Source organism: Euprymna scolopes, chromosome 36, assembly GCF_053919585.1.
Source record: "Euprymna scolopes isolate OS-2025 chromosome 36, ASM5391958v1, whole genome shotgun sequence".
NCBI lineage: Eukaryota > Metazoa > Mollusca > Cephalopoda > Sepiida > Sepiolidae > Euprymna > Euprymna scolopes.
Genome location: NC_136517.1, coordinates 658,902 through 803,080, shown reverse-complemented (window position 1 = coordinate 803,080; position 144,179 = coordinate 658,902). Strand labels below are relative to the sequence as shown.

The following is a 144,179-nucleotide window of genomic DNA, read 5'->3' as shown; positions in this document are numbered from 1 at the left end:
TGTGCTTATGTTCCTCTTATCAGATGTCAAAAATGAAAATGTTTCTTGTTCAAAGATTGCATCCGACACGTGTAATAGTTAAGCGCAATAAAAGCTATGATAACATTTGTTAGAATTATTTTTTTTTTTTTTTTACTCTATTTTAGAAATGAGAATTTCTATTTAAATATTTAGTGCTTTATTGTACAAACAGATTTCAATTTGTAATATGACAGAACGGTTACTGATTTTCTGAGTTCTTTTCTTTCTATTCAAATATCAAATTTAAGCATTCATGTACATGTTGACTAATCATTCCACTATTTTTCTTTATATTTGAAACAAAATTCGTTTTTTAAGATTGATTTTTAAAAAAAATCAGTATTCTTCACTTATATTTCCAGGTAGAATTATCTGCAAGGTCACGTGGCGTAGTGGATAAAGTACTTGGTAAAATTCAGTTGTAAAGTTAGACTCTTCTAAAGATTGAAGGTTCAATCCTCAGTGCGGACGATACTCAAAATACAATGGCAAATTATTTAAGACTTCTACTAAGTCATGGCTGATAGAATGAGAGCATACTAGAGTTTTGTTTGGAATTCCCTGCAGATTGCTAAATTCCACAAAGATTACCGAGTTCAACAAGATAGACCTGAATAAGGTCGAGGTTACATCAGCTGCAATGTTTACAGCTATGACAACAGTATATTGTTTTCATTGTTTTGACTCTCGAGTATATATCCGACACAGACACAATCAACTGAGAACCGCATCACTCTACATAAAAACATAAGATACCAATGGATATATACTTGAGAATCAAAACAAGGAAAAGAATATGCTGTTGTCATAGTCTTAGTTATAAAAATATCAAGATAAGAAAAGTAGTTTAAAGAATTCAAATAATCAATACTCAGGGTCTATTCTTGGACCTCTATTGTTCCTAATATTTATTAATGACCTCCCCAACAAAACTGCCTCTGAGATGGGTATATATGCTGATGACACCACACTCTATAACAGGCATGACAGGAAAACGAATGAACACATAACTAAAGAAATGGCAAAAACACTAGAGGATGACCTCCAATCTGTAGTGGAATAGGGACATAAATGGATGGTCACATTCAATGCTGCCAAGACTAAACTGGTTTCCTTCAATAATTACAATAAACCTTCTCTGCCACCAATAGCAATGGCCAGTGTCTCCCTGTCTGAGAGTACATCTTTCAAACTGCTTGGCCTAACGTTCACAGGAAACATGAGTTGGAACAATTATATTGAAAATATTGCCAGGGCCGCTGCGAAAAAGGTAGGCTCTTTCTACCATGCTAGAAAACTACTAACCCAAAAGTATAAAGGCCACCATTCGCCCATGTATGGCATATTGTTGTCATATTTGGGCTGGTGCATCTGCTGCTAGTCTCTCGCTCCTAGACAAGGTTCAAAAGAGAGTCGCAAATCTGATAGGCCCTGAACTGGCATCTAAGCTTCAGCCTCTAACCCATCGACGAAACGTTGTATCCGTCTGCCTGTTCTACAAGTATTTTAATGGTGAATGCTCTGACGAACTGCAGACACTTGTGCCCCCACGACGTAGACACCCTCGACAAACCCGACAGGCAGCTAAATCCTACCCCCACACTGTAGAGATCCCTAGATGTAAAAGATCTTTCTACTCCAGTAGTTCAATCCCCAGAACCGCTAGACTCTGGAATTCCATTCCAGGTTCCTGCTTCCCTAACTGTACTGACATGCAGAAGTTCAAGTGTAACGTGAACCAACATTTTGCTGCCCAAATCCCTACATAGTGCCCCAGTAGTTGCATCTGTTCCAACTCATGTTCCCTGTGAACATTAAGCCGAGGAGCTTAAACGAAGTACTTTCAGGTAATTTATTATTAGCCATAGTTATTGGTGGTTTACAAGGTTTCTTGTAGTTATTAAAGGAAACAAGCTTAGTCTTGGCAGCATTGAATGTCACCATCCATTCTTGTCCCCATTCCACTACAGATTGGAAGTCTTCCTCTAGAGTTTTCACTATTTCCTTAGATATGTGCTTATATTCTGTATTCTAGTTTGAGTTTCATGTTTGCCACAAGAGCAACATCAGATGGAATTTAAAATTTTACTTTTTTTTACTTCTTCAGCAATCTCATGTTATAAAAAAGAGGTGGAAGGTTATAATGTATATAAGAAATTGCTTTAACATGTCATTAGCATATAACATGTTGTCATCTATATATATTATAACATGTTATCTATAATATAAATCTCACCTGTCTGTTTAAATGTATGTATGTTTGTATGTATGTATGTTCGTATGTCTGCCTAAAACTTTCTACGGAGGTGATGGATTTACATGAGATTGGTATTGTTTTGAAGCACGACCCTTTGGATGACATATCGAAAAATTGGCTAAAAACATTAATTCCTTCACTCTCAACTGGGCACTTTTCTACAATGAGGGAGTCGCTTTTTTCAACAATATTTTCGAAAGACATCCTCTCTTTTTGATTGACTAAACCTTCGCCACTTCCGGTTTGGCGATGGGCGCAATGGCAAAGAAATCACTTTTTTTTTTTTTAACCATTCTTTTCCTCCTTTGCAGTACGAAGTTTGAGCCTGCCTGCCTACTAACACTTTTTTTTTTTTTTTTTTTTTTTTTGCTCAACACACACCTCCAAACACCCGAGCAAGGCCGGGCACTCAGGTTAGTTATATATATATATATATATATATATATATATATATTAACATCTTATTATTAGTAGTATATATATTTTAACATGTTATTATATATTAACAGAACCCATAAAAATTCCATGGAATGAGAAATATATTCCATCAACAAATATGTTTTAATAAAGTTGATATTTTTCTGGATAGCACAAAAATATTGTTTTTTGGAGAGAAAAAAATCAATAACATGCAGCAAATGTGCGTTTATTTTCATAGCAAATGTCAATAATGCCCATTGTATTTTAAATATAGAACTAACCCAAATGAGATAAATTAATAAATACTAATATTCAGAAAGTGTTGTGGTACATAGTTCAATACAATTAATAAAATCATATTGTAGGAGACAATCTTTAATTCACTCTTTCATTGCAGCATCTCTTGGCAAATAATGTTCTTTGTTTTCTCCCTGTTTCTTTCAAATGTTTCCTTTTTAAATGTTTTGCTGACTTCTTTCTTTGAAGAACCGTTGCACGTCGAAATTACTATAAGTTCCTTTCTCACACTATTGCAACAATGACCATATATTATTACAATGATATTCGAAAACGAGTCTACATTAAAGGGAGGACACTCATATTCTTGTGCAGGGTTGCCAGATTGGCATTTTTAAAACCAAATTTTGCAATCTTTTCCTTCTTTGAAATTGTATTTGACCTTTTTCAAAGTGTAACGTACGGATTAACTAAGGAATAAGCAGAATATTTTTCAATTTTTTAAGAAAAAGAATAATTTTGATTGCCTTCACAGAATTTTATTCTGTGATTTGTTGCGACGTGAGTAGATATTTGTCTTTGTTTAACAGAAGATAAATAAGATACACGTTTCACTATAATACCATAACTATAAACAGTATGTGGTAAGATTTGCATGACTGCTAGGCCTGTTGTAGGTATTGCCTTTGATTGGATCAATTTATAAGATATGCCAATTCTATTATCAATCTCTTTTTCTTTATTCATTAAAAAAAAGGAAATCATTTGTTTATCTGTATTTATCATTTTTCCATCAAAACTTGTTTATGAAATTGTAGATTTCAGCACAAACTCACTAACTCATGACGTGAGATTATCGTGAGAAAAAAAATTCTATATATGCATTAACAAATTTTTGTTTTTGTTAAATATTTTAATGAGAAATCTTTTCTAAATTAAATCTATAAAGAAATACACATTATATATTAAGAAATACATGGTTTTTATTAAGAATTGAGAAATACACACTTTAAATATGTGAACATTAGGAAAAGAATAACAAGTTATCCAATATGGCTGTCTCATTGGGATCATATTGGATAATTTTACTTAATGTTTGCATATTTAATTTCAATACAAAATGCATATTTCTCAGTAGATTTTATCCCTGAAAGATTCCTCATATGATATTTATTTAAAAAAAATTTTTTTTAATGCTTACAGTATTTATTTATTTATTTATTTTTTCACAATCAACTCACGCCATGATTTTAGTGACTTTGCAGATTTCAGATCTTGCCAAAATACATTTTAAAAACAACAATACTAATATTATCATCTCTGTTCATCATAAAAATTAAAAATAAAACAAATAAAAACATACCAATCAAGAAACTTATTAATTAATGTCTAAATTACGGAGATAATAATCAGTAAAATAAAATAATTAAAAGTATCTTTTTTTTCCCTTTTTCTTTTTTTCACCCTCTTTTCTCTTTCTCTCTCACCAGGTGGCATCTCATCTTCAGAGAGTGAATTTCTCTCTTCCATGTACTCTTCCCTTTTCTAACTGCAAATCCTAACCAGCTTGCATATTGACAAATAAACTGACATCAAACTTTGCCAATTATATTGTTTACATTCTTCCGACTACTGTTCACATCTTGAGTATTATTTCGTTCCTGATGTTTTCCTTTAATTCTTGCAGTGACTTTTTGGACACCCTAAACCCTGCAAGAATTGAAAGAAAACATCAGGAATAAAATAAGGGAGTTAAATCGCAATCCAGAGATTCTTCAATCTGTCATGAATGTTTTGGAAAGAGCACAAATATGCAAAGTTGAAAATGGGTAAGATTTAAAAAAAACATTTTTTTTCATAAATAAAAATTGTTTGAATTCTGCATTTTTAAAAAATATTTTCCAATGTCTTAGATTGTGTTAAAATTACAGAAAGCTTCTGGGTTTGACCTTTACTCCTGATCTGAAATGGAACACGTACATCAAGTCTGTTGCCAAGGTCGCTGGAAAGATGGTGGGATCCTTCTACCGCTCCAGAAGATATCTCACTACTGATGCAATTCTCTATCTATATAAAAGCCAAGTATGTCCAAGGATGGAATACTGTTGCCATATCTGGGCAGGAGCTGCAAAAAACAGCCTATCCTGCCTTGACAGAGTACAAAATAGACTTCGTGGCTTAGTGGGGGATGCCCTTTTCTCTACCCTGCAACCTCTCTCCCACAGAAGAGACTTTGCGAGCCTATCCTTGTTTTATCGTTATCTCCATGGCAGGTGCTCGTCTGAACTCCAATCTCTGGTCCCCCCTCGCCAATCTTTCACGAAAAACACCTGTCTAGCCGAATCCACTGAAAAATTTCCCTCACTCTTTATCTGTGCCTAAATCAAAACGTGGATTCCATGAACAAAACTTCTTTCTTAGAACTGCACGCCTGTGGAACTCTGTTCCGTCTGCCTGCTTCCCACCTGACTACAACTTGGATATCTTCAAGTCCAACGTTAACAAATTCCTAATGAACCGCCCCCTTAAGTAAACGCTTCATCAAATCTCCACACTAACGTAATGTACTTGCAATAACCCTTATCCCTGAGTGGCTTCCGGGCCTTGATAAGTGGTGATCACTGTGTAAAAAAAAAATAAAAAAATAAAAAAATTTCATCAAAAATAAAGAATCTAAGTTCAAAACCCATCAGTGACTTTTTGGACACTGTATATTTTGTCGAACTTGAGAATTTTTCTGTTGAATTCAATAATCTGTACAGAATTTTGAATAGAACACTTTAATCCATGAGGGGTAGCATGCTCTCATTCCATCAGCCACGACTGAGTAGAAGTCCTAAGTAATTCGCAGTTGTGTTTTGAGTGCTAGTATAAAAGTAAAATTCAGTTGTAAGTTACACTCTTCTGAAGATTGAAGGTTCAATCCTCAGTGTGGGCAGCACTCAAAATACAACTGAGAATTAGAACTTCTACCCAGTCATGACTGATGGAACGAGACCCACATGGATTAAATAAAGAGTTCTGTTCAAAATTCTATTCAGATTCCAGAGTTTGACAAAGATTCCCAAGTTCAACAAAATACACCTAAAATGGTTGAAGGACCAAAACGTTGTGGAAATACCACTCAAGATGAAAACAGTCATCCAAAGAATTCAAATAATCAATCCTTATCTAAAAAAAATTCAGAAACATAAAATCTGTGAATCATATTTCAAGATTTGCCAATTTGCCAAAGCATATCCATGCTTAACTTCAACAGCATATTACTCCTGAGTAACCCGACGGACTTAACTATATTGTATTCCTCTGACAAACTCCTTTTAACTGTTAATCAATGAAAAAAAAAAAAAAATGAAAAGAATTTGGATTATTTGGACGACTATTCTCATCTCGAAACGTTTCATCTGATGAAACCTTTGACCATCTCCGGGTGCATCTTTTTTAACTTGAGAATTTTTGTCAAAATTGGGAATCTATGCATAATTTTGAAATTCTGTATAGATTCCATGTAGGTCGAAAAATACAAAAAAAGAGTCAGAAGATATTTGGCATAGTCCCTGGCCTTGGTCGAAGCCATTTTCGACAAGGATAGTGTCTGTGGGTATTAACCAAGAACCACGCTGACATTTAATATGAATTAGATATAGATGTTATTGTTTCGGCGAAGGAAGAAAATGGCTGCTATCAAGACCAGGGACTATGCCAGAAACAGTTGAAATGTTGAGAACATCCAATATGAGAATGTTAGTCTGAAGAATACAAAAATTTCCCAACAAAAAATGGATAAATTAAATGTCCAAGTAAATTTTTGAAGCAAAAGAAAAAAAAATCAGCAAAATAACAATGCAAAATAACAATAACACTCTGTGGCAAAAAGCAAACAGGTTTATACAACATATTAATCCATATTACTTTTTTGATTGTACTATTGTTCTCATCTTGAATATTATTTGTGCAATGTTTCGGTTAATGTAATCTTCGACCTTCATCAGGCATGTTGATCACCATCTTGGAAAAGAAAGGAGAAAAGTTACTGGCTTTGTAGTTGGTTTTAAATTCTTAGAATTGTTTTCGTTTTTTTCGCAGTGGTTTTGTATGTGTAAAAAAATTTAGTTGATAAAGGGAGATAACTCTAATGAAGTTTGGCAGGATTATTTCCAAGATGGTGACCAACATGCCTGACGAATGTTCAAGGCATCATTGACTGAAACGTTGCACAAATAACACTAAAGATGAGAACAATAGTCCGATCAAAACAAGTAATACAAACAATTAGCCCTCATCTAAAAAAAAATCAGAACTTGAAAAAATTAATCCATTTCGGCATTTTGTAGCCCCTTCATATTTGTTTCAGAAATGCTTTTTTGTGTTAACATTAAGTTTTTAAGTGATTTTTATTTTCCTTGAAAATAAAATTTTTTGCCTACATTATAAGTATTTTTTAAGATCAATTTTGCTGCAGTAGAAACATCAATATCATGAGAAATTTGAAAATCCTTTAATAATTCAGATAACACGATACAGGATTTTTTTTTTTGTTTTTTAATAAATGGATTTTTTTCTTTTTTAACATAGGCATCACCACTTATCAAGGCCAAGCGGCCACTCGAGGATAAAGGTTAAAGAGTGTACAGTAGAAATTGGACAATATAGTAATCGTTAGTAATGGAAATTCGGTAAATTTGTTAACAAGTGGAACGGCTCATCAGGAACTTGTTTACGTTAGACTTGAAGACAACCATATTGTAGTCAGCTGGAAAGCAGGAAAACGGAAGACAATTCCACAGGCGTGCAGTTCTAAGAAAGAAGCTTTGTTCATGGAATCTATGTTTAGGTTTAGGCACAAATAAAGAGTGGAGGTAATTATTGATAGTGTTTTCAGCTAGACGAGTGTTTCTTGTGAAAGTTTGGTGAGGGGAGACCATAGACTGAAGCTCAGTTGAACACTTTCCATGAAAATAACGATACAGTAGAGACAAACTTGCAACATCTCTTCTGTGAGATAGAGGTTGCAGGGAAGAGAAAAGGACATCTCTTACAAGGCTACGGTATATTTTGAACTCTATCAAGGCAGCAACTCTTGCCCAGATGTGGCAACAGTATTCCATCCTTGGAGTACCTGGCATTTATATAGATAGAGAATTGCATTAGCAGTGAGATATCTACTGGATCAATAGAAGGATCCCACCATTTTTCCAGCGGCCTTGGCAACAGATTTGATATACCTGTTCCATTTAAGATCAGGAGTAAAGGTCAAGCCCAGAAGCCTGTCAAAACGTCAAGGCGAGAGCCATTCATTTCAACTGATGCCAGATGAGGATCAGAACGTTGCTGATGTAAAGAGAGAAACTTGGTTTTAGATGCTTTAAAAGTAACCAGCCACTCCTTTCCCCATTGTACCACATGCTCAAGATCAGAGGAGAGAGAATCGGAGAGAACTTGGTCATTTACTGACTTAGATGTGCTACCATAGATGTGCTAGATCATTAATGTAGGTCAGGAAAAGAGTTGGGCCCAGGATGGACCCCTGATGGACTCCAGCATTAATACTGTGAGCTTCTGATTTTTGCCCATCAACTACTACTCTTATGAACCTGTCAGAAAGAGATGATTTAATAATTGAGAAGACATTTCCAGCTATACCGTAGCTAGAGATCTTGTGTTGTAAACCTTCATGCCATACCCTATCAAAGGCCTTAGATATATCAAGAGCAATTGCCCTAGAAAAGTTGTCTCCGTCAAGAGATTCGCTAATCCTATGAGATATAACTGTAAGCACTTCTGATGTAGATCTAGTAGAATGGAAACCATATTGTGTGTCACTAAGAATTATTTATTTATTTTACTTTGTTGAAAAAAAAAAGAAAAGAAAAACACAATACAGGATTTTTTTTTTTTAATAAATGAATTATTTATTTATTTTACTTTATTGAAAAAAAAAATCTTGCAATGTGTTATCTAGTTTGTTTAACGGATTTTCTAATAAGTATTTTTTGTCTGCTATCACAAAGCAGTGCTGATTTTCAGTAGAGAAGCATAAAAATAATTGCATCAGTCATCGTTTTAATCCAATTTCGATATAAACTAAGAAACAATAATGAAAAAGATATTTTCAAGAGTAAAAATTGCAAACTCGCATCTTATTTTTTTTGTTTTTATTCATTATTTTCAAACATTTTTTCCGACATTTTTTTTTAATCAAAAGGGACATAACTCTGTTCATCAATAACTAAAATCAACTTCATTATAATTATAACACATATTCTAGTTTAATATAATGTGTGGAGCTGTTGGGTAGGTGTCTTTATTGGGTTAACATTCATCAGGGGAAGCAATTTCCCCACCCCCATCTACCAGTGATTGTTAATCCATTTAGACTGGTTTGAAAAGATTGTGTGTAAATGTATTGGGGTTGTATTACTGTACACATAGATTTGAAAAAGTTGTCAAAAAACAAATATTTAACAAATAAATGTTATCAAAGGCAAGATAAGTTACTTTTCTACCTAACTGGATAATTTTTTAGTGTTTTTATTTAATATAACATGTTTATTCAGCTCGAAAAACATACAGTGTTTACCGATGTATTGGAAAATTAAAAATGGTGCCCAACTCTCTTTTTGACACGGTAAGTTTGGGAAAAGGAGTTAAAAATAAAAAATCTAGACAAAATACTGTTAAAGCCCACCGAATATATCTCAGCCTATGTCACGGTAACATATATTGAACGAGTTTCTAACAGTATTGTGTCTAGTTTTTTTATTTTTAACTCCTTTTTCCAAACTTACCGTGTCAAAATGAGAGTCGAGCGCCATTTTTAACTTTCCAATATATCGGTAAACACTATATGTTTTTTTTTTAGCTGAATAAGCATGATACATTAGATAAAAACACTAAAAACATATCAAGTTAGGTAGAAAAGTAACTTATCTTGCCTTTAATAACATTTATTTGTTATATATTTGTTTTTTGACAACTTTTTCAAATCTATGTGTACAGTAATACAAACCCAATATATTAGTTTTATCTACTGCACGGGATGCAATGAAATTTTGGATTTTTATTTAAGATTTACACATTTTTAAACTTAAGGTAGACAACTTCTATCATATTGTTCAATATTTAAACTGAGTTCTCTCCCCTTGCTGATTTATATTTTAGAAGATCCTACAACATTTTTTCTTTATTTTATTTTCAATGAAATTTTTTATGAATTGAAAATAAAATAAAAAATATCTGATATTGATTTATTGATTTATTTTTTAATCTAGTTTTTTTTTCTTAAATTTTTAATCTTATTTTTTTCTAGTTTTATTTTTTCATTCTGTAATGAAGGTCGTTTAAATTCAAACCTACCGTTTTAATATATTTTGTTGTGCATTTCTGTTTCTCATGTGCCAAAGTTAAAGAAATTCTCCATTTCTTTCCTGTAATCTTATACTTGTAATAGAAGATACTACTCACATAAGTGGCAATGCTTCTGTTTAGCCTGTCATGTTTGACGATTGGGAAAGGAAAAAGAAGAAAAGAAAAACTTGAAAAAGTTTGTAAATTAAATCTTTATAACATGTGACAGTAATTTGCATATGAGGGGAATAGTGGCTATAAGAAGGACGATTTGAAAGGAAAGAGAATCGAATTTTTGACAACCGAGAGAGAGTATAGATCAATGTTTCCCAAAGTGGGCGGTACAACTTCCCTGGAAGTGGTGCTTTGATATCGGGAGGGAGACAGTCGTGCAAAAAGGGGTGGTTGGGTGGGGGCTAAATCTATACTAAAAATAATAAAAATATACACACACATATATCTATCTATATATTTATCTCTCTCTCTCTCTCTCTCTCTCTCTATATATATATATATATATATATATATATATATATATACACACACGTTTTATTTTTTATTACCGTATCTTTCTGTTAAGTTACATTATTGTTTCGGCTACTCGGCCGTTTTTTTTTTTGGCCGTCTGTAGTGTCCTCAGACTTTCATCCCAAAATAGCAAACATTTCTGTAAAAGTGAGGACGCTACAGATGGACAAAAAAACGGCCGAGTAGCCGAAACAATAATGTAACTAGACAGAAATATACAGTAATAAAAAATAAAACGCATATTTGCTCTACAACAGTATTGAGCACTTTCTTCAGTTTTTATTAATTACCATTTCCACTATATATATATATATATATATATATATATATATATAAAATAGGTAAATTTTTTATGCTAAAGAATACACATGTATGTAGGTTATATATATATATATATATATATATATATTGTGCATGTGCATTTTGTAAAGATGCAACAATGTAATTAAGTGTGTGTATATATATATATATATATGTGTGTGTGTGTGTGTGTAAAACTGGTAATTAGTAAAAACCTGAAGAGAGTGCTCAATACTATTGCAGAGCAAATATGTGTTTTATTTTTTTATTACCATTTTATCTGTTTGGTTACATATATATATATATATATATATATATATATATATATATATATCAGGTGGAGCACTTTTATACCTGATATGGATATTCTCATGCGAGCTGATGTACCTTGTATCGAGAAGTTGATTATACGCAACCAGATGAGGTGGGCTGGACACCTTCAAGGATGGACGACGATAGATTGCCAAAGCACCTGTTCTATGGTGAAATTACACAAGGAAAGCGTCCACAACATAAACCGAGGAAAAATGAAGCGTGATATCCGGAAGAAAAATCTGTCAAATATATCAGGTCTGTTGGAGGATTTCATGCAGAACCACACTTGTGATTTATGCGGTAAAATGACTTTATCCGGAGCTGGCCTAGTTAGCCACAAGCGTTTACATGGGGATCAATCTTCTTTGATGGGGAAAATATTGTGGGGCACAGATGTTCTGTTTGCTCTGTGGTCTGTAAATTGAATGGAGGCCTGAAGTGTCATATGAGCGTCCACAGTAGAGCAGCACCAGTTGGCATCCCTCAATCTCAGCTTAAGTGTGACCTTTGCAACAGACTGTGTAAGAGCAGGGATTGTCTGAAGAGCCACCTGCGTTCCCACAGAAAATAGGAATTGATCCATCTTGATCTCATCTCCACATGTATATATGTATGTGTGTATAAGTGTATATATGTGTATATAATTAAAAAAAGATATTTCAAAAATACATAAAAATGAATGAGTAATCAACAATAAAGCAAAGGAAAGATGGTCTTCTTCTGTCAAGAAGTGACAATCACCATATATATATATATATATATAATGTGCACGTTTATATTTATATATAATAACGACACAAAATTTATGTCCACATGGTGTCAATGAACTATAAAGGAATCAACACTCCTACAGCGGCTTCTTTAGCTATTCAGTTCCCACATCTGTTCTTTATCTTGTAATTCTCATCTTTTAATCTCATTCAACCAGAACTGACCTGGTTCCAACAATCGATGTTCCTTTTTAATACGTGGCTCATGGTCAAAGATTTCATTCATTAATCCTGCAATTCTTACCTCTCATGAAACTTATTTACTTTCAGTAGAAAGTTTTGAAATGTTTTTGCATAAATAACTTTTGTCAAAACTGATCAATTTCACAGTCACTTTAATTTCATTCTTGTAATATTCATAATTGTGTAGCTTGTTTGCTATAGCATTGTTTTTTTTTTTTTAAATACATATTTTGTTTATAATATTGTTTCACTTCGGAAAAAAAAAGGCTTACATGTGTTTATGGGATGTGTGGTGCTGGCAGTCTATTTTAGAAGCCAAAGAGTCACCAGCCTGAAAAAGTTTGTGAAATCCCATTACAGATGTTGAGAGTTGGTGTTGTGAATTACGGGTTTTAAGTTAAGAGGTGTTCTCACATTTTTTTTTTAATTCATAATGCTATACTTTGCTTCGAGCCCAAAAGACCAAGGAATGTTGTCATACAAACACCTGAAACAAATAAACAAAACAAAAAACCAAACTAGCAGTTGTGCAACAGACCCAAAAATCGAATTGTGCCGAAGTTATCTCTGGCTTATATGAAAAAAAAAAATGCCTTTTATTTATGTCCCGTCTACACCAGCAAGATGAGACACAAGTTCAGTTCAATGTGTGGAAAACCAATTCCCTCATGGGCCACTCTGGAAAGTAAAAAAATAGTTGTAAACAAACCCATAGAGGCGCATCTGACAATTACCAATAAACCACTCTCTTGCTGCACAAAGAGGTAACACCTGGGAGTATAGCCTCTTGAGCATCAATCACAGATGTTTGCTCGGTGATAAAGCAATCTTAACCTCGTAACAAGGTTAAATCCTTCACCACTGGAAAAGAGGTAATGCCTAGAAGACATATCTGATCATGGCATAAGGCCAATAAAAATGTGTTTTTTCTGTGTATTTACAAGCATTACACGACAGCAAGATGTTACACAAGGTCTTTTAATGTGGATGAAAACAAGTTCCCATGTGCAGTCAACCCTTTTTTCTGTAGCGGTCAAAGGAAAAATGCTTGCAATCAACAATCGTCTTGAGGAAGATAATTGAAGCAGATGAAGAGCAATTTCTGGTAAAAATTATCATTGGTGATGAAACTTGATTTAACAATTTGATGCTGAATCCAAAACAACAGTCAAAACAATGGCTTCTGGGTGGATCTTCAAGATCGATCAAGTTGAAATCTCAAAAGTCGGCTCAAAAAGTGATGGCCACGGTTTTCTAGGATTCAGAGGGTGTGATATACTCATAGATTGCCTTGAAAATCAATGAACAACTGAACACAACAGGATTTTACGATGCTGAAGTTTTAATGGAGCTAAAGGACGTTTTGTTTAAAAACAGAAAAGAAAATTCTATGGTTGGATCGTGTTTCATCATAGCATTGCACTATTGTTTGAGGATTGCACAGAATATCGTTAGAGAATTCTATAGAAAATGCTTCTTAACCATATAGTCCCGATTTAACTTCATCAGACTTCTTCCTTTTTTAACAAAACTAAAAAAATCTTCAAAGGAACGTATTTTGATGACAGAGAAAAAGCAACATACTGTGCAATTACTTGGCTAAAAAAAATGTCCTCCAGAATTCTCCAAAGGCTGTCTTCAAACTTGGAACCATCGATTTGAGAAGTGCATTGATCTGAATGGCAACTATGTTGAGAAATAACTCTTGTATATACATTATTTATGAAAAATAGTCATCCACATACAGTACTGTTTTGCTGTTTCACAGCTCATCAGTGCGGCTAGACAGGCAACTGCCTCAAGCCAGGATTGAAACCCGACGACCCAAATGACAGACAAAGCTTTTCACCATTGCGCTATATGACTGATGCTGTGTGGGTAATGAATTAAATGAATATATAAGCAGTTAGTGCCCTTTATATAAATATATATAAGTATGGAGCACTAACTGCTTATACTTTTTATTTGTTTTACATATGTCGCTGCTCATTCATGAGCAAGTTTTGGTGAGCCAGTTACAAGTAACTAGAGACCTCTTCAGGAGATATTTCTTAAACAAAAGTTTAGTCTATAATGCATTACAGACTAAACTTTTGTTTAAGCAATATCTCCTGAAGAGGTCTCTAGTTACTTTTAACTGGCTAACCAAAACATGCTCATGAATGAGCAGCGACATATTAATGCTTAGATAAAACAAATAAAAAGTTCATATATATATATATATATATATATATATATGATGAAAATAATGGAAATAGTATTCCGACAAAATAGAGAAATAAAAAGGAACAAACCGTATTATGTGTTCATCAACATTTCGTCTTTATTTCGAAATAAAGACGAAACGTTGATGAACACATAATACGGTTTGTTCCTTTTTATTTCTCTCTCTCTCTCTCTCTCTCTCTCTCTATATATATATATATATATATATATATATATATATATATGTTTTATTTTTTAATTACCGTTTTATTTGCTTAGTTACACATGTTTCGGTTACCGAATCGTATTAAACGATCCAGTAACTTTATCAGACATTACAGAAATGGTCATTATGATTGGAAAAATGATATTAGAAGTAGCACGAAAAAAAAAGGGGCGGCGGAGATCGACAACAGTTAAGTTTTAAGGTTTGATAAACATTAGACGGTTGTAGGGGTTGGGGGAATTTAAGAAATTCGGCTAGACATGGATAGGAATATAGGAAGGAGGAAGGGAGAGAGAGATATATAGAGAGGGGGAAGATTTTCAAATTTAAGTTTTAAGATTTAATAAACATTAGAAGGTGGTAGGGGTTAGGAAGGTTTAAGCTGTTCAACCAGACATATGATGGGGACATATGAGAGAGAGAGAGAGAGAGAGAAAGAGAGAAGGTGAAAAAAAAGAGAGGAGAGGCATAGGATTTCTTAAACTCCCCCTAAACTCTACAACTGTCTAATGTTTATTAGACCTTAAAACTTAACTGTTGTCGATCTCCGCACCCCCTTTTTTCTCCCTTTTCTTCCCACCCCCCTTTTTTTATGTTACTTCTAACATCACTTTTCCAATCATAATAACCATTTCTGTAAAGTCTGATGAAGTTACTGGATCGTTAATACGATTCGATAACCGAAACATGTGTAACTAAGCAGATAAATGGGTAATACAAAAATAAAACATATATTTGCTCTGCAATAGTATTGAGCACTTTTTTCAGGTTTTTACTAATTACCATTTTTGATAAGTATATATATATATATATATATATATAGTAATTTATAAAATATATATGCCGATTAAGCTACACTAAATATTCCGCATTTCATCCACTCTAGGACTCTTCAGGCTTATGCGCATAAGCCTGAAGAGTCCTAGAGTGGATGAAACGCGGAATATTCAGTGTAGCTTAATCGCCATATATATTTGATAAATTACTAACTAGCTCTACCTACGTATTGAGCACTTTTGAAGTAAATACTTAAAGTTTACACATAAATCTATACTTTCATATATTAATTTTATGTGAGTAAATTAAGTAGTTATATATATATATATATATATATATATATATAATGAGCTCATAGCATCCCTTGACATACATACCCCCGACAAACATGTTTAGCAATAAATCCCCGTCCCTCTCTTCTTGAACGCCCAAGCCACCTAATGTCTGGATGCAAGATCCTTCTAGCCGATGGTCATTACACTGCTCGCAACAACAAAGTATGTAGATACTTACATTGGAAGATCTGTGGAGAGATGCAACTAGATAGGTCGTCGAACATCTGGGAACATGAACCACCACCGATAACATCAAATGGAAAAGTGACAGTGTTCTACGACAAAGACATACAGGCAGGCAGATACATAAGAGACAAGGCCATCAAGCCAGATATAGTAATATGGAACAAGCCCGAAAGGACTGCACTCATTATCGACGTCACAGTCCAAAATGACTTTGGCCTTAATAGAGCAGAACGGGAAAAGATAACAAAATATCAGGACGTAAAAAATGATCTAAAAACAACATGATCTCTGAAAGAAATAAACATCATACCAGTTGTGACAGGAGCAACTGGCCTAATAAAAAAGAACCTTCAAAAATGCTTAGAAGCAATCCCTGGAAAACCAAGCTGTAAGGAAATACAGATAGCAGCCATAAAGGGAACAGTGTCTATTCTTAAAAGAGCCCTCGGATATAAATTTAAACTATAATAGAATCAAGTGATAGCCTCAGGAAGGAGCCCCTGGATCTCTTGAAACTAACAAAAGTAAAATAAAAAAAAAATAGAGGTTCCGAGATGCCAGAAATCCTTCTACTCTACTAGCTTCTTTCCTCAGCTAAACTTTGGAATTCCTTCCCTCCTGCCTGTTTCCCCAACTGTTCTGACATGCAAAAATTTAAATGTAATGGAAACTGACATCTTGCTCATCTCCTTACATAGGCCCCTGCAAACATAGTTTCAAATAGTTTTCCCTTATGTCCAAGTAGCAATATGCCTTGTTTGGGGTGAACAAGAGTAAATATATATTTGTGGAAATATGTTTTTTCAATTATATTTCACCGTATATTTATACAAATCTTTTAATTTATGAAACTCAATGTAATTACATATAAAAAATACATGACAAAAGTCTATATTCCAAAGTTCAAGATGTTGTCCATCTTACAATTTATTCCTTTAAGTACATTGACATTCACAATTTTTGACAGCATCTGTTTCATAACACAAATCATTTATTTTATTATTATATCAATTATTGCGCTACGAAACAGTTGATCTCAAGAATTGTGCATATCAACTAACTAACTAACTAGCTCTACCTACGTATTGAGCACTTTTGAAGTAAATACTAAATAAAGGAATAAATTGTAAGATGGACAAAATCTTGAAATTTGGAATATAGACTTTTGTTATTTATTTATTTATATATATATTAACAAGAAACGTTCAGATGGTAAACATTACAACATTGTCAGACTGAGGGCCAAAACTACTATTTGCAAAGTCCTTATTCAGTAGCTACAGTTCACAGATGATGCTGCACTCACTGCCAACAGGATCAGGGACCTTCCACACCTCATGACCGCTTTTCCAAGGTCTGTGATGACTTTTAATTGATCATCAGTTTGATGAAGACCAATGCCATGAGCCAGGACATTGACCTGCCCTCTTCAACACTGTAGGTTCAGATTGCCGATTTGTGAAAATAGAGATAATGATAAGTCGTCAGGTAGTGGTTGAGGGGAGTAAAAACGATGAGTCGAATACAGAAAAATTAAAATATTTCAAAAATGTCAAATTTGAGGGTATTTAGGACCGAAAAACTTAAATTCAGGATTTTGCTTCCAAAAGTGCAAATTAGATATTTGGGCACATCTTAGTGAAAAATGATCAACTGGTAGTGGTTCAGGGCTTTTCGAATATGAAATAGTATATATATTACAACATATGAATCAAGTAAGATACCTTTAACAAGAGAAACATAAAACTTCTTTGGTAGGTTGAAAAGTCTTGCATGAGATTTAATAGTGTGCTTATTTGCACCACATTCAGTGCAATACTTATTAGGATGCAATTAATAGGACTGATTCACAACGCCAGGATCAGAATGTTCAAGCAATCTACAAAGAACATCAGTTAACTGCTTAATTAGTGACGGTTGTTTTTAAAGGAATTGCCAATAATTACGGATGTCTTTATAGTTGGACTCCAAACATTCTTGTGACAAGTTTCCTAATGCGCAGACATCATTCATAGCTATCAACTCGATTAAATGTTGAATTATTCCATGAAGAGTGATTTAGCTTCACCCATTTAAAATGATGACACATATTGCTAATTGTACTTTGGCAAAGAATTTTCATCTTATTAAAATTAACTTGTCTTGAAGATGATACAACATTAAGGATTGCTGACAACTGGCGACGCAAAAGCAACAAATTATTCTTGTGTTTCACAGGAGTCAATTTTTGTATGCAGTCAATAATCTCATCAGAGAAAAAATGTCTTCCTTGATGGCCATTTGTTGATGTCTCGCCTTTTCCACCAGTATGATTACATCTATCCAGATAGAGACCAGTTTCCCCGTGAATTTTGTTGAGGACTCTTTCTCGGGGGGGGGGGGCACGAATTGGGTCACCTAATGGCCCATACTTCTCAATCCATTGTTGGTGGTTTATGTGGCAACAATACATAACTTTGAGGAACCATGCAATGCCATTGATGTAGGCATGGCTTACAGTGATACTTTTCTGGTCTGATACAGAAATTGGTTTTGCTGTAACACCTTGCCTGGTCTTTAAGTCAATACTTTTAGTAGGAACCACACCATCATCAATATCAATTAGACTTTCCCACAACTTGAGATTGTTTCATTGATTGGGAATCCATCAAAAATAAATCCAGGATTCGTCCAGTCTGTCTGCTAATACAAAGAATACAATCTCCACCTACCTAGTCCTGACACATGCCAATTAAAATTGAAATCTTTCATGGTGTCATGAATTCTTATCTTTACATTATATGACTTATTGCCAAACGTGTGCACACAGATCACAAGAACGCTTTTCTTTTTTGTTGTTATAACATCTTCACTCTTAACAACAATAACTTGACTTCTGTAGCAGCAAGTTCAAGCACAGCTGAATTGTCTTTCTTGTGCCGACTCTTTAAACGAATGAATTGCATCTATGATGATTTGAAGAATTCCAACTAGTCAGCAGAATCTTGGATTACATTGAATTCTACATTTACTGATACAAGCATCATAACCAGGGAATTTGGCTTGTGGAAAATGCGACCTGTAATAAGTGATTACTTGGAAAATTTGTTTTTGTGTAATGAATACTTTTCTGATTTCTTCCTTCTTATATAAATATATATCTGAAGTGTAATAATTGATGTCATAAAACAATTACTGCAACAAAAAACATTGAAGAAATTTTAAATGATATAAAGGAAAGTTTAAATAAAAGAAAACCAAATCCCAAACGGACACAGGGAACTTCTTAATGGACAATTCTCAATTTTTGCTGCAGTTTATGAACAGTAACAATTAAACTAACAACATAGCAAGCATTCAACATTTATTTGCAACAAATGTTTTCTTTTTGAAGACATATAATTGTGAAAAGAATTGGGGAAATCTTTTAATATTTCTAAAATTTTACTTGTAACCATACAATATTTCAAGGTAAATTATTCTGCAAACGACTAAATCTCACATAAATCTGTTTATTGCATCAGATAGCCAAGGATTTCAAAAAGTACATACTTTACTATGTGAGCTTTACCCCTTTTGAAGATATTTTGCAATTTATGCAAAAAAAAAAAAAATCACTCTATTTGAGGGATGTACAATTTTGGCATGTTTTTTACAAAAGGAATAAAAATCACACTCAGTTTTTCTGAAAATGCTCATTTATTATCAATTTTATAGAGTTAATAATTCTCAACATTAACAAACCTAACAAAACAAGTAAGGAGTGTATTTTTAAGGATTTTTTTCCCTATTTTTGAAAGGTTTTCTGAAGCTGGTACAATTTTGCATTTGAAAAACTGAGCCTGATCAAGGTTGCTGATTCCTGCGGGTTCAAAATCTTATAAAATCGCTAAAAATAATACAATTTACATCATTTTTTTTGTTTTTTTCTTTTGTCAGAAATTTATTTTAATTTTTATTTATTAAATTCAGAAAGTTGAAAGAAGACATCAATTTTTTGCCAATTTCCACCACTGAGCCCACTGTGTTTTTTTATTTTTTATTTTTTTTTTACAAGATAGTCACCACTTATCAAGGCCCTAAAGCCACTCGGGGATAAGGGTGTACAGTACGTTAGTGTTGGAGATTTGATAAAGTGTCTTACTTAAGGAGGTGGTTCATCAGGAATTTGTTTACATTGGATTTGAAGACATCCAGGTTGTAGTCAGGTGGGAAACAGGCAACTGGAACAGAGTTCCACAGGCGTGCACTTCTAAGAAAGAAGCTTTGTTCAGCTAGGCGGGTATTTATCGTGAAAAATTGGTGAGGGGGGACCAGAGATTGGAGTTCAGACGAGCACTTGCCATGGTAGTAACGATAAAACAAAGTCAGGCTCGCAACGTCTCTCCTGTGGGAGAGAGGTTGCAGGGAAGAGAACAGGGCATCACCCACTAGGCCACAAAGTCTATTTTGTATTCTGTCAAGGCAGGATAGGCTGTTTTTAGCAGCTCCTGCCCAGATATGGCAACAGTATTCCATCCTTGGACGTACTTGGCTTTTATATAGATAGAGAATTGCATCAGGGGTGAGATATCTTTTGAGCGGTAGAAGGATCCTACCATTTTTCCAGCGACCTTGGCAACAGACTTGATGTACGTATTCCATTTCAGGTCGGGAGTAAAGGTCAAGCCCAGAAACTTATCAAAACATGGAGCTTCCCCTAGATGAGAGCCACCCATTTCAATTGATGCCAGATGGGGATCGGAGCGTTGATGATGTAAAGATAGGAGCTTGGTTTTAGATACATTGAAAGTAACCAGCCACCTCTTCCCCCACTGAACCACATGCTCAAGATCAGAGGAGAGAGAATCAGAGAGAGCTTTGTAATTTACGGCCTTTGATGTGTTGCCATAGATGATCGTGTCATCAGCATAGATGTCAACGAATGATTTAAGTATGTGTTTTGGGAGATCATTGATGTAGATCAGGAAGAGAGTTGGGCCTAGGATGGACCCCTGAGGGACTCCAGCATTAATATTGAGGGCCTCTGATTTCTGCCCGTCAACCACTACTCTTATGAGCCTATCGGAGAGAAATGATTTAATGATCGAGAAAACATTTCCAGTTATACCATAGCTGGAAATCTTGTGAAGTAGGCCCTTATGCCATACTTTATCGAAGGCCTTTGATATGTCGAGAGCAATTGCCCTAGAGAGGAAGCCTTTGTCAAGAAATTTGCTAATCCTATGAGATACAACAGTTAGCATATCTACTGTAGATTTGGCAGAACAGAAACCATATTGCATATCACTAAGAAGGCTATTTCTGCTGAGGTGGTTGACTACTTCTCTATTTAATATGGATTCCAGCAACTTACTCATGACACACAGGAGACTTATTGGTCTGTACTGAGAGGGAGATGACTTATCACCTGAATTCTTAAGTACAGGGCATACTGATGAGGTTTTCCTGGGTGTTGGGAAGCACTTCTCTTTAAGGCAATGCTTAAAAAGTTTTGTAAGTATAGGGGCAAGTTCTAGTTGAAGCTTTTTTAGCACAATTGTGACCTTGCAACATGGTCTTACACGACCTTGAACCTCTTATCGCGGCCCAGTTATGATCTGCACCCTGGTCAGTACAGTTATGATATGTCGACTGGGCAACCAGGTCTGCCAACCGTTAGTACGTTGCGTCACCCAGTGAGTTCTTCGTTAAGGCGTTGGGGATTCTTCTCGGATGCTCGGTCCTCAAGGCCTGTTCTCCGTGGATCGTCTAGTTATTCTGGGTGTTCGTTGACGGATACGGTGTCACAAATGGCAAATAAAGAAATATCCACATATAGGGATCAACGCACATCAGCAACAAAACTCCGGAGGTTGGTTAATATAATATATATTTCGGAAATTCATAAAAGAAGTATTTACAGCATATACATATAGTTGACAATTAATTCAAGCAAGCAGTTAGTTCTACAACTGAGCTTCTGTTGTTGGAATACCTGGTCGGTATCGCGGACTTTGCGTAATTCTCGTTAAGTGATCGACACGTTATAAGCGTTGAGTTATCAGGCAACAAGCAAGGGGGAGAGAGAGGAGAGGTGATTCTGCCGAGACAGAACAACTTGACTTAGCTCCCTTTGACTCTGATTCTGGATTCTCTCTCACTTAATCTCTGATTTTTCATTTCTTTTATAATACAATTATGGAATGATGACGACACCCATGTGCGTCATCGACCAATCAAATTGCTTGATTATAATTCGACGGGGCCTTTTCTCATTGGTTGATTATACTTCGACAGGGCCCTTTTTCATTGGTTGATTATACTTCGACAGGGCCCTTTTTCATTGGTCCATTTCCAGAATTGGATGGACTCCTCCTTTAATTAACGCCCAACTTACACGTTGTATTATTTAACTCCTCCCTGGCTTACTAATGGAATTTTTCCATATCCAGGAAAATTATTTTTCCTTTGACTTAAAGTAAATCACGCGATTTTATTTGTTTTAAAATTATCTATTGATCTCATTTTTCGCTTTGATAATTCAAAGGAATTTTAGTTTATTTTTGAATTAAGTTCTGGTGGTCGGCCATTCCATTATATCAGACATTTTGTTTACGTCAAAAGACCAAGAATGCATTTGTCGCTTTGAACTTATCGGACAACACATTTTCCCATCCGAGCAAAAATATTTCATAACTTCAATTTTCGTTCGACCTGATTCACCAAATGACAATTCTCGATACGTCATATTATTGTTTTGAAATTTCGGACAATTCATTTTTTTCCTATTCTTTGTTCTAAAACATAATGCCGAGTCACTGCGAGTGTTTCTCTCAGATCAAAAACAACCCGACTTTTTTCAACTTGTCAAACTCACAGATCAACCTTGGCTCATAGTTTTGCCAATTGCGGGTGTGAAATCCCCAACCCTCCGGCTCCTGCAAAACTATGATTTCGGCCATTTCAGATCAAACGCCTGTGTATTTTGGCTAAAATATTTTATGCATTCTTTTTCGCTTTTGAAGATTTTGTGATTTAACCTCTCGCTACAAAGGCACTTTTGCCGCCGCCATCTCAACAACAGACTTAGCTCAGAATTTATTGACAAAAAAAAATTAATAATAATTTTTATTCCTTCAACACCCGATCATCGTCCGGGAACAAAAAAATTACTTTTAACCAAAAGAAACGTCACATCAACCCTACAGGTCTGATGCGGCCTCTCTTTAGTGTTACACAATGATTGGAATGCCGTAAGGGCCAGTTGCTTTACTGGAATCAAGGTTCTTGATTAGCTTGGCGACCTCATGCACAGATATTTGTATGTTGTAGAGCGTGTTGCCCATTATAGGAGGAAATACTGGGAGTTGATGGCCTTTGTCGCATAGGGTAGAATTAGCTGCAAAGTTCTTGGCAAATAGTTTGGCCTTATCTGATGCTGATGAGATGACTTTAGATCCATTGCTTCTGTTCAGGATCCTGTTTGCTATTTGCCAAAACTGGTGAAAACCAAGCCGCTGCTCAGCTACTTTGGATTTAATGGACTGAGCATATAACTCTCTTGCATTTTTTATTACTCTTTTGCAGTGGTTGTTGGCAGTCCTGAAGGCAGCTTTAGTCTCAGTGCATCTATTACGTTGGTAGCTATGGAAAAAGTGATTTCTGTGTGCGATGGCAGCAGCACATTTTGGGGAGAACCATGGCTGGCTGTTAGGTTTTTGCTGGAATTTTTTGGATGGTATGAATCTGTCTATACCTACAATTAGCCATTCGGTCAGGTCTGATACTATGGAGGACACATCTTTTTTAAACATGGAATGCAGTGGTAGATCGGATATAAGTGTACGGAAGCTATCCCAGTCAGCAGTAGAGTATCAATATACAGTACAGTGGAGACTTATTGCATTTCATTTTTATCCTAACTGATACAACTGCATGGTCGGAAGATCCCAGAGGAAACAGAACGGAACTTGAACATAGCTCAGGGGAAGTTGTGAGAAAAAGGTCTAGAAGGCTAGCGTACTGACTGGAAGTATCGGGCATACAGGTGAGTTCGTGAACAATCTGGGTGAGGTCATAGGCAATGGCAAAATCATGACAGAACCTCCCCTCATCATGTCTTGTTCGAGTGGGTCAGCCATTCCACATTGTTGACATTGAAGTCACCACAAATGTGGATGTTAGCCGAAGGATGAGCAGACAGGATGTGGTCAATTTTTTCAGATATGCTCTTAAGGATAGTAACTCCACTATTGTGGAAGCGATAGAAAGCAAATATAAATGCAGTGGTGTAAGCAAGTGCAACCCGGAAGCACATATAAGGTAAATTAGGGTCTTCTCTGGAGATATCCCTACCACATGGAAAGCCATCTTTAATGTAGGCATGTTGGGCGTCAGATTTAGATGTAAAGTTTTTTTTTTTTTGTTTTTTTTACACAGTGATCACCACTTATCAAGGCCCGGAAGCCACTCAGGGATAAGGCTTATTGCAAGTACATTAAGTTAGTGAGGAGATTTGCTGAAGTGTTTACTTAAGGGGGCGGTTCATTAGGAATTTGTTAACATTGGACTTGAAGACATCCAAGTTGTAGTCCGGAGGGAAGCAGGCAGATGGAACAGAGTTCCACAGGCGTGCAGTTCTAAGAAAGAAGCTTTGTTCATGGAATCCGCGTTTTGATTTAGGCACAGATATAGAGTGGGGGAAATTTTTCACAGTGGATTCAGCTAGACGGGTGTTTTTCGTGAAAGATTGGCGAGGGGGGACCAGAGATTGGAGTTCAGACGAGCATCTGCCATGGAAATAACGATAAAACAAGGACAGGCTCGCAACGTCTCTTCTGTGGGAGAGAGGTTGCAGGGTAGAGAAAAGGGCATCCCCCACTAAGCCACGAAGTCTATTTTGTACTCTGTCAAGGCAGGATAGGCTGTTTTTAGCAGCTCCTGCCCAGATATGGCAACAGTATTCCATCCTTGGATGTACTTGGCTTTTATATAGATAGAGAATTGCATCAGTAGTGAGATATCTTCTGGAGCGGTAGAAGGATCCCACCATCTTTCCAGCGACCTTGGCAACAGACTTGATGTACGTGTTCCTTTTCAGATCAGGAGTAAAGGTCAAACCCAGAAGCTTGTCAAAACACGGAGCCTCACCCAGACGAGAGCCATCCATCACAATTGATGCCAGCTGGGGATCAGAGCGTTGATGATGTAAGGATAGGAGTTTGGTTTTGGATGCATTAAAGGTAACCAGCCACATCTTCCCCCACTGAACCACGCGCTCGAGATCAGAGGAGAGAGAATCAGAGAGAACTTTGTCATTTACAGCCTTTGATGTGTTGTCGTAGATGGTTGTGTCATCAGCATAGATGTCAACGAATGATTTAAGTATGTGTTTAGGGAGGTCATTGATGTAGATCAGGAAGAGAGTTGGGCCCAGGATTGACCCCTGGGGGACTCCAGCATTTATATTGCAGGCCTCCGATTTTTGTCCATCGACCACTACTCTTATGAGCCTATCGGAGAGAAATGATTTAATGATTGAGAAAACATTTCCCGTTATACCGTAGCTGGAAATCTTGTGAAGTAGACCCTTATGCCATACCTTGTCAAAGGCCTTTGATATGTCAAGAGCAATTGCCCTAGAAAGGAAGCCTTTGTCAAGAGATTCACTTATCCTGTGGGATATAACTGTCAGCGCATCTGCGGTAGATCTTGCAGAGCGGAAACCATATTGTGTGTCACTAAGAAGGTTATTCCTGCTGAGGTGGTTTCTCTATTTAATATGTTAAGTTAGAATATCCTTTAATTATGAATTTGTCAAGGGAAGTGGTCGGCCTAATGCCAGTTTTGCTTAGGAAGAATATGCCTGGTTTTGTCTCCTGTAATTGGGTTTCAACCTCTGGAAGGTTGGAACATAGACCCCTGATGTTGGAGAAGGAGATATGGTAGTATGGGTCAACGTTGGAGGATGTGGTTCTAGGTTTACACGTGTTATATTTCTGGAGGTATTTCATGTTGAGGATTGGGATTTGTGGAACAGGTGGACAGACTTGGTTAGAGCAGGACAGAGACGGAAAGTAAGAGAGAAAAGGAGAGGAAGATTTTTTTTTTTTGTAGCGATGTTAAGGTAAAGCCGTAATAATTACCCACTAGTATGGCAACGAGAAGCCCCACTCGAAACTAATGCATGGTCCAGAGTCCATTCACCAAATGGCAATACAGCAGCCCCAGTATTTTGCACCTGCTGATAGGACGGCCTCCTTAGTGGTTAATCCAAGGTTCGGGTCCCTGACAATGTCAGCCCAGATGAAACATTTACCTCCAGCACCCTTACTAGTGACATGGCTACAAGGATAGACATAGGAACAGAAAATTTCCGACATCTCAGGCTACTGTTCACGAAGTACTGCCGTCCTGGAGAGCAGCTTTTTCTTCACCCTTTGTCAGAAACATCACTCATTCAAAATGAGGACTGAGGGAGAAATAAGAGGAAGCAAGAGTAACGAGAACTGCCGATAACGCATCCACAATGCGTTGTCTACTCTTCATTTAAAAGAAAGAAAAGGGAGGTGTAAGGACTTATTAATATTTACTTAAGTCTGTCGCTCTAATTCAAAAATTTAAGATATTTGAAGATAAATTCCCCTCCCATAATTATGAATGAAATGAAAATGGAATAGATATAGGTTACTGTAATTTGCGTTTAAGAGTGTTCAGTTTTTCTTTTTCCTAAGAGACACTTCAAACAAAGAAATTATAACAATAATTTAGCACTGATATATTTTTAAAATACCGGTCGGGAGTTTCCATGTGTTCGGATATTCATTAAACTGATTTCTTCTTTGCCAAAAAGGCATCACTATCATGTTGGAAAGTTTTCCACTCACTGACACTTGTCATTCGAGTTTCGCTGCTATGGCGGAAGTGGTGGAAAATGGGTTAACTGATAAGCTTCTACAACTACCAACTTGAAACCATGAAAGTGTTCACATACATGCGGTCAACTATAACAGACAGTCTTGATATAGGACCAGAGCTTGACCGTTGCATAGACCGCACAACCTCCACATTCCTCAGACTTACCTTCAGAATGTAGGAGAACAGAAATGGTTGGACTTCATCATCAATACCAAGGTTCTAGAGTGTCCAGATAAACATTCTCTTGCGTTAGCTGCGATGGCTTGGACATGTCATCTGGACGCAGGATGGTAAGATCCCAAATGAGAACCTGTTGTGTCTGGAGAAATGGTTTGTCGGAATAATGGAACATTTGAGTAATAAGTAGACAAGCTCATTGTAAGTTAAATACAATTTATTCACGACAGAAACAATCATTCACAGAACGATATACATGTTAGCTCAACCGCTATACTGTTCACCTAATTTTTCCTTTCTTGGAACTCCCCAGAATCTATAAAGGGCGATAATGCTTACTTTCTTTATTAGGGTTATTCCCCCTTTTAATCACTATAACACGTCCCCATTGAAATATGGTGCTTGTAGGATGTTTAATGTGGGTCTATTTATAGAGATGAAGTTGGTTTGCACCTTCGTTGCGTCCTTCAGGTTGAACCATTTTGAACGATTTGTCTGAGGATTTGACTCATCTGCTAATTCCGATCTGAAAAAACGTTTCCTTTCTTCTCTTTTGTTCAGGATAGGCATGATCCACTTCAAGCTTACCAGTTAATTCTCTTGCAAGTCTTTCTGGCTGTATTGTGAAACAAATGACATGCCAGCCTTGACTAGAAAAAACCTAGTCATTGATGCATATTGAAGGATTTTGTAGTGCTTATAATGTCTTAGTCTAGCTGAAAACACTATCAATAATTCCCCTCACTCTTTATCTGTGCCTAAACCTAAACGTAGATTCCATGAACAAAGCTTCTTTCTTAGAACTGCACGCCTGTGGAATTGTCTTCCGTTTTCCTGCTTTCCGGCTGACTACAATATGGTTGTGTTCAAGTCTAACGTAAATAAATTCTTGATGAGCCGTTCCATATAAGTTATCAAATTTACCGAATTTTCATTACTAATGATTACTATAGTCCAATTTCTACTGTACACTCTTTAACCCTTATCCTTGAGTGGCCTCTTGGCCTTGATAATGTGATGATGCCTGTGTAAAAAAATTTGAAACAGCAAATCAGATCAGGTAATCAAACAGACTTTGAAAATGCCAACTCCTGTTCTGTGAAGACGGAGCTTAATACCGCTGAAGAGATGGAGCAAGCTGCCTCATTTCAAAATTCCCGTAAGCTTTACCAAACAGTTAAAGTGATCACCAAAGGAAACAGCAGCCTAAATGAAATGTTGCTGGATATGGACAGAACCTCTATTTCCTAAATGGCAGACTGCACGATACATTTTGAAACCTTACTGAACCATGATCCCCTTCTCAATGTCCCCTTCCTCCCTAGCAAACCTTCCTGAGTATGACGCCAATGGAAGAAGAGATACAAGATGTCATCAAAAAACTAAAAAGTAACAGAGCTACAGGAGAGGACGCACTTCCAGTGGAGGCTATCCCGACTTTATGACAAATGACTTACACCCAATTCTTGACGCTGTGTGTGGTCTGAACAACTACCTACGGAATGGAGTGACGCAATACTCCCCCCTTCTACAAAAAAGGTGACCGTCGCGATTGTTGCAATTATAGAGGCATTAGTTTGATTTATGTCACCTCTAAAATCTTAATTATCCTTCTGTGTTGTATCCAGAATATTTGAGACATCAAACCCAACAAAAGCAAGTAGGATTTCATAGAGAGAAGATGTACAGATCAAATTTTCTCTCTCGGGCGAATTTTAGAATAGTGGTGATTTTACTGCAGCCTTTGACTTGGTGGATCGCAGAAGCTCCTGGGACATAATGAATCATGATGTTTCTCAACCTCATCAAAACATACTACGCGCTCACTCCTGAACTAGAGTGAGGTGCTATAGGGAAGAATTTGATTCCTTCGTCATCCAAACAGGTATCCAACGAGGATGTGTGCTCTCTCCCATCCTGTTCAACTACATCATCGACTGGATCCTAGAGAAGAGCTTGACTGGCTTCACTGGTATCAGAGTAGGCCACGTCTGTTCTATCACCGATATCCACTTTGCCGATGATGTTGCGATCCTTAGTGAGTCCTACACGGAGGTCCAGTATGCACGATGAGGTCAGTCATATGACTAAAATGGTTGGTATGAGAATCAATGCTTCTAAGACAAAAATCCTCTGGTAATGTCCGCACCTGATTGAGTGGCTGTAACCCTTGATGGTGAAGCTGTAGAAGAGGTTGAAAGCTTCAAATACCTTGACGCCAATTTTACAGCCACAGCGAAAGACAAAATCATCACCCGTATCAACCTGGCTACAGCAGCCTTTGTCTGTCTTCAAAAACGACTGTGGTCTCGCCAGGAGATAATACGTTTCACAAAGCTGTGGATCAAGGAGGCCATGATCAGAACAATTCTTTGCTATGGATGTGAGACCTGGCCACTGCAGAGAGGAGCTTGAAGCCTTCGATCACTACTGCCTCTGCAGTATCCTGTGCGTTCGCCTCTCTGACCAGATCCCTAACCAAACCATATACGCTAGATGTAACATCCTTGGCCTGGAGGAAACTTTACTGAAAAAGAGACTCTGGTGGTTTGGTCATGAGTTCAGTGGCGTTCAATGCACTCACTGGTTGGAAAAAGTGCTAAGGTGGTCAACTTAAGACTTGGCTTCCGACAGTCAAAGCAGAGATTGAGACCATGTCCGGTCCTCATGTTTTTGGTGTCTGTCGCTGGAATTATGAATAGCTGGATCATGCCATCTACTCTACTGCTGATTCACGGGGGTGGATAGCTTTGACACGAGATGCAGTTAACAGTATTGGAACCGGCTCAACCCATCACAGGTAGAAGTAGCTGTTTTGCATAAAAATAAATATTTGGATCTTGGAATGTAACTATACTGTTATTCTTTATTTTTATTTTATATATATATATATATATATATATATATGTGTGTGTGTGTGTTTATGGGAAAAATATGCTTATTCAATTATATTTAACACTTCATTTATACCAATCCTTTTATTTATAAAGATCAATGCATGTTAAATATAACTACAGAGCATATACAAATAAATGACAAAAAAGTCTATATTCCAAGATGCTATTCATCTTACCATTTATTTCTTTCAGCATGTTAAAATGTTCAATTCTTGACAGTACCTGTTTCATAGCACAGAAACAATTATATAATTATTATATTTGTTTTTCTTTTTTAGGACTGGTTTCTTCTGTATAATATATATATGGTGCGAGGAATGTGTTGAAAAGAAGGCAATAAAATGCTTGATCACCAATGTGAGAGCTAAAATACAGATTATATATTTAAAAACTATATGTTACGCATTTCAGAGATGTGCCATGGATTCCTTTAAGCTTTGAAAATCCGTTAAAATCATCAGCAATTAACTTACGTGCTCCTTTTGAAGAAAGTACCTTTTCAGGGGGGGCAGATTTTACGTTAACATGGATTTTAATTGTAACTAAGTATCGTTTACAATAATATGATTGTTGCATAATTTCCTATTTCAAGGATGTATTCAAAGTTGGGGGGATGATTCAATGACACATTTCTGCTTCTGACGCATGTCCATGACAGGGGTTGCTTTCTTAGAGTCTCACACCATCAATATAACAGAGATGAAGCTTTCAGATCATGAATGCATAAGTTCAGTCATCATAACAATCCTTCTAATCCATAGTAAAAGGTATTACTTTTGGAACGCCCTTTGTATGATTTCGAGTGTTAGCACATTGTTTTGTGTTTAGTTTATTTCCTGAGACAAACAATCATTATTTTAAAACTTTGAATCTTTGGGGAATCATATTCGCAATGGTTCACAATTCATTTGAACATAGCATTTACTGCGATTCTGTGCTGCCATAATAAAATACACATAGAAACAATATGGCGAGACTCAATCATATAATGTAATAATTATGGCTACCGTTCAGTCTTGAGAGACAATGTATACCCTTCGTACAGATGCTTGTACATGTAATTGTGAAGCAAGGGTAGCACAGTTTCGAACCACATCTCTCCTGAATCAGTACTGTTTGATTAGAGTGCCAAGAAAAAGAAGTTCAAGACAACTAGAAACACTGCCAAGATAAGCAGAGAACACATATTGCATAATCACGTTAACACACCGGTTCCCGTGAGATCACTAATGTTAGGTCCTGGATATGACCTTAAACTATATCGGATGGTGAGGCCCCAGCTTGCGGTCTTTGGGGAGTGTGGAGCCACCCTTTAATTGCCATTGCTCCAAGGTCTACTCTGACCCGGAGTGGTAGTACCTGTTAGGGTTCCAACTATGGGTTAAATAGAAACCGACTTAAAAAAAAAAAAAAAACAAATATACTCTATTAAAAAATTGTTCTTCAAAATCACTGGATTCGGCATTAAATAACCTGAAAAGGGTTGATATGCCGTAAAACAAAAACAAACTAATGTTAAGCAACATTGAGCTTGGTCAGTACTAAAATGGGTAACCATTTAGGAATAGCAGATGTTTTCTTTCGGCAGCCTTGTAACTATTGTCTTTTAATCCTCATATTCCATTTGTGACAAAGGGGGAAGAATTGCTGTTTTTTTTTTTTTTTATATATATATATATCTGTTTTTATTTGATGTAGATGGCATGTGGCAATTTTTTAATTATCTTATATCATTCATTATCATTTAACTGTCCACCTATTCATCAAGTTAATCTTTATTTTTGGCTTCGATAATCAGTGATTCGATAAAAAAGAAAAAAAGGGGCATTTATTTTTTTTGATGCCAACATCTGAGTTTGCATCAATGTAAACAAATGAATTATATGTAAATTAAAAAAGAAAAAATTGAATGTAAAAAAAATTAATTTGGATCAATTAGGGTTTAAGGACCCCAGTAGGCATGGGAACCAAGAGGAACAGCTTTCAACTGATACTGGTTGATCTTCATTTGTACACAGCATTCTGTAAACAAACTTTCACAAAAAACACCCAACTACCTACAGCCATTATATATAATTTCCCCACTCTCTATCTGTGCCTAAGTCTAAATGCAGATTCCATGAACAAAGCTTCTTTCTCAAAACTGCCTGCCTATAGAATACTGTTCTGCTGGCTTGCTTCCCGGTTGAATACAACATAGTAGACTTCAAATCCAATTTCAAGTTCTTGTTGAGTCGTCCCCATAAATAATCAAATTCTATCCAATTTACACCATTAATAATTACTATACTACCACTTTGCATTCATTAACCCTTATCCTCGAGTGGTCTTTGGGCCTTGATAAGTGGAGACTCCCAAGTAAAAAAAAAAACAAAAAAAAAAAACAAAAACATAAGTTGTTTGTTTTTTGCTCGCAACATTTATTTTTTAAATATAGAGTGTTTTTTTTTTTAATTTAATTTACAAAAGCTTTTACTAAGACTACATGAACAAAACTTAAATGAGGGATTTTACATTTTAATAATTATATTTTTTTGTAGGGAGAATAAATATTTAGTTTTTAATGTGGGGGGGGGGGTGCAGAATTTTTCCTACATAAAAAACTGATGTTAGAACGTTGATCTTTATTGTCTTCTGTCAGTGTAGGAGAAATCGTTGTAGACCAAGGCAGATATAATTTAACAGAAAACTGTTCCTCTTGTTTCTCCCCCCTGCTGGAGTTCTTAAGCTCTAACTGATCCACTGATTTCACTGAATTACATCTATCAAAATATAAGAAAAGCACAATTTCAAAATGGTCTAACGTCACTTTTATTGTCATAAGATCAAAATAAAAGAAGAGAGAAAAAAATATTTAAAAGCAATAACAACAGTGGAGTGTTTGGGAGTGGGCAAGGGAGATAAAGTTAAAAAAAAAAGAAGGCGTCACATCACAATCACTCCCCCATGAAGAACGCCACTTATTATTTTTTTTAACTTGACAAATCTTTTGCATGCTCACCCCAATAGACATAAACTCTTGGAATATTGGTGCATTTTCATAACAAAAAATAGTTTTTATTTTAAATTTCAAATTTTTACTAAATGATAGCATTTCAGGTTTCAGTCATATTGTTTGACTTGTTTTAATCTACAAAGGCACAAAAAAAAAAAAAAATTTACTATTTTGACATTTGGCCATTTTATGAACAGATTTTTATGAACAGATTTTTTGCAGCTTATTAAAATACAATTAGCCAATCTTATTTTTTTAATTTCGTACTAAGAATATAATTTTGAAACTTTTTTTTTTTTTAACTTTTCTCAATAGTTATTTTCTTTTTTGTTTAATTTTAAAACTAAGTATTTATTTTCACATTTTTACAATTAAAGTTCACAAACTGAGTGAACGTCAAAGTTTGGAACATTGTATTTAAAGTAAAAATTTTAGCTATAATTAATTGTTATAGACAGTTGCAAACCATGAAAAACAAAAAAGAATAATTCTTTGTTTTAATCCGACTATTGTTCTTATCTTGAGTGAGTTATTTGTGCAATGTTTCAGTTGATGTAGCCTTCTATCATTGTCAGGCATGTTGATCGCCATCTCGGAAAAGAAAGGAGAAAAGTTACTGGCTCTGTAGATGATTTCATATTCTTGGCATTGTTTTTGTTTTTCACTATGGTTTCGAATGTGTGAAAAAAAAAAAAAATTTTTTTTCAACTGTAAAAGGAAGATAAACCCCTGTCAAACTTACCTCCCTTTGCCAACCAAAATTTTTTTCACACATACAAAACTACGATGAAAAAAAAAAAAAAAAACTCCAAGAATACAAAACCATCTACAGAGCCAGTAATTTTTCACCTTTCTTTTTCAAGATAGCAACCAACATGCCTGACAAAGATTGGAGGCTACATCAACCAAAACATTGCACAAATACCACTCAGGATGAGAACAATAGTCCGATCAAAACAAGTAATACAATCAATCCTCATCTAAAAAATTCAGAACGGTAACAAATTCCTTGTTTGTTAAAAGAGTTCATTCTACTATCCGAGTGGCCACTTCAACCATGGGACAAGTTTTTAAAATAATAAAATGCTTTTTTTTTCATGGGTGTGATTGCGAAGACTAACCCAAAAAGTGTGTAATCACCATCATCATCATCATCATTACCAATGTAATAAAGATAACATTTTTTTTCAATTCTAAGTGATTTTGAGTGACAAACTAGGGAATGCTTTCAATGGAGTTTGACAATAAAATTTATCATCTTTAAATTAATTACATCATGAAATACAATTCTATCTCTCGTTTGGTAAAAATCAAATAGAAATGTAAAACAGATAAAAACCACATTTGTATTTTTTTTTTCTTGTAGACATAGAAGCGTCATGTATTTGTTTTTTTTGTTTAGATGAACTTTTCCGTCGATTTTGACGCATGAGCTAAGTTGTCCGAAATCTACACAGACGATTTGTTTATAGCTTTGTGTAGAACAAGCCACAGTTTTTGTTAATCTCAGTTGGGGGTAAATGTTTGCTATGGACAAAGCAGACAGTAGACCTCAAGTTTTACATCTAAGCCTGTACTGCTATAAACAATCATTTGTGTGGATTCTGGACAACCTCATATGTTGGAATTCAATAGGAGAGTCCATTATATATAGATATATATGCACACACAAATTTATTTAAAAAGATATAAACATGTTGGAATACGTCATACCAAATAGTTTTGTGTGCTCTATCAACTCGGCTTTCAGACTGAAGCTATTTGAGTATATATATCTTTTTAAATAAATAAATATATTATCTCTTATCTCAGCAATTTAGCATTCTGGTCAGTTTTTCTTCCCAAAATATTTTTTTTTTTATACAAACACAGATTTATATATATATATATATATATATATATAAATGTATGTATGTATACGTACATAAATACATACACACACACACACTGATAGCAGTGAGTTTCAGCTATTTTAGACCGACTCAGACTTGCACTTATAAACAGTGCTTGATGCCCTCTCAGACAAAGCTTCATATTATTTAAATAATTTTCACATTTTTTTGTAAGCCATCAGTATCAAGAGTGTAAAACAATATGATCTACAAAAAAACATGCAATTCATTTTGCGTATTTCAGCATCTCAAAAATATGTACTGCAATAACCGGTTTCGTGACGTTGCAAATTCCTTTGGTGTGTGTTTTGTCTAGACAATAATATTCATCAATTTGAACATTTACCAACATGATTCTTCAAATACATTTGTCTTCTGTATTTGAAGCTCCATTTTACTCTATGTTCATAAATGAAAGTTTTACTGTCATTCGAAGTGTGAGTACATTTTTGAAACACCTTGTGTATGTGTGTATATATATATATATATATATATATATATATATATATATATATACACACACACACACACACATATACACGTCCAAATATATTAATTGGGGTGGTTGTACTTAGTTCAATAGTCTGCAATACATTAGTACAGTGTTCTGATAAAAAATGAATATGGTGAATGGTTACATCAATGCAACCATGCTTTGATCACAGATCTCATCAGGCTGCTTTAATTTTGCATAATAGCATTATGGGTTTCAATTATGTCGCTTGTCATATAATAGACTAATAATCTTAGGAGATCTAAGAATGAAGCGTAATTGCAGTCATGTAGTCAGCCACCATATTCTTTTTCCATTATCAATGTGTGTGTGTATGTGTCTATGTATTTGTACGTGATGTTAGCATTAGAATACACCTTATTCATTGGATGAAGAAATAAAAAATCTTAGTGATTGTAACACAAAGATTAGTTAAACACCTGTCATATAAACACACACACTATATATATATATATATATATATATATATATATATATATATATATATATATATATATATATATATATATTAGGTTAATCATTTACTTGAAACATACTCGGTTTGTATATACCAATCATAATGGATTAAAAAATCTTTATCATAAATAAAGTTTTTTATGATGAAAAAGATCTTTTTTTTAATATAACTTTTGAAAAAAGTCCAAGCTCCATGAATACCTTTTTATTGGGTTCCAGAGCATATATAGTGTAGTATAATAATTCTCCAAGTTCCAAATGTCAAGTTTTTTTACTTTTCAAAATGGTATCCATTACAATATTGTTTCGTATTGCGACTAACAAGTCTGCAAAATTATGTTATTGCTGCATATTTAGTCATGTACTCTTCAGATGTTTACCTTAAAAAAAAAAAAAACTTTAAAACACTATCTTGAACAACTTACATGGTTCATGTAACCGTCACTCTTGTTCCTTGTCAGTTACTCAGATTTGTTAGTCGCAATACGAAACAATATTGGGATACCTTTTGAAAATAATAAATGACCAATTGAAAAAACTTGATATTTGGAACTTTGAAAATTATTATACTACAATATATATATATATATATATATATATATATATATATATATATATATATATATGCACATGTAATTGGATTCAGTTGATGTGAGGAATCAAAGATATGTGACTAGAGACAGTTGTAATATGCGAGACCAATTATTTAAATGGATTTTTTTCTCACAAATATAAAATTTAGGTCCTCATTAATATTGCGAACAGTTTCTATGTTAGTGTATATATAGACCTGATATTTTCATCGCAAACTTTGCTTTCGTATAAGCTGTATCGCTTGAAGAGGTCTCTAGTTGCTGGTAACTAGTTGACCTTGACCAAAACATGCTCATGACTGTGTAGCAACATATTACTGCTTATGTAAAAACAAATAAACAGTATAATATATTTGTATGTTTCATTCTCAGAGAAAATCATCAGGCAATTAGTCTGATGATTTTCTTGTAAATGAAAAACATTTCTATAGCTTACTTGCCATAAGTATATTTTCATAATACTAAGCTCTACTCATGTACTGAGCATTATTGAATACTGAAAATATACATATGAAATATTTGTATAATAATAAATGTATATACATGAAGTAAGCCCCCCCCCTCCAGGTAGAGCACTGTCATATATCAATTTCACCTGCTGCTTAATTAGCATTAATGCGAAACTGTTTGTTTGTTCTTAGATAAACAAGCAGGTCGAGCACTGTAAAAGCAGTTGGTGAATGTCTATTTAAATGGACATTTGATGGAATCGCACCAATCCCATGGGCCAGAGGTTAGAACTACCAAATCTCAACTAGATGGTTGTAGATTCAATCCCTGGCTAGAAATGAGTGCTAGTCTAGCCACACTGATGAGCTGTGATACAGCGAAACAGTACAGTATGTGAATGACTATCTATAGCTAATAAATTTTATTAATTGAATAATTTAGATCACTTACAAGTAAATATGATTTCAAATATTTGAGAAAATATTGAAAACCAGGTTTATTATAAGAAAAAGAGAAGGAAATTGCATTGTGTATTTATATATTGCACAAAGAATCTAGAGAATGAGATCTTTATATGCATATCTACAGAAATATCACACTTATGCCACACACACACACACACACATACATATATATATATATATATATATACAATATTTATTACGACACTATATATACATATATATATATATATATATATATATATATATATATATATATAGTGTTGTAATAAATATTATATCTTCAGCTCTCACATCCACGATTAAGCACTTCATTGGAGTTTTTTCATCACCTCCTGACATGCTATATATATATATATATATCTCCATGGTAGCAGTAAATTTCAGAATCAAAATAATTGTCATATATATATATATATATATATATATATATATATATATGATCATGACAGGAGTGTGAAATGGCTCACACCAAGGTATTTGAATTTGTGCCCCCACGTGTGTATGTGTGTGTATATATATATATATATTTGTGTATTATTGTGGTGTATGTAAGCAAGAATACAAATGTGACTAAAATTTATGTAAATGTATATCTATCTGCTTCTCAGCGCCTGAAATCATTTAAGTCTGTCAACTTGCAGGTGGAAAAGGTCACAGTGCCCTGTGCCATAACCACAACAAGTCCAGGCAGCCGGAACTTTGTTTTTTTTTTTTTTAACTGAAGAGAGACGAGGAAGAGAGAGAGAGAGAAAGTAGTCGCCCGTTTGGCTACAGATCAAACTAAGCATATAGTGGTTAGAGATTAACATGATTGTAATAGGAGATAAGAGTCGGAACAGACGAGGAGAGAAAATCAGACAAGGAGAGTAGTAGTAGGAAAGGAGAAGGAAGAAGAGGGCAGGAGAGGGGACAGGGCATATCAGAAGAGGTAATGACTGTAATAGTCTAAAGAGTTATATAGACCATAGTAGGGAAAAAAAAAGTTTACACTGAAAAATAGTCACAGCCTCTTTTAGACAGGTTATCGTGGTGGTGCCCCTCTCCTACCCTCATATGGAATGAAGACAACAGAGACAGAAAGAGAGGAGGAGGGAAGGAAGGAAGGAATGCTTAACAAAGGTTCATTTCATCAGTGTTCTCCTCTGTGATCTGATTTTTAATTCGCAAGAACATCATTGTCAGCCACTGGTCAAGCCGGGAGATAGAATCATAGTCAGCTACAGCTTTGGTGAATTCATCAACATTATCCATAGAGTCTAGGACAGTCTGAAAATAATTAGAAAAACAAAAACAAAATGTATGTGTGTGTATCATTTAACAGTAGGAACAATTCCTGTTTGTTTCTCTTGCAATTCGTTTTTTTCCATTTGGCAGGCCAATATTCGTATATTCTGTTTGAGTGTTAAAAAATATTTGCCATAACTGCAAACGTTTTTGACTTCCAGGAGTCGTTGTCAGGAGAGTGATGAATTAAAAGATTGTGTTAATTCAATTAATTAAATAAGTTGTTTAAAATCATAAAAAGCCCTTAAGTGTACCCACTTCCTCATGATTTATGTAAATAATTTTTTTTAATTCACCACTTGCCTGAAGAAGACTCATGGAAGTCGAAAAATTTTGTGACTATGGCGAATTTCTGTTTACACTCAAACAGAACATATGAATATTGGCCCGCCAAATGGAAAAAAAAAACGGATTGCAAGAGAAACAAACAGGAATTATTCCTGCTCTTATACAAAACCTGCATAAGAAAAAAAAAATGCTGCCCAAATATACTAATGTGTGTGTATATATATATATATATATATATATATTATGGTCAGGTCATATCATATGCTACTAGTACCATGTAACCCAGTACTACCTGCCACATGGTCGGGTCACCGGCGACTAAACTGGTTCCCCCACTAGACTTGTTTAGTGAGAAGGATTAAAAACAAGACCTTTCAAAGGGCGAATGAACCCCTTTTCGGGGTCAACAGCCAACTAGCACCGTGTATATTTGTGTGTATGTATATATGTGTTGAGGTGGAGAGGGCTTCCCTAAGCCGTGGTGGAGGCAATCTTTCTAGAAGAAGCAAATCTCTGATTTAGAAAAAAACAAAGCGGGAGACCAGTACTCGCATTAAGCTGGTCTGCAGTTTAATTTGTTGCTGGATCTCAACATTTTGAACAAAGAGAGAGATTTAGCTGTCGTACAAAGCTAAGACTCTGTAACATCATCTTTGTATAGATACTCCCTCAGGCATATCAGCTCATGGACTTTAAGTGTCTGAAGGAGTGGCATTCGTCTGACAAGATGTTGCAATCATCATATATATATATATATGAATGAATGCAGTTAAAGATGTTAAAGAAATTATGAAGGATTATTAAAATGGAAACTTATTAGGCTATAAGATGCTCAACATGTAAGATGGAGATGAAGTATATTAATAAAATTATTGACACTGGAAACTAAAACTAATTCCCTTAAATGTAAACTAGCTCCTTCTCTGACATGAAGCATTAGGCTTCGAAATGTCTAGGTACAAAGAGCATCTATAAACCCTCCTTCCACCAATGTCTGGTCCTTATTTAAATAGATAAATAAATTTACATACATCAGTATATATTTTGTATTGTCAATTTTCTTAACTGAAATTTTGAAATACTTTCAGATTACAGCTTGTATAATACTGTAAAATTAAAGTTCATATAAACAAGTCGCATGTGTGTGGTGCCCCTCTGGTGCTGCATGTGAGATGACGTCATAAAAAATAGTGAAGAAATAATGAATGTGAGAAGTGTGAAGGCCCAGCAGTTTCAGAAAAATCTAATGGATGGGGCAAAAGTTATGGGGCAAAAAGTGTAATTTTTTGCAATTTTGAGGCATTTGTGACCCCTTTTGAGCTCCTGGGAATGCCGAATCCCAGTGAAAATGGACAAACGGTGCAGTTTCATGCCTTAAGACATGTATATTTGAATTCAGCACCATGGAAAACCACTATATAGGCATATATATCAAGTTTTTGAGTCATATGAAAAAGAGCTCCAAAAAGGCAAGTTTTTTAGCTCTAAAAGTCCCAGAGGGAGGCGAACCAGAATTTTGCCAGGGTCACTCGTACTGAATTTATATTAAGAACATTGATCTCCACATTTGACCAAGTTTCAGAAAAATCTAATCGATGGATCAAAAGTTATGGGGCAAAACGTGTCATTTTTGGCCATTTTGGGGTATTTTTTACCTCTTTTGAGCCCCTGGGGACACAAAGGGAATTTTTGCAAAATAATTTTTTTTACTGTGATTTAATGAAATACAATTTGTGGTAAAATTTCAGGATTTTTATGGATTTCCTTAACTGCATACATTTGTAAAGACAAAAATAAAAAATATTTATACAATAATTTATCAAGATACAGAAAACTCTACACAGATAAGTGGAACAAATAATTAAAAAAAAAAACAAAACAATTGATGACAAGTCAATGTTAAATAAAATTCTATCTATTACAGTCTTTACATACCTATGATATATTTTTAATTTTTAAGCCAGGTTTTTCTCTATATACAACCTTGCTCTTTTCTTTTAATGAGAAGCATTAAGCTTTGATATAGCATGGTTTAAAGAGTTTTCTTTGTATTTCACATTTTTCTTTGATTTGATGATCAAACAAAGTTTATTTGACTTGTTATCAATTATTTTTTTTTTTTACTCACATTCACCCCTTACAAGGCATATTGCCTCTTGGACATAAGGGGGCTACTATTTGGGACCATGCCTAGGAAAAATTAACAAGATGTTGGTTTACAGTACATTTAAAGTCAGGGAAGCAGGTAGCAGGAAGGGAATTCCAAAGTCTAGCTGTGAAGAAACTATTAGAGTAGAAAGCCTTCTGGCAGTTAGGGACCTCAACAGTGAAGGGGTGTGATTTTGTTGCTAAGCAGGTTTGTTAAGAACATGCATGTTGAATGGGGCACAAGTTTATCGTAGCACATTCCATTAAAATACTTGTAAAATAGGCACAGAGATGCAACATTGCAGCAATGGGACCTATATAATTAAAAGATTCATCCCATTAAAAGGTATTATTTTTAATCTTGCTGAGGGGGCTAGCCATTCTCTTTATCAGTCAAACCAAAGATAAACCTGGTGAGGAAACTGGTTCAGTCACAACTGTGGCAGGTAGTACCAAATTACATGCTACCAATAGTGTAAGTAACTTCACCATATATATACTTAACTTACATTTTCTAAATTGAGCTTTTTTTTACATGGATTTCACCACTTATCAAGGCCCAATGGCCACTCAGGGATAAGGGTTATTGTGTGTACAGTAATCCAAGGGATAGTGTAGCAATAGTATTGGAGAATTGGTTAGGTGTCATTACTTAGGGGGGGGGGCGGTTCATCAGGAATTTGTTTGTGTCGGACTTGAAGACATCCAGGTTGAAGTCGGGAGGGAAACAGGCAAGCGGAACAGAGCTATACTTGTATTTTTTTTTTTCATTTTATTTCAGCGTAAACTTCCAGAAATCAAGGTGCCCTTTCCACTTCTACTTCAAATCTCGAAATGAGATACATAGATATCTGAGTGTTCCATTAAAGTTCTCCTTTATGTTTGAAATGTTGAGTTAGTAAACAAATGAACAACGTTCATTTTACTCTCGACAAATGATCAGTTAACTATGTTATAGTACAGGGTTTTCCGAAATTCAAGACACTATGGAACCCCTGAAAAGGGCAAAGGTTTTTCATGGAATACTAACAAGATAATTTCTAAAACAAATATAAAAAAAAAACATTAACTTCAAATTTTAACTTAGACTTATTCATTAGTTGTTCCTGTTCGTGATGTTACGAGATTTTCATGTTTATAACCATTTTTTGTTTAATCAAAAATTGTCACATTTTTTAAAATTTATTTATTTACTTTTTCATGAACCGTCCTGAAACTCTTTGAATCTGTAGTTATGTATCGCATCTCTTTTCAGTAAAAAAAAAAATCAGTAATTAAATGTCTGCAGCCATTTAGATTTTTCCACAGAAAGCATTTGGTCCTCTTTAAGAAAGGGTTTGTGGAGCGTGTCAGTCTTACTCACGGAGTCCACTTTGGGAAACCCTGTTATATCTTTCTCATGATCTCTTCTATTTACTGGATTCCAAGACAAGAATTCATCTAGTCTGGTGGACTATCCAATTAAATTCTGTTACTTGGGGTAACATCATTAGAGGAAAGTACACCATTCTTAGCCGTGTTGCGATGACCTTATTTGGCCATTGAATACTGTTATTTTCAATGTTTGGTTGGATTTTACTTGCACGTTGAAATATCCTCATGTCAGGTTGTCTAAACAAACCCTGGCACAGAGAGACCAAAGACACTCGATAGTGAGTAGTGGAGAATTAGGGTTAGGGTTAGAAGTGGAGAATTCGAATGCATATAAGAATGAATCTTTGTGTGAAATTATAAGATTTTATTTTGATAAAAATTTATAAGAAAAGAATTGTTAAAGAAGAAAGGAAAGATGAGTTTTTTTTTTATAAAAGAAACAATTTATGTAATTACATGGTGCGACATAAGTAATAGCGTTTTTATTTCTATCTTTTTGCAGCCTTAAATCAAAAGTAATCTATGAATTACGTTAAGTAATTTCAGATAAATTTTCTGTAATTCCTATTGAAATGCTTTGAAATGTTTGTGGTTACAGGTAGATTGTATTGAACATGAATGGGAACATTTTGAGGATTTCAATTCAATAATTGTGTGCATGTTTGGAATAAGTACGGAACTCAAGTCAAATTTGAATTTCCATTAAAAACTAATATTATCTACTTAACTCATGTCACAATTAATAACTGATTATTACACTAGCTGTGTTGCCCAGTTGTACAATATGCTTAGACATGATATTTTAATCTATGCAGATTTCATATATATTATAGAATCAATCCTCTATTATTATATATTACAAAGAATAATTTGTCTACTGGACTAATCACAAAAAATATAAAAAAATGATAATTTTGTTTGTCAAATTCCATCTGTGTTTGTTTACAATATGTCAGCTGATATTTGGGCTTGATGATAAATGCCTTTGAAAAGTCACTTCTGATTAATGTTTAATTTTAAAATATGCAAACGAAAAAAATGATTTGAGACGATTTTAAATAGTATCTCTTCTTTTATCGTAAATTGAACTCATTAATAAGAAAAAATTAAAATAAAATGGTGAAGTACACCCGGGTTTAAACGGGACCATTCGATCTGTAGTCAAATGCTCTACCACTGAGCTATATCTCCAGATGACAATAATTCTGATTTTTTTTTTTTTTAAGGAGAAATGATTTGTTGAGATTTTATTATTTCCTTTGGCTGGTGTAACGTAAAATATTCCCGTGTAAAATTTTTTTAAATTTTTTAACTATAAGAGAGAAGACTTTTTTAGATTGGATTTTTTCGATTTTCAATACTCATCAGATGAATTTCTGTACAAAACATATCTAAGAACACTGCCAGACATATAAATTAGCTTTGTGTGAAATTTGAAAAAGATTGGCTCAGCTGTTTCGGAACTTATGAGGAAGGAGCTCACTCTCACACAGCGACTTTTATATAAGAGTGTAGATCATTATATAAAACAATTTCATTGATCTGTATTTATTATTTTTTGAAATGTAATTTAAACAAGGGAAGTAACTCATTCAGATTATTATTTAAGTATAACTTGCAATTTAAAAAAACTATTTTTATTAATTAATTTACTAAATTTTTACTAATTTTTGGATATTTTACTAATTTCGACATGGCAATTAAATAGATGCCATTGGTTTTAACTGAAATTCAATATTTCAATTTTTCCAGTCCGAGTCACATGTTATGTTTTCCAACTTTGCAACCCGACTTGTAACTCAAGAAAACAAAAACATGATTTACCCAAAAAACTCACCTTTAAAAGATTGCATTCCCTGGAATCTGAAAATGCTGGGAACATTTCTTCGTATTTTGGAATAACTAACTTGGCATTGACGATGTCGTTACACATATGACAGAGGGCAGCTCGGAAGAAGTGATCTTTTGCACTATACTTCAGCAGGGCATTCTCTATACAATTGGAAGCCACCTAGATGCAAGAAATAGATATAAAAATAGAAATCTCAAAGAAAAAAATAAGGGAGAAAACAATCAGATATAGTCTGTGGTATTATATATCATTTTTTTTATTGGAATCCTTTGAGATGAGTAATTTGTGTATTTATGTATTATTTGCAGACTGTTGCTGTTGCTTCATCACGTTTTGGCCAACTATTCCTTAGGCCTTCTATACTCACCTGAAGAAGGCCAGAGGAATAGTTGGCTGAAACGTGGTGAAACAATAACTATGAAGATGAGGATAGCAGTCTGCAAATAAATAATCTGTGGTATTGATACAAACACAGCTCTAAATAACAAGGAACTTTATTCACAAAGAGAACGAATATCTCCTCAGACATGTTTGGCTGAAAATAGAATAGAAAATACATCACTGTATACACAAAGTTGTGGAGAGAATGTTTGTGTGAATCTAAGATTGTATTTGTATATGTGTTTTTAGAATTCGTTTCACTAAATATGTATGACTAAAAATTATGTATGATCAATGTACGACTAAGTGCTGCTGCTGATTAAATCAACTTCGACATAAAATATCCTAAAACAATCTTGTAATAAACAATTAAACTAATTTACTCAGAAGTTTTGAGAGGTTATTTTTGGCAAATATCTTTAAGTCCATACCTAAAGAAACCTCCTTATTTTTATTAAATATTCCCTCTTACACAGGCAATCTACCGAGTCTGTTAGTGCAAAAAATGTTATTAAAATAAACAATAAAACGACTTTACTCATTGTAGAGATTATTTTTAGCAAATTCTTAAAAACTGAAACATTTTTTTTCAACTCAGTGTGCAACTTTTTTTATTTTTTAATCTTTGTAAAAAAAATAAACAAAATTTCTTTATTATTGAAAAAAAAAAAAAAAATGAAACGAATTTAGTCACAACTTTCAGCCGAGCCAGAAGATGCCTATTGATCTTAGCCTTGAAAAGACCAAGGTTGTAGGTAGAAGGGAAACAGTGAGAAGGAAAAGAGTTTCATAATCCTGCAGTTCTTGGAAAGAAGCTATTGAAATAGGAAGTTGTATAACAACAAGGTATTAAAACAACAAATTGATGGAGACCTGTAAACCAACGAGTCAAACGAGCTGAAAAAAGGAGCAGGAATAGATCAGACAATTCTAATAAAGACATACCCTAACAGTGTTTATAGAAAAGACTGAGACTAGCAACATCACGTCTGTAAGAGAGAAGACGTAATAAAGAAGAAAGTGTGGAACCAATCAATTTACAGATTTGCTCAGAATTTACTTAGTCGTTTCAGACTCCAGCAGCTATGCATTTTGTCTTAAGTTTTTTTTTAATTTATTTTTTACTGTTATTATTATTTTTAAAATTCTTTTTCTTTACAAAGGAGTCACCACTTATCAAGGCCTGGAGACCACTCGAGGATAAGGGTTAATAGGTATACATTAGTCAATGGGATTATAGCGTAGTAATCATAAGTAGTGGAAATTTTGTAAATTGGATTACTTAGGGGGACAGTTCCTCAAGAACTTGTTTACGTTGGACTTGAAGACAATCAAATTGTAGTCAAATGGAAATCAGGCAAACGCAAGACAGTTCCACAAGTGTGCGATTCTAAGAAAGAAGCTGTGTTCATGGAATCTACGTTTAGGTTTAGGCACAGATAAAGAATGTGGGGAATTATTGATAGTGATTTTGGCTAGACGAGTGTTTTTCGTGAAAGTTTGACGAGAGAGAACCATAGATTGAAGCTCAGATGAGCACTTGCCATGAAAATAACAATAAAGTAGAGACAGGCTCGCAACGTCTCTTCTGTGGGAGAGAGGTTGCCGGGAAGAGAAAAAGGCCCCCCCCCCCTAAGCTACAAAGTCTATTTTGAACTCTGTCAAGGCAGGATAAGCTGCTTCTAGCAGCTCTTGCCCAGATGTGGCAACAGTACTCCATCATTGGCCGTACCTGGCTTTTTCATTCCAAACAACATTATTACCACTTGAAATGTAAGGGGCTACAATTTAGGATCGTGTCTAGCAGTGGACTGTAGGGAGCTGAATAGCAAGATGTCTGCTCACATTACATTTAAACTTCTGCGGGTGAGTACAGTCAGAGAAACAGGAAACAGAGATGAAATTCCAAAGAGTAGATTCCCTGACTGTACTGACATGCAGAAGTTTAAATATGTGAACAGATATCCCTGCTGCTCAACTCCCTACATAGTGTTCCTGTAGATATGGTCCCAAATAGTAGTCTCTTACATCCAAGTGGCACTGTCTCGTTTGCGATGAATAAAAGAGTAAAAAAAAAAAAAAAAGTTGTACACAAAGTAATCTGCTGACGTTCTAGAAATGTACCAACTATCAACGACGAAATATGGTTTAATAATCAGGAGGAACAAATGAACTCATTAGTGGATATCTATAACTATTATGATAGTAAAATAGAGTTAATTAATGTTTGTTTCCAGAGAGTTTTTATAAACATTTTACACAATATATATGCTGAATTATTCCTAGTTGGCAACTTATTTCTTTTCCTCCCTCCCAGTACTCTCCTGATTCTCAGTGAGGGTATAGAACACATAGTATGGCACAGTTGTATCTCAGTTTTCCTTGGAGATGAATCAGATTGAATGGTAATGTTTAGGTAATGAACTCATATTCATTTTTCTTGCTATTTCAATTTATGAAAACATTTTATGTTCATTGTAGATATTAAAAAAATAGCGCAAACTGGTATATCCTGTTGGTATTTTTAAATAAATGTGATCTAAATATAAGATTTAAAAACTTTTTCTTTAGTTTTATAATTTATTTTATTGTATTATTTTATATTAATATCAACAAAATACAAGTGTTTCAAACTGTTCAACAGGAACTGTAGATATATCCTGAGCCAGCAGGATAACTATATTTTACAAAATAAGAACACTATAAACATTTTTGTATTGGGACGTATAAACACCTCATGGGACTAACCATGTTTGGAAAGGTGACTAACACTTCCATTTTAATTGTTCCTATAAGCCATAATTTGCAATTAACTCACCCATTTCTTAATAAGTTTCTGTCTCTTACTTTCATCCAGTTTAGGAACTCTTCAGTAAGAAAAAAGAACATGATATGCCGAATATTGCTACAGAAGAAAACATGAGGTCATCAGTGATGTGGTATGGTGGGATCCTAAACATGGAACCGCTAAAGTAGGAAGACCTGTCAAGACGTACAAAAAAAATTGACAGAAGACACTGGCTTACAACTTGAAAATATTCCTAAGGCCATGAAAGATAGAGACGTGTGGAGGGAAAGTGTCAATTTGGTCTGGGCAACCTATCACTCTCCTTTCCATCACTCTCTCTCTGTTTATTTATTCAAAGGTAATAAAGCTAGCTATAAAACACTAGATTCAAATAATCCATTACAAATAAAAGGCTATAGCACCTTGGTAGTTATACTATTTAACCCATTACTGAAAAGAGAGAAAAAAAAAAAGCAGGATGTCGGGGAGGATAGTAGGCAGAAAGAGACTCATTTTGGATTTTGTCTATATATAAAAAAAATCAACTGGTTTTGTGTACTCTAAATAGAAATTGCCAGCACTCCTTTTCACTTACACCTAACTTTGATGCATTCTATTTGCTTTCAAACATTCGACTTACTGTTCTACCCAATTCGTCCTTCTTGAAAATTAATGCCTTTATATTTTTAACCCACATTTTTGCAAATTCAATTTTTCAAGATTAAAATAATCTCTGCTTCTATATTAGAATAACGAAAAAATATTGAATTTCAAGTAAAACAAATGGTACCTACGTAATTTTCATGTTGCAAATAGTAACATATCCAAAAATCACGGAAAACAATAAGGTAGAAAAATAATTATAAATGAAAAATTGTTTTCAATAAAGTTCAAATGGGGAATAAAATTTGTCTGACATTTTGAATTATGTTCATCACATGATATAAGCAACAGAACTTAATTATCTCCCCTGTCAACTTATCTCTTATTAAATGTAATATAGTGAATTTGCTTTCTTCCCCAAATTTCTTTTTTCATTAATGATTATTTTTCTACTTAATCATTTTTCGTAATATTTAGATATGTCCCTATTGTAACATGACTATTATGCTTGAACGGTGTTCGTTACAGATCAAATCTCTCTCAGCCCTCTATGCCGTCTAGTACCGTCAAAAAGGAACAACCAAACAAAAATAAATCATGCAAGCCCACGCACACTTGCTAATTTGCATAGTGCTCGAACATACTGCTGCTAATAACTCGCTAGTCATCTATCCTTCGGCTGCTGCTGCTATTTTCACACACGCTCATATGTGCTCTGTTATGTTGGTACCATTTGATATTCAATATTTTTTTTTGTTTGTATAATATAGAAGTACCAAATAATCTAACCCAAGCTAAATGGCTAACTCAACATTTTTTTTTTTTTTAAATTTTTATTCTGGTAAAAATCAGATGGTGTGATTCCTTAAAGGCTTTAAAGACAGTGGCAAATACTTGTATCTGCACCAAATAAAACTCCATGCTATAAATGTCCATCTCGTAAAATCTTAATAAAAATGCTTCAAATAAGGAGTTAACTTTTAATCACTGTAAATATGTGCAGAGTAGTAGTAGGAGGTATTCTTGTGAACGTTTTCTTACCTGTTCATAAATGTCAATCGCCTTCTGGTATTGCATCAGCTGTGCAGAGTATTGAGCAACTTTGAGGAAGCACTTATTTGCTGCGCTGTTTGACTCCTCGCCTTTGTAATAGTCAGCAGCTCGTTCATAATGGGATATTGCCTGTGAAGGAGATGATAAAACAGTTAAGAAAATTACTTTTCCTCTTTTGGAAATTTTTTTTTTTTTTGAAATATCAAAATACACAAGTTAAAATGAAAACATCAGAAAACCAAATAATGCTGTAATTTTATTATTATTATTAAATTAAAAATAAACATTTTTTTTAATACTAGTGGGGGAGAGGTTTGCTCTTTCGATCATGCTGGGTAATGCTCATAAAGGGAGATAACCATCTCGATTTTATGCTTGTATTTTGTCACAAGTGATCTCAAACATTTTCCATTAAAAAGATAATGATTTCTGACTTTTTATTTAAGACTAGCGAGGGGTACCCGGCGTTGCCCAGGTGTTTGGAGGTGTGTGTGGAAACTCCGGAGGTGGGGGGTGGGGGGTTAAAAAAAAAAAAAAAAAAAAAAAAAAAGTAAGTATGAAGATCGAACCCTTGAGGCAAAGTTGTAAATTAAAGTGTGAAAAAAAAAAAAATGTGCGACGTTAACCATTGCCCCACAGCGATATGCTAACGGAAACACGTTTGAATTTATTTAATTACTTGGATTTGGCAGGTGCCCGTTTTAATGACTTAATGAGGTCAAGTTTGACTGCGGGATTTCATTTACTGCTGAACGCTTTTTTTTCCCCCCAAGATGTTATAGGAAAAAGATTAACCCACATGCAGCGAGCGACAAATTTTGAATATTTATCTTCCCGAAATCGAGCAAATTAAATAGACAGGCGATCTTCGTTGTTAACTGTGAGAAATTACGATTTATATGTGATATAAAAAGTTTTTAAAAGTTGTGAAGCGAGCGACCGCTTCTCCGAAAAAAGCCTTTTGTAGACACACAGAAAAAGCGAACACACATACATACATTTTCGCTTTTATATTTATAGAAAGAAAACAATGTTTTTCCAAAAATTTCAACAATTGCTATTAACAATGTTTACAATGAAATAACAAAACTAATGAATCAGGAAAAATCTTAAATCTGTTTGTCATATTCAATATTTAGAAATTAAAAACATTTAATTTTCAATGTTAATTATTTTTAAATGTTTTAAAAAATTAATAAATGATTAAACAAATGTTTCATTGTTTGAGTATGGATGGTACTGTCATCACGATCGAACAAAGTTTTGTTCATGAATTACTTTGTCATGTTTATATATGCTGCTCAGGAAAACAATATTATCATCTATTGCAGATGGCTTCCTTCTAAAACAGACTCTTTACTTATGCTACTCATTATTGACAATTATGCTATTAGGTTTTTAATATATAGAGGAAGGGAAGTAACTCTTGAAATACAGCTTAACATGAATTTTTTTTATCACTATTATTCTGAATGAATAGAGTGATGATATATACTCCTATGTATATTTGGGTTGTTTTTTTTTTTGTGTATTGATATTCATATTAAAAACCCATTTTCTTAAAAAGAAAATATAACTTTGTTACATATAGGTTGTGGAATTACATCTGCAAAAGATCTAGCTAATTTGCATATTCTTATAAACATTCATTTTAATTAATTCCATATTAGTTTTTTCAGTTTTCTTATGGGATGATCATTTTTAGTTAACTATTATGTGTAATTATATTCATGCAGACATTCTACATGATTTATACTCGCGTAATATTTGCGTAAAAAGATTATAGTAAACACAAACCTCTTTCTATATTTATGTATGCGTATATATATTTGTTTAAAAAATTTTGCCTACCAGACTCCTCTGTCAGTTTTTGATCTACAAACATGAAACTTCATATATAGGGTATTCAAACCCATGCAAAAGCTTGTTTTGGATTTTAACTGGGGAAAATCGGTGTAAAAGTGTGAAAATTAAAAAAATGAAATTTGCCAGGTGAAGGTCAAACAACAGCATTACGAATATGCACCCGTAATGTAATAGCTATTGGTTCATGTTTTAAATTTTAGTCTTATAACAAACATGTCTTCATAGCTAAGGCATTAACGTCAAAGGAAAAAGTAAATCGTAAACGTTTTGGTTTCAATTCTCGGTGGTGGCGCACAAGTCATTTTTTAAAAAAACTTAAAATTATTGCTTTATATTGGGTCCAATATAATATAACAGTAAATATGAAATCTGCATTAATCAAAATATCATATTTAAGCATATTTTACGACAAGCCAATGCTAGGTGGCCTACTAGTACAAGATAATTTGATATTCCCCAGTAGGAGCACCTAAGAAGATTAGCAAGAAACGAACCTCTTCTCAAAGGGCAGGAAGGTAAAGCATGGGAGGGTGGATCGCCTAGTACTGCACAGGATCATACTTTTTCTCAACAGAGAAGCCACCTCAACAATGGTTTATGAAGATTGTTCAAGCAATGTAAAGAAATGCCCAAAGTCATGTTAGAATTAATAGCACATTCAGTGACAGCTTGGATGTCAACCCTTAATGACCTGGTTGAACTAATTCGTTCAGTTGTAAATAAATGAATATAATAGCATAAATAAAGTGAGAATTGATGCTAACATGTTTTGTACATATTAGTTCAGTATCTGAGTAGATGCTAGATACCTCCAGATTACAACTGTCCGTTGCTTACATTCAGTATGCCACCATCTGTCTCAGAGAGTGCAGGATTTTGTTTGTCATAAACACACTTTTTAAAGGCACTATGGATAATAACCAAGGTAAGTTTATGAAATACAAAAATTTCAGTAATAGTTTAACTATTGAACTTCATAATTTTTCCAGTTTGAAAACAATCACAGTATCATTACTTTTTAAACTAACTAAAATTAACAATAAATAGAAGAGTGAATTTTACCAAAGTAATGATCAGTGGTTGTTATATTGGAAATCTTCCAGTGTGTGGAAAGGGAGTTGGGAAGAACTCTATTTGTAATTTTTTTTTCTTTCTCAAAATCTCATTTTAAAATGGTGGTGTGCCCTAGATGCAAGAAAATATGGTGAATACTTACCTGTTCAATATCAGCCATTTCATCCTCAAAAATTTCTGCAACTGTGATATGATGCTTAGCAGCAATGGTGAACCTTCCCTAATAAAGAAAAGAAAATAGATTTGTAATTGAAAAAAAACAAAAAAAAAAAAAAAAACATTTAAAATATACTGTGAGAATAATTATGAAATTGATTAAATAATTGGCCAAACACTAATGAAAAGATTTAACAATCAAAAGTTAAACTTAAAAAATTAAAACATTCTGAGAGAATTGCATTTAATTGAAATGGAGAATGGTTATTTTTTAATTTTTTTTTTTAACAGCATATTTTTCTTTACAGTAATGACTCCAGTCTTATATATTATGATGTAGTTCTTTACATCAACTGACTTCATGCCTTGTCTGGAGTGATTTCCATAAATAAATTTTTTTTTTTTTTTAATATCTTTTAAAATGATATAATAATCTCTATATTATTACCCGTATTCACTTCAGCCGTTATCATGCTGTGCACCCCTAAAAAAGGAAAGTGGAATATTCCAAATAAACCTTGTCACCCCTAAAAAAGGAAAGTGGAATATTCAAAATAAATATTCTAATAAAACAAAAACAAAAAATTGGTGTTTTTATTTTAAAACAAAACTAATAAAAATGATTTGGCCTTTTGGCCAAGATCAAAGTGTAGTATCTGTTCTTCAGATGCTACATTTCAATTTCTTGTATATATTATTTATAGGCACAATACAAATGCTTTGTCTCCCTCTTCTTTTCCCTCAGTTTTTCTTTTGTTCATATTTGTATCTTCCAATTACGCTCACAACCTTTTTATATTCCTTCTCTCCTGACCTAAGTGTCGATATGGTAACAAGATTGACTGTCTACTCTTATACTGGACTTCATCTTATTTTTGATTCTCCAACCTCTTAGTCATATTCATTTTATTTTCGATTTGGTTCAAACTTATGTAGTCATTTACCAGCCATGTTATTACAAAATTTTATCCATTGTATCGAAAGCATTTAGCAATATAACAGAATTTCTCATTTTGTTTTATGCGACATCCAAGTTGTCTGTCTTTCTATGATTGAGTCATGGAGAGTAATGTCATAGCTGGATGTGAATAAAATGACCAGTTTATTCTTTTTTCTGGAACTTCAGAGTTGAATGTGTTTTGGCTCGTCTCTCGCCCTTAAAACAATACTAGTTCATCACTTTTTGTTTTCCAGAGAGCTTTAATAAACTTGTGAACCATATCAACGCAATTTTGTTGTTTGTTTGAGAGCAATGTATTTCAGCGTGATCAGTGCACTTCAAATCTAAGAGACAGTTTATTGCTCAATTATCATCACCATTGAAGAGGTCAGACGAGTTGAGAGATAAAGACAGCTTTTCTGGTGCCCTTCGCCTATGTAACAATTGGATGCATTTAAGCATGACGGACGAACAAATGGAAAATATTTTATCAAGTTTGATATCATGAAAATGCAGGATATGCCCCAAAATGGAGTACTGTTGCCACATCTGTGCAGGAGCTGCTTGGCGGGCCATATCCAGTCTTGTCAAAACTGGCTTTGAAACCTAGTAGGTGATGCTCTTGTCTCTTTCCTACAAACTCTTTCCCACAAAGGAGACGTTGCAAGCCTGTTTCTGCACTATCGTTATTTTCATGGCAAGTGCTCAACTCCAATCTATTGTTCTCCTTTGCCAAACTTTCACAAAAAGCACTCAACTAGCTACAACCATTATATGCGATTTCCCCACTCTCTAATTGTGCTTAAATCTAAACAGATTCTATGAACAAAGCTTCTTTCCTAGAACTGCCTGCCTGTGGAACACTGTTCTGCTGGCCTGCTTCCCAGTTGAATACAACATGGTAGTCTTCAAATCCAATGTAAACAAGTTCTTGTTGAGCCGTCCTCATAACTAATCAAATTCTACCCGATTTACACTTAATGATTACTACACCATCACCTTACATTCATTAACCCTTATTCTCAAGTGGCCTTCCCAAGCAAAAAGAAAAAGGTAACTGAAATGGATTTAGCTTTTAAATTGAAAATAGAACAAATAATTTTACTTACCATGTCTGTATAGATTTCAACTGCTTTCAACAAGCAATTAATGGATTCTGCCGAAGAAATAAAATTATTATTTTAAGTGAGTTTTAAACTTGTAGCAGTAACAAACAATTTTGTAACTATTTCTTTGTATGGAGAATCATTATATTCAGTTGAATTGGGTTATGTATAGACCAATCAGGAGACACAATGAATTAACCTGCTAAAAAAGCCTTTTTGCTAACAACAATCCGTTATATATCTAACACGCACTTTCACTTAGAGAAGCAAGTTTTAGGTTTAAAATATACTTCCATTCATTTTAACCTTTTTAAATAAAAGGTGTGAGAACGCTGTAGATAAATTGATAAACACTGCCGATCACCACATTGTACATATACCTCTGCTTCAGATTATCTATATGACATAATATTTAATATGTCGCAATATTGTATATTAACACTAGTAATAATGTTAGAAAAAAAACATTACATTATAAATTATAAATTAGCATGTCATTTCAAGCAAGCTTTTCTTAGCATAACAATTAACACACCTGATTACAGGCTCAATGGTTGTTGGTTTGAATCCCGTCATAGTCGGCCAGATTGATGAGCTGTAGTGATGGCAAAACACGTATGTGGATAACTATATATATACATTATAGGCCATGGTAGTTGTTATGCCGTTTGAATGGCGCATAAAAGAAAAAAAACTTTAACAGATTTAAATAATCTTTACTCCTTGACTGTTTGTAAATCAATTTTTCGACAAACTTGGATTACACACATTTTGAATTTTAATTTGAGTTTACGTGCCAAGAGTATAATTCTGGATTTTTCTTATGGGAACATTGTCTCCTATTATCTTTTCGCATTGATAATACTTGACTGCTCCATATCTTTTCATCTCGTTCTTTAATCCTTAATTTTTAATTTATCTTTTTATTTAAAAAAAAAAAAAAAATTTCCTTCATTTTATTAAATCTTTGCACAAAAGTTTTCTTTTGCATTTATGACTAACTTTCATATAATGCTGTTTCAATTTATACCAGTACCAACAAATTCATAGCTTCACAATAATATTCATTTGTTAATATCTTTTCACTGATGAGAAGAATGTGCTTCTTTGAAACACCGCAGATTAAGGAAATTTCAATATATCTTATCAAACAATAACTTCATGTAAAATATATTTTTACAGTCTTAAATTTTCATTCTTCTTTCTCTCATATATATACACATACATGATGATGATTGCAACGTCTTGTCAGACGAGTGCCACTCCCTCAGACACTTAATGTCCATGAGACCAAAAATGACTTTTTTTCTTCTTAGTCCTACTGGTGAATTCACACGCTCACGCAGGTATGATACTGAAGACGGTCATTGAGATCAATTATTACATGTTTCCAGCATTTCAAGCCTCCATGACTTTTCCATCGCCACAGGACAATCTTTATAGACAAATGCCTGAGGGAGTATCTATACACAGGTGATGTTACAGAGTCATAGCTTTGTACGACAGCTAAGTCTCTCTCTCGGTTCAAAATGTTGAGAACAAGCAAAAGCAAGATAGCCAGCAACAAGTTAAACTGCAGACCAGCTTAATGCGGGTACTGGTCTCCCGCTTTACGATTTTTTTAAATCAGAGATTTGCTTCTCGTAGAAAGGTTACGCATACATACATACATACACAAAGTGCCTTCAATAAGTTTCCAGACTTTTTCCGTATAAGCACTTTTATTGATAGTACACACATGAAACTCTGATTGCCTTTGAAGTAATCTCCTTCAGCTGCAATGTGCTTGTTGTATCTTCCAACAACTTCTGGAAGGCCCCATGGAAGTCCTATTGTGTGAGCGTGTCAATGACCCTTGTCACAGCATTTTTTATCTCCATTGTCTCATAATGACAGCCTCTAAGGTTTTCCTTCAATTTAAGGAATAACCAAAAGTCACAGGGAGCAAGGTCTGGACTATAGGGCGGGTGAGGAACTGTCTTAATGCCTATCTCGGCCAAATAGTCTGTGACACGGACGGAGCACCTTAGGACAAACATTGTGCAAATCTTCCACATCTTCAGTATCTCATAAATAATTGTGTGTGCAGTTCCCACACTGACATCAAACTGTGCACTTATTGTCTCCATAGACACATGAGGCTCCTTATCCATGAAATTCTTTATTTGGCTAATCAATTCTGGTGTTCTGACATCCTTACTCCTCCCACACCTCTCATCATCCTACACAGACTCCCTGCCTTCGTTGAATTTTTTTATGTCACTCAAAAACGGATGCTTAATTCATGCAAGATGGTCCAAAAGCAGTTGGAAGCATTCCATATATACACATACACACACAAAAAATATCTATTCAAGGTTGGATTAAATTAATTCCCTGAACAAAACTGTTTTGCACCACTTTTACAAAGATTGAAAACCAAGAGATAATGCTACTAAACCTTATGTTGAAAATTTTTCTTCCAATTTTGATTCTTGAAAATGTCTAAAATTTAAAGTTTAAGCTTAAGGTGGTTTGAAGAAAAAATTGAAATTCAGAAAATCTTGCTTAAGTGGTATCTAATGATGATGGATCAAATTTAATACAAATCTGAAATATTTTAATTTGCAAATGGTATGCTTAATACTTATTCTTAAATTTTCACAACAATTTAAGATATCTGAATGTTTACAAAGGGTTCTACCCCCTTTTTTTTTTACAAAAGATACCTCACATTTGAATCCCTTATACCTAGTAGCTGTCCTCCAAAGTTCATAATGATTGGTTAATTAGATTAGGAATGAATCCTATAGATAGAAATATATAAACATATACACACAATCTTAATTTTAAATAAAAAGATAACATAATTTGCAGTAAACTATTTTGGGCTTAAAATTGGAAACAAGGGATTGGGATCCTGATTCCACAGCTTTACACAGAAGGCCATTCAATATTTTCATGGTGGGTTCTTAGTACTTACCACTGGCGTCAGCCTTCTTGAAAGCATTTCCAGCATCTACATAATGGGTAGCAGCTTCATGTCTGCTTTGTAAGGTCAGCTGTAACTGCGCAGCCTTACAAAAACACTGACCAGCAGCTGAAAAAAAAAAAAAGGGAAAAAGTCACATGAGGTAAAATTAGGTGAATAGGAAGGTTGTTTCAATATGGCAATGTTCTCGATCAGATATTGTTGGGTACTCAGAGAATTGTGAAGAAAGCATAAACAAAATCGTGAAAGGAAAATGCAATGGTTGTAGGAAGTTAAGTTTACAGTTAATTATCCTTGCAAGATATTAACTAATATATCCGATAACCTTTATTTTGTTCACAGTTCCAGTACTTTCCAGACAGCCCTAAAGTAAGAGATGCTGGGTATTTGTTCACAACCCCAACAACATAGGTGCCTATGCTGCTTCTGTTGCATAAAACAAAAAATGTGAACATTGGTCTAATGTGTCTCATTTGGATTATTATTAACCATGCTTCTCATCTTGGATGTTATTCTCACAACGTTTCGATTGATGTAACTTTTGCATTTGATTTAGAGTCACATTGAATCTTTTGATAGCTTGAATAACATCACCTGTATGAGCTACTTCTACAAAGTGGCCTTAACAGATTACCGGAGACTATATTTTCATTCTGCCACAATTTAGGTCTAAAATGAGAATCTCTTTCATCTGACGGTATAGCATAATGAAGCAATCCTAGACTGTTGCCACCTCTGCATGAACTATGATGTGGGCGCATGGTACACCACCGTACACATTTTTCACATGGCACACCTATCAAAAAAAAAATAAAATAAAATAAAGATTTTCTACTCAAGGCCTTTTTACAAAACAATGATTAGATTATGAGAAGAATCAACACATTCTGTATTCAATATCAAGTATAGAATAACAATAGTGAATGCCTGGTGCTTTCTTAACTACTGCTGCAATATGTGGATGAATGTGAGAGACACTTAATTCTTCTTCAAAGGCTACACATTCTCTGAACACTATACCACAGGCTGCATTAAAGAGGATGCTCCGCAGTATGACTCTGGAGGCTGCGTCAAATCAATCTAAGCCAGTGACCAGAACACCCCGCCGCACGACTCAAGCCGCAGCAACAAAGATAACACCTTATGCTGTTACTCCTAAGCAAATGTAAGGAAATCCCAGTTCACATAGGCATGAATTGCAGTAAGATTTTGATGGCTTTTTTACTTAGAGTTGGAACTGAGTGGGGTCATCATGATTAAGAAATTAAATGTCTTTATTAAACAAAATGGAATTAAATGGCTTCAAGCTATCTCTTTGCGGCACAGTGGTTGGAAACTACTGCTCTAGTAATTTGACAAAAATCATCCTTCTCTTATTTAAAAAAAAAAAAAAAAAAAAAAAAATGGATTTCAACTAAAAAGCAAAGAACATATCTATGAGAACGATTTAAGCGGATTTAAAAAGTAGGGAACTCCCATCCCTATTGTCAGAATGGTTTACCAATTGAGTATCATTTAGATTTTATAATTTAATGTTTTTCAAGCTTGTCTCAACAAAAAAAAAAAGAAAAAAAAAAAAAAAAAAAAAAGAAAAGAAACTTCTTTTAGTCATCTACACAGAAATCTTCCTTATCGTTCGTCTTTTTATATACTTTCTATTTGGCCACATTTGCATATTTCATGTGATCTCTTCCATGGCTGTCATGTATATTTTGATGTCCTATCTGTTGCCATGTTTCTTTTTTGCCTCCCTATTAGTAATTCTGCTTTTCATGTCTCTGGCTTTCTTTTCTTTTTTTTTTACTCTTAAAAAAACATTGGCAGATACTTGTACAGAACCTTATCCAGGTATTCACAGTATTCACTTGATAAAATCCAGCAACAAAACACAAGAGTTGTAAAGCAATAACGCAAAATAAAACAAAATAAAAAAATTAAAAGACACGAATTTGATTTACATTTTTGCATTATATTTATATTTTTTAAAAGTCATAATTTGTATGCATTTCAACAGATAAAAGTGCTAAGTAATAATCAGTTCTAAGTAACAGTCTTCTGGAAGTTTAAGGTTCAATCTTCAGTGCGGGTGATACTAAGAATTACTTATAACTTCTAGACGGTCACGGATGATAAAACAAGAACAAGCTATTTCCGTAGATTGATAGTGTACAGAATAGGAGACTGTTGGTTTGGTCACATTGAAGGAATGGATAAGAGTGCTTGGGTGAGTAGATAGGGAACAGTAGAGTTGGCAGAGGAAAACAGAAGTGATAAGGATGAATTTGAGAGAAAAAGAGATAAAGACTAATGATGTTATTAACATTTGCAAGCATGTAAAACAAATGTGATGATGAGGAGGAGACTTGGGACTGGATATTTTTATTTAGTAATGAGTAGGTATTAGATTGGTATAAATGTTGCCCCTCATCGCAGACATCCCTCAAAATATTTTAAGTTCTTAGTTGGATAAAATGTCCCATACAATTCAATTTTATTCAATCTAAATCAAAAAAATTTCACAAAAGACACTTGACTAGCTACTATCACTATCAACAATTTTCCACATTCTCTATCTGTGCCTAAATCTAAATGCAGATTCCATAAACAAAGCTTCTTTCTTAGAATTGGCTGCATATAGAACACTGCTCCACTGGCCTGCTTGCCAGCCGATTACAATATGGTAGCCTTCAAGTTCAATATAAACAAATTCTTGTTGAACTGTTCCCTTAAATTCAAATTTTACCCAATCTACACCATTAACGATTACTCAACTACATTCAGTAACCCTTATTCTCGAGTGGCCTTCAAGCATTGATAAGTGGTGACTCCCTTATAAAAAAAAAAAAAGAAAAAAAAGGGGTCTGTTCAGATGAAACTTTCACTTTGGTACTTCAGTGGTTATGACACCTCAGACAAAGCAGATGAAAAAATAAAATACAATATAACGAGCCAATTAGAAATCTAATACCTACATAATCTTTTGTACAGTTTCCTTCTAATTGTAAATCTAACTAATAACTACTAATTAGCAAATTAACAAAAAAACCCTCAATGAAACGGAACAATAATTACAAGAAAAAAACAATTGCAAATCTAATACCTATTAACAACAACAACAATAAGAAATAAAATGTAACCATGTAAATAAATCAGTGGTTTCTTTTTCGTTGTGAACGTTGGTTTAATTTTGTGATTATCAGCTGCAAAGCTAATGTCCACTAGATCCTTTTTTCTTTTTCTTTCTACTAAATGATTAGTCAAGTTGACTTGATTTTATGTGAGGTTCGCTTTTTTAGATTGTCACCAATCTTGCTGACTGCGTCGGTTTCTGACCTTCTGATCTTAAACACAGCATGAGAGGAGTTCAAAACTGACCCGCAAAGACAATTTAACATCACTGCCCTCAATCAGCAGAAAAATAGCATTCTACTTAACAATACAACATTATGACAAAACAACTAGGTTTGGCAGCGACACATCAACCCCCAAATTTTGGAATCAGCACTACAACTTGTGCTGTAAAGTAAGCAACAATGACCAACATCACAATTGTTGCAGCGTACCAGGATAACGATTCCACAAGGGAAAGTGACCAAGCTAGAAAGACAGGTTTTTAGATGGTCTGACAAGTGTTACAAAATTAAGCCATGTGCTTATAAGATTAGACTCTTTCTCTGCCAGCTTATTGGATGAACAAATGTGTTGATGCAAATACATTATTCCTCTTCCAAAAGATCCTGTATTGAATTAATTATAATTGATTTAATAAGCACGAGATCATTTTCTTAGCAGCTATGAAATTGTTCCCAGTCTGGCAGAATAGCATCACGCGTGCATGGCGATTGGTGAGAAGAAAAAGATATAATTTTAAATCCTATTAATTGAACAATTGATGTTAACTGTATGTTACAAGTAACTGCTTACATAGAAGTCAAAGAGAAGATGATAGCTTGGACTATGTAACGCCAGTGCACTGCTTTGCCCAGGAAGCCCTATAATGCTGTAAAGATGTCAGTGATTATATCAAATTTATTAGCAACAATAGCGTGCAACAAACCATGTAAAAAGACAGAATATATTTTTGAGATGGGGGGGGGGTCATATATATATATATATATATATATATATATACATATATATATATATATATATATAAAAGCCAAGATTTTTCTTACCTAAAAAGAAAGAATGGAAAAATGACAATACCAGGAAGCCCTATAATGCTGTAAAGATGTCAGTGATTATATCAAATTTATTGGCAACAATAGCGTGCAACAAACCATGTAAAAAAGACAGAATATATTTTTGAGAGTGGGGGGGGGGGGGTCATATATATATATATATATATATATATATATATATATATATATATATAAAAGCCAAGATTTTTCTTACCTAAAAAGAAAGAATGGAAAAATGACAATACCAAATGAGGTATTAACGTGGATTTATAAACCTCTCAATTGAATTGGCTACTTAAATCATCTTTTAAAAGACTTGCATAGTTACGATAAGTGTATAAATTTTATCAAGAATAGGCATAGCACTAATATATATACATATATATATACTATTATATAAAAGTTATATATATATACTATTATATAAAAGTTACTTTGCGTGTATGTGACTTACTTCCTTATAGATTACGAAACGGCTGAGCCTATCTTTAGCATTTGGAGAAAATGAGTTATTTTCAGCTTCAGATGCTTATATTAGGTTGGCGCAAAAAATACTATTGTTTTTTGACGTTCAACTTCAAGTCAAACAACGACAATATTTTTGCACCACCCTTATATTTCCAAAAGTTATGGGCGAGTTTTGATGATTTAAAAATTAAAAGTCTTTGGTCAATTTATATTTTATAAATATCCTATTTTTTCATAGCAAAATCTAAAATTTAATTTTTTTGTGAGCATTGCATTGGAAACATACATACTCACTTTGGACCTAAATAGTATTTAAACTGACATATCAAACTTTGATTCTGACAAACATATTTCCAGTTATTGTTGTACCATGTTATTGGCAATAAAATAATGTACATTTTATTTTTAAAATTAATTAAAAATCATTTTTTATTATTCTTCCAAAAAATAAAATTAAGCAGGGGAATAACTAAGATTTTTAAATGAATATAAAGTAGTCATCTTCTTTACAACTAATTTTTTTTTTTTTTACTTTTTCCATATCAGTTTCAAAACATGAAAATAAACAAACATTAAAAACTAAAATGTTTTCACTGCAAGTCAGGCAATGCTAGTAGATGTAGGTAGAGTACAAAGTAGAGTTTGCTTTACTTTCATCTGTCTTGTAACTCTTGCCTTCCTTATTTTATCACTTAGTCACCACATTCCACAAGTGATGTTTCTGACAAAAGGGGAAGAATTGCTATTTTTTGGATCAGAATCTATCCAGATAACACTCATTGGTGGCTAGGTTTTAACCATGAAGTGGTAATAAAAAATGTTTTTAGTTCCTTACATGAAGTGGTTTTATGCCTTGTCTGGAGCGATTTCTATAAAAAAAATATAAAAAAGCTGAACTTACAAGCCCAGTTTTTGGCCATTTTGAATGTATTAGCGGCTCTGACAAACAACTCTGCAGCTTCTTCAGTCTTGTTGGAAGAACCTCTGCAAGATCATTTGGAAAAAAAGATTTTTAGTGCCGGGAAAATTTTTAAAATAAAATTCTTAAAATTAATATTTTAAATTTGTTACATTCTCTTATGAAATAAATTATATTTTAAACAAAAGCAAAATTGAATCAGATCCAATGTTTTTTATAGCCAATATTTTTAATCAGCAAATTAACAACCAAAACAACTTTTCAAAAATAAAAATGAATGCTTGATTTTTAAGGAAAGAAGAAAAAGGTAAATATGCACTTCAAGTGTGTAAATTGTTTGACTTACACAAAACCATAAAAATCTTCTTTTCTTTTTTTGATAAAACACATTAGACGGAAAGACTTAAATAAAATAATTTTTCTTTTTTATAATTTTTTATTATTCAATGGACAACAATAAAACATGGCATGCAATGTTTTTTTTTTTTTTATAATTTGAACTAATTTGAAGTGCATATTTACGGAACAAAAATTATTTACACACTGAAAGAATTATTAAATTGAAATAAAAAATTAAAGACAGGGAAAATTCACATTTCATTTAGTGTCATTAATAAAATTCACAATCTTTTTTGCAATCAACTATATTTCGTACAAATAAACTTCAGTTTAACTTGTCCATCTTATTTCAGTCATGAATGTTTAACACTGTTTTATTGTTCTTCAATGATATGAAGGGACACTTTAGTGATTGCTTTATCAGTAAGTTTTCAAGAAGTGTAATCCTGACTGGGCTTCATACTCACCTGACCATAACCTCTCCATATTTTTATCTGTGGGGTTATTTCAATTTCCAACCAAAGAGGGTTAATCACAGCTGAAATCAGATCAGTGCCAAGAGAGTGCATTCACCATTTGTCAATGAGAAAGCATTGTTCAAAGTGGGTGCTGCATTTGGTCAAATTGATTAAAAACAATGATTCATTAATGATTCAGAGTGTTGTTTGCAACTGTTTCAACACAACAAAAAGGAGTTTTTGCATTAATGTGACAATAGACAAAGCATGGATTCAGCACTTTACTCTAAAGCCAAATCAGCTGAATGGACAGCAGATTAAACTTGTTAAAAAACAACTAAAAGATAGAAACATCAGTAGGCAAGGTTTTGGCTCCCACAAGGACTTTTGTTCATCAATTACCTTAAGAAAGGGAGAATCATTAATAGCAAATATTATATAGCATTATTGGTGTGCTTGAAAGAAAGAAATTACCCTAAAAAATAATGAAAAAAAAGAAGCACTCTTATGAAGACAATGCATTGTGTGATAGGTCAAATAGCAAAACTATGTGAATTGCACTTTGAATTGCTTCCCCACTCACCATATTCTTTAGATCTGTCCCCAGTGATTACCGGTCATTTGCAGATCTCAAAAAAAAAAAAAAAAAAAAAAAAAAAAAAATGAAATGATATTGAAACTAAACATATTTTAAGGCAAATAGTTTCTCGGGGTTATGTTTGCACATTCACGCATACCAAGATGGCCACCAGTGATAACATAAGAAATGACATTGCTTAATATCCGGAAAACTACTTATTTGCAGAAAATTTAAATGTGATATTCGTTTTCAGCATACCCTAAAACCTATAAAAGTAATCATTTTAAATGTTAAGGTGAAAACAAGGTAAAAAATTACCGTTTTATTTCTGTTTATCTAGTTGAATTTTCAGTAAAACAACAGAATAGAAATGACAAATTACCATCAACTGGTTAATATATAGTTGTTGTTTATCAAGATTCCTGGCATCCTGGTACTGTGAAAGCTACATCAAGGATTCATGTAGAGTACGATTTATGGTTGCATCTCAGAAAATAGGGGTATATTTTGGGCCAGATAGATAGGATTTACAAAATTGAAAATTGGACTTGTCCCAAAATGCATAAGTTCTGGTTGACTATGGGAATTTCCATCTTTTACAGAAATCCAAAATCTATATGAAAAATTTTCTTCGATTTCTGAGATTAATTCATATCTCCTCAATGTTTTTTTTCTTTGAGGGGAGTAATAAATACCAGTCATGAATGCTCTTTAGGCATTCAATGGCTACACCCCAGATTAAGATCTCCTTTGGTGAGGAGGCAGGAAAATGCCTGCTCTCAATAAAGCTATATTTAAATACCACTATAATATTTAGTTTTGTTCATGAATAGACACTCACTGTATGATACCATGCACCATTTTTGAAAAATTCTTAATTTATAATTCATGGCTTATGGTAAAGAGATATATCAGATTTGACTGCATAATCAGAAAGAGCATACAATTTTACATAAGAGTATCAAGTTTCATGAAAATAGCTTGAAAAATTGGTGGCGAAATTACGAAATTTCTTTAAATGTTGAGGTCCATAATTTAGCCCACTTTTTCTAGAAAAAAATGTCCACGGAAAAGCCTAAATTTTGGCACTTAAAATTCTCATAACTTTTGAACTACTGATGGTATTTGCATAATTCAAACGGTTTTAAGCATCTTTTACATAGCTCTTTTCATGCAAGTTGATAAAATAATCATCTTAAAAGAAAAAATGAACTTGTAATGCTACAATAAACAGGCATTGAAATGTAAGGAGTTGTGTTTGAAGGCTGCAAAATGTTAATACCCCTCTTAGGGTCAATAAGCTATTAAATCATCTGTAATGCTTTGATTGTAACGGTCGTCCAAGTTATTTTATTTATTTATTTTTTACAAAGTGACTACTTATCAAGGCCAGGGGCCATTCGAGGATAAGGGTTAATAAGTGTCCGTTAGTCAATGGAACAGTATCGTAGTCATCATTAGTGGAAATTTGATAAATTGGGATTACTTAAGGAGATGGCTCATCAAGAACTTGTTTACATTGGACTTGAAAACAACCATATTGTAATCACTTGGAAAGCAGGCAAACGAAACAGTTCCACAGGGGGGGGGGTAGTTCTAAGAAAGCAGCTTTGTTCATGGAATCCACATTTAAGTTTGGGAACAGATAAAGAGTGGGGGAAATCATTAATAATGGTTTCAGCTAGATGAGTGTTTTTTTTGTGAAAGTCTGGAAAGGGAGATTGGAGCTCAGATGAGCACTTTACATGAAAATAGCGATAGAGCAAGTCATTTTCCTATAACTACTTGGCAGGCATAAAAATTTTTTCATTTCTCCTTTACACACATTCCAATGAGCTGAATTTCAAAACTGTCCTATATATCAAAATTAATGCTTATTTATATTAATCGCTTCCAACTCATTTGTACCTTGAATCCACCATTACAACATCCTAAGCCTATTCACCGTTTTTATACACATAATTAAAAAAAAAAAGTAGTGCTTTACTAAAACAATGATTACTAATTTTCATCACACTAACGCTTTTGCTCTTTTTCATTTCTACAGAGATTTTTAAATACAGGATGGAATACTAAAATTGTCATCTTAGAAAAGATGACATGATTCCATTTCCATTTGATGAAGACCGGTTTTCTTTTTTTGTTGCAAAGCATCTACTAGTTGGCTAGTTGTGAACAAATCCCAAGAGCAATAGGAGCCTGCTATCGTGTCTGAAATCGACACAATGTTTAACGAGCGAGAGCAGAGATGCACTGCTGTACAACTCATGCTCTCTACCGATCCAAGTTATAACAACAGGACCATTGCCAGCACTCTCAAAATGCATCACGGGATTGCCACGAATAACAGGGATGTGCCCGGAGTGATGAAAAAGTTTTCAGCCACGGTTATGATCTTTGGTATGGTTTCAATTGAGGGGCACATTACTTTAAAGTCAACACTAAAGTGTACCTGGGTGTGCTGAAGAGTGTGATGATCCCCTGATGCAATCAGGTGGCTGCAAGCAGACCTTGGGTGTGGCAGCAGAACTCAGCGCTGGCCCACAAGTACAAAGAGACCCAGACTTGGCTTCAAAAGGACACAGTTCAAGGCGATGATTGAGGCTGAAGGCGGCTACATTGAATAGATGTCAGCACTACTACATAATCAAGCTACCTGAATTGACTTTTTTCATAAACAGTTTTAAAATAAAGCTATTGTGTTATTTTCCTTTGGGCGACAAATTTACCATTCCACCTTGTAAAAGAAAATAAGCAACAGATTTCTTTGCAGTTCTGAGCTTATAACATCTTCCTAAAATGTCTCTTATTTGTAGTTTTGCATTTAATGTCTCGACTATTTCAATTGAATCAACACATTTTGTTGGTTCAATTGTTGGTATTACTATTTTTTTTTTTTTTTTTTTTTTTTTACTCACATTCACCTCCTAACAAGGCATATTGCTACTTGGACATTTGGGACCATGCCTAGGAAAGATTAACAAGATATTAGTTTAAGTTACATTTAAACTTCTGCATATCAGTACAGTCAGGGAAACAGGTAGCAGGAAGGGAATTCCAAAGTCTAGCTGTTCAAGGGAAGAAACTATTAGAGTAGAAAGCTTTCTGGCATTCTCAACAGTGAAGGGGTGTGATTTTGCTGCTAAACAAGTTTATCAGGAATATGTAAGTTGAGCGGACACAAGTGCAACGAGTTCATCAGAGCACACTCCATTAAAATACTTATAAAACAGGCACAGATATGCAACATTGAGGTGATAGGACAGAGGTTAGAGCTTAGTTGATGAAGTGGGACTTATTAGATTGAAGACTTTTTTTTGGACCCTACCCAAGAGGGAGAGACTTGTGGCCTTGTAGAGGTACAGGATACTCTCTGATATGAATAGTCTTCTAGCACAATAGAGGGAACCTACCTTTTTTGCAGCAGCCTTCGCAATATCCTCAATGTATTGGTTCCAGTTCATATTGCACATGAATGCTAAGCTGAGGAGTTTGAAGGAAGAATTCTCAGGTAGGGAGTTATTTGCCATGGATGTCGGTGGTTGTTGTGTTTGCATTTTGTCTAGTTCTGCTTGAATTTTTTTCTTTTATTAGAAACTTTTCTTGGTAGATTTATTGGTGATATATTTTCATCTACCATGATGTGATGTGTATATTGTAGTTTGCCAACTTCAAAGAAGTCTTTATATTTTGTTAGCAGTTTATTGAGCTGTTACTATGTTTTATATTTTTTTTTTATCATATTTAACTAGCTGTCCCGATCCAGTGTTGCCCAGATATATTTATACTTTAACATTTGTTTAATATTGACTTAACACAAGATGGCGGCAATTTTTCATCTGCTAACACGATTAAAATTGTTTTGTTTAATAATTCAGTAATATTCAGATAATTTCGACTGCATAATTTAGAAGTTAGCATTGTAACTTTTTAGAATTGACAAAAAAAATCAGTTGAAACCATTGTTTTTTTTTTTATCTGAAAACCCGATTTATCGACTACAAAATCTCGTCCCAGTTCCGTAGAAGTGCCATATATTTATATATAGGTATTGGAATCGTTTGTTTATAGATATTTAAATGCACACACCCGTGCTGAATATGTATCGAATAAGAATTAAGAAGAACAGTTTCACGCCTTAAGACATGTATATTTGAATTCAGTACCATGGAAAACCACTATAGACATACATATCAAGTTTTTGAGTAATATGAAAAAAGGTATTTTTTTTAGCCCTAAAAGTCCCAGAGGGATGCAAACCAGAATTTTGCCAGGTTCACCTATACTGAATTTATATTAAGAACAATGGCCTCCACATTTTGGCCAAGTTTCAGGAAAATCTAATGGATGGATCAAATGCTATGGGGTAAAAAAAGTGTCATTTTTTAGTCATTTTTGACCTCTTTTGAGCCCCTGGAGATGCAGAATCCTAGTGTAAATGGATAACGGTGCAGTTTCAGGCCTTAACACATGTATATTTGAGTTGACCACCGTGAAAAACCACTATATAGTCAGACAAATTAAAGTTTTTGTTGAGAAATATGAAAAACACAAAAAGGGGAGTTTTTAGCACTGAAAGTCCCCGGGTACGTGAACCAGAATTTTGTCAGGGTCACCCATACTCGATTTATATTAAGAACAATGAGCTCCATATTTTGGCATCAGAAAAATCTAATAGATGGATCAAAAGTTATGGGGCAAAACATGTCATTTTTGCCCATTTTGGGGCATTTTTGACCTCTTTTGAGCCCCTGGGGATGCAACAGGAATTTTTGCAAAAATGTTTTTTTTACTGTGCACATCTATTTAATGAAATACAATTTGTGGCAAAATTTCAGGAAAAACTAATGGACGGTTATATGGCAATCGTCCAGAATACGTACATCAAGTCTGTTGCCAAGGTCGCTGGAAAGATGGTAGGATCCTTCTACCACTCCAGAAGATATTTCACTACTAATGTAATTCTCTATCTATATAAAAGCCAAGTATGTCCAAGGATGGAATACTGCTGCCATATCTGGGCAGGAACTGCTAAAAACAGCCTATCCTGCCTTGACAGAGTACAAAATAGACTTCGTGGCTTAGTGGGTGATGCCCTTTTCTCTACCCTGCAACCTCTCTCCCACAGAAGAGACGTTGCGAACCTATCCTTGTTTTATCGTTATTTCCATGGCAAGTGCTCGTCTGAACTCCAATCTCTGGTTCCCCCTCACCAATCTTTCATGAAAAACACCCGTCTAGCTGAATCCACTATCAACAATTTTCCCCACTCTTTATCTGTGCCTAAATCAAAACGTAGATTCCATGAACAAAGCTTCTTTCTTAGAACTGCACGCCTGTGGAACTCTCTACCGTTTGCCTGTTTCCCTCCTGACTTCAACATGGATGTCTTCAAGTCCAACATAAACAAATTCCTGATGAATCTCCCCACTTAAGTAATGACACTTTATCAAATCTCCAATACTAATGAATACTGCAACACTATCCCACTGATTACTGTACACAAAATAATCCTTATCCCCGAGTGGCTTCTGGGCCTTGATAAGTGGTGACCTCCATATAAAAAAAATACAATTTTTAAGTAAATAATAAACAAATTTTAGTTTTTTTTTTACATCCATGAAACAATAAAATGTTTATTTACATTTAACGCAGAAACACCACACAACTTGTGAATTCTTATTTTTATTTTTAATTTTAATTTTAGTATAAATTATATTCCTTATTTTCTCTTTTGCAATAAAAATATTAATGCCTGGCTTTCCTTTGCGGACAGACGCCACGCTAGATGATCTAAAAATCATCCCTGCTCAGATACACGTTATCATAAAAAACCTTGTCACTTCAAAAGCATGGGGACCTGATCTCATCCCAGCTGTGCTATTAAAAAAGTGCTCAGCTGAAATAGCTCCAGTTCTCTCCAAACTCTACAACAAATGCCTTAATGAATCATGCTTTCCGGGCTGTTGGAAAACTGCTTCTGTGGTACCAGTATTCAAGAATTCTGGCGAAAGAACTGACCCATCAAATTATCACCCCATTAGCCTCCTCCCACTTTTCGCCAAAATATTTGAGACCATAATTAACCATACTCTAGTCCGGCAGCTTACAGATGCTAAACTTCTGACTAACAAACAATATGGATTTAGACAAGCCCGTTCCACAGCAGACATCCTCACTGTAATCTCTGAACGTATATACCATTCACTGGACAAAGCGGGAGAAGGCAGATCGGTAGCTCTAGATATACCTAAGGCTTTTGACAGGGTATGGCACGAGGATCTCCTCAGGAAAATTAAATCATACGGTATCACTGGTAGAATACTTAACATAATTAAATCCTCCTTAGATAAGAGAAAAATCCAGGTTGTCCTCGATGGTCTTACATCTAGACAGTGCGATATAAATGCGGGAATGCCTCAGGGGTCTATTCTCGGACCTCTATTGTTCCTAATATTTATTAATGACCTCCCCGACAAAACTGCCTCTGAGATGGGTATATATGCTGATGACACTACACTTTATAACAGGCATGACAGGAAAACAAATGAACACATTTCTAAAGAAATGGCAAAAACACTAGAGGATGACCTCCAATCTGTAGTGGAATGGGGACATAAATGGATGGTCACATTTAATGCTGCCAAGACTAAACTGGTTTCCTTCAATAATTACAAGAAACCTTCTCTGCCACCAACAGCAATGGCCAGTGACTCCCTGTCTGAGAGTACATCTTTCAAACCGCTTGGCCTAACGTTCACAGGAAACATGAGTTGGAACAATTATATTGAAAACATTGCCAGGGCCGCTGTGAAAAAGGTAGGTTCTCTCTACCGTGCTAGAAAACTACTGACACCTGAAAGTATTCTGTACCTCTATAAGGCCACCATTCGCCCATGTATGGAGTATTGTTGTCACATTTGGGCTGGTGCATCTGCTGCTAGTCTCTTGCTCCTAGACAAGGTTCAAGAGAGTCGCCAATCTGATAGGCCCTGAACTGACATCTAAGCTTCAGCCTCTGTTCCATTGACGAAACGTTGCATCCCTCTGCCTGTTCTACAAGTATTTTAATGGTGAATGCTCTGACGAACTGCAGACACTTGTGCCCCCACGATGTAGACACCCTCGACAAACCTGACAGGCAACTAAATCCCACCCTCACGCAGTAGAGATCCCTAGATGTAAAAGATCTTTCTACTCCAGTAGTTTCTTCCCCCAGAACCGCTAGACTCTGGAATTCCATTCCAGGTCCCTGCTTCTCTAACTGCACTGACATGCAGAAGTTCAAGTGTAACGGGAAGCGACATCTTGCTGCCCAAATCCCAACATAGTGCCCTAGTAGTTGCTGCCCTTGATAGTAGCCCCCTACACCAAAGTGGCAATGTGCCTTGTTTGGGGTGAAAGTGTAATAAAAAAATAAATAAATAATTATTAATTTTATAAATCACAAGAAAAATATCCATCACAGGATAAAACAAATTCCCCAAACAGAACAGTCTTGCATCAATTTTATATCCCCCCCTCTCCAAAGATTAAAATTAAGATATGATAGTAAACCTTATGTTTACAATCCTTATTCCAATTTTGATCAAAATTTATTACATGATCTTAATTCTAGAAAATGTCTAAAAATTTAAAACTTAATCTTAAAAAAAAAAAATTGAAATTTAGGGAATTGGTGTCTAATGACTATTAATCAAATTCATTGCAAATCTGAAATATTTGGATTTTCAAAATGAAAGATTGTTCCTGTATTATTACCCCCCCCCCCAAAAAAAAAAAAACCCCGTATAATGATGACTGACCAATGTAACAGTCAGAAAGAGAGCATACTAGTGACTAGTGTTAAATATGTGTTGGCGACTAGCGGGGTAAACAAGGAAGATAAATAACTTATTTTTTTACACCTGGAAAGTTTGCGTCGATGTTCTCATTTCTTTTGCAACTGTCTCTACATACGTTTTTTTTTTTTTTTACATAGACGTCACCACTTATCAAGGCCGATAGGCCACTCAAGGATAAGGGTTAAAGAGTGTAGAATAGTCAAAAGGACAATATAGTAATCGATAGTAATGGAAGTTCGGTAAATTTGTTAACCTAAGTGGAACGGCTCATCAGAAACTTGTTCACGTTGGACTTGAAGACAACCATATTATAGACAGCTGGAGAGCAGGAAAACGGAAGACAATTCCACAGGCGTGCAGTTCTAAGGAAGAAACTTTGATCATGGAATCTATGTTTAGGTTTAGGCACAGATAAAGAGTGGGGAAAATTATTGATAATGTTTTCAGCTAGACTAGTGTTTCTTGTGAAAGTTTGGCGAGGGGGGACCATAGATTGAAGCTCAGTCGAACACTTTCCTTAGATCAACAACGTTCAGTTGGTACAGATAGTGAAAGCTAAATAAACAGCAGTCAAAAAAATTGAGCAGGACTAGAGAGGATGGAGCATTTTACATTAGATTTGCCACCATTGGAAAAACCGGTTTTTGTTTTTAACTTATTTTCAACACTCAGAAAATTTAGTATAACAAACACTTCATAAGAATATGCTCCGCTGAACTTGCTGCACATGTATTCTCTCAGCATAAATTACCACTTGACTAGCGACAAAATCCTACCTTTTTATTTTAGAGGTCCTCAAATGCTACAAAATTTTCTACTTTAATAAGTTTTTTCCTTGGACCACTTACCTTCGGAATTCCCTCCGTTTCCCTAACTGTATCAACATGTAGAAATTTAAATGTAATACGAACAAACATCTTGCTACATAACTCCTCATTTATGATGGTCCCTATAAATCTGGTTCTAAATCACAGTAGCCCCTTACATCTCAGTTGCAATATGTTTTATTTTGGGAAAATAAAATAAAATTCTTTTAAATACAACTGTTAGCAGGTTGGGAGAGAAAGGAGAGATCGTGTCATACAAATCTGCCATGTTGATATTTCATAAATCCTGACAATAAAATATGTTGTCAAAAATGTAAAAATATTAATAAAACATTAAACAACATGGCATCTGACGCAACCACACTAAAGAAAATGAAACAAACTTAAAACCATTATTGATTTCTGCCAGTGGTGGCCATTTTTTTTTTTTTTATTATTATTGACTTTCTACATCCATTAACATAAATAGTTTAAATACAATTTTTTCAAAGAAAACAAAATGGTAAAATGCTTTCCATTACTTGTTACAATTTACTTTGTCCCTTACTAAAAAATGAGTGCTTATTTTTCAGACTCAAGTGAAATCTGGTAGTTCAAAATAAAATAGGAAAACTTATGGTAATTGTGCATAAAGCCAGACTAACTTTCAAACATGCCGGCAGGTGGTGCCCACGTCTGTCAATCGAGGTATGGAAGCACAAAATGGGTACAATTTTCAAATATATCTTGTTTATTTTTTATCCCTTATAATAAAAATAAAGAAAAATATGTAAAATATTTTATCAATTAATATTTTTATTGCAAAAGAGAAAATAAGGAATATGATTTATACTAAAATTAAAAATAAAAATAAAAACAAGAATTCACAAGTTGTGTGGTGTTTCTGCGTTAAATGTAAATAAACATTTTATTGTTTCATGGATGTAAAAAAACTAAAATTTGTTTATTATTTACTGAAAAATTGTATTTTTTTTTATATGGAGGTCACCACTTATCAAGGCCCAGAAGCTACTCGGGGATAAGGATTATTTTGTGTACAGTAATCAGTGGGATAGTGTTGCAGTATTCATTAGTATTGGAGATTTGATAAAGTGTCATTACTTAAGTGGGGAGATTCATCAGAAATTTGTTTATGTTGGACTTGAAGACATCCATGTTGAAGTCAGGAGGGAAACAGGCAAACGGTAGAGAGTTCCACAGGCGTGCAGTTCTAAGAAAGAAGCTTTGTTCATGGAATCTACATTTTGATTTAGCCACAGATAAAGAGTGGGGAAAATTGTTGACAGTGGTTTCAGCTAGACGGGTGTTTATCGTGAAAGATTGGCGAGGGGGACCAGACAAGTACCTGCCATGAAAATAATGATAAAACAAAGATAGGTTTGCAATGTCTCTTCTGTGGGAGAGAGGTTGCAGGGTAGAGAAAAAGGCATCACCCACTAAACCACGAAGTCTATTTTGTACTCTGTCAAGGCAGGATTGGCTGTTTTTAGCAGCTCCTGCCCAGATGTGGCAGCAGTATTCCATCCTTGGACGTACTTGGCTTTTATATAGAGAATTGCATCAGTAGTGAGATATCTTCTGGAGCGGTAGAAGGATCCCACCATTTTTCCAGCGTCCTTGGCAACAGACTTGATGTACATGTTTCATTTCAAATCAGGAGTAAAGGTCAAACTCAGAAGCTTGTCAAAACATGGGGCTTCCTCAAAATGAGAACCATCCATTTCAATTGATGCCAGATGGGGATCAGAGCGTTGATGATGTAAAGATAGAAGTTTGGTTTTAGATGCATTAAAAGGTAACCAGCCACCTCTTCCCCTACTGTACCACGCGCTCAAGATCAAAGGAGAGAGAATCAGAGAGAACTTTGTCGTTTATGGCCTTTGACGTGTTGCTGTAGATGGTCTTGTCATCAGCATAGATGTCAACGAATGATTTAAGTATGTGTTTTGGGAGATCATTGATGTAGATCAGCAAGAGAATTGGGCCCAGGATGAACCTGTGAGGGACTCCAGCATTAATACTGCGGGCCTCTGATTTTTGCCCATCAACCATTACTCTTATGAGCCTATCAGAGTGAAATGATTTAATGATGGAGAAAACATTTCCAGTTATACTGTAGCTGGAAATCTTGTGAAGTAAGCCTTTATGCCATACCTTATCGAAGGCCTTTGATATGTCAAGAGCAATTGCCCTAGAAAGGAAGCCTTTGTCGAGAGATTCGCTAATCCTATGAGATATAACCGTTAGCATATCTGCTGTAGATCTTGCAGAACGGAAACCATATTGTGTGTCACTAAGGAGGTTATTTCTGCTGAGGTGGTTGACTACTTCTCTCTTTAATATGGATTCCAGCAACTTACTCATGACAGAAACATTCCCAAGTTCAACAAGATAAGGTCGACGATTACATTGACCGAAACATTGTGAAAATCATACTGAAGATGAGAACAGTGATTAATCCAAGAACATTTCTGAATAAACTTACTAAAAATTATGTATTAAATTATGTATTAAAACAGATAGGATCATAATTCGATTCATACTGAAACCAGACAATAATTAAATAAACAAACAAATTAAAAGACAGGCAATAAATAATTTTCAAAAATTAAAATAACTTTTAAATGAAAACGAACAATAAATATTTTTTAATAAAAACAAACGATAAATATTTTTTAATGGGTCTATCCTTTTTAATACAATTCCTTATTTTATCTTTTGCAAAAAAAATTAATTGATAAAAAAATGTTTACGTAATTTAAAAATTCTTATTATAAGAAAGTGTTGAAAATTGTGCTTCCGGCATGTTTGAAAGTTAGGGTCTGGCTTTATGCACAATTACCAAACATATAGATATACTTACTTATCAGTGAAAAAGCAAAGCTAGCATGTCGCCTTTATATTTGAAGGAAGATAATCTTCTATAATAAGCGTGACTTGATACGAATGTTGTTTGTAGACCTCAAATAATGAATGAATTTTATTTTTTATTAAAATTCTACTCGATAATTTTCTGTCATGTTTGGTTTAGACTAATATTTTACTTATATTTTACTTATACTTATATTTATATTTTTAGTAAGTATATTCAGAAGTGTTCTTTGATTAATCGGATTACTGTTCTCATCTTGAGTGTGATTTTCACAATGTTTCGGTCAATGTAATCGCTGACCTTATCTTGTTGAACTTGGGAATGTTTCTGTCGAATTTGGGAATTTGGACAATTTCGAGTGGAACACTTAATTTACTTCATGGAGGTAACATGCTCTTGTTCCATCAGCCATGATAGGATAGAGGTCCTAAGTAATTCGCAATTGAATTCACAACTGAGGATTGAACCTTATCACTTTTTACAATTGATTTTTTCAAGTACTCTAACCAGCGCACCAGGTTTCTGTGGACAATTCTGGTATGAATTTTAGGAGCCTTAAACCTATTTTTTATTGTAAATATCATTATTTATTAATAATTATTACTATATATTAACACACACACATATATATTAGTGATGGGACGATTCCAATACTTTTCCTGATTCCAATACAATTACCGATTCTGTATTAAATTACAGATTCCGATTCTTTATAAAATTCTAAATATTTAAATATAGAGTTGTTATTTATTATTTTCCTCGATTTCCATAAAAAAAAAAAATAAATAGAAAAAAAAAAATGTTAAACATGCACATAAATTCAGCAAACGTAAAATTACATGTGTGGAGGATGATCTACATAGATTTTAGCTTTACTGGTATTATAAAATCAATAAATATTTATTTTATCATTATTACCAGCAATGGAAGATTTTGCTTTAAACAAATCAAATAAAAAAAACACAATCAAAAGAATCGTTTTGGCATCGGAAAATAGGCACCAATTTTTCCAATTCCAATGTCTCCCATTTTGTTGATCTAGATTCCGATTAATCGTCCCAACACTAATATATGTTTTTACTTATTACTTGTATATATATTATCTATTGTTTATAATTAATGGTTCCCATATCGTATTAAATTCTATACTAGGTCTATTTAGTAATTGGTTATTCCCCAGCATATGCGCTGCTTCTTATTTTATTTTAAACTCCCATATTTCCTTTGAATCAATACAAAATTGTTACCCATTAAAAAAAATATGGTCAATTTGGAGTTATTCCCCTTCTCAATTTATTTTCATCATGTTTCTTTTAGTAGTCATCTTATTTTGTCTGTTTCGTGTAGATAATTAAACTTGCTATAAGTTGCTATGTTTAATGTCACATTTATAGAAAATCCAAAATATAATTTTGTATTTTAGCTGCCGAATCAATGATGAAATGGTACGTGAAGAACTGGATTTAATAAAAAAAAAAAAAAAAAAAAAAAAAAAAAATGAATAAACACATGCTTACTGGAATTTAATTTTTTAGTGTTTATATGTTTATGGGGAAATATGTTTATTTAATTATATTTCATCAATATATATATATATATATATATATATATGTTTTATTTTTTTATTACCGTTTTATCTGCTTAGTTACACATGTTTCGGTTACCGAATCGTATTAAACGATCTAGTAACTTCATCAGACATTACAGAAATTGTCATTATGATTGGAAAAGTGATGTTAGAAGTAGCACGAAAAAATGGGGGAAAGAAATGAAGAAAAAGGGGGGGGGTGGAGATCGACAGCAGTTAAGTTTTAAGGTTTAATAAACATTAGACGGCTGTAGGGGTTAGGGGGAGTTTAAGAAATTCAGCTAGACAAGATAGGAATATAGGGAGGGGAGAGAGAGATAGAGAGAGGGGTAAGGAAAAGAGGAGGAAAGAATTTCAAATTTAAGTTTTAAGATTTAATAAACATTAGAAGGTGGTAGGGGTTAGGAGGGTTTAAGCTGTTCAACCAGACATGGATAGGAATATATGAAAGAGAGAGAGAGAGGGGGGGGGGGAAATAGAGAAGGTGAAAAAAAGAGAGGAGATGCATAAGATAGAGTTTTGGAAGCAGAGATGGGGGGGGGGAAAGAAATATAGAGATAAGAATAAATACTGAAGGGGAGAGGGAGAGAGAAGCAGGCAATTCAAAATGTGGCTTTGGACTGTTGCGCTTAGGTGTTGCATATATGTCATATGGGTTTTGACATGTTACAGGTTTATACAGATTGGGAGGGGGGGGCGTTATTTGCAGTAAGTAAGATGCGTCTTCTCAAAACAGGTTTTGTTATGTACAACTTAAATGCATTTATCTATTTAAATTTATTGACTATTAAAGGTCTTTAAGTAAATTACATTGAATTAAAATTGTCAGATATGGATGTAATAAATATAGCAAAATATGGAATCATAAGGATATGGATAAAGGAGGATATATGAAAAAAAAAAAAAATAATAATATATATATATATATAGAGAGAGAGAGTGATACTAGTAATGGGATGATGTTCTCTAAGTAATTGCATAAATACAGAGGGCATGAAATAGATTATATATATATATATATATACAGTGATGATCATATTTATTGGCACGGTAAAATAAAAGTTAAATTTTGTCTAATAAATTCTAAAAAAGGGATTAAATTAAAGAAAATAACAAAGTATATTATGTATTTTTAACTGGCCTTTCCGATGCAGCAATCGGATTTTAGAAAAAATAAATAACAAAGGAACAACAAACATAATTGCAAAAAACCCTTGTTCAAAATTATTGGCACGATTTATTTAATAATCAATTGTATAGCCTTTGGCCTTGATTACCTTCCTCAGTCGCTTTTCATAGTTTACAACCAAGTTGTTGCACTCTTCAGTAGTAATTTTAGCCCACTCTTCCTGACAATAATCCTCCAATTGAATAAGATTCTTAGGCTTCCTTTGCATTACCCTCAATTTTAATGTTCTCCATAAATTTTCAATTGGATTAAGGTCTGGGCTTTGTGATGGCCACTCCAAAACATTAATATGATTGTCCTCAAGCCATTTCTTAGTCAGTTTAGCCGAATGCTTTGGGTCATTATCTTGCATGAACCACCAACGACGACCAAGTGAGAGCTCTTTAGCAGAGTCTTTCAGGTTTTCATCCAATATTTTAACATAATCTTCCTTTTTTATGCTACCTGTGACCTTAACAAGTCGCCCTGGTCCAGAGGCAGCAAAGGATCCCCAAAACATCAAACTGCCTCCACCGTGCTTCACTGTGGGTATGGTGTTCTTAGGCAGGAAAGCTTCGCCAGATTTTCTGTAAATATAAGACACTTTATTATGGCCAAATAACTCTATTTTCGTTTCGTCAGTCCATAGAACACGTTTCCAGAATGCAACATCTTTATCAATATGACGTTTTGCAAAGGCTAGCCTTGCTTTCAGGTGCATAGGCTTCAATAAGGGAGTCTTTCTCGGACGACATGCTTTTAAACCAGCTCTCTTCAAAACTCTACCAACTGTATGTCGAGATACATTCACTCCAGAGGTGCTCTGTTCATCAACAATCTCCCCAACAGAGATCCTTGGGTTTTGTTTTACTTGTCGAACAATTTTCCGTTCATCTCTTGGGGAAAGAATCCTTTTTCTCCCTCTACCCTCTAAACTCATAATGTGGCCTTGCGATTTGAACTTGTTTATTATGGCTCTAACAGTGGATTTGGGAAGGTTTAGCTTCTTTGAAATCTTATCATAGCCCTCCCCATTGGTATGGCATGCTACAACAAGCTTCCTGACGTCTTCGCTGTGTTCCTTAGTTTTAACCATGGCGATTGAAAATTATAATTTAGTCACTTATAATAGTTTAAATAAATCGCTATCTAAAAATTATCTGAAAAAAATTATTCACTGAATTAGCGTTAAACAAGCATAATATGGCTATAAAAAAGTTCAGAAAGCACGTAAACCGGAAATTGATTGATATTATACTGATACTAAAAGAAAAACAAAGCCGTGCCAATAATTTTGAACAAGGGTTTTTTGCAATTATGTTTGTTGTTCCTTTGTTATTTATTTTTTCTAAAATCCGATTGCTGCACTGGAAAGGCCAGTTAAAAATACATAATATACTTTGTTATTTTCTTTAATTTAATCCCTTTTTTAGAATTTATTAGACAAAATTTAACTTTTATTTTACCGTGCCAATAAATATGATCATCACTGTATATATATATATATATATATATATATATATATATATATATATATGATGATTGCAACGTCTTGTCAGACGAGTGCCACTCCCTCAGACATTTAAAATCCATGAGCTCAAATGCCTGAGGGAGTATCTATACAAAGATGATGTTACAGAGTCTTAGCTTTGTACGACAGCTAAGTCTCTCTCGCGGTTCAAAATGTTGAGATCCAGCAACAAGCAAGAGCAAGATAGCCAGCAACAAATTAAACTGCAGACCAGCTTAATGCGAGTACTGGTCTCCCGCTTTATGGTTTTTTAAATCAGAGATTTGCTTCTCCTAGAAAGGTTGCCTTCACCACGGCTTACAGGAGCCCTCTCCACCCCAATACACACACACACACACACACACACACACACAAATATACATAAATAAATAAATAAAAGTAGGATATATAAATAGCTATAATTAATTAGGCGAGGTTAGGTAGATGAACGATAAAATATGTTCCTGTACATATAGCTGGTTTTATATTTGGGAGTCTGTATTTCCAAACCTTATCTATTTACTCCAGTTCTTCCAGTCACAATGATGACACAAACCTGCATCCAGTGGTTTGGCCCCAATTTGGGAACTTTGGGAAGTGCGAGTTATCGCTTAGTTACTATTACTTCCAGAATGGTACAACTTGTCAGTGCTCCAGTTTTATGTTAAATAGAAATTCAGGCCAATTTGTGAAACCTTAGAAAGACCAAATTTTAAAAGAGCGGCCTCGAATGTCGTACATTTAGTCTAATAAAAAATGATGAAAATATAAAAATGAATGGGGGGGGGTATTTCATCCTTTGGGTCTAATAATGTGTTTTATATAAAAATAAATAGTTTTTATAATTTTTGTTTGTCAATTTACGCCGCTAAACTACACATTTACCTAAATTAAATTGTTATGAACCTTTTTATTATTAAAGCATCGCTTGAGAGTACCTAATGGTTTAAGCAAAAATAAGTTGTTTAAGAATAATGCTGAACCCATTTCACTCCAAATAATTTACGTGACCCAAATAAGATTTAACTATTATAGCAGACTAATTTTCTTTCTAACAAACTAAACATGGCTACGCAATAAACAACGATTTATTAGCGGACGCCAAATTCAAAAGTAAATTTTTGAAAACTGTTTTTGTTCATTCGAAATTGTGAATTTCTGCCAAGAATTCAAGTTAGTCGAATATTATGACGAAAGACTCCTACTCTAAAAAATGAACAAAATTACCGGTAAGCTCCGGACCTTTTTAAAACAAGTAATGTTGCTTGAAATATGTTTTTTCGGGCTTTGCTAAGAGAAAAACTTAAAAGCTGATTCATGCAAAATCTTTTTTTTTTTCTTTTTTTTAGGTCAGTTGTTGTTGTTAACCCATTATTCGTCGAACACACGAATGAATTAGGTAATCGTAATGACTTTTAAACAAGGAAAACACTCAATGGTACTATTTATAGATTCTCTCCTCCTACTCTCTCTCTCTCTCTCTTCCTCTACCTCCACTTTCCCTCTCTCGATCTCACAACCCATTCTCGGCCTCCATTCTTCTTCCGATTTCTCCACCTCTATCTTTACCGCCCTTCCTCTTTCTTTCTTTCTTTCTACTGCCCTTCTCTCTCTTTACCGTCCTTTTCTATCTATCTGTAACGTTGTTCTCTCACACGAAACAAGAGACAGTCGCACAGAAAATGACTTAGACACAAACTTTCCAGGTGCAAAAAAAATAAATAAATAAAAATTAAAAAAAATTATCTATTTTCTTCGTTTACCACATTTAATAACAGTATATTGTCTCTTTCTGACCGCCACGTCGGCTGGCTGTCGTTACACGGCACCAGACACGGCTGGCTGTCGATACACGGCACCAGACACGGCCAGCTGTCAACAGAAAGGGTTAAGTGGAAGAGACATCGCATGCTTGCCAAACATACCCACCTTTTTTTTTTTTTTTTTTTTTTTTGCCAATGCGAGGAAATGAGATTTGCAGTTGAATGATTGAACAGTATGGTGAAAGAATCGACAACTATGATTAATTCACAAGACGACTCGATAGATATTTGTTGGTATTAAACTTGACAACGACCAAATCTCAATACAATACTACAACCACACGCTAAAAAAAAAAACCTTAAAATTAAAGAGATTTTCTCCAACTTACATCGTGTACCTAGACAACACAAGACAAAACCTTTTTTCCGTCATAGAAAAAAAACTTTTAAATTATTTGGAGTAGCTAAACTAGTAAACTTTCCTTTTGATATAAAGTTGGAACTGAAATATTTCACGTTTTTTATACTAATAGATAACCACTTACCAAGGCGAAAAGCCAGTTGAGGATAAAGATCAGCGAGATTTTCAGAAGGATGATGGAACTGTATTGTGGAAGGATTGAGAACTATGATTTATTTACAGGACGACATAACAGATATTTATTGACATTTGAACTTGATTAAACACTTTGTTTTGCTTTTCTTTATAAACTATGGAAAATTTTTCGTTTTTTTTTTTGTTTTTTTTTAAATTATTTTTTGTTCCAATCAAGGGAAAATAACTATTGATATATCTATATCAATAGTTATATAGTTATATTCCTCTTTTTAAGATGGCAGCCAAAGTATTATATATATATATACATATATATACACACACACACACACATATACAGGTCATGTCATATGCTACTGGTACCATACAACCCAGTACTACCTGCCTCATGGTCGGGTCACTGGCGACTAAACTGGTTCCCCCACCAAACTTGTTTGGTGAAGAGGGTGGCTAGCTAGTCACCCTGAAGGATTAAAAACACCTTCCAAAGGGCGAATGAACCTTTTTTTGGGGTCAACGGCCAACTAGCACCGTGTGTGTTTGTGTGTTGGGGTGGAGAGGGCTCCTGTAAGCCATGGTGAAGGCAACCTTTCTAGGAGAAGCAAATTTCTGATTTAAAAAACCATAAAGCGGGAGACCAGTACCCGCATTAAGCTGATCTGCAGTTTAACTTGTTGCTGGCTATCTTGCTCTTGCTTGTTGCTGGATTTCAACATTTTGAACTGAGAGAGAGACTTAGCTAAGACTCTGTAACATCATTTGTGTATAGATACTCCTTCAGGCATTTGTCTATAAAAGTGGTCCTGTGGCAATGGAAAAGTTGTGATGCGTAGAGGCTTGAAATGTTGGAAGCATGTAATAATTGATCTCAATGGCCGTCTTCAGTGTCATGCCTGCTTGAGCGTGTGAATTTACCGGTAGGACTTAAAAAAAAAAAAAAGTCACTTTTGGGCTCATGGACTTTAAGTATCTGAGGGAGTGGAACTCGTCTGACAAGACGTTGCAATCATCATCATCATATATATATATACATACATACATACACATTGAGCTTTATAGAGTGAAGAGAGTGGCCCAAGTAAAGCCTTAAACATTCTAACAATATCATTGGTTTCCCTTGAAATAAAATACCCAATCATCCAACCAAACATTTTACTTGTGACACAACTGACAAAATGTATTTACGGGATTTAAATTTATCATTATTAAAATTTTCTTCCAAATTACATACGTCGGTTACTTTTTTTTCATTCTCGTGTCTAAATCCTTTTTTTTTTTTCATTATTTAAAACTGGTAATTATTTCTGACATATGTTATCTATAATATAAAGAGCAAAAATAATGTATGTATTTTTTTATTTTATTTTTTTATTACATTTTCACCCCAAACAAGGCACATTGCTACTTTGGTGTAGGGGGCTACTATCAGGGGCAGCAACTACTGGGGCACTATGTTGGGATTTGGACAGCAAAATGTCGGTTCACGTTACACTTGAACTTCTGCATGTCAGTACAGTTAGAGAAGCAGGAACCTGGAATGGAATTCCAGAGTTTAGCGGTTCTGGGGAAAAAACTACTGGAGTAGAAAGATCTTTTACATCTAGGGATCTCTACTGCGTGGGGGTGGGATTTAGCTGCCTGTCGGGTTTGTCGAGGGTGTCTACGTCGTGGGGGCACAAGTGTCTGCAGTTTGTCAGAGCATTCACCATTAAAATACTTGTAGAACAGGCAGAGGGATGCAACGTTTCGTCGATGGAACAGAGGCTGAAGCTTAGATGCCAGTTCAGGGCCTATCAGATTGGCGACTCTCTTTTGAACCTTGTCTAGGAGCGAGAGACTAGTAGCAGATGCACCAGCCCAAATGTGACAGCAATACTCCATACATGGGCGAATGGTGGCCTTATAGAGGTACAGGATACTTTCAGGTGTCAGTAGTTTTCTAGCATGGTAGAGAGTCTGCCTTTTTCGCAGCGGCCCTGGCAATATTTTCAATATAATTGTTCCAACTCGTGTTTGCTGTGAACGTTAGGCCAAGCAGTTTGAAAGATGTATTCTCAGACAGGGAGTCACTGGTCATTGCTATTTGTGGCAGAGAAGGTTTCTTGTAATTATTGAAGGAAACCAGTTTAGTCTTGGCAGCATTGAATGTGACCATCCATTTATGTCCCCATTCCACTACAGATTGGAGGTCATCCTCTAGTGTTTTTGCCATTTCTTTAGATATGTGTTCATTTGTTTTCCTGTCATGCCTGTTATAGAGTGTAGTGTCATCAGCATATATACCCATCTCAGAGGCAGTTTTGTTGGGGAGGTCATTAATAAATATTAGGAACAATAGAGGTCCAAGTATAGACCCGAGGCACTCCCGCATTTATATCATACTGTTTAGATGTACGACCGTCAAGGACAACCTGGATTTTTCTCTTATCTAAGAAGGATTTAATTATGTTAAGTATTCTACCAGTGATACCGTATGATTTAATTTTCCTGAGGAGACCCTTGTGCCATACCCTGTCAAAAGCCTTAGATATATCTGGAGCTACCGCTCTGCCCTTCTCCACTTTGTCCAGTGAATGGTATATACGTTCAGAGATTACAGTGAGGATGTCAGCTGTGGAATGGGCTTGTCTAAATCCATATTGTTTGTCAATCAGAAGTTTAACATCTGTAAGGTGCCGGACTAGAGCATGGTTAATTATGGTCTCAAATATTTTGGCGAAAAGTTGGAGGAGGCTAATGGGGCGATAATTTGATGGGTCAGTTCTTTCGCCAGAATTCTTGAATACTGGTACCACAGAAGTAGTTTTCCAACAGCCCGGAAAGCATGATTCATTAAGGCATTTGTTGTAGAGTTTGGAGAGAACTGGAGCTACTTCGGCTGAGCACTTTTTTAATAGCACAGCTGGGATGAGATCAGGTCCACATGCTTTTGAAATGTCAAGGTTTTTTATGATAACGTGTACCTGAGCAGGGATGATTTTTAGATTGTCTAGCATGGCGTCTGTCCGCCAAGGAAAGTCAGGGAGGGGGTGCTTGGAAGGGTCCAGTGTGGAATTCGAGGCAAACCGTCTGGCAAGTATATTAGCCTTGTCGGTTGCTGAGCAAACAACCTTGTGATTGTTGGTTAGCGGGGGAATTGTTGATTGCGCATTATTTACTACACTGTTGTAGATTTTCCAGAAGTCACGATTTCCTAATTTTTGTGCTTCGATGCGTTTTTTAGTGGTTTCAGTAAATTCTCTCTTAGCTGTATGTATGTATGTATTTCTACCTAAAACTTTCCACAAAGAAGCTTTGTTCATGGAATCTGTGTTTACATTTAGGCACAGATAGAGAGTGGGGAAAATTGTTGATAGTGGTTGTAGCTAGGCGAGTGTTTTTTTGTAAAAGTTTGGCAAGAGGGACGACAGATTGGAGTTCAGTTGATTATTTGCCATGAAAATAATAATAGAGCAGAGACGGGCTCACAACGTCTCTTCTGTGGGAAAGAGGTTGTAGGGAAGAGAAACGGGCATCACCTACTCGGTTTCCAAACCGGTTTTGAACTCTATCAAGGCTAGATAGGGTGTGCCGAGCAATGCATGCCCAGATGTGACAACAGTACTCCATTTTAGGGCATACCTGGTTCTTATACAGATAGAGGATTGCATTAGCAGTGAGATACCTACTGGAGCGGTAGAGTGATCCAACCATTTTCCCAGCAATCTTGGCAACAGATTTGATGTATGTGTTCCATTTCAGATCAGGAGTGAAGATCAGTCCTAGAAGCTTGTCAAGACACAGAGCTTCCCCAAGAGCCATTCATTTCAATTAGGAGGTGATGGGGGTCAGAGCAATTATGATGAAAGAAGAGAAACTTAGTTTTTGATGGTTTAAAATTAACCAGCCACCTTTTCCCCATTACATCACATGCTAAATATCAAAAATTGAATAAGGAGTCTATTTGGAGTTCTGTGCAAATTTCTTAGTTTGAACAGATACACCGAAAGAGGGTCAGTAATATAAAAACTTTTCTAATATTTGATTTAGTCGATTTCCCATAGTGTTAACTGCCTCATTTATCTTCTTCGATCGGCAGCAGCACTTCCTCTAACTAGTGGGTGTATTGAGCATCAGCAGTTTACAGACGAACTTCTCACTAGGCTGGCACAGCATATGGCCAAATCATTAGATTCTGCTTTTGAGCAAAGTTTCTTTCAGGACAAGAATGTTATAACTAGTGCGAATATGGTGGCGACAGTAGTGATCAAATACCTTAAGTTGAAGATCGTCTTTGTAGGCTTCACATCCATCAAGAATTATTCCAACCAAGGCTTCATAGATTCACAACTTTGTTGATCGTCTTATCTCTTAGCAAGACCAAAGTCGTTTTTGGAGACACACAAGGACAGTTTTAACCAGATTGATACGAGTTGTAAAATTGGCACCCAGATACTTTAAGCTTTCGACCTCTTCTACAGCTTTATCATCAACGGTTATAGCCACCTGGTCAGGTAGAGAGTAGTTTACAGAGAGAATCTTTGTCTTGGAAGAATTTATTTTCATCCGCACCATTTTGACCATGCGACTGTCCGCGGCAAGTGCATGCTAAGGATTGTAATATCATCGGCAGTTCTATGTTTTTTTTTTTTTTTTATTTAAGCTGATCGTCAAAACGGCAACATGTTTGACAAATCCTTTGCCCACCCTCATTTGTCAGTTTAACAACTGAAGCAACAATATACTTTATTCATTTGTCACGACCCGGTTAATGGATGACCGAATTGATTGGCAATCAGATCGAGACACAAAAATTTATTTTATTTCATATCCAAGATCTCATAATTATCTTCGGTTAATTGTCGGATGTCGGATCAACCAGCAAAACATATCATTAAGGGGAATGGAACAACAGAGCAATGAATGATGAAACAAACACTCAAAGTTTAAAATTCAAGGAAGACTTTTATATACAAAAAAGAAGAAGAAAAAGCTCCGATAAAAAGAATGAGTGAGAGAGACGTATTTTTGGGGATGTTTGCCAGATGTATGCGACATGCAAATACAGTACAATATGTATAAAAGTTTGTGGATAAGAAAAGATATTGGCATGAGATAGGCCAAACTTAGCTGTTTTGTCCATTAGGGTAAACACGGATCATAAGTTCGCAAACACAATATCCAAGAAAAAAAGTTGAGATGGCGAAAGTCTATCTCTTCCTCGAATCTTAGTTCCAAATAAGAATATATGTGAGTTCAATCGACAATACGATTGTATTTGAATGATAATCCGCAATTTAATTAATTCAAATCTCAATCAGATTAAATGTTGAGTTCAATCGACAATACGATTGTATTTAACTAATAATCCGCAATTCAATTGATTCAAATCTCAATCTTCGATGAGGTTCGATTCTCGGAGATAATGTTTGTACACCAGGCTGTATCGCTTCTTTTCGCCAACTGTTTATTTCTTATTTTCAAATCCCTCGTGGTCCGATTTTCCCGCCACAAATGTTCGCTGTCTGGTTGCCATGCCGACGTATTTCTGCTCGTTACGGCGATATTCACACCCAACCTCTGCCCCACTTCCCTCAGCCAAGTGTCTGCCACGCCACATCATTTACAGAGAGAGGGGGTTGTCTGGCTCATTAGATTTTAAGAAGAGAGAGAGATATATATAGAAAGTAAGTCTTAACGCCAGATAGATAGATAGATAGAGAGGTAGAAAGATTGAATGTTCGTTTTGCTCTGACGTCACACATTGCTTTAATTTGTTCAGACATGTTCTGTAACAAAATGGTTGTCTCTTACACATCTTGGTAAATCTCCACACATTTGGAATTTTTGACATTTTTTTATTACTCAGAACCATCCCAAATTGCCACCGAGATGTAAGGGGACTACTGGTGAATTAGGGACCATGATGCCTACAGGGACGCTCTAACTAGGGAGTTGAGCAACAAGATATATCTTTACAATACACTTAAATTTCTGCATGTTAGTATTAATGGGGAAGCAGAATACAGGGAGGGAATTCCAAAGTCTAGCGGTTTGAGAGAAAAAACCATTAGAGTACGAGGGACCTCAATATTAAAAGGGTGGGATTTTGCTGCTTGTCGGGTTAGTTGGGAGTTATATTGTTATAAACAGTCTAAGTTTTTTTTTGTATACCGATTTTGTTAAGGTGTATGGACAATTTAAGAGATAGTCCATGATCGTTCACTTCTTGTCTTTGAGGTCAGTGCATGATTCTGATAACGGTCAATGTCAATCATGTGGTCTTGATTAGTGCTGCAACAGAAGGATTTTCTCTCTAAACGAAATTACAATTCCATTTTACAATTGGTAACGTTTTATTTTGAGGGACATTCGCAAACAAAGATTTTTGATCACCAATGTCTATGCCATATTCTTTATGTTCGCTGGCACCAATTCGTCCCAAACACCACCATCCTGTTGTGCTGCTGGATACGATCCGTTAGACAGACCCTCCTTTCAAGATGTTTCCGATGGTTTGATCACACTCTGCGCTGGCAACCAGATGACTTCATCCAAGCCACCATCATCTAATCAGCTGTCAATCTAGAGACATAAAAATCTGATCGACCAGGAAGTTCACCATATGATATTAGCATTTATTTTGGAAAACCTCAAGTGGGTTACAACAGCAGCATGGAACCTCGTATCTGAAGGAACATTACTTTTTCTTTTCAATAACTGTTTTAGTTGGTGGGTATTTTTAATGAACCAATGTTTTTGCAAATCTTAGTTTTTGAATTTTAATATTTATAAAAAAGTTCATAATCATATTATGTAGATTATTCCCACATAATGTTTTAGCTGATATAACCGCTGATCTTCTCCCAGTGCATCTTGTGGAATTCGCGAATCTGTATATTTTGAATGGAACACTTTATTTAATCCATGGGGATAGATTGCTCTTGTTCCATCAGCCATGACCAGGTAAAAGTCTTAAGTAATTTGTAATTGTATTCTTAGCATCGCCTCTACTGAAAATTGAGCCTTCAACCTTCAGAAGTCTGTCACTTAGAACTGATTATGCATAGCACTTTTAGCCGTTGTGCTACAGATATTAAATCAACCAGCCTGTTGTGAGAATAACATCCAAGATGAGAGCAATAGTCTGAATATTAATATTTGAATTCTTCGGACTACTGTTCTCATCTTGAATCTCATTTTCACAATGTTTCAGTCGATGTAGCCTCTGACATTCAGGTGTATCTTGTCAAATTTGGGAATTTTTCTGTGAAACTCGGAAATCTGCACAAAATTTCGAACAGAACAGTTTAATCAATTCACAGGGAGAGCATGGTTGTGTTCCGTCAGCCATAACTGTGAGAAATAATTTGCAATTGTATTTTAAGTGTTGCCCACACTGAGAATCGAACCTTAAACCTCCAGAAGAAGTGTAACGTTTACAACTGAATTTTACCAAGTACTTTAACCACTATGCCATGAGTTCCCAAGATACACCTGAAGAAGGTCAAAGATTATAATAATCAAAATATTGTGAAGATAACACTCAAGATGAGAACAGTAGTGCAAAGAAACTAAATATAAATAATCAATCCTCATCTAAAAAAGAAAAAAAAAAAATTCAGAAACGAAATACTCTAAATACTCAAGATTATCAATCCTCATCTCAAAACCTTTCAAATTATAATTTACCACTGTGTTTAATACAGGGTGTTCCAGAAGTTTTGGATCAATTTTAAGACTATATCTACTGAACTATATATATGTTAAATGAATTGACACGATTTGCAAACTAAATTTATCAAGTTCACCTTTTAATATTAATGTTTTATTAATATTAATCAACATGCCTTTTATATACTTAATAGTTTTTGAGATATTTAAATGTCAAAATGTATTCACAACTTGTGTAACACCCTGCATTTCCTCGCTTGCCGATCTTCGGCATAATGACAGATGGATATGCTATGTTCCAAGGGGGTGGGGAGGTCGAATCATACTTTCCATATCAACTCTGATACAATGTTGACGAGGTTGAATATACCAAAGTTTGAGGAGCTCCTAACGGTCAGTCAGTTACACTGGTTCATTCACATAGCAAGGAGCGATTCCTTGATAACAAAAAAAATGTAAAGATTCTGAGATAGATGAGGAAAGCAAGACATCATACACAAATTTAGATGAAACCCATTAACAGGGATCTTTGGAATTTGAACAGAATCAAACCGCAAGACTGCCAAGCTTAGAAACTTGGAACCCTGGTCAAGTGAAATAAAGATAATCAAATAGAGATGATGATGATGATGATGATTTAATTCTTATTCTTCAATTTTTATTTAAATTTAACTTTCTCGTAATTGTATTGTTTGTTTAGAAGCTATTTGAAAGTTGTAGCTGTTTTGAATCTTTTTGTTTTACTCTTTTTCACCCCAAAACAAGGCATATTGCCACTTGAACATAAGGGGTTACTCTTTGTCTATCAAGGGATTGTGAGCAGTTGAGAAACAAGATGTCTGTTCACATTACATTTAAACTTCTGCATGTCAGTTCAGTCAGGGAAACAAAATGTTTTTTGCTTCCCTGACTGAACTGACATGCAATCCGTCTGTCTTGCAATCCGAGTAAAAGGCTTTCCAATATTTAGGGACTTCAACAGTGAAGAGGTGAGATTTTGATGCTTGCTGGGTTAGTTCTGAGTATGTATGTCGAGAGGGCACAAATTCTACAAGTTCATCAAAGCACATTTCATAAAAGGTAAAAAAGGCACAAGAACACCACATTGCAGTGATGGGACAAAAGGTTAAAGCTTTACATTACTTAATATGGCTTGTTGGGAGTCATGCGACTGAAATAGGAATGAGTCCAAATTATTTTAAGAAAATAATTAAATTGATCAACAAACAAAACAATGGCAAATATTACATCATCAATTCTAAAAATAGGAGTGGTAATAATTTTTTTTAACATGTTTCAGTATTGACGAAGAATTTATTCATCCAAATTCCAAGATAAAACTCTTCAGACAAAACTGGAACAATAATTAAAACCAGCAGGCAAACCCGGTGTTGCTCAGGTGTAGAAAAATTGTTCAAACTTAACAAGTCTCAAGTTTATTATTATGCTACTATAGCAATATCTTTTTTATATACAGATGAATCACTGTATATCAAGGCCATAAACCACTCAAGGATACAGGTTGTTGAAATATTTGGTTGAATGACGGAAAAATACTATGAAAGGATTGAGAATTATAATTCACAGCACGACTTGACAGATATTTGTTGACATTGAATTTTTCATTATGTTGTAGCCTGTAGGGAAATATTCCTGCAGTAACATGTTATTATTATACTAAAGCTGGGTTAGTGATTGTTCAACTATGGCCTTTTCTTCTGTATATCTTAATCACACAAAATTCATGCTAGAATATTGTTTGGTTTTAGGAGTGAGTTATATTTGAAAAACTCACATTTTTTTATTGAAATCCGTCCAGACAAGGCAAAAAAACAAAAACTTGTAAATTTAGCTTTTTTTTTTTTTATATTTTGACTTTGCACTTGTCAAATTTTATTGAATATTGTTTCATAGAAATTGTTCTAGACAAGGTATGAAGCCACTTAATGCTAAGAGCAAAAAAATAAAAAAAAAATACTTAAAAATTAAAAACTAACCAACAATAAGTGTTATCTGAATAGATTCCAAGCAAACAGAAATTTGTTTTTTCCCTCTTTGTCAGAAACATCACTCATGAAATGCGAGAACTAAAGGACAAAATACGGGAAGTGAGAATTATGAGAAACCAAGGTTCACTTTCTATTCTCTTTAATTGCTCTAATCACAATTTACTCACCAAATCCGTCATCTTTTACTAGGTTTCTGTTTATTACTCTCTATCTCACTGTATGTTGTCTGCCTTCCTCTTCTTTCTGTTTATTACCAGTTAAAGCAATACAACTAATTTGAAGTAAATAAAGTGTTTCATTGAAATTCCGTCCAAATTCCAGAGTTCAACAAGATACATTTGAAGAAGGTCAGAGGTTACATCGACTGAAACGTTGTCAAAATGACACTCAAGATGATAGTCTGATGAATACAAATTAGAATAGCACATTTAAAAAAAAAATTTTTTTTTACATGGGGGTCACCACTTATCAAGGCCCGTTGGCCACTCAGGGATAAGGGTTATTGCATGTACAGTACGATGGTGATAGACAGCCAGTCCCCAAAACAATGATGAATACTTTAGAGTGGAGCTAAGTTTGACGTTGGTTTTGATAGTGTGTAAATACTAGTGTTGGTACGATTAATCAGAATCGGGAAAATGGTAAGATTTGGGGGGGGTATTGGAAAAATTGATGCCTATTTTCCAATGCCAAAATGATTCTTTTGTCTTTATTTGATTTTGTTTAAACTGAAATATTTTATTGCTTGTAATAATGATAAAATAAATATTTATTGATTTTTATTATATCAGTAACGCTAAAATTTATAGATCATCCTCTACAAGTGTATTTTGACGTTTAGGAAAATATCTGCATATTTAACGTGTGTTTTTACGAATATCAGAGAAAATAACAATCTTATAGTTAAATAACTAGAGATTTATAAAGAATCGGTACTAGTGCAGAGAGTGATCCGGACGTAAATAATAACGTTATTATTTAAAAAGCCATCCTTAACATGGGGAGAGGAGGGTGTTTTGTACCTATTCTGTACTTTAACCTTACAATTGAATAAAAAAAACATATAAAACTTTAATTAAACTTGGAAATACGATTTAAAAAATAGCGCGGATCACTCTCTGCACTAGCACCAAAGAATCAAAATCAGAATCGGTTATTGTATCTGAATCAGGAATTTAGCACGGAATCAGTAATTGTATCAGAATCAAGAAAAATATTGGAATTGTTCCATCACTAGTAACCATGTCTTCAGCTGATCTCCCGGGGCGTCTTCATCAATCTTGGAGTGGTTCTGGAGCTATTGTTTCGTGGATAAACTTTTATGGGTTGTGGCACAGAGCACAGCAGAACTAACAAAGTCTCCTCTTTAAAAGAGGTTGATTGTAGGGGATGACCCTGCATTGCATCCTAATATGGGTATTGGTGACAAAATGATGCTAACAGACTCATAGAATTTGGTGTAAAAGTCAAACACTATCAACCTTTTGAGATTTACACCTCTCGTTGGCCACGTCTTGCTGCTGTAAAGATGGATCATCTAAACAAGTGCTTTATTAATCCGAACTTTCGTGCCTAGTTTGATCTCGGGATCAAATGACAGATGGGTGTCTGAAAGCATGCCAGGCGTTATTGATTCGGATGTGGATGTCATCATACCCCTGACCCATGGCTACAAACATTAAACCCAGGTATTTGAAGCAACTGATCTCCTCTAAGGTTTCCCCATTAAGAACCGTGCTTTTCTTAGAGGGTAGAAATTCTGTAAAAATGATTTTTGTCTTCTCTTTCCATGAATCACAGCAGAATCTGCTCGACCCTGTGCTGCAATCACCAAGGAAACAAAATTTCTTGTCAATCTCAATAGCCTCACAATCCAAATATATTTTCTCCACATCTGAGTTCTCATCCATCTCCATTGTCTTAGACTTCTTGCACACAAATTGGTTATCATCACTCAACTTACTTGCGATTCCACTGCACTTCTTGTGGTATCTAACTTACATGTGGCTGTACACAATGAAAATATATATGCAAATTTGATGAGAAAAATCAGTTCTTTACCTTTATATAATAACTAGCAGATGTACCCAATGTTGCCCGGTATTAAGCATAACGTTAAATCTCAAAAAAAAAAAAAAAAGAAATTGAGACATGCGCATGCGAGTATTGTTTTTTTTATAAACAGTTCACTTCTTGTAAATAAAAAAAAATACTCCAGCTGAGATCGAAGCCAAAACCTAAAGACAGTGAGTCAAGTACAATAACTATTAGGCCAGCTTGCCACAATCTTTAAAAAGTATTTTCAAACCTACTTATTCTTAACATAAGAAAGCTGTCATGTGAACCATTTGCACATGTGCAGTCATGAAACAGTTGACAAACAGATAAAAAATCCAATGACCCACAAGTATCAATTTTTTCATTTTGACCCCTCAGCAGCCCTTTTTACCGGATGAAAACCAATTAAAAAGTTTTCCACATGTCTGAATATCCTATATACCAAATTTCAAGTTTGTAGATAAAAAAATTTGTTGAGTATATAGGTTGAAAGTTGTCCTCACACATATTCTCACTTTTATAGATATATAGATAATATAGAAAAAAACAAACTTATTTTAGTTATGCAAAAAGAATGTTTTAATAGATATGTCAAAGTTTATGATTTTCAAATGAAATCAAAATAGAATAAATATTGGTAGTGGTTGTGACCCAACGGGTTACAGGTTTGTCATATGCTACTAAAACTGATGATCTTATTGCTCCTACATTTTCTTTTTTTTTCTTTTTTTTTTTTTACATGGTAGTCACCACTTATCAAGGCCTGGAAGCCACTCAGGGATAAGGGTTATTGCGTGTACAGTAATCAATGGGATAATATCGTAGTAATCGTTAGTAATGGAGATTTGATAAAGTGTCTTACTTAAGGGGGCGGTTTATCAGGAATTTGTTTATGTTGGACTTGAGGACTTCCAAGTTATAGTCAGGTGGGAAACAGGCAAACGTGAGAGAGTTCCACAGGTGTGCACTTCTAAGAAAGAAGCTTTGTTCATGGAATTTATTTAGGCACAGATAAAGAGTGGGGAAAATTATTGACAGTGGTTTCAGCTAAATGGATGTTTTTCATGAAAGATTGGCAAGGGGGGACCAGAGATTGGAGCTCAGACGAGCACCTGCCATGGAAATAACGATAAAATAAAGACAGCCTCGCAATGTCTTTCTGTGGGAGAGAGGTTGCAGGGAAGAGAAAAGGGCATCCCCCACTAAGCCACGAAGTCTATTTTGTACTCTGTCAAGGCAGGATAGGCAGTTTTTAGCAACATTTAGTATAGCCGTTATTTCCTTGCCTCTTGGTAAGAGACAAGTTAGACATAAGGTCACTTCTTAATGTGGGGATATCCCCCCCCCCAATAAAAGGATGTAGTATAGCATCTTCATTTTTTCTGTGTACTACAGTTCTTCAATGTGACTAGCTTCAAGCTGAAATTGAAGCCGAACCATTTTTGTTAATAGTCCAAACTCTTACTCACTATGATGAAATAAGGAAAATTTTGAAACTCATAACACGCATTATCAGTTAACCAGAATATTCTAGTTGAGCATTTTTAACAAGAGCCAAACAAAACAAAAAAGGAGTTAAAAAATATAAATAAATATACAAATAAATGTTACCAAAGGCAAGATAATTTATTTTTCTACCTACCTAAGTAATTTTTTTGCGTGTTTCGACTTATTTCAAAGCATTTTTCTTTTGGTTTCAAAAAACCGTGTGTCCACAAAAAAAGCATTGCACAATGACCATTGATGATGACTCAAAAATCGAAAATTAAACAAAATACTGGTAAAAACACATCCAATAAATGTTACCAATCGTGCGAAAATGTAATGTCCTCCGAGTATTTTATTTAATTTTCGATTTTTGAGCGATTATCAAGTGTCCTGGTGCAATGCTTTACAGTCATATTTTCATTTATTTTATTTTTTTTTTTGCTCTAACTTGAGTGGACACTGTTTTTTTTGTTTTTTTTTTTTAAACCAAAAACGCTTTAAAATAAGTTAAAATGCAAAAAAAAAAAAAAAAATCCAAATAGGGAGAAGAGTAACTTATCTTGCCTTTGGTAACATTTATGTTGCATAATTTTTTTTTTCACGCCATTTTTTTTTTTTTTTTTTTTTTTGTCTATTGTAAAATGCCCCTCTATTCTTTTACGAAGCTATGCATTTTTGTTAATGACAGCCGGCGATCTCCCTTACCAGAATGCTCAACCCACGAAGGCGATGGAGGGGGAGCGGTATTATTCCTCGAACAAAGTCATTGCGTTAAACAGTCAACATTTGTACAACCATCTCCATTTATTATGAAAACAAAACTGGCAATTTAGACAACAAACGAATTTTTACACTTACAGGATGCGTTACTAAAATGAATAAAAACATTTTTCGTCTCCAAGAAAGAAAATAAGAACATTTTTCTATTTTTGTTTTGTGCTTTTTTTCTTAAAAGAAAAAAAAAATGCATACAACTGCAAATTTAAATTGACTTTTGGAATTCTTTTTAAATAAAATTCTCATTTAATTAAAAGATTGAAAGTTTTTGTTTTCAGGCTTTTTAACTTATATAAACATATATTTTATAAACGGAACAAGTACTAAAATGATTCCCGGGCAACGTCAGATAGAACTAGAATAACGAGTTCTACAACAGCTCGAAAAACGAGTTTCAAAACTAAACGCAAAAAAAGAAAAAAAAAACAGAAAAAAGAAAACGATCAATCACAATTAATTAATACAAAATCGATTTGAACCAGTTTTAACACATTTTAAACACACACACACACACACACACACACACACAAAACGAATGTTTTGGGTCATGTGATCACCTTATCATAATTTGGACCGATGAGAGGCAGAGAGTTATTTTCATAAATAAAAATGTTTATAAATGAAAGATACGCAAACGGCAGTATTTATTGCGAGTGGCAATGTTTATTACTTTCATCGTGATCATGATCATGTGCGTATATATATATATATATATATATATATATATATATATATATATATATGTGTGCGTGTGGACTAGATGGGTACCCCACCCACCCAGCAGAACAGTAATAATAAAAACAATAAAGAAATTCGAAATTGAATCTACTTCAGCTAGGAATTTGTAGATTATAAAAAAATAACCTGACTTTTTATAGCATTTACATGAAATTAATATAAAATGTGTGGGAGGAGACACGGGTAACACAGTGAACACACACACCCGTACCTATCTGATGTTGCCCGGGAGTCTTTTTACTTTCATTTTTAAATACTTTTCTTTCTTTTTTTTTTATCAGATTGTTATTCTGCTTTGGGTTTTGTGTGTGTGTGTGTTTTTTTATAGGATTTTGAAAGTTAAATCTAATATTATGGCATCGTTTAATGAACCAAATGCCTATAATGGTGTTTTTTAATCTTTATTTAATAGATTAAATGAATTAAATCTATTCCAAAGCTTCAAATATTTTAATAAAATGAGAATTTACTAATAACTTTAAAGCCAGTTTAAATTAACTTTATATTGGACAGGGTTCTAAATTCCTTTCAGATTTTTAAAGAACACAAAATAATTATTTCTTATTATTTCCAACCATTAAAAGAATATAAAATACTTGTTTACGAAGAAACCGAAATGTATTCTGATGGATTTAATTTTGTACTATTGCATTTTTGATTTTGATAAATAAGCAACGAATAGTATAATAAAAATGACGCGTAAATTACGCACACGCGAGAAACACAGATACACAATAAATGGTTACATCATTTTATTAACAACAGTGAAATAAAAAACGAAAATAATTTATTGCTTACCCAAACAAAGATGATAAAAAACCTTTGGAAGATCCCAACTTTTTTTCAGCCTCTTGCATAAGCATCATGGCTTTCTGTTCGTTGTCTGCTGCCATGGTCCGCCTTTTTATGTTATTATTTTGTAATTTTTAGAATAGAACCAAAATTAGTAGAACAGGATGAAATAAATGATTTCGCGTTAGAAAACTCTCCAGTCAAGTGACGTTGTTATACAAGAGTTTAGGACGGCGACATCATAGTAGTACGAAGTACACCGTGAAAATGGCAGGAGAGTCCCAATGAGAAAGGGGAAATAATTCGTGATAGATTTTTATTTTTATCCTTTTGAAGTTTTATTTATTTATGTTTTGTTGTCTACACAAATATATATATATATATATATATATATATATATATATATATATATATATATATATATATATATATATATATATATATATATATATATATATATATATATATATATATATATATATATACTTTTGTAATCCTACACGTCAACACACAGGAAATAAATAAAGAAAAGATATAAGCATTCATATATTTTTCGTATTGATTTTTTATTCATACATACATATATATATATATATATATATATATATATATATATATATATATATATATATATGGTACTAGTGCAGAGAGTGATCCGGACATAAATAATTAATAAGCGTTATTATTTAAAAAGCCATTCTTAACATGGGCAAGGGAGGGTGCTTTTTGTACCTATCCTATACTTTAACTTTACAATTGAATAAAAAACATATCATAAAACTTTAATTAAACTTGGAAATACGATTTAAAAAATAGCGCTGATCACTCTGCACTAGCACCATATATATATATATATATATATATATATATATATATATATATATATATATATATATATATATATTGCGCCACTTTGATGTAGGGGGCTACTATCTGAGACATAATTTGCAGGGATACCATTTAGGGAGTTGAGCAGCAAGATGTCTTTTTACAACTTCTGCATATCAGGGAAGCAGTAATTCGGAAGGGAATTCCAAAGTCTATCCATCTTAGGGAAGAAACTATAAGGCTTTCTGGCATCTGGGGATCTCTACTGTGTAGGAGTGGGATTTTGCTGCTTGTCAGGTTGTCGAGAGTATTTACGTCGAGGGGGTACAAGTGTTTGTAGTTCGTCGGAGCATCCACCATTAAAATATTTGTAAAACAAGCAAAGGGATGCAACATTTTATTGTGGGACAGAGGTTGAAGCCTAGCTGACTGTACGGAACCTATTAGGTTGCCTACTCTCTTTTGAACCCTGTCTTAGAGCGAGAGACTAGTAGCAGATGTACCAGCCCAAAGGTGGCAACAATGCTCCATACGAGCGAATGGTGGCCTTGTAGAGGTACAGAATACTCTCAGGCATAAGTAACTTTCTAGCAAGGGAGAGAGAGCCCACCTTCTTTGCAACAGGCTTGGCAATGCCTTTGATGTATCTGTTCCTGTGGAGAAAGTGGCTACTAAGAATCAAGATGGCGCCCGCATGCGTTTATGTGGAAAAAAGTCTTGTGGAATCTCAGGGAATCTCGGAGAATCTCGTATCCTGATTCCATAAATAACGAGAAGAGGAAAGCGGGAAGAGAGACGAGTTTGAGTCACGAAAACGAACAGACGTGTGTAAAAGAAGAGGTAGAAGAAAAGAGTGTGGTGAACGAAACAAACAAGGACTCGGTTGAAAGTAGAGTTGTAACGAACACAAGCTATTTCGGCATGACGTCAGGATTTGACCCCAAGCTAATTCCCCTGTTTGATGGCAGTAGCACTGATCACTCAGTGCAGGAATGGGTGGAAAAAGCAGAATTAATATGTCAGCTCAGTGGGGTGAAGCGTATAGAATGCGTGGTCCCAATGCGCCTCATTGGGGGAGCATATGCAGTATACCAGCAGTTGGCTGATGAGGAAAAAACAGATTTTGCCTGCATCAAGCGCGCCCTTTTTACAGCATTTGCATTAGATCCAATTACTGCATGGAAGGAATTCATGGCCCGAAAATTACATCCCGGGGAAACGGTGGATGTGTATCTGGCTGAGTTAAAAAAGCTATCGGTCCTCTTTGAAGGGATGTCAGACAAAGGCTTGGTGTGCGCCTTTGTTGCAGGATTACCTAATAGTGTGGAAGATCTGCTCTGTGCCTCATCCCAAGTGGACAAGATGGACATGGCGCGGGCATGAGCAATACTAAAGAAAAGCCCTAATACTATAGACCAAGTGGCAGCTGTACAACCATCACAGGTTGGATTGCAGGACCTGGGCACAGCTACAACCTGCTATAAGTGTGGAGGACCCAACCATTTGGCCCGTGATTGTCTTTTGTCACGTCAACCAACTCGGAAACTTGACGGGCCGCAGTGCTACAAGTGCAAAATACGCGGACACCTGGCCCGCACCTGTCCGAGAAACGGGCAAGGGGAAGAAGCTACAGCGCCAGTCTTCTCCCCAGATCATCATTGAGCAGGGCACTACCCACTGTAAGCATACACATTAATGGAAGCGAGCGCCTCGCGCTTGTGGACACTGGGTGCACCCAGACTCTCGTAAGCAAGATATGCTGTGCCACTTGGAAAGCAGAGAGAATTCCGGTACTAACTGTAGGCGGAGGTTCACTAGCCTCTTGTGGGGTGAGCATTATCCGCGCAAGCATCAACGACGGGCCTGCAGTAGCCGTGCGAGCCCTGGTGATGGAGGGAGAGCTTCTCGGGTACGACCTACTCCTGGGTATGAACTTGATTACACAACTGGGTGGAATTACCGTGGACAGAACCGGCAAGGTACAGTTCTCCCGATGTGAGGAACATGTTTGTGCTGCCATAACTCTCGACGAGCCTTTCATGCAGAGTATGATAGAAACACCAATGCATGGACGGTGTCTTGGAAGTGGTCAAACGATCAGCCACCAATATCCTTGCGAAACCGGTTATCGGAATATCCCCCACCCATGTGGCTAAGGGAACAGTATGAAGAAGAACTGCAAACGTGGATCGACAATGGCTGGCTTCTTCCATACCCAGAGGATGAGCTTGGCCCCCCGCGAGGGCTGATTCCCTTGATGGCCATCGTACAAGAGACCAAACAAAAGGTCCGCCCCGTCCTAGACTACCGTGAGCTCAATGAGCATATCGACCCATATACAGCAAGAGCTGATGTGTGTGCACTCAAATTAAGGGAGTGGCGACAGCAAGGATTGAACGTGGCAACTCTGGACCTACGCAGGGCCTATCTGCAAATACGCATTGAGAAGAAACTGTGGCCACTGAGATAGAACGGAATCGATATGCCAGAGGGGATGCTGTCTGGGTGAAGCCGCCAGGAAACCAATATACTGACAAGTATAAACGAGGCACAGTGACCGATGTGGTGAGTCAGCAGTGTGTCCAGGTTGATGGCGTACCCCGTCACGTTAGGGACCTACGGCCGGCGACACATGTACCACCTCCAGTGAATGATGAGAGTGATTCTGACTCTGAGATGAGTGGGCCATCGCTTTGGTTTGCACCATCCATATCAAGCAGCGACTCTGATATCAGTAACCTCCACGGAGATGAAGCCTTCCCCGACCATCAGGCGGTGGATGAGAGCACACGCGAAGACGAGAGCAGCACTGTCCCCCTTTGTAGAAGCACCCAACGGCGGCGATCACCACCCCCCTGTCGTCTCTGTGATCATGAGATCAGGGGGGAGTGTGGAGAAAGTGGCTACTAAGAATCAAGATGGCGCCCGCATGCGTTTATGTGGAAAAAAGTCTTGTGGAATCTCGGGGAATCTCGGAGAATCTCGTACCCTGATTCCATAAATAACGAGAAGAGGAAAGCGGGAAGAAAGACGAGTTTGAGTCACAAAAACCGAACAGACGTGTGTAAAAGAAGAGTTAGAAGAAAAGAGTGTGGTGAACGAAACAAACAAGGACTCGGTTGAAAGTAGAGTTGTAACGAACACAGTTCCAACTCATGTTCCCTGTGAATGTTAAGCCGAAGAATTTGTAGTAGTCAAAACTTGCTACAATAGCAGGCAGGTGCAAAGTCTTATGGCTTGAGATTTAAATCAACCATCTCTCTGGCATGTCCAATCACAACCCAGCTGTCAATCAAGTGACCGAGTACATAAAAGGTGAAATTGCCAACTCTTATACTCTTTCTCCCTGGCTTTCCCTGGCAGTAGATATTCGCCTGGGCCTTTAGCCACAGGCTAATGTGAGTACAACAAGCCAACATGGCTATCTTCAAACATCCACTTATTTCCATGTGCGGTATCCACATGCTGCAGAACTGGTTTCGTTGATACACTGACACACACTCCTAGTACCCACTACAGCACATAAAAACACTGAAGATTTTGCTCTTTCTTTCTCCTTTAACCAACCTCCTTCATCCTGACAACTACTGGCTACAAAATGTGTATAAAGAACTATTCTCTCCTTCAACAAGCCGGCATAATATTAAATCTATCTTTACACACAAGAACACTTCCAGCTTCTAACCCGTTTCTCTCTTGTAGATGCTACTAATGAAGATAACAAATAAAGTTGCTTTTGAATAAAGAATAAAACTCCATTTCGGTGCCTCTTATTCTATAAGTTTTAACAAAGTACTTTAAGGTAATGTACCATTAGCCATGGCTAGGAGAATGTTTCTTGTAATTATTAAAGGAAAGAAGCTTTGTCTTAGCAGCATTGAATGTACCATCCATTTTTGTCCCTATTCCACTACAGACTGGCGATCTTCCTCTAGGGTTTCCACCATTGCCTTGGATACATGTTCATATATTTTATATCACAATGATATTAATTTATATTATTTTGATCAATCGGACAACTATTCTAATTTTAGTTGTTATGTTTACAATGTTTCAGCTGATGTAACACCCAACCTTATTCAGGTGTATCTTTTCGAACCTTTGTGGGGTGTCCAAAATTAGTGGTGTATAGTATTGTGGAAGTTGTATTTTAAAGTTACACAAATGCAACTGGTAGCATAGTTTCTCCATAGCTCATTCCCCTACACAGAGGGTCACATTTCTGACACTTCCCACATCGTGAAGATCAGCACTTCTAGATCTATCCTAACCACAATAGCTGAGGACTGTGATAAATGCCCATAGTGCACTTGAAAACACTTAATTCTCAACCCAAAGTTTTACAATTACTTTAATGGTAAGTGCTTGGACGAACTCAAAGCACTAGTACCCCCTCAACGTAAATACTCCCGACAAACTAGACAAGCCACAAGAGTCCAACTCTACACTGTAGGGATCCCTAGATGCTACAAAACTTCCTACTCAAATTGCTTCTTGCCTTGAACTGCTAAACTTTGAAATCCCCTCCCAGGCATCCTACTTATCTGACTCTACTGATATGAAGAAGTTCAAGTGTAATGTGAATAGATATCTTGCTGCACAACTCCCTACATAGGATCCCTGCAAATCTGGTTCCAAATAGTAGCACCTTACAACTTAATGGTACTGTGCCTTGTTTGGGGCGAAAAAAAATAGTATAAAAACATTTTGAAGAGCTGTTGCTCAAGATGACAAAATACTACGAAAAGGCTAATTGAGAATCCATCCGATATCACTTCAGAGACACCCTATGGACTAATATCTTTTCTCTCCCTACTGAATAGTGTGCAAATGAGGCAACTGAATTGAAGCATATTCCCAATTTGAAGTTCTATAACAAGGGCCCATTCGTTCATGCATCGAGTATTGTTGCCACATCTGGGCTGGAGTATCTAATACTAGTCTCTCCCTCTTGGATAGGGTCCAAAAAAGAGTCTTCAATCTAATAGGTCCCACTTTGTCAACTAAGCTCCAACCCCTGTCCCATCGCCTCAATGTTGCATCTCTGCCTATTTTACAAGTATTTTAATGGAATGTGTTCAGATCTTGCTCCTTGTGACTTTTGGTTGTTTCCTACGTTCAAGGAAAAGTTTAGAGGCTGTCATTATGAGACAATTGAAATGAAAGAGACTGTGATGAGGATCATTGTCACACTCACACAAGAAGATTCCATGGAGCATTCCAGAAGTTGTTGGAACGGTACAACAAGTGCATTGCAGCCGGAGGAGATTACTTCAAAGGAGACTAGAGTTTTATGTGTGTACTATCAATAAAAGTGCCCATATGAAAAAAGTCTGGGAACTTATTGAAGGCACCTCATTGATCTGAAAATCACTCTGCCTCATATCCATGATATCATAAGACACCTAGATGCCGCCAAGGCATGTGGGCTTGATCTCATCCCTATTATATTAATTAAGAAATGCTCCATTGAGTTAACACCTGTCCTCGCCAAACTCGACAACAAATGTCTTGTTGAGTTTTGTTTTCTTGATAGCTGGAAAATTGCCTCCGTGGTACCAGCATTCAATGGAACACACAACAGTGTAGTAAATAATGGGCAATCAACAATTCCCCCACTAACCAACAATCACAAGGTTATTTGCTCAGCAACTGACAAGGCTAATATGCTTGCCAGCCAGTTTGCCTCAAACTCCACACTGGACCCTTCCAACCACCCCCTGCCTGACTTTCCTATGCGGACAGACGCCACGCTAGATGATCTAAAAATCACTCCTGCTCAGGTACACGCTATCATAAAAAACCTTGACATTTCAAAAGCATGTCGACCTGATCTCATTCCAGCTGTGCTATTAAAAAAGTGCTCAGCTGAAGTAGCTCCAGTTCTCTCCAAACTCTACAACAAATGCCTTAATGAATCATGCTTTCCGGGCTGCTGGAAAACTGCTTCTGTGGTACCAGTATTCAAGAATTCTGGCGAAAGAACTGACCCATCAAATTATTGCCCCATTAGCCTCCTCCAACTTTTCGCCAAAATATTTGAGACCATAATTAACCATACTCTAGTGCGGCACCTTACAGATGCTAAACTTCTGATTGACAAACAATATGGATTTAGACAAGCCCGTTCCACAGCTGACATCCTCACTGTAATCTCTGAACGTATATACCATTAACTGGACAAAGCAGGGGAGGGCAGATCGGTAGCTCTAGATATATCTAAGGCTTTTGACAGGGTATGGCACAAGGGTCTATCCTTGGACCTCTATTGTTCCTAATATTTATTAATGACCTCCCCAACAAAACTGCCTCTGAGATGGGTATATATGCTGATGACACTACACTCTATAACAGGCATGACAGGAAAACAAATGAACACATATCTAAAGAAATGGCAAAAACACTAGAGGATGACCTCCAATCTGTAGTGGAATGGGGACATAAATGGATGGTCACATTCAATGCTGCCAAGACTAAACTGGTTTCCTTCAATAATTACAAGAAACCTTCTCTGCCATAAATAGCAATGGCCAGTGACTCCCTGTCTGAGAGTACATCTTTCAAACTGCTTGGCCTAACGTTCACAGCAAACACGAGTTGGAACAATTATATTGAAAACATTGCCAGGGCCGCTGCGAAAAAGGTAGACTCTCTCTACCGTGCTAGAAAACTACTGACACCTGAAAGTATCCTGTACCTCTATAAAGCCACCATTCGCCCATGTATGGAGTATTGTTGTCACATTTGGGCTGGTGCATCTGTTACTAGTCTCTCGCTCCTAGACAAGGTTCAAAAGAGAGTCGCCAATCTGATAGGCCCTGAACTGGCATCTAAGCTTCAGCCTCTGTCCCATTGACGAAACGTTGCATCCCTCTGCCTGTTCTACAAGTATTTTAATGGTGAATGCTCTGACAAACTGCAGACACTTGTGCCCCCATGACGTAGACACCCTTGACAAACCCGACAGGCAGCTAAATCCCACCCCCACACAGTAGGGATCTCTACATGTAAAAGATCTTTCTACTCCAGTAGTTTCTTCCCCAGAACCCAGAACCCCAGAACTCTGGAATTCCATTCAAGGTCCCTGCTTCCCTAACTGTACTGACATGCAGAAGTTCAAGTGTAACGTAAACCGACATCTTGCTGCCCAAATCCCAACATAGTGCCCAAGTAGTTGCTGCTCCTGATAGTAGCCCCCTACACCAAAGTGGCAATGTGCCTTGTTTGGGGTGAAAATGTAATAATAAAAAAAATACATCAAATCTGTTGCCAAGATAACTAGAAAAATAGTTGGATTACTCTACTGCTCCAGTAGGTATCTCACTGTTGATGCAATCCTCTATCTGTATGAGCCACTTACGCCCTAAAATGGAATACTGTTCCACATCTGGTCAAAAGCTGCTTGGTGCGCACTGTCCAGTCGATAGAGTTCAAAACCGGCTTGAAACCTAGTAGGTGATACCTTTTTCTCTTCTCTGCAACAGAGAAACATTGCGAGCTTGTCTCTGCTCTATCATTATTTTCAGGGCAAGTGATCGGCTAAACTCCAATATTTTCCCCCTTGCCAAACTTTCACAAAAAACACTCAACTAGCTACAACCACTATATGCGATTTCCCCCACTCTCTAACTGTGCCTAAATCTAAACGCAGATTCCATGAACAAAGCTTCTTTCCTAGAACTGCCCTGTGGAACACTGTTCTGTTGGCCTGTTTCCTGGTTGAATACAACATTCTGATGAACTCATATCATTGTGTCCCCTTGACTTACATACTCCCAACTAACCCAACAAGCTGAAAAATTACACCCCTTCAATGTTGGGGGTCCCTAGATATTGGAAAGTCTTCTACTCTAATAGCTTCTTTCTTTGGACTGCTAGACTTTGAAATTCCCTCCCTGTTTCCTGCTTCTTTGACTTTACTGACATGCAAAACTTTAAATATAATATGAACAGACATTTTGCGACTCAACTTCTCGCAGTCCTTTGTTAGGCATAATCTCAAATAGTAGTCCCTTACGTTCCAGAAGCAATATGCCTTGCTTGGAGTAAAAAAAAAAAAAAAAAAAATAGTTTCATACTTATCAATTTTATAGGAGATCCTACATTGAGCCTGTAATACTAGCAAATTAAGCTGCTTATTTAGCATAAATGTAAGAGAGAATTTTATAAAACTCTCACTAAGAGTAAACAAAGCTTAATTTGCAACTAACCAATGCCAATGTTTCACTTCACAACATAACCTTTGAAAATACTTTTCATTTGAACGTTGCAAAATGAACATTCAGTTCTTTGTATGTCTCTACACCTTCTCATCATAGGAATCTTTATGTTGGACTTAAGAACCTGGATGTGGTAAGATTGAACCTGAACTTAAGAACCTGGATGTGGCTCACAAAATTTATACTAGAATTTTATTCATGGCATAACAGTTAACTGCATTGGTTAGCGATCAGTTTTAAGTGGCAGTTGTCAGAAAGTTAAAGTGTAACATGGCCGTTAGTTTTAACTGTGTCATTGAGAGTATTGCCAGGACCGCTGCGAAGAAGGTAGGTTCTCTTTACCATGCTAGAAAGCAACTAATGTCCAAAAGTATCTTGTGCCTCTATAAGGCCACCATTCGCCCATGTATGGAGTACTGTTGTCATATTTGGACTGGGGCATCTGCTACTAGTCTCTCGCTCCTAGACAAGGTTCAAAAGAGAGTCGCCAATCTGATAGGTCCTGAACTGTTATCTAAGCTTCAGCCTCTGTCCCATCGATGAAATGTTGCATCCCTCTGCCTGTTCTACAAGTACTTTAACGGTGAATGCTCTGACGAACTGCAAGCACTTGTACTCCCTCGATGTAAAATACCCCCGACAAACCCGACAAGCAGCTAAATCCCACCCCTTCACAGTTGAGATCCCTAGATGCAAGAGAGCCTTCTACTCCAGTATTTTCTTCCCCAGAACGGCTGGACTTTGGAATTCCCTTCTGGGTCCCTGCTTCTCCAACTGTACTGACATGCAGAAGTTCAAGTGTAACGTGAACCGACATCTTGCTGCCCAACTCCCTACATAGTACTCCTGTAGCTTATGTCCCTGATAGTAGCCCCTACATCAAAGTGGCAACGTGCCTTGTTTGGGATGAAAATATAATAAAAAAAAAATTAAAAAATTACAAACCTCTCAGACATACACGGTGTCTAGCACCGCTGCAAAGGAATAAACAAATAAAAAAGGAAACAAACAAAAATCCGACTCGACTTTTCTTTCTGTTTTAACAAAAGTCATTTATTATCGTTACTTTCCAAAAAATGTCTGCTTCTTGTTTTGTTTACTGTTCATTTCATCTGCTATGAGATTAACAAAACCCTGCCGTCTCGACACCAGCTTAAAATCTCTCATTCTCTATCATCATGTCTCTCACCATGGGGCCACATGTCCATCTCACTTAGCAGCATTTTTCTTTCTGTTTTTTTTTTTTTTTTTTTTTACATAGGCGTCACCACTTATCAAGGCCGATAGGATAAGGGTTAAAGAGTGTAGAGTAGTCAAAAGGACAATATAGTAATCGATAGTAATGGAAGTTCGGTAAATTTGTTAACTTAAGTGGAACGGCTCATCAGAAACTTGTTCACGTTGGACTTGAAGACAACCATATTATAGACGGCTGAAAAGCAGGAAAGCGGAAGACAATTCCACAGGCGTGCAGTTCTAAGAAAGAAGCTTTGATCATGGAATCTATGTTTAGGTTTAGGCACAGATAAAGATTGGGGGGAATTATTGATAGTGTTTTCAGCTAGACAAGTGTTTCTTGTGAAAGTTTGGCGAGGGGGCGGGGACCATAGATTGAAGCTCAGTTGAACACTTTCCATGAAAATAACGATAAAGCAGAGACAAACTCGCAAAATCTCTTCTGTGAGATAGAGGTTGCAGCGAAGAGAAAAGGACATCTCTCACCAGGCCACAAAGTCTATTTTGAACCCTATCAAGGCAGGACAAGTCCTTTCTAGCAGCTCCTGCCCATATGTGGCAGCAGTATTCCATCCTTGGACGTATCTGGCTCTTATATAGATAGAGAATTGCATCAGCAGTGAGATATCTACTGGATCGATAGAAGGATCCGGCCATTTTTCCAGCTGCCTTGGCAACAGATTTAAGATCAGGAGTAATGGTCAAGCCCAGAAGTCTGTCAAAACTTGAGGCCTCCACCACGTGATGCATTTTTTCTTATTGCACACAAGTAAAAAAAAAAGCATCCAATCGTTTCCTTTGCTCGACCACATGCTGTATTTTTCTCTGCTTTTCTTGTGATGCAAGCTTGCATACACTTGCTAATTTGCATATGTGCTTTAACGGCTGCTGTTGCTAATATTTTCTCACACATGCCTATTTATGCTCTGTTCCAGAAGGTTCAATCCTCACTGCAGGTAATAATAACTGTGAATAACATAAAACATTAGCACTTCTACTTTGACAGGACTGATAGAATAAGAATGATTTACCCTATAGATTAAATAAACGGTCCAGTTTGAAATTCGGTATAGATTCCCCAGTTTGACTAGAAGGCTCTAAAGTTTGAAAAGAGGCACTTAAAGAAGGTCGAAGGTTACAAATATAACAAAATGCAAATAATTCAAATTATTAATCCTCATCTCAAAAATTATAAAACATAATATGAAATCGGCACTTTTTCAGTTTTTAAAGGAAACTGAGATTTAAAAATAAAAATAATACAATTGTAATCTTCACTGACCATTTTCACTGTCACTCTCTCTCTCTTTCAATTGTCCAAAAAGAAGATTGCCTGGTGCTTTCCCTTAATTTCTTTTCACAGTAGTCATTGTCCTCATATGCAAATTAATACCATATGTATATTAATAAACTGTCTATAGATGAAAGTTTTTATTTTCTCTTTTTTTTACATAGGCATCACCACTTATCAAGGCCAAAAAGCCCCTCGGGGATAAGGGTTAAAGAGTGTACAGTAGAAATTGGACAATCGTTAGTAATGGAAATTCGGTAAATTTGTTAACAAGTAGAACGACTCATCAAGAACTTGTTTACGTTAGACTTGAAGACAACCATATTGTAGTCTTTCCTTTCTTGATTCTGTCTCCTGACAGGATAGACAGAGGTGCCATTGCTTGTGTAAGTCACATTTTGCATTGTTTTCACCACATTTTTAAATAAATTTTTGAGGATTATTGTGAAGAGAAAGTTAATTCCTATTACTCAAATTATTTAGAGTGAGATGAGTTTTAACATTAACCCTTTACTTAAAACATGTTTTAGTTAAAAATAAAAGAGAAAAAACATTAAAAAACACAATGTTATAACAAGTTTAGAAGATGTAGATGTTTTACATGTAATTATTAATTCAAGAACTCAAGAGAAAGAATAACACCTCTTTAAGACAAAACAATGAAAAAGGTTTATTAAACAGATGTGGGAAGTAGACTGGCCAGGAATAAGTAAGTTGTTTCTTCAGTGCAGGTTGATATGTGAGTCGTCAGCTTCTCTGATAAGAGTTGATAAGTTGTTGCATCTGGTGACTGTTACAGGAGAGGGAGAAAGATCTGTCTTGCTTGTGTTACAAGATGAGATTTTGCCCTGATGCGAGAAACGGAAGTTGTTGTTATCTCGAGTGCGGAGAAAAGGGATTTTTGAACATGTGCGTTGCAGTGTGAGCTGACTTCCGGGAAAAAAAAGAAAAAAAGGTGCAGCACGTGGCCAACTGGAAAATCGCAGCCACTACGAGATTCTCTATTCACAAGTGAACGGTATTTATTTGTGTGCTTTTGTGGTTATTTCATATTTACTGTATCACGCGACATCTCCACAACGTCACGATCAGACAAGCCATGCCTATACCCCACATCATCGAAACAACCACGTCTTAGCAGACGAACCGTCTCTAAACTCTGCTCTTGCCTCTAGACGACCCTTACAACCCAACAAAACTTTATTGTGACTATTACGGATGCCGGGAAAGGATTCAAACAATACCTCATCTGATTTGTGGTAAATAAATATATGTTCAACTTACTCAGTTATCGTATTCTTGTTTTTGCAACCATACGCATTTTCTCGCCCACAATATATAGAATATAACACTTGCCAGTTGAGTTCTCTTGGAGGAGTTGTCTATGTTTCTCCAAGGGGCTAAAAATAATTCTTAGGGGACAGATGAAATTCATCCACTCTGCCAACCGATTGGTCAGTTATGGCCGAATCACTCAACAGAATAGCTTCAATTCACAGAAAATAGTTTTTTATTTTGTTTGTTGTTACACTAGTTTATTTGTGCATGAAAAATGCTGAAATAAAAACTCACCCAGGAAAAAAAACAAATCATCTTTATAAAACAAATCAAAAACAAGCCTAAAGGGAACATAAACTGTTTATAATTTTCTAGATAAGAAATACGAACTTTTTTTATATAAAAAAGATAAAACGTTATTTTGACATTTATTTGGTTGAAAAATCTTTCATCTACTCCTCCCTCTCCTCTCTTTCTTCTCTTTTCTCCCTCCCCTCTCTCCCCTTCTCTTCTTTTTTCTCCCTTTCCTTTTTCTTTTCTTCCCTTTCTCTATTTTATTTACATTATTTGCATCCTTCCACTCCTTCTTTCTTCATTCACCTTTTATTTAAGTTATTCACTTTTTGTGACATCACCCTGTGTGCACAGCAACAAGCAAGTAACAGCCACATTAATTTAGTAGTATATAGATTATTAATTAACCATTGAAAAAAAAATTAATTTAGTATGCTTCACTAAATTTAACGTTTTTGTTGTTGTTGTTGTTGTTGTTGTTGTTGTTGTCCCCCCCCCCCGCCACAACATAATTAATTATTGCTTGTAGATGCGAAATCAAACATTATCATGTTTGAAGGGAGATAAATCGTTTTCGATCTTAAAATTATCAGGGGATTATCTGCCCTTAGTGAGGAGATTAATGTCATAAGATACTTATTTTATACATGTGGTCCATTCGCACAGACAATTTAAAAAATGGGGGTAAAAAAGGAAAATATAAAAATATGAGGTGTGTCCGAAAAGTATTTAGAATTTCTTATCTATCCTCAATACAGAGAATTTTTTTTAACATTGAATCCACATTTTTTAACATTGAATCCGTCATGAAAACGTCATGTGTTAGGAATATTAGTTTAAATTATTCCAACATAAGTGTTTTCTTGTGTAGAATGTTCATAATGAAGGATTAATGAAGTCAGCATTTTGTGAGATTAGCACGAGCTTTGAAATTATGTTTTTTTATAATCAGTGCCGCATGCGGGTTTAAAGTTAATGTGGTTATTTTCTGAGAAAAACAGTCCTTAAATCATAGAAGCGAATGCATGTATGTGCCTCTGTGTGTGTGTGTGTGTGTGTGTGTGTGTGTGTGTGTGTGTGTGTGTGTGTGTGTGTGCGTGCGTGCGTGTGCGCGCGTGCGTGTGCGCGCGTGCGTGTGTGTTCATATCATAAGAACAGTAGTTTGAAATAAAATTGTTTGAAGGAAGATTTAAATTCTCGTTCAACATTGTAACTTTCCATGATGGAAATTAAAGTTCATGAGCATTACACGTAATATCAGGACGGAGTGGTTTTAATGTCTGCCTGTGAGAGAATTATCCTGAACATGTGCTGTTCTTGAGAAATCAAAGAGGAAACTAACTTGATTTTTGGTGAGCAAATGTTATATATAGGCCTTCTTGAACGTTCTTGCCTGTTTACTGTATTTATACGTGAGAGAGCGTAACATAGTTCCTTTTGTTTTATGTGGTCACGTGGTCGCATCATGATGTTGTGTTCTTATGCATTCTTCATACATGTGGGCGTTGAAACGGTGATTGCTGTGAAATGTTGCTGCCGGGGATTTGTTCTGGCCGGGCCTAGCAGTTGCTATATATGTAATACAGTGAAACAGTCCTTTTGTAGCTTTTGTGGGTTGAGCACTGTGGTAAGTAAAATTATAAATTGCCATAAAAGATAGTGCAAAGATTTTGTTAAAACGAATAGAGCACTCTTCAGCTGCTGTTATTGTTTATATAAATTGTGAGATTTTCATTTCTCACTTATGCTGATGGTGCAATGGATAAATGATATGACAAAAAAAACGTCTGATCATAAAGCCTGTAGTAGAACGAGACAAAATATAAATGGTCATATGTAATGCTACCAAGGCAAAATATAAATGGTCATATGTAATGCTACCAAGAGCAAAATATAAATGATCATATGTAATGCTACCAAGGCAAAATATCATTGGTCATATGTAATGCTACCAAGGCAAAATATAAATGGTCATATGTAATGCTACCAAGAGCAAAATATAAATGATCATATGTAATGCTACCAAGACAAAATATAAATGATCATATGTAATGCTACCAAGACAAAATATAAATGGTCATATGTAATGCTACCGAGAGCAAAATATAAATGATCATATGTAATGCTACCAAGACAAAATATAAATGGTCATATGTAATGCTACCAAGAGCAAAATATAAATGATCATATGTAATGCTACCAAGAGCAAAATATAAATGATCATATGTAATGCTACCAAGGCAAAATATAAATGGTCATATGTAATGCTACCAAGACAAAATATAAATGATCATATGTAATGCTACCAAGACAAAATATAAATGGTCATATGTAATGCTACCAAGAGCAAAATATAAATGATCATATGTAATGCTACCAAGACAAAATATAAATGGTCATATGTAATGCTACCAAGAGCAAAATATAAATGATCATATGTAATGCTACCAAGACAAAATATAAATGGTCATATGTAATGCTACCAAGGCAAAATATAAATGGTCATATGTAATGCTACCAAGAGCAAAATATAAATGATCATATGTAATGCTACCAAGACAAAATATAAATGATCATATATAATGCTACCAAGACAAAATATAAATGGTCATATGTAATGCTACCAAGAGCAAAATATAAATGATCATATGTAATGCTACCAAGACGAAATAGAAATGATCATATGTAATGCTACCAAGACAAAATATAAATGGTCATATGTAATGCTACCAAGAGCAAAATATAAATGATCATATGTAATGCTACCAAGACAAAATATAAATGATCATATGTAATGCTACCAAGACAAAATATAAATGATCATATGTAATGCTACCAAGAGCAAAATATAAATGATCATATGTAATGCTACCAAGGCAAAATATAAATGGTCATATGTAATGCTACCAAGAGCAAAATATAAATGATCATATGTAATGCTACCAAGGCAAAATATCATTGGTCATATGTAATGCTACCAAGGCAAAATATAAATGGTCATATGTAATGCTACCAAGGCAAAATATAAATGGTCATATGTAATGCTACCAAGACAAAATATAAATGGTCATATGTAATGCTACCAAGAGCAAAATATAAATGATCATATGTAATGCTACCAAGAGCAAAATATAAATGATCATATGTAATGCTACCAAGGAAAAATATAAATGGTCATATGTAATGCTACCAAGAGCAAAATATAAATGATCATATGTAATGCTACCAAGGCAAAATATCATTGGTCATATGTAATGCTACCAAGGCAAAATATAAATGGTCATATGTAATGCTACCAAGGCAAAATATAAATGGTCATATGTAATGCTACCAAGGCAAAATATAAATGGTCATATGTAATGCTACCAAGAGCAAAATATAAATGATCATATGTAATGCTACCAAGGCAAAATATCATTGGTCATATGTAATGCTACCAAGGCAAAATATAAATGGTCATATGTAATGCTACCAAGAGCAAAATATAAATGGTCATATGTAATGCTACCAAGACAAAATATAAATGATCATATGTAATGCTACCAAGACAAAATATAAATGGTCATATGTAATGCTACCAAGAGCAAAATATAAATGATCATATGTAATGCTACCAAGACAAAATATAAATGATCATATGTAATGCTACCAAGACAAAATATAAATGGTCATATGTAATGCTACCAAGAGCAAAATATAAATGATCATATGTAATGCTACCAAGACGAAATAGAAATGATCATATGTAATGCTACCAAGACAAAATATAAATGGTCATATGTAATGCTACCAAGAGCAAAATATAAATGATCATATGTAATGCTACCAAGACAAAATATAAATGATCATATGTAATGCTACCAAGACAAAATATAAATGGTCATATGTAATGCTACCAAGACAAAATATAAATGATCATATGTAATGCTACCAAGACAAAATATAAATGATCATATGTAATGCTACCAAGACAAAATATAAATGATCAAATGTAATGCTACCAAGGCAAAATATAAATGGTCATATGTAATGCTACCAAGGCAAAATATAAATGGTCATATGCAATGCTACCAAGGCAAAATATAAATGGTCATATGTAATGCTACCAAGGCAAAATATAAATGATCATATGTAATGCTACCAAGGCAAAATATAAATGGTCATATGTAATGCTACCAAGAGCAAAATATAAATGATCATATGTAATGCTACCAAGACAAAATATAAATGGTCATATGTAATGCTACCAAGAGCAAAATATAAATGATCATATGTAATGCTACCAAGGCAAAATATAAATGATCATATGTAATGCTACCAAGACAAAATATAAATGATCATATGTAATGCTACCAAGACAAAATATAAATGGTCATATATAATGCTACCAAGACAAAATATAAATGATCATATGTAATGCTACCAAGACAAAATATAAATGGTCATATGTAATGCTACCAAGACAAAATATAAATGATCATATGTAATGCTACCAAGACAAAATATAAATGGTCATATGTAATGCTACCAAGAGCAAAATATAAATGATCATATGTAATGTTACCAAGGCAAAATATAAATGATCATATGTAATGCTACCAAGACAAAATATAAATGATCATATGTAATGCTACCAAGACAAAATATAAATGGTCATATGTAATGCTACCAAGACAAAATATAAATGGTCATATGTAATGCTACCAAGAGAAAAATATAAATGATCATATGTAATGCTATCAAGGAAAAAAACAAATGGTCATATGTAATGCTACCAAGACAAAATATAAATGATCATATGTAATGCTACCAAGACAAAATATAAATGGTCATATGTAATGCTACCAAGACAAAATATAAATGATCATATGTAATGCTACCAAGGCAAAATATAAATGGTCATATGTAATGCTACCAAGGCAAAATATAAATGGTCATATGTAATGCTACCAAGGCAAAATATAAATGATCATATGTAATGCTACCAAGGCAAAATATAAATGGTCATATGTAATGCTACCAAGAGCAAAATATAAATGATCATATGTAATGCTACCAAGACGAAATAGAAATGATCATATGTAATGCTACCAAGACAAAATATAAATGGTCATATGTAATGCTACCAAGAGCAAAATATAAATGATCATATGTAATGCTACCAAGACAAAATATAAATGATCATATGTAATGCTACCAAGGCAAAATATAAATGGTCATATGTAATGCTACCAAGAGCAAAATATAAATGATCATATGTAATGCTACCAAGGTAAAATATAAATGATCATATGTAATGCTACCAAGACAAAATATAAATGGTCATATGTAATGCTACCAAGACAAAATATAAATGATCATATGTAATGCTACCAAGGCAAAATATAAATGATCATATGTAATGCTACCAAGACAAAATATAAATGATCATATGTAATGCTACCAAGACAAAATATAAATGGTCATATGTAATGCTACCAAGACAAAATATAAATGATCATATGTAATGCTACCAAGACAAAATATAAATGGTCATATGTAATGCTACCAAGACAAAATATAAATGATCATATGTAATGCTACCAAGAAAAAATATAAATGGTCATATGTAATGCTACCAAGAGCAAAATATAAATGATCATATGTAATGCTACCAAGGCAAAATATAAATGATCATATGTAATGCTACCAAGACAAAATATAAATGATCATATGTAATGCTACCAAGACAAAATATAAATGGTCATATGTAATGCTACCAAGACAAAATATAAATGGTCATATGTAATGCTACCAAGAGAAAAATATAAATGATCATATGTAATGCTATCAAGGCAAAATACAAATGGTCATATGTAATGCTACCAAGACAAAATATAAATCATCATATGTAATGCTACCAAGGCTAAATATAAATGGTCATATGTAATGCTACCAAGAGCAAAATATAAATGATCATATGTAATGCTACCAAGACGAAATAGAAATGATCATATGTAATGCTACCAAGACAAAATATAAATGGTCATATGTAATGCTACGAAGACAAAATATAACTGATCATATGTAATGCTACAAAGGCAAAATATAAATTGTCATATGTAATGCTACCAAGACAAAATATAAATGGTCATATGTAATGCTACCAAGACAAAATATAAATGATCATATGTAATGCTACCAAGGCAAAATATAAATGATCATATGTAATGCTACCAAGACAAAATATAAATGATCATATGTAATGCTACGAAGACAAAATATAAATGATCATATGTAATGCTACCAAGACAAAATATAAATGATCATATGTAATGCTACCAAGACAAAATATAAATGGTCATATGTAATGCTACCAAGACAAAATATAAATGATCATATGTAATGCTACCAAGAGCAAAATATAAATGATCATATGTAATGCTACCAAGACGAAATAGAAATGATCATATGTAATGCTACCAAGGCAAAATATAAATGGTCATATGTAATGCTACCAAGACAAAATATAAATGATCATATGTAATGCTACCAAGGCAAAATATAAATAGTCATATGTAATGCTACCAAGGCAAAATATAAATGATCATATGTAATGCTACCAAGACAAAATATAAATGATCATATGTAATGCTACCAAGGCAAAATATAAATAGTCATATGTAATGCTACCAAGACAAAATATAAATGATCATATGTAATGCTACCAAGACAAAATATAAATGGTCATATGTAATGCTACCAAGACAAAATATAAATGGTCATATGTAATGCTACCAAGAGAAAAATATAAATGATCATATGTAATGCTATCAAGGCAAAATACAAATGGTCATATGTAATGCTACCAAGACAAAATATAAATAGTCATATGTAATGCTACCAAGGCAAAATATAAATGGTCATATGTAATGCTACCAAGAGCAAAATATAAATGATCATATGTAATGCTACCAAGACGAAATAGAAATGATCATATGTAATGCTACCAAGACAAAATATAAATGGTCATATGTAATGCTACGAAGACAAAATATAAATGATCATATGTAATGCTACCAAGAGCAAAATATAAATGATCATATGTAATGCTACGAAGACAAAATATAAATGATTATATGTAATGCTACCAAGGCAAAATATAAATGGTCATATGTAATGCTACCAAGACAAAATATAAATGGTCATATGTAATGCTACCAAGACAAAATATAAATGATCATATGTAATGCTACCAAGGCAAAATATAAATGATCATATGTAATGCTACCAAGACAAAATATAAATGGTCATATGTAATGCTACCAAGGCAAAATATAAATTGTCATATGTAATGCTACCAAGGCAAAATATAAATGGTCATAAGTAATGCTACAAAGGTTAAATATAAATTGTAATATGTAATGCTACCAAGTTAAAATATAAATGATCATATGTAATGCTACCAAGACGAAATATAAATGATCATATGTAATGCTACCAAGGTAAAATATAAACGGTCATATGTAATGCTACCAAGGCAAAATCTAAATGGTCATATGTAATGCTACCAAGAGCAAAATATAAATGATCATATGTAATGCTACCAAGGCAAAATATAAACGGTTATATGTAATGCTACCAAGGTAAAATATAAATTGTCATATGTAATGCTACCAAGGTAAAATATAAATGGTCATATGTAATGCTACCAAGGCAAAATATAAATGGTCATATGTAATACTACAAAGGTTAAATATAAATTGTCATATGTAATGCTACCAAGTTAAAATATAAATGATCATATGTAATGCTACCAAGACGAAATATAAATGATCATATGTAATGCTACAAAGGCAAAATATAAATGATCATATGTAATGCTACCAAGGCAAAATATAAATGGTCATATGTAATGCTACCAAGGTAAAATATAAATGGTCATATGTAATGCTACCAAGGCAAAATATAATTGATCATATGTAATGCTACCAAGGTAAAATATAAATGGTTATATGTAATGCTACCAAGGTAAAATATAAACGGTCATATGTAATGCTACCAAGGTAAAATATAAATGGTCATATGTAATGCTACCAAGGCAAAATATAAATGATCATATGTAATGCTACCAAGGCAAAGTATCAATGATCATATGTAATGCTACCAAGGAAAAATATGAATGTTCATATGTAATGCTACCAAGGTAAACTATAAACAGTCATATGTAATGCTACCAAGGCAAAATCTAAATGGTCATATGTAATGCTACCAAGAGCAAAATATAAATGATCATATGTAATGCTACCAAGGCAAAATATAAACGGTTATATGTAATGCTACCAAGATAAAATATAAATTGTCATATGTAATGCTACCAAGGTAAAATATAAATTGTCATATGTAATGCTACCAAGACAAAGTATAAATGGTCATATGTAATGCTACCAAGACAAAATATAAATGGTCATATGTAATGCTACCAAGGTAAAATATAAATGATCATATAAAATGCTACCAAGACGAAATATAAATGATCATATGTAATGCTACCAAGGTAAAATATAAACGGTTATATGTAATGCTACCAAGGTAAAATATAAATGATCATATGTAATGCTAACAAGACAAAATATAAACGGTCATATGTAATGCTACCAAGACAAAATATAAATGGTCATATGTAATGCTTCCAAGGTAAAATATAAATGGTCATATGTAATGCTACAAAGGTAAAATATAAATGGTCATATATAATGCTACGAAGACGAAATATAAATGGTCATATGTAATGCTACCAAGGCAAAATATAAATGGTCATATGTAATGCTACCAAGCCAAAATATAAATGATCATATGTAATGCTACCAAGGTAAAATATAAATGGTCATATGTAATGCTACAAAGGTAAAATATAAATGATCATATGTAATGCTACCAAGGCAAAATATAAATGGTCATATGTAATGCTACCAAGGTAAAATATAAACGGTTATATGTAATGCTACCAAGGCAAAATCTAAATGGTCATATGTAATGCTACCAAGAGCAAAATATAAATGATCATATGTAATGCTACCAAGGCAAAATATAAATGGTTATATGTAATGCTACCAAGGTAAAATATAAATTGTCATATGTAATGCTACCAAGGTAAAATATAAATTGTCATATGTAATGCTACCAAGGTAAAATATAAATGGTCATATGTAATGCTACCAAGGTAAAATATAAATTGTCATATGTAATGCTACCAAGACAAAGTATAAATGGTCATATGTAATGCTACCAAGGCAAAATATAAATGGTCATATGTAATGCTACCAAGGTAAAATATAAATGATCATATATAATGCTACCAAGAGGAAATATAAATGATCATATGTAATGCTACCAAGGTAAAATATAAACGGTTATATGTAATGCTACCAAGGTAAAATATAAATGGTCATATGTAATGCTACCAAGGTAAAATATAAACGGTTATATGTAATGCTACCAAGGTAAAATATAAATGATCATATGTAATGCTACCAAGACAAAATATAAACGGTCATATGTAATGCTACCAAGACAAAATATAAATGGTCATATGTAATGCTACCAAGGTAAAATATAAATGGTCATATGTAATGCTACAAAGGTAAAATATAAATGGTCATATATAATGCTACGAAGACGAAATATAAATGGTCATATGTAATGCTACCAAGGCAAAATATAAATGGTCATATGTAATGCTACCAAGACAAAATATAAATGATCATATGTAATGCTACCAAGGTAAAATATAAATGGTCATATGTAATGCTACCAAGGCAAAATATAAATGATCATATGTAATGCTACCAAGGTAAAATATAAATTGTTATATGTAATGCTACCGAGGTAAAATATAAATGATCATATGTAATGCTACCAAGGTAAAATATAAATGATCATATGTAATGCTACCAAGGTAAAATATAAATGGTTATATGTAATGCTACCAAGGCAAAATATAAATGATCATATGTAATGCTACCAAGGTAAAATATAAATGGTTATATGTAATGCTACCAAGGTAAAATATAAATGGTCATATGTAATGCTACAAAGGTAAAATATAAATGATCATATGTAATGCTACCAAGGTAAAATATAAACGGTTATATGTAATGCTACCAAGGTAAAATATAAATGATCATATGTAATGCTACCAAGGTAAAATATAAATGGTCATATGTAATGCTACCAAGAGCAAAATATAAATGATCATATTTAATGCTACCAAGAGCAAAATATAAATGATCATATGTAATGCTACCAAGAGCAAAATAGAAATGATCATATGTAATGCTACCAAGAGCAAAATATAAATGATCATATGTAATGCTACCAAGAGCAAAATATAAATGATAATATGTAATGCTACCAAGACCAAAATATAAATGATCATATGTAATGCTACCAAGACAAAATATAAATGATCATATGTAATGCTACCAAGACAAAATATAAATGATCATATGTAATGCTACCAAGAGCAAAATATAAATGATCATATGTAATGCTACCAAGGTAAAATATAAATGGTCATATGTAATGCTACAAAGGTAAAATATAAATGATCATATGTAATGCTACCAAGGCAAAATATAAATGGTCATATGTAATGCTACCAAGGTAAAATATAAATGGTCATATGTAATGCTACCAAGGCAAAATATAATTGATCATATGTAATGCTACCAAGGTAAAATATAAATGGTTATATGTAATGCTACCAAGGTAAAATATAAACGGTTATATGTAATGCTACCAAGGTAAAATATAAATGGTCATATGTAATGCTACCAAGGCAAAATATAAATGATCATATGTAATGCTACCAAGGAAAAGTATCAATGATCATATGTAATGCTACCAAGGAAAAATATGAATGTTCATATGTAATGCTACCAAGGTAAAATATAAACGGTCATATGTAATGCTACCAAGGCAAAATCTAAATGGTCATATGTAATGCTACCAAGAGCAAAATATAAATGATCATATGTAATGCTACCAAGGCAAAATATAAATGGTTATATGTAATGCTACCATTGTAAAATATAAATTGTCATATGTAATGCTACCAAGGTAAAATATAAATTGTCATATGTAATGCTACCAAGGTAAAATATAAATGGTCATATGTAATGCTACCAAGGTAAAATATAAATTGTCATATGTAATGCTACCAAGACAAAGTATAAATGGTCATATGTAATGCTACCAAGGCAAAATATAAATGGTCATATGTAATGCTACCAAGGTAAAATATAAATGATCATATATAATGCTACCAAGACGAAATATAAATGATCATATGTAATGCTACCAAGGTAAAATATAAACGGTTATATGTAATGCTACCAATGTAAAATATAAATGATCATATGTAATGCTACCAAGGCAAAATATAAACGGTCATATGTAATGCTACCAAGGTAAAATATAAATGATCATATGTAATGCTGCCAAGAGCAAAATATAAATGATCATATGTAATGCTTCCAAGAGCAAAATATAAATGATCATATGTAATGCTTCCAAGACAAAATATAAATGATCATATGTAATGCTACCAAGACAAAATATAAATGGTCATATGTAATGCTACCAAGAGCAAAATATAAATGATCATATGTAATGTTACCAAGGCAAAATATAAATGATCATATGTAATGCTACCAAGACAAAATATAAATGATCATATGTAATGCTACCAAGACAAAATATAAATTGTCATATGTAATGCTACCAAGACAAAATATAAATGGTCATATGTAATGCTACCAAGAGAAAAATATAAATGATCATATGTAATGCTATCAAGGCAAAATACAAATGGTCATATGTAATGCTACCAAGACAAAATATAAATGATCATATGTAATGCTACCAAGACAAAATATAAATGGTCATATGTAATGCTACCAAGACAAAATATAAATGATCATATGTAATGCTACCAAGGCAAAATATAAATGGTCATATGTAATGCTACCAAGGCAAAATATAAATGGTCATATGTAATGCTACCAAGGCAAAATATAAATGATCATATGTAATGCTACCAAGACAAAATATAAATGGTCATATGTAATGCTACCAAGAGCAAAATATAAATGATCATATGTAATGCTACCAAAGCAAAATATAAATGATCATATGTAATGCTACCAAGACAAAATATAAATGATCATATGTAATGCTACCAAGACAAAATATAAATGGTCATATGTAATGCTACCAAGACAAAATATAAATGATCATATGTAATGCTACCAAGACAAAATATAAATGATCATATGTAATGCTACCAAGACAAAATATAAATGATCATATGTAATGCTACCAAGACAAAATATAAATGGTCATATGTAATGCTACCAAGAGCAAAATATAAATGATCATATGTAATGCTACCAAGACAAAATATAAATGATCATATGTAATGCTACCAAGACAAAATATAAATGGTCATATGTAATGCTACCAAGACAAAATATAAATGGTCATATGTAATGCTACCAAGAGAAAAATATAAATGATCATATGTAATGCTATCAAGGCAAAATACAAATGGTCATATGTAATGCTACCAAGACAAAATATAAATGATCATATGTAATGCTACCAAGGCAAAATATAAATGGTCATATGTAATGCTACCAAGAGCAAAATATAAATGATCATATGTAATGCTACCAAGGTAAAATATAAATGATCATATATAATGCTACCAAGACGAAATATAAATGATCATATGTAATGCTACCAAGGTAAAATATAAACGGTTATATGTAATGCTACCAATGTAAAATATAAATGATCATATGTAATGCTACCAAGGCAAAATATAAACGGTCATATGTAATGCTACCAAGGTAAAATATAAATGATCATATGTAATGCTGCCAAGAGCAAAATATAAATGATCATATGTAATGCTTCCAAGAGCAAAATATAAATGATCATATGTAATGCTTCCAAGACAAAATATAAATGATCATATGTAATGCTACCAAGACAAAATATAAATGGTCATATGTAATGCTACCAAGAGCAAAATATAAATGATCATATGTAATGTTACCAAGGCAAAATATAAATGATCATATGTAATGCTACCAAGACAAAATATAAATGATCATATGTAATGCTACCAAGACAAAATATAAATGGTCATATGTAATGCTACCAAGACAAAATATAAATGGTCATATGTAATGCTACCAAGAGAAAAATATAAATGATCATATGTAATGCTATCAAGGCAAAATACAAATGGTCATATGTAATGCTACCAAGACAAAATATAAATGATCATATGTAATGCTACCAAGACAAAATATAAATGGTCATATGTAATGCTACCAAGACAAAATATAAATGATCATATGTAATGCTACCAAGACAAAATATAAATGGTCATATGTAATGCTACCAAGACAAAATATAAATGGTCATATGTAATGCTACCAAGAGAAAAATATAAATGATCATATGTAATGCTATCAAGGCAAAATACAAATGGTCATATGTAATGCTACGAAGACAAAATATAAATGATCATATGTAATGCTACCAAGGCAAAATATAAATTGTCATATGTAATGCTACAAAGACAAAATATAAATAGTCATATGTAATGCTACCAAGACAAAATATAAATGATCATATGTAATGCTACCAAGGCAAAATATAAATGATCATATGTAATGCTACCAAGACAAAATATAAATGATCATATGTAATGCTACGAAGACAAAATATAAATGATCATATGTAATGCTACCAAGACAAAATATAAATGATCATATGTAATGCTACCAAGAGCAAAATATAAATGATCATATGTAATGCTACCAAGGCAAAATATAAATGATCATATGTAATGCTACCAAGGCAAAATATAAATGGTCATATGTAATGCTACCAAGACAAAATATAAATGATCATATGTAATGCTACCAAGGCAAAATATAAATAGTCACATGTAATGCTACCAAGGCAAAATATAAATGATCATATGTAATGCTACCAAGAGCAAAATATAAATGATCATATGTAATGCTACGCAGACAAAATATAAATGATCATATGTAATGCTACCAAGGCAAAATATAAATGGTCATATGTAATGCTACCAAGACAAAATATAAATGGTCATATGTAATGCTACCAAGACAAAATATAAATGATCATATGTAATGCTACCAAGGCAAAATATAAATGATCATATGTAATGCTACCAAGACAAAATATAAATGGTCATATGTAATGCTACCAAGGCAAAATATAAATTGTCATATGTAATGCTACCAAGGCAAAATATAAATGGTCATATGTAATGCTACAAAGGTTAAATATAAATTGTAATATGTAATGCTACCAAGTTAAAATATAAATGATCATATGTAATGCTACCAAGACGAAATATAAATGATCATATGTAATGCTACCAAGGTAAAATATAAACGGTCATATGTAATGCTACCAAGGCAAAATCTAAATGGTCATATGTAATGCTACCAAGAGCAAAATATAAATGATCATATGTAATGCTACCAAGGCAAAATATAAACGGTTATATGTAATGCTACCAAGGTAAAATATAAATTGTCATATGTAATGTTACCAAGGTAAAATATAAATGGTCATATGTAATGCTACCAAGGCAAAATATAAATGGTCATATGTAATACTACAAAGGTTAAATATAAATTGTCATATGTAATGCTACCAAGTTAAAATATAAATGATCATATGTAATGCTACCAAGACGAAATATAAATGATCATATGTAATGCTACAAAGGTAAAATATAAATGATCATATGTAATGCTACCAAGGCAAAATATAAATGGTCATATGTAATGCTACCAAGGTAAAATATAAATGGTCATATGTAATGCTACCAAGGCAAAATATAATTGATCATATGTAATGCTACCAAGGTAAAATATAAATGGTTATATGTAATGCTACCAAGGTAAAATATAAACGGTCATATGTAATGCTACCAAGGTAAAATATAAATGGTCATATGTAATGCTACCAAGGCAAAATATAAATGATCATATGTAATGCTACCAAGGCAAAGTATCAATTATCATATGTAATGCTACCAAGGAAAAATATGAATGTTCATATGTAATGCTACCAAGGTAAACTATAAACGGTCATATGTAATGCTACCAAGGCAAAATCTAAATGGTCATATGTAATGCTACCAAGAGCAAAATATAAATGATCATATGTAATGCTACCAAGGCAAAATATAAACGGTTATATGTAATGCTACCAAGATAAAATATAAATTGTCATATGTAATGCTACCAAGGTAAAATATAAATTGTCATATGTAATGCTAACAAGGTAAAATATAAATGGTCATATGTAATGCTACCAAGGTAAAATATAAATTGTCATATGTAATGCTACCAAGACAAAGTATAAATGGTCATATGTAATGCTACCAAGGCAAAATATAAATGGTCATATGTAATGCTACCAAGGTAAAATATAAATGATCATATATAATGCTACCAAGACGAAATATAAATGATCATATGTAATGCTACCAAGGTAAAATATAAACGGTTATATGTAATGCTACCAAGGTAAAATATAAATGGTCATATGTAATGCTACAAAGGTAAAATATAAATGATCATATGTAATGCTACCAAGGCAAAATATAAATGGTCATATATAATGCTACGAAGACGAAATATAAATGGTCATATGTAATGCTACCAAGGCAAAATATAAATGGTCATATGTAATGCTACCAAGACAAAATATAAATGATCATATGTAATGCTACCAAGGTAAAATATAAATGGTCATATGTAATGCTACAAAGGTAAAATATAAATGATCATATGTAATGCTACCAAGGCAAAATATAAATGGTCATATGTAATGCTACCAAGGTAAAATATAAATGGTCATATGTAATGCTACCAAGGCAAAATATAATTGATCATATGTAATGCTACCAAGGTAAAATATAAATGGTTATATGTAATGCTACCAAGGTAAAATATAAACGGTTATATGTAATGCTACCAAGGTAAAATATAAATGGTCATATGTAATGCTACCAAGGCAAAATATAAATGATGATATGTAATGCTACCAAGGCAAAGTATCAATGATCATATGTAATGCTACTAAGGAAAAATATGAATGTTCATATGTAATGCTACCAAGGTAAAATATAAACGGTCATATGTAATGCTACCAAGGCAAAATCTAAATGGTCATATGTAATGCTACCAAGAGCAAAATATAAATGATCATATGTAATGCTACCAAGGCAAAATATAAATGGTTATATGTAATGCTACCAAGGTAAAATATAAATTGTCATATGTAATGCTACCAAGGTAAAATATAAATTGTCATATGTAATGCTACCAAGGTAAAATATAAATGGTCATATGTAATGCTACCAAGGTAAAATATAAATTGTCATATGTAATGCTACCAAGACAAAGTATAAATGGTCATATGTAATGCTACCAAGGCAAAATATAAATGGTCATATGTAATGCTACCAAGGTAAAATATAAATGATCATATATAATGCTACCAAGACGAAATATAAATGATCATATGTAATGCTACCAAGGTAAAATATAAACGGTTATATGTAATGCTACCAAGGTAAAATATAAATGGTCATATGTAATGCTACCAAGGTAAAATATAAACGGTTATATGTAATGCTACCAAGGTAAAATATAAATGATCATATGTAATGCTACCAAGACAAAATATAAACGGTCATATGTAATGCTACCAAGACAAAATATAAATGGTCATATGTAATGCTACCAAGGTAAAATATAAATGGTCATATGTAATGCTACAAAGGTAAAATATAAATGGTCATATATAATGCTACGAAGACGAAATATAAATGGTCATATGTAATGCTACCAAGGCAAAATATAAATGGTCATATGTAATGCTACCAAGACAAAATATAAATGATCATATGTAATGCTACCAAGGTAAAATATAAATGGTCATATGTAATGCTACCAAGGCAAAATATAAATTATCATATGTAATGCTTCCAAGGTAAAATATAAATGGTTATATGTAATGCTACCAAGGTAAAATATAAATGATCATATGTAATGCTACCAAGGTAAAATATAAATGATCATATGTATTGCTACCAAGGTAAAATATAAATGGTTATATGTATTGCTACCAAGGCAAAATATAAATGATCATATGTAATGCTACCAAGGTAAAATATAAATGGTTATATGTAATGCTACCAAGGTAAAATATAAATGGTCATATGTAATGCTACAAAGGTAAAATATAAATGATCATAAGTAATGCTACCAAGGTAAAATATAAACGGTTATATATAATGCTACCAAGGTAAAATATAAATGATCATATGTAATGCTACCAAGGTAAAATATAAATGGTCATATGTAATGCTACCAAGAGCAAAATATAAATGATCATATTTAATGCTACCAAGAGCAAAATATAAATGATCATATGTAATGCTACCAAGAGCAAAATATAAATGATCATATGTAATGCTACCAAGAGCAAAATATAAATGATCATATGTAATGCTACCAAGAGCAAAATATAAATGATAATATGTAATGCTACCAAGACCAAAATATAAATGATCATATGTAATGCTACCAAGACAAAATATAAATGATCATATGTAATGCTACCAAGACAAAATATAAATGATCATATGTAATGCTACCAAGAGCAAAATATAAATGATCATATGTAATGCTACCAAGAGCAAAATATAAATGATCATATGTAATGCTACCAAGGTAAAATATAAATGGTCATATGTAATGCTACAAAGGTAAAATATAAATGATCATATGTAATGCTACCAAGGCAAAATATAAATGGTCATATGTAATGCTACCAAGGTAAAATATAAATGGTCATATGTAATGCTACCAAGGCAAAATATAATTGATCATATGTAATGCTACCAAGGTAAAATATAAATGGTTATATGTAATGCTACCAAGGTAAAATATAAACGGTTATATGTAATGCTACCAAGGTAAAATATAAATGGTCATATGTAATGCTACCAAGTCAAAATATAAATGATCATATGTAATGCTACCAAGGAAAAGTATCAATGATCATATGTAATGCTACCAAGGATAAATATGAATGTTCATATGTAATGCTACCAAGGTAAAATATAAACGATCATATGTAATGCTACCAAGGCAAAATCTAAATGGTCATATGTAATGCTACCAAGAGCAAAATATAAATGATCATATGTAATGCTACCAAGGCAAAATATAAATGGTTATATGTAATGCTACCAAGGTAAAATATAAATTGTCATATGTAATGCTACCAAGACGAAGTATAAATGGTCATATGTAATGCTACCAAGGCAAAATATAAATGGTCATATGTAATGCTACCAAGGTAAAATATAAATGATCATATATAATGCTACCAAGACGAAATATAAATGATCATATGTAATGCTACCAAGGTAAAATATAAACGGTTATATGTAATGCTACCAAGGTAAAATATAAATGATCATATGTAATGCTACCAAGGCAAAATATAAACGGTCATATGTAATGCTACCAAGGTAAAATATAAATGATCATATGTAATGCTGCCAAGAGCAAAATATAAATGATCATATGTAATGCTTCCAAGAGCAAAATATAAATGATCATATGTAATGCTTCCAAGACAAAATATAAATGATCATATGTAATGCTACCAAGACAAAATATAAATGATCATATGTAATGCTACCAAGACAAAATATAAATGATCATATGTAATGCTGCCAAGAGGAAATATAAATGATTATATGTAATGCTGCCAAGAGCAAAATATAAATGATCATATGTAATGCTACCAAGACAAAATATAAATGATCATATGTAATGCGACCAAGACAAAATATAAATGATAATATGTAATGCTACCAAGACGAAATATAAATGATTATATGTAATGCTACCAAGACAAAATATAAATGATCATATGTAATGCTTCCAAGACAAAATATAAATGATCATATGTAATGCTGCCAAGAGCAAAATATAAATGATCATATGTAATGCTGCCAAGAGCAAAATATAAATGATCATATGTAATGCTTCCAAGACAAAATATAAATGATCATATGTAATGCTGCCAAGACAAAATATAAATGATCATATGTAATGCTGCCAAGAGCAAAATATAAATGATCATATGTAATGCTTCCAAGACAAAATATAAATGATCATATGTAATGCTTCCAAGACAAAATATAAATGATCATATGTAATGCTGCCAAGAGCAAAATATAGATGATCATATGTAATGCTGCCAAGAGCAAAATATAAATGATCATATGTAATGCTGCCAAGAGCAAAATATAAATGATCATATGTAATGCTACCAAGACAAAATATAAATGATCATATGTAATGCTTCCAAGACAAAATATAAACGGTCATATGTAATGCTACCAAGGTAAAATATAAATGATCATATGTAATGCTACCAAGGCAAAATATAAACGGTCATATGTAATGCTACCAAGGTAAAATATAAATGATCATATGTAATGCTGCCAAGAGCAAAATATAAATGATCATATGTAATGCTGCCAAGAGCAAAATATAAATGATCATATGTATTGCTGCCAAGAGCAAAATATAAATGATCATATGTAATGCTACCAAGACAAAATATAAATGATCATATGTAATGCTAACAAGGCAAAATATAAATGATCATATGTAATGCTACCTAGATAAAATATAAATGATCATATGTAATGCTACCAAGACAAAATATGAATGATCATATGTAATGCTAACAAGGCAAAATATAAATGATCATATGTAATGCTAACAAGACAAAATATAAATGATCATATGTAATGCTACCAAGACAAAATATTAATGGTCATATGTAATGCTACCAAGACAAAATATAAAGGATCATATGTAATGCTAACAAGGCAAAATATAAATGATCATATGTAATGCTACCAAGACAAAATATAAATGATCATATGTAATGCTACCAAGACAAAATATAAAGGATCATATGTAATGCTAACAAGGCAAAATATAAATGATCATATGTAATGCTAACAAGGCAAAATATTAATGATCATATGTAATGCTAACAAGGCAAAATATAAATGATCATATGTAATGCTAACAAGACAAAATATAAATGATCATATGTAATGCTAACAAGGCAAAATATAAATGATCATATGTAATGCTACCAAGACAAAATATAAAGGATCATATGTAATGCTAACAAGGCAAAATATAAATGATCATATGTAATGCTAACAAGGCAAAATATAAATGATCATATGTAATGCTAACAAGACAAAATATAAATGATCATATGTAATGCTAACAAGGCAAAATATTAATGATCATATGTAATGCTAACAAGACAAAATATAAATGATCATATGTAATGCTAACAAGGCAAAATATTAATGATCATATGTAATGCATACAAGACAAAATATAAATGATCATATGTAATGCTACCAAGACAAAATATAAAGGATCATATGTAATGCTAATAAGGCAAAATATAAATGATCATATGTAATGCTAACAAGGCAAAATATAAATGATCATATGTAATGCTAACAAGGCAAAATATAAATGATCATATGTAATGCTAACAAGGCAAAATATAAATGATCATATGTAATGCTACCAAGACAAAATATAAAGGATCATATGTAATGCTAACAAGGCAAAATATAAATGATCATATGTAATGCTACCAAGACAAAATATAAATGATCATATGTAATGCTACCAAGACAAAATATAAAGGATCATATGTAATGCTACCAAGGCAAAATATAAATGATCATATGTAATGCTACCAAGACAAAATATAAATGATCATATGTAATGCTACCAAGACAAAATATAAAGGATCATATGTAATGCTAACAAGGCAAAATATAAATGATCATATGTAATGCTACCAAGACAAAATATAAAGGATCATATGTAATGCTAACAAGGCAAAATATAAATGATCATATGTAATGCTACCAAGACAAAATATAAATGATCATATGTAATGCTAACAAGGCAAAATATTAATGATCATATGTAATGCTAACAAGGCAAAATATAAATGATCATATGTAATGCTAACAAGACAAAATATAAATGATCATATGTAATGCTAACAAGGCAAAATATAAATGATCATATGTAATGCTACCAAGACAAAATATAAAGGATCATATGTAATGCTAACAAGGCAAAATATAAATGATCATATGTAATGCTAACAAGGCAAAATATAAATGATCATATGTAATGCTAACAAGACAAAATATAAATGATCATATGTAATGCTAACAAGGCAAAATATAAATGATCATATGTAATGCTAACAAGACAAAATATAAATGATCATATGTAATGCTAACAAGGCAAAATATAAATGATCATATGTAATGCTACCTAGATAAAATATAAATGATCATATGTAATGCTACCAAGACAAAATATAAATGATCATATGTAATGCTAACAAGGCAAAATATAAATGATCATATGTAATGCTAACAAGGCAAAATATAAATGATCATATGTAATGCTACCAAGACAAAATATAAATGATCATATGTAATGCTAACAAGGCAAAATATAAATGATCATATGTAATGCTAACAAGACAAAATATAAATGATCATATGTAATGCTAACACGGCAAAATATAAATGATCATATGTAATGCTACCTAGATAAAATATAAATGATCATATGTAATGCTACCAAGACAAAATATAAATGATCATATGTAATGCTACCAAGGCAAAATATAAATGATCATATGTAATGCTACCAAGATAAAATATAAATGATCATATGTAATGCTACCAAGGTAAAATATAAATGGTCATATGTAATGCTACCAAGACAAAATATAAATTATCATATGTAATGCTACCAAGACAAAATATAAATGATCATATGTAATGCTACCAAGGTAAAATATAAATGGTCATATGTAATGCTACCAAGACAAAATATAAATGATCATATGTAATGCTACCAAGGCAAAATATAAATGGTCATATGTAATGCTACCAAGACAAAATATAAATGATCATATGTAATGCTACCAAGGCAAAATATAAATGGTCATATGTAATGCTACCAAGCTAAAGCTCATTTCTTTTAACAACTACAAGAAACCTTTCTATGAATATAACATTCAAACTCATCACTTTCAGACAATATGAATTGGAATAAGTACATAAAAAGATGTTGCTAAATTTTCTGCAAAGAAGATAGACTCCCTTTACTGGGCTAGAAAACTCCTCACGTCTGCCAGTATACATTAAAAGCATGTGAGCATGCTCTCCCTCTCTTATTGAGCCTGACTGATCGTCAGTTTTTTATTTGAATGAAGGAGAGGACACGCTTAAGTGCTTTTCATGATTTTAAATGATTTTTATCGACTGGACTTTTTTAAATAAATCAACTGAACACAATTTTTTTAATTCAATACTCTCCTGAAGATGGAAACGTTTGCGACTATAGCAAATTTCTTTTTACACTCGAACAGAATGTCGAACATTCCCCCCACCCCATTAAAAAAACAAAGAAACAGGAATTATCGTTGCTGTTCGATGAAAGATGGATAAAAATTGTCATTATATAATTTTGCTTGTTTTTAATTATTTTATTGCAAAAAATGTTTTATGAGGAGAAAATATTTATTTTTTGTGATAGGTGTGCTGCAAAAATTTAAAAACTCAATTGTGTCCTGCCATGGAAAAATGGTTGGGAACCACAATATCACATAAACGAAATAATTTTGTTACATTAAATTTGGAATACTAAAACCCTATAGGATTATAAGCTGAAATTCTACTTTGAAAATATTGCAATGTTGCATCCCTATGTCTGTTTTACAAGTGTTTGAATAAAATGTGCTCTGATGAACTCATTTCACTTGTGTCCCCTCGATGTACACATTACAAATTAACCCAACAAGCAGCAAAATCCCACCTCTTTACAGTTGAGGTCCCTAGATACCAGAAAGCTTTCTTCTCTAATAGTTTCTTCTCTTGAAATGCTAGACTTTGAAATTCCCTTCCTGTTTCCTGTTTCCTGTTTCCCTGACTGTATTAACCTGCAGAAGTTTACATGTGCTGTGAACAGATATCTTGCTGCTCACCTTCCCACAGACTCATGTTATACACAATCCCAAATAGTAAGCCTTTACGGTCAAGTGGCAATATGCTTTGTTTGGAGTGAAAAAGAGTAAAAAAGAAAATTTAATGTTCTTAGTAGTTTTATCCTAAATAAATAACATTTATTTACTGAGATTTAGCACATATAGATTTTCAAAAATGTCGAAACACAAAAGAATATATTCAAGCATCGTCAGTTAACTGGAACAATGAACTGAAAAGCAAAAGTATGAAAAAGAACAATTCATCTGGTTAAACCAGATTGTGTTTAGTGTCAAAAGAGTCGAAAAATATTCGATCACACACGTGGAAACAGTGAGGTTACTTTTAGCATAGATATAGAGCTCGTAATAAAAGATTTCGATGTTAAATTTGCAAAGCTAGAAGGTTTTAAGAAATGTAAAATATTAAGATTGAAGACCAAACAAGTCTGTAGAACAGAGTAAAGAATTGGATTGTCTATTAAATTTTGATCAAATTCTAAGAATTTATTTACTTAAATTCATAATTAGTTTTGCCTGAAGAGACTTAGCCATTTCCCCTCTAGTCAATATGATAGGACATATTAGTATAAGTAAAAAATTATACTATCCTCAAGTCTATAATGAAGATAAGTATGCGTGCATATATACCAGCTGGACGCCCAATGTTGCCTGGTCTTACAATATGCTTAAACATGATATTTTAATTTATGCAGATTGCGTGAGAAATAATTTGCCCAGTAGACTAATTCGCAAAAAAATGTTAAAAAAAATAATGATAATGTCGTTCATCAAATTCCATTTGTGTTTGTTTACAATATCACACCTGCTGATATTGGGGCTTGATGATGAATACCCTGGAAATACTACTTCTGATTAATGTTTAGTTTTAAAATATGCAAATGAAGAAATGATTTGTGGTGATTTTAAATGGTACCTCTTCGTTTATCATCAATTGAACTCATTAATAAGAAAAAAATTAAAATAAAATGGTGAGGTACACCTGGGCTTGAACATGGGATCATTGGATCTGTAGTCGAACGGTTAATTGTAGGCATAGACCAATTCATACCATCTAAAAAATTCCAACAAAAACCTAACAGGCACCCATGGTTCTCCCCAGAATGTGCTGCTGCTATCGTGCACAGAAATCACTTTTTCCATAGCTACGAACGTAATAGATGCACTGAGACTAAAGCTGCTTTCAGGACTGCCAGCAACCACTGTAAAAGAGTAATAAAAAATGCAAGAGAGCTATATGCCCAGTCTGTTAAATCCAAGGTAGCTGATCAGCGGCTTGGTTCCCACGAGTTTTGGCAAATAACAAATAGGATCCTGGACAGAAGTGTGCGTTCTATCCCAACCATTATCAATGGACCAGAGGTCATTTCGTCAGCATCAGACAAGGCCAAACTATTTGCCAAGAACTTTGCAGCTAATTCTACCCTATGCGACGAAGGCCATCAACTCCCCATATTTCCTCCTATAACACAGAACAAGCTAGGTAACATACAAATATCCGTGCATGAGGTCGCCAAGCTAATCAAGAACCTAGATTCCAGTAAAGCAACTGGCCCTGATGGCATTCCAATTATAGTGTTAAAAAAGCTTCAACCAGAACTTGCTCCCATACTTACGAAACTATTTAAGCGCTGCCTTAAGGAGAAGTGCTTTCCGACTCCCTGTAAGACCTCATCAATTTGCCCTGTATTTAAGAATTCAGGTGATAAGTCATCTCCCTCTCAGTACAGACCAATAAGTCTCCTGTGTGTTATGAGTAAGTTGCTGGAATCCATATTAAATAGAGAAATAGTCAACCACCTCAACAGAAATAACCTTCTTAATGACATGCAATATGGTTTCCGCTCTGCAAGATCTACCACAGATGTGCTGACGGTTATATCCCACAGGATTAGTGAATCTCTTGACAAAGGCTTCCTTTCTAGGGCAATTGCTCTTGACATATCAAAGGCCTTTGACAAGGTATGGCATAAGGGTCTACTTCACAAGATTTCCAGCTACGGTATAACTGGAAATGTTTTCTCAATCATTAAATCATTTCTCTCTGATAAGCTCATAAGAGTAGTGGTAGATGGACAAAAATCGGAGGCCGGCAATATAAATGCTGGAGTCCCTCAGGGGTCAATCCTGGGCACAACTCTCTTCCTGATCTACATTAATGATCTTCCAAATCACATCCTTACATAATTCGTTGACATTTTTGCTGATGACACTACCATCTATGGTAGCACATCTAAGACAGTAAACGACTAAGTTCTCTCCAATTCTCTCTCATCTGATCTTGATCATGTTGTACAATGGGGAAAGGAGTGGCTGGTTACTTTTAATGCATCTAAAACCAAGCTTCTATCTTTACATCATCAACATTCTGATCCCCATCTGGCATCAATTAAAATGAATGGCTCTCGTCTTGGGGAGGCCTCAAGTTTTGACAGGCTTCTGGGCTTGACCTTTACTCCTGATCTTAAATGGAATACGTACATCAAATCTGTTGCCAAGACCGCTGGAAAAATGGTCGGATCCTTCTATCGATCCAGTAGATATCTCACTGCTGATGCAATTCTCTATCTATATAAGAGCCAGATACGTCCAAGGATGGAATACTGTTGCCACATATGGGCAGGAGCTGCTAGAAAAGACTTGTCCTGCCTTGATAGGGTTCAAAATAGACTACGTGGCCTGGTGGGAGATGTCCTTTTCTCTTCACTGCAACCTCTATCTCACAGAAGAGATGTTGCGAGTTTGTCTCTGCTTTATCGTTATTTTCATGGAAAGTGTTCAACTGAGCTTCAATCTATGGTCCCCCCTCGCCAAACTTTCACAAGAAACACTAGACTAGCTGAAAACATTATCAATAGTTTTCCCCACTCTTTATCTGTACCTAAACCTAAACATAGATTCCATGATCAAAGCTTCTTTCTTAGAACTGCACGCCTATGGAATTGTCTTCCGTTTTCCTGCTTTCCAGCTGTCTATAATATTGTTGTCTTCAAGTCCAACGTGAACAAGTTTCTGATGAGCCGTTCCACTTAAGTTAACAAATTTACCGAACTTCCATTACTATCGATTACTATATTGTCCTTTTGACTACTCTACACTCTTTAACCCTTATCCTTGAGTGGCCTATCGGCCTTGATAAGTGGTGACGCCTATGTAAAAAAAAATGTAAAAAAATAGAAAATCGAAAAATATATATATATATATATATATATATATAGTGTTATAATGGAATAAATCCAGAGGAAATCCGGGTATGAGAGCTCAATGTGGTAAACAGAGCAATAAGATAAAAATTATAACACGGAAATTACATAATTGTCGATGCAATAATTTATTTCAACCTTATGGTATTTTCAAGCATCTAAATCAGACAATTACATTTTTGATACTGAAAAAGAAAAGAAAAGATCGGGCTTCGACCCTCAAAAAACCAAAGGTGGTGGTAGTAGCAATCCACTTAATACATTTATAGAGAGGGTGGTAGGGATTTAAAAAATAAAAATAAAAATTAAAAATTAAAAATTAAAAATAACAAATAAAAATATTAGATTAGACACTTATAAGCGGCAGCTCGATGTAACCATAGATACACACACACACACACACACACACACACACACACACACACACACACACACACTCACACACACACACACACACGCAACACATACACATACACCTACACCCACATACACACACACACGCCTCTAAGATGTACGTTCTGACATGTAAATGCCTTGACACGCGTTTACTAACCTAGGAAGAAGGGGCGAAAGTATACGGATATATAGTGAAAGAAATAGAACAGCGCGTAATGGAAAAAAGAAGAAAAAAAGAGGAAGAAAAGAAGAGGATACAGTGATCTAATGTTAACTGTCATATTAGTCTAGAAACTCTGAGAAAAGTAAGGGAAATAAACTGGATGTTTGTACACGCGTCCTATAGTTAATTGAGTCATGGAAAGTAGGTCTATTAAAAGATAAATAAATCAATAAAAAATAAATAAAAAAATAAATAAATAAAAATAAGAAAATAAAAATAAAAAGAATATTATATATAAAGTTTTAAAACTATCTGTATGTTATTATGTAAAAATTAGTTAAAAATAAATATTATCTTATAATTCATTTAAATATTGTATTTGTAATATAATACTATGAATTTAAAAATTGAGTCTTATGTATTTAATATTTTATATATTTTCATGTAAATAATTTTATTGGTGATTATAGCGGTCGTTGTAATTAATATTTCAATTCTTAATTGATTAAGAAGTGGGAAATTGTAATATTGATCGATTGTGTGTGTGTGTGTGTGTGTGTGTGTGTGTGTATCTATGGTTACATCGAGCTGCCGCTTATAAGTGTCTAATCTAATATTTTTATTTGTTATTTTTAATTTTTAATTTTTAATTTTTATTTTTATTTTTTAAATCCCTACCACCCTCTCTATAAATGTATTAAGTGGATTGCTACTACCACCACCTTTGGTTTTTTGAGGGTCGAAGCCCGATCTTTTCTTTTCTTTTTCAGTATCAAAAATGTAATTGTCTGATTTAGATGCTTGAAAATACCATAAGGTTGAAATAAATTATTGCATCGACAATTATGTAATTTCCGTGTTATAATTTTTAAATTTTTATATTATATATATATATATATATATATATATATATATATATATATATATATATATATATATATATATATATGTATATATATATATATATTGTTAACAGGATTGTTAAGGCTACTTGCACCTTTGGAAAGCTTCTTCAACTTTTGTGGAATGAACGAGATATTCGACTGGACACAAAAATCATAATATACCAAGCTATTATTTCTATTTTCATGTACGTTTCTGAGTCTTGGACTTCATATAGGCATTATGTTCACCAATTGGATGTATTTCATAAAAGCTGTCTACATTCAATCTGTAGCATTACCCTTCAAAACAAGGTATCCAACGCTGACCTTTTCACAAAGTGCAATATTTCTATAATTAAAACCAATCTCCTCCATTAAAATTTAAATCAACTTTTATTTGAAAGGAAAGTAGGATATGAAAGACCACTTCTTCCCTCTATCATTTTAAAACAACTCTATTGATTATCCTCGTTAGTAGGTTTATATAGAAAAAGGGGTTAATATTGCAAAGATTTCCTGTGTAGAGACGTTGATGAAAGATTAGACAGACCTGTTGAAAGAGAGTTCATGGATGTGTATTGAAGTTAGTAGAAGCGTGTGTCCATGTATAGATGGGGACAAAAGATTAGAGAGTACAGTGTGAGAAGGAGAGTTTATTTATGTATAGTTGAAGTTATCATTTGGTGGTAGCCATGATGGATTTTTTGCCGCATGTTTAACCTTTTATAAACTCAGTCACATGGTCAACTCACCTTAATAATGATCTTTGCTTTGTTGTTCGACCATCAAAACGTTTGACAACCGAGGTATCACTGTATTAGTAATGATTCAACAAAAAAACAGTGCACAAAATGAGAAACAAAACCTTTTTTAATAACAACAAAAGAGTTTATTCAATTGCTTACACCACTTGGTATAGGTGGAAGAAAGTTTGATAATGTCCGAGTAAGGAAAGAAAAAATTAGAAAGTTCTTTGGGCTGTCAAAAGTCTGCTAGCAGTTACCTTCAGGTGAAGGTGGTCGATGCTTGAGTGTCCAGTGAAAAGGTACAGTAGAGAGAGAAAGGGTGTGTTTTGTCGTTGCTTTCAGGGTTCTCTGCTAACTACCTAAAGGGGCTCAAGTAGTTCTTCAGGAGACAGAATTTATGTGTCCTGAGAGCTGATTGGTCAGTATGAAACCAAATCGATTATCAGAAATATTTATTCATAAGAGAAAATAAGTTTTTATTCACAACTACTAAAATAGGAGGATTTATTAAGTGGGTTTCTAACAGTATTAAGTCATTATCGAGACTTCAAAGATGTAAGAGTTAAGTTGCGGTCATTTTCTTCTTGTCTCCATGAAACACTAGACATTACTTGTTTTTCAAACCAAATAAACATTTTAAAGTAAGTAAACACAGTAAACATTTATCTAGCTAGGTAGAAGAGTAAATTATCGGAGCAAGTAAAGGAAGTAAATCTAGTAGATGAGCCTCATTCTGAAAAATCTGAAAAATTAAGTCACATGACATCTGACATCGTTGCTACCCAATAAAAGCATTTATGGCCCGGAGGTTTTTTTGGTTGGTTTATAGATGGGGAAGGGGTGAAGGAAATGAGGCCATAGAGGTCACAACAAAGAATACATTTAATTGACAACGTTTGAAGTATGTAGAATCTGACTCCATGCAATTAAGGACAGACGAATATTGAAGGTTGAGAACCGGTTTTATTTATTAATGACAGTTTTAATTTGAAGAGGTAAAGTGTTCATAGGATGTTTGTAGGTGTGTATGCATTGATAAGGAAAGAACTTTTGTAGGCTTGTATAATTTAACAAAGAATGAATGTTCGTAAGCGTACTTATCTTTTCGGACGATGGGGGTGGTAAGTGGGTGGCCGGTCGTGCTACTGTCGGTGATATGTGTCCTGGCTTTTAACTTGAGAGTGGCGACTTCTTTCCTCAACATCTAGCAGCACGTCGACTTCGCCTCCTATGTTTTTCTCCTTTCTTCTTTTCTTTGGTTTGTGTGAATTAGGCATTGGTTAGAATTGAAGGCGTTTTGGCCCATAACATGAGAGCGTAGTCGGCTTCAGTTCACTGGTGCCTTATTTCTTTTTCTTCTTCATCTCTTTAGGTCGGGTGGGAGAATCCGTCTGTGCGTTCACTGATGCAGCAGGGCGAATCTCCTCTCTCTCCTTTTTGGTCCCCTCATTTTATAGTTGCAAACCGGCTCCCAGTGACTGTGATATTTTAGGCCTTTATTTTAGGCGCGGAGCTCTGCCATTGGTTGATAATTCTTTTGTGGTTATCTTATTTTTTCTTCTCAAGCAGAAGCGATGCATGGAGCCATGTGCAAACGACGATTTTTTATTTTGTCTCTCATGGTGGATGCGTTAACATCAGATTGGCTGCCAATTCTCATCATGTTCCCACACACATCGCCACCCGAAATAGCGGAGCTATTCCGGGAGTGTCCGTGAGGACTTTGGTGGATAGAGTTGGTTGGTTGGTTGGTTGGTTGGTTGGTTGACAAAAATGATTACTCTCTTAGCGGATTGCCGTTCGTCCTGTTGATATAGTTAAACGTCTCTTTTTTTTTTTTGTTTGCAGAAGGAAGGTGTTTTATAATTGTTCGCCAATTCTTATTTTAGTCACTTAAATTATTTTGAGCAAAAAAATAAAGTTAGGTTCTCGTAACTTCAGCAATAATACGTCTGTCCTTTTATTATTATTATTTATTTATTTTTAGAATGCGCGTATTCATCGTGGTCAGCAGGTTCACCATTTATGGCCCCTGAGGTGGTTTTTTTTTTTTTTGAAGGTTGAGAACCGGTTTTATTTAATAATGACAGTTTTAATTTGAAGAGGTAAAGTGTTCGTAGGATGTTTGTAGGTGTGTATGCATTGATATGGAATGAACTTTTGTAGGCTTGTATAATTTAACAAAGAATGAATGTTTGTAAGCGTACTTATCTTTTCGGACGATGGGGGTGGTAAGTGGGTGGCCGGTCGTGCTACTGTCGGTGATATGTGTCCTGGCTTTTAACTTGAGAGTGGCGACTTCTTTCCTCAACATCTAGCAGCACGGCGTTTTCGCCTCCTATGTTTTTCTCCTTTCTTCTTTTCTTTGGTTTGTGTGAATTAGGCATTGGTTAGAATTGAAGGCGTTTTGGCCCATAACATGAGAGCGTAGTTGGCTTCAGTTCACTGGTGCCTTATTTTTTTTTCTTCTTCATCTCTTTAGGTCGGGTGGGAGAATCCGTCCGTGCGTTCACTGACGCAGCAGGGCGAATCTCCTCTCTCTCCTTTTTGGTCCCCTCATTTTATAGTCGCAAACCGGCTCCCAGTGACTTTTTTCTTCCCAAGCGGAAGCGATGCGTGGAGCCATCTGCAAACGACGATTTTTTATTTTGTCTCTCATGGTGGATGCGTTAACATCAGATTGGCTGCCAATTCTCATCATGTTCCCACACATTACAATAAATTAAAACTGAAGAATTTTCGTCATGCACTCTTGTTCTAAGTTAACAACTAGGCACTACTTGTGTTTCAAACTTATAAAAAGTGCTTTAAAATAAGTGAAAACACTAAAACCTTTTTTCAGTTTGTTGTCTTTTTTTGGATGGGTGGGGGCTTTGGAAGCGCCCCTATTATTCCAAAAAAGCGGGTATGTAAACACACTTTGCAACATTTTTCGATAATTATTTTCAAAAAAATTTCTATGTTTACAATCAATTTTTAGTTAAAATAAAGAAATTATTTTCTTAAAATATTTTGTTTATATATGTTTACATTTTGTTTTAAAGTAAAACTAAGAAATTAATTTGAAAAATATTGTTTATATCCATCTTCATTCAAAAGGTTACTTCTTGATAGCTTCACCATTTTTTTTTTTTTACCTAAATTTTCTGAATTTCAGAACGAGGCTCGTCTGATACTTCCTTTACTTGCAGCCAAACCCATTTCATTTAATGGCATCCTTAAAAAGCACTTGTACGTTTTTATGTCCCTGCATTAAATTGAGATCATTCTTAACATGAAGAGGAGGATTGCCAACTGCATCCTTACCGCAGACCGAATTGTCCTAAAATGAAAACAAATAATTTTGTTTGGAAGATGTTAAAATGACCAAGTTCTCTCTGAATCTATCTCCTCTGATCTTCAGCACGTGGTACAATGGGGAAAGAGGTGGCTAGTTACTTTGTTGGAATTTTATTTCTGTTTGATCTTTCTTCCTCTCTTTTTTTTCTTCTTTCGTACTCTTTTTATCTATTTCTAATGTAATGATGATGATTGTTGTACCACATGACTGGATTGTACTCGCTGATTGGTTTGGAAAGTTCGCACTTGGTTTTTGAAGATTTTCGTTATTTTGTCAGTTAAGGTCTCAGCGTCCACTGATGCACGTGTTTGAATTTTGTTTTCATCAAAAAAGATGTAAAAATTAGAAACAGTCTAAACTGGACTTTAAAACAGTTGGAAATAAGAAACCGTCTTAACTGGACTTTAAAACAGTTGGAAATCAAGAAAGTTTGGAAATGAGCTAATTTTGTACTGATGTCGTGACTAGACTATAAAAAGTTGAAGAAGACATGTCATTAAAGACATAAAAATCAGTACATTCGTGCATCTAATGTGAAAAGACATAGTATTTCTTCTAGGAATGAAGAAGTTGTTTAATGGCATACATTTGTTTCCTTCAATAATTACAAGAAACCTTTTCTACCACCAATAGCAATGGCCAAAGATTCATTAACTGAAAGTACTTCTTTTAAACTCCTTGGCCTAACATTCACAGGAAACATGAGTTGGAACAATTACATTGAGAGCATTGCCAGGACCATTGCGAGGAAGGTAGGCTCTCTCTACCGTGCTAGAAAGCTACTAACGCCTGAAAGTATCCTGTACCTCTATAAGGCCACCATTCGCCCATGTATGGAGTATTGTTGACATATTTGGGCTGGTGAATCTGCTACTAGACTCTCACTTCTAGACAAGGTTCAAAAGAGAGCCACCAACCTGATAGGTCCTGAACTGTCATCTAAGCTTCAGCTTCTGTTCCACTGACGGAATATTGCATCCCTCTGCCTGTTCTACAAGTATTTTAATGGTGAATGTTCTAACAAACTGCAAGTACTTGTGCCCCCACAATGTAAATACCCTTGACAAGCCCGACAAGCAGATAAATCCCACCCCTACACAGTAGAGATCCCTAGATGTAAGAGAGCTTTCTA

At 34.2% G+C, this 144,179-nt stretch overlaps 1 protein-coding gene across 1 annotated transcript; it reads right to left on the bottom strand.

Moving 5' to 3' along the window:
- Positions 1-38,121: 38,121 nt before the first annotated feature.
- LOC145260277 (alpha-soluble NSF attachment protein-like) lies at positions 38,122-98,191 on the bottom strand. Its single transcript, XM_080118114.1, has 8 exons — positions 97,902-98,191; positions 62,858-62,940; positions 57,299-57,415; positions 54,340-54,386; positions 52,277-52,354; positions 49,183-49,323; positions 44,355-44,528; positions 38,122-38,689 (listed from the first exon to the last, which is right to left on the bottom strand). Exons 1-8 carry the CDS (start codon positions 97,994-97,996, stop codon positions 38,534-38,536), a joined length of 891 nt encoding a protein of 296 aa, XP_079974240.1. The 5' UTR covers positions 97,997-98,191; the 3' UTR covers positions 38,122-38,533.
- Between the last annotated feature and the right edge of the window lie 45,988 nt (positions 98,192-144,179).

Excerpts from the sequence above, each read along its gene's own strand:
- LOC145260277 (XM_080118114.1), bottom strand. The coding sequence starts at position 97,996 with ATGGCAGCAGACAACGAACAGAAAGCCATGATGCTTATGCAAGAGGCT. Across the intron at positions 62,941-97,901 it reads TTTTTATCATCTTTGTTTGG|AGGTTCTTCCAACAAGACTG; the intron begins GTAAGCAATAAA and ends ATGATCTTGCAG. Across the intron at positions 49,324-52,276 it reads AAATGGCTGATATTGAACAG|GCAATATCCCATTATGAACG; the intron begins GTAAGTATTCAC and ends TCTCCTTCACAG.